This window comes from Chrysemys picta, chromosome 3, assembly GCF_011386835.1.
Source record: "Chrysemys picta bellii isolate R12L10 chromosome 3, ASM1138683v2, whole genome shotgun sequence".
NCBI classification, from domain to species: domain Eukaryota; kingdom Metazoa; phylum Chordata; order Testudines; family Emydidae; genus Chrysemys; species Chrysemys picta.
In genome coordinates, this window is record NC_088793.1 from 65,122,847 (window position 1) to 65,267,025 (window position 144,179).

General features: G+C 41.7%; 1 protein-coding gene across 2 annotated transcripts; it reads right to left on the bottom strand.

The window, feature by feature from the left end:
• Positions 1-46,652: 46,652 nt before the first annotated feature.
• LOC122173259 (uncharacterized) lies at positions 46,653-99,460 on the bottom strand. 2 transcript variants are annotated; one of them, XR_010599505.1, is made up of 3 exons: positions 99,317-99,460; positions 95,624-96,235; positions 46,653-47,494 (listed from the first exon to the last, which is right to left on the bottom strand). XR_010599505.1 is itself a non-coding variant. In XM_065588087.1 (2 exons), the coding sequence occupies exons 1-2, from the start codon at positions 49,034-49,036 to the stop codon at positions 47,019-47,021; spliced, it is 1,053 nt and encodes a 350-aa protein (XP_065444159.1). In that variant the 5' UTR covers positions 49,037-49,398; the 3' UTR covers positions 46,653-47,018. The 2 variants fall into 2 exon arrangements, 1 of the variants encoding a protein (XP_065444159.1); XM_065588087.1 differs by lacking the exons at positions 95,624-96,235; positions 99,317-99,460 and adding an exon at positions 48,460-49,398.
• Positions 99,461-144,179: the final 44,719 nt, after the last annotated feature.

Consider the following 144,179-nt stretch of genomic DNA (forward strand, 5'->3'; position numbering starts at 1 on the left):
ATTTGCGCTGAATAAGCAGCACCACTCCATTACCTCAGTTAGGTGCCATGCACATTCTTAATTAACCCACTGTGGAATTCAGGTACAGCAAGGAAGGAAAAAACTCCCTGGTCCTCTGCCAATGTGGCCCAAGGGAGAAAAAATTCTTTCCTGACTCCCAAAACTGGTGGTCGGCTATACCCTCAGCATCTGTCAGGCCAGGTTCCAATTTCTAGTTTGGGTGGGTAGGGTGGGGTGGCTGGAACAGAGCCAAAAGAGGCTCCATGTGGCCCCTGAGCTGGGCTAAATCCTGCGAGCCGGGAAATGCTGGCCAAAAAGTACCCCGTCCCCTAGCTGGCCAATGGGTGCCAGAGACTCCCATGGGAGGAACTTTATCCCTTGGCACATGCCTCACTCCCTTGTTACTGGGACTGTCCTCCTTTCACTGTTGACCCCATCAATTTTCCTCACCCATTAAAGCGGGTGGGTGTCACTTCTATTACTTTATTAAGCATAGCACTAGGCTACAGTGACTCTGCCATCAGTATATTGAAAATCCACATTGTTCTTTACTGCACCATTCTTTTTGATTCCCAGGTGCAAAGCTTAACTGCTGATGCAGCTACACTTTTCCAGGGCAGAGCACGCTCTCCTAGCTGACTGACTGACCGCATGTCTGAATGACAGAAGATTGTGTCAGGGAACTCACATCTTTCTAGGCTACAGAACCATTTCAGTGCACCGTGCCTCTGTGTTCATGTAGATGTTAAGCACAATTATATTTTTTTGACTCAATGGGGCTTTGTGCAGTAGCAATGGATATTACACTTCTGATCTGTGAGACCTGGTATGCACGTTACACAGAACTTTTGCTTATAGCAGGGAACAGCAGCTAACAGATGTATTAAATATCCATGATGTTGCTAGGCATTCTCACATTATTTTGAGAGGCTCAGGCCATTAACATGTGTCACTCACGTATGTTAATTAATCTTTTGCAAAACGTATTTTGCCTGCATTTTCAATTTTTCCTCAGCTATCCCAATAGGAGGTTTTTGACTGAGATTTTCATGTCTTGTAGGGATTGAGGGCTTATTTTTTATCATCGTTTTATCCATTTCATCCTCATTTAAAAATCTTTAATTGCATTATATACTACAAGCTCATAGCAGATACAGAGCCAAATATTTTCCATTGTTAGAAAGAAATAAACAAGGGGTTTGGTAGGGAAATAAATCTCATGCTTCAGGGCATAACCCAACCTTTAAATATTGGGGGTTGAGAGGAAGCTTCTCAAGGATCCGGTTATACCGTAACTGCCTACAGCAGGGTTTCTTGCTCCTTTCTTTGAAGTCTTTGGTCCTGGCCACGGTTGTATACTAGACTATCTGGACCTTATCAGCTGCACTGATCCACCATGTCAATCCTTATGGTTACTTTCCCCCCCCTCTTTGTTGGTTAAAGTTTGTCTGCATGGGCTACAGAGGGGAGTCATCTTCAAATCTCTGGACCATGAGAGAGAAGGAAATACGGTGGATAACTGCTCTAGTTGAATCTACATTTATTGTGTTGATCTTATATTTTTATGTAAATGATGATTTTATTGATTTTTTTTTTCAAACCTGCACCATTTTGCAGTTTTCTATATTTGTATCCTTTCATCTGAGTAAGAGTTAGGCCCAGATTTGTAAAGGTATGTAGGTATTGCTATGCTCAGCATGGCAACACCTAAGTGATTTAGCAGGCTAAATCTCATTTTCAAAAGGGAATTAGGCACTTAGGAGCATTTTCAAAATGAGACTTAGGCCAGCTCTACACTACAGACCTATATCAGTATAACTCCAGCACTTAGAGGTGTGAAAAATCCACACCTGGGAGCGACGTAATTATACCAGCCTTAGCCCTCATGTAGACAGCGCTCTGTCAATAGGGGAGCTTCTCTTGCCAACACAGCTACCGCCTCTTGGGGAGGTGAATTAACTACGCTGATGGGAGAAACTAGCCCATTGGTGTAATTGTGTCTTCACGAAAGCACTACAGCAGCACAGCCACATCAGTGCAGCTGCTCCACTGTAGCACTGAACATGAAGAGAAGTCCTTAGGCTCCTAAATCAGTTAGGCATTTCAATGCTGAGTTCAGCAATGCCTAGATACCTTAGACTTTAGCCTTTGTCTATAAATTTGCTCTTTGTATTTCCTTACCCTTACCTTGTGCTTTATATTAAATGGCTAGATTAAATTCATTCAGAGAGGCATAGATTTTGAGGTCAGCAGGGACCATTAAGGACATCTAGTCTGAACTCCATAACACAATTCGGTGGCATTACATATTGAAGTTACTTTTGAAAATTGTATCTTTTGTGTCTTAAATTAGATCATAAATTCTTCAAGGCAGGGTCTATGGCTTCCTCTATATTTGTATACCACTTAGCATAATGGGACCCAATTCTCATTGTAGCTTTAGGCCACTAGTACAGTACAAATAATAAAAAGATTGACTTGTCATAATGCAATAACAAATCTGAGAAGCATTTTCCCAAACAATTTCTTTTTACCATAAGAGTTGTGTTTGTGTATGTGTATATGTATACTAGCCACTTTGGGCTCTGAAATAGGATTCTCATAGCATTATGGTGCAATCATGAACATTTGCTATGAGCAGACATTTAGCAACAAAGATCTAAACCAAGATGCACATTATTAAAAAGTAAAACAGAAGTCAATGGGAGTCAAGTGAGTGCATTCAACTCCAATGTCTTTGACTACCTGTGTACCAGTGCACAGAGGACAGGTAGGGACAAGACTAGAGAATTTGCTGCTATGAGGTTTCCATTCTTCCCGGTGGAGGGGACATATAAGAATTATGGAGCTACTGGAAACTTGGCTGCAGCAGAAACCACAGAGCACCCCCGTAGCGGTTCAGTGGCCTAGGAGAAGAGGAAAAGATTATTTTCCTTCTTTCCCAGATCTTCTCCTTAGCAGCCTGGTTATTTGGTTTGAGCTCTTTGGGCTGGATTTGGGCCTAATTGCCAAACATGAGCTACTACTTACAGTTCCTAAACTTAGGTCACTCAAGAGATTAGTCACTCAAGCAACATTTTACTTGTCTTTACGTTCAGTCTGACTCAACTACAGTAAATCTGTAAGGGCAAGTAGGCCAAGTAATAGAATGTGTGTTGCTGCTGGGACCCAGGAACCACAGAAAATCAGGATAGTTCCGGGAATATCAGAACAGGGAGTAACTTAATGGTGAACTTAGAGTCAGACATGCCACTCACAACAGAGGAAAGATATTGCCTGATTGCAGGACAGCTTCCATCTAGGGGTGAAAAGCTAGTTCAATTCCAACTCTGCATTGTACTTAACAATACTGAGCTCCAGTCTGTGAAAATAATTGCTTTGATCATTTATATTTTTCCAAGCAGTTTTTTTCCTTGCATAAACTGCAGAAAACCTGAACAATAAGTTCAATAGCTTCCTTTTCATTAAGGCCTTTATACCTTGTGCACAATTTGTTAATTAACCATTGTTCTCCTAAGGGGAATGTATGTTAAAATGGAAGCAGAGGCAGCTGACAGATGTGTGCCCTACTTAAGAGCAAACCATAGCTGGGAGAGTAAAGTACCTCAATAATATTCAACAATGTCACTGCATAACTTTATGCAGTTCTTACTTGGAAGCTGCCAATTTAAATGTGATTTGAAATTAACCGTACTGTAGAATTGAAAAGTGCATTTGCTTTTCCTCATTGTAATATACATATTTTGTCTTAGAAATTAGAAAGTCTATTTAAATATCCTGCAGGTTTTAATTATGCACATTTTCAATGCCACAAGCCTGCTATTTGATCTCTCCACCTTTGAAACCTCACAGATAACCTGTGGTCTCACAGACTTTAAGGCCAGAAGGGACCATCATAATCATCTAAGGGACCGTCATGATCGTCTAAACTTATGACTCATACAAATACAGCCAACCATATCATGGATTGGGTTTGGACATGAGAAACAAAAGAATTACACCTTGTTTTGGTAAAACCAATCCCTACTTCAGACAGAAGTTAGAAAACTCCCTGCAAGAACAAGCTGGTCACCCTGGTCAACTGCTCCAAATTATTTACTCTACCAAAACTTACAGCATTGTCCTCCCAACTAAGAGGGAGGCACGTGGAAGAAGCAGCATCACTTCTGGAGCTGGGCAAAACTTTTCATCAAAAGTTTGTTTTTTTCCAATGAAAATTAGCTTTTTTGATCCAAGTGAACTTCCAGTTTCTTGAGAAATAACAGAAACAAAAAGGAACAAAAATGTTTGGATTTTGATAATGTTCATCTTTTGAAACAGAAAAATTTTACTGGACACTGAAAATGTTTACCAAAAATTGATTTAAAAATTGAAAGGTTTCAATTTTGTTTTCATTTTTCACCGTAAAACCTGAAAGTTTTCTGTAATTAAAAAATAATGTTTGGGGGGGAAACTGCCATTTTTTGGACCAACTCTAATTACAACAACTCTTCAGTAACTGTGGGCATGGGTACACTGCCCTGCAGTTCAGACTAAGGCTGTGAAGTGTAGTGTGCACCAAAGTGCTGCATGGTAACTTCCCCCTGTGTGGACACTGCAGCCATGAATTTAAAGGCCTCAAGTTTGCACTGATGTAATCCTCTTCAGAGACTCCTCTGGAGTAAACTCAGGACCTTTTAGTTCTTGCCCATAGCATCTACACTAGGGAGTTACAGTGCAGCACTTTGCAGCACACACCTATTCACACCTCTTTAGTCTAAACTCGGGGTAGGGTAGACTGAGGGGTAGGTGTGGTGCTTTACAGACTGGCACCAGGGCACACTCTCCTAAAGGCCCACATAAATCTATCTAGTTAGGTATTTACATGGCTCCCATCCTGTAATATCTGGAGCTCTCACAGACATTGATTAATTTATCTTCAACATCTCTGTGAGTTAGGGGAGTATTTTATTATTATTATCCTGCTTTCACAGATAGAGAACTGAGGCTCAGAGAGATGAAAGAAGTCTGGCAGATTTGAAGATTGAACTCAGTTCCCCTGAGTCCCGCTGACGGGCCTTTACCACAGGACCAATAGCTGTGTAATAGCCAAAAAAAAGGGAAGGAAGAAACATGGGCTGATGCTGATGGAAAACAAAGTTTGGTACAGACAGACTCCACCATGAGACATTTTAAAAAACCTTTGCCACTGCCATGAAGGAAGCAAAGAGAGCTCATGTCTCTTCTGCATAGGGGTAACCAAGTTATGTCCCATTGAACTTTTCCAAACTGTATATTGTTTCTTAAGCCAGGAGTGTGTAAGCCTCCAAGCTACCTGGTGTTTCCCACTGCAGGGAATTATCTTGTTACTTCACAGAAAAAGTTGCTCACATCTGGCAGTAGGCCCAAGACACCAAGAACAAGTTGAGATCAAGATAAAAAATACTATGCCCTCTTCTCAAGAATTTGAACAAGAAGCTAACAGTGGTCTCAGGGCCACAACCTGTATCCCTGACCATGGTGTTTCCTGGTTGTTAAAAGTAGAGAACATCCACATCCCTACAAACATGAACTGTCAACACTCCTTTGAAAGACAATTCTGTTTCTCACTCTGAAGCACACAGCGTCTGGCCAATGCTAAAGTAGCCTCATTCAGTGCTAGTGACCTCACCAGTTACCATTTCATGCCACATTTTCCTTTTGTAAGTAAGCTAATTGAAAAGCTAGGGAAGAATTGCAAAATTTAGTAAGCCTTTCCATCAACCTGGGCTAAATTCTGAGTTTGTAATGGAGTCGAATACTGATATTGGGGTTAATGTATAGAATAACAGGAGGACTTGTGGCACCTTAGAGACTAACAAATTTATTAGAGCATAAGCTTATAAGCATAGCTTATGCTCTAATAAATTTGTTAGTCTCTAAGGTGCCACAAGTCCTCCTGTTCTTCTTTTTGCGGATACAGACTAACACGGCTGCTACTCTGAAATGTATAGAATAGATCACAAAGGCTGCAAAGAAAGTGGCCTTCTGCTACCAGCCATGTATGTGAAGAAGATAAAAAAATGTTGATTCCCCTCATTGTACTGACTCTTGACTCTTACTTCATTTTTAAAGGGGTTAGGTAAGATCAGGGATTGTGTACACCAATCAGGGTTAGCTCCTTGTAAGAAATGTAAGAGCAAGTGTGAGGTGGTGGTGGTGGTGTTGTTTTAAGCACTCCCTGCTCTCCTAGTCTTTGTGCATTCATGCTGAAGCTGGCCAGGATGTGGACTATAAAAAAAATATTCCAGGTGCATCCAAGAAACATAATTCTCCTAAATAACCTGACAAATAATGTTTACATTAATTAACCAGATACTGGGCAAATTTTTTTTCTCATATTTACAGCATAACATTCAGCTTCCCCTCCAGACTGATAGTAGTGATAACAAGAGTGTTCTCATGTGGATCTTAGAAGGCAAATATGTCTATTTGCAAAAAAACTGTTGTCAAGGTAGATGATCATAAATTCACTCACTTATTGTTCCCCTCCTCCCTTCTAAGCAGTAAATTGTCTACATACACAGTCCTCTGAAAGTACAAACTACCTTCCACTCTATCAAACCAGTGCGCATTGTTGCTAAGAGCTAGGTATGCAGTGCCGAATGAAAATATCTCATTTAATGGGTTTGGACTTCAGACTGTAGAATTTATTCTAAAGTACTTTATAATCCAAAACCAGCATTGCTATTTATAAACAAAGGACCAATTGCATCCCTTTATGGTCTGCAGTGGGTTTGCATCAGGGATTAATTTGACCCAGGTTTCTTAAACACTTTATAGAAGGTTGATGGACTAGATCAGAGTAGAAAATAAAGTATTTGTTTTCTCCTATTTTATTTAACATTACAACTACAATTATCTTTCAGTCTTTAGCACACTATGGTATCTGAAAAAAAGATAATCCAGTTTTTATAACAATAGCCTACATTTACACACTTGAATGCACTTGGTAAACTGCACAGTACCTCTGTAACTACATAGAATGTTCTGAGACTTTAAAAAAAATACTAAATGTCACCTTTTTAAAGTGCTCTTGGGAAAGAAGACAAAGGATGCCAGATGACAAATGCTAAGTGCTCATAGCTTAGCAAACATCCTGAGCAAATGTCACAAACCTGAAAAGCCATTAGGTGCAGGAACTCCACCCCCAGAAATCTGGAGGAAGAAGACAAATATAAAAGCTGGTATTACAACAATGCTAATAGGGTTTAATGCAACCAACTTATGCCACTATTGAATGAGAAAGGAGTTTGTTGTGGTTAGACATCACATTACATTAGTATTCAACTACTGTGTTTCAAGTTTAATATGTCTCAAGGAGACTGAATGGAGATAATGTAGAATTTGAACAGGAACATATTTCCTAGAAATGCACTGTTGATCTACTGGGAAAACCAACACTTTCTCATAAAAAAGTCTCTTATTTCTTCACTTTGCTCTTTACAACTAAAGGATTGACAGTACATTCAAAGAAGTGAATTAATTATCCTGTATTTTACTTAACCACTTTACAATGCCATAGGACAAGGTCAGTTAACAGTGAGAGCATTGTCTCCCCACGCTTCTTACTAGTTCAGTAGCCTTTTCAAGATATAAACAGCATGCAAGGCCACAAAGGTATGTGGAGGTTAAGAGGTAAAGACAGGATGTGCATGTCTGGCCTTCTGCCAAAACAGACGAAGCAGACAAATCTGCTGAAGTTGAAGCATCTGACGTAATGAAGAATCAGGATGTATGCCAAGGAGTCTTGTCTTGAAGGTAGAAACTAGAAAGTAACTTTTCTCAGTAGCTCAATAATCTAAAATGATCTCAGGGACACCATGGGTATGTTTTATTTCCACATAAAACAAGCTGCACCCTGTAGCAAATTTACTAGCAGTCTTTACAAAGTGGCAGGATTTATTGACTTGATCAATAAATAGTAAATGGTGCCACAGGGAACCTATTCTGGAGAGTGCAACCTCATCAAGTTTCGTTTGTAAGGATATCACATCATCCAGCAAGGGGCCAGTTCCTGGCCAGTCTTGAAGCACCTAATTTGAACCTAGTTGTAGCACCTTTTGGAGACGTAACAAAAATACTTTTTGTATTTCTTCAGGAAAACTTGCTCTGATATTCCAAGAGTTTGATAAAAATAACATTCTGGGCTCCTTTCCTTTGGGCAAGGTTCATAGTGAATGAGAAATCCTGTATCTTCTGACTCAGAGAAAAGTCTGATAACATGCCAACTATCTAATGACGTGCATATGCACAGGGCCAGCTTTAGGAAGTGCGGGGCCCGATTCGAATAGTTTTGACGGGGCCCGCTGCCAAAATACCGCCAAAGACCCAGAGTGAGTAAAGGACCCACGGCCAAAGTGCCGCCGAAGACCGGGAGCACGGGGCCCTCTTAGGGGCGGGGCCTGATTTGGGGGAATTGGGGGAATCGGCCTAAAGCCAGCCCTGCATATGCACCAATAAAGCCATAAAACTACCCTGGAATAGGGAAGCAGTGTACATTGGTCTTTTAGATTGGAGGTTCTAAACAGCCAAAAGATACCTCAATAGAGAACATAATCCCCACATCATCTTAGGATATGTCCCAGTTGTACAAAAAAGTCACTGGAGAAGAGATTGTGATGGTGTGGTAGGCAGCATCAATTGACCATTAAATTTTCAAGGACAAAGAACAAAATGCTCTTGTGGTCCTGGAACTCTGTGTAGATCAGGGACAGGGGAGAGGAACGCCATGCAGGAGAGGAGCAGTGTATTGGTCTCCACATGCTTCTCTCTCCAGTCACCATAATGTATATGTGGTTTGAACCTACACCAAAAAAGAGCAAAGTTCCATCCATATCCAGTGAGGAGGGGGGAGATGGTGTTGAGGTGGTGTTTTGATGGGTGACAGAAGGATGAATCTAACTGGGATCAGGGAGGTATGAAAATCTGACCTGGTAGGGAGGTATCAGGGAGCTGAATGGGGAGGCTGCAGTGAGTGAGCATGGAATTCTAAGGCTGGTTCTGTCTCTCTTAAGTGGCCGTGATCTGCAGATAGAAGGGCATGGTGATATGCTGTTACTCTGCGACCACTTGGTGCTGATGGATCTAAACTGGGAAGCCTACAGTGAGGGACAGGGACAGAGGAGTCTCTAGGTGATGGGGGATTGCTGCAACTGGGCCTATGAGGAGCAGTGGAAGTTGGAGGAGGCCAGACAACAGAAGAGTAACATGCTCTGAAGTGTAGCAAAAGCATGTTACCCCAGGCCAGTCCCCGTGGCTACAACACAGCAGCCCCTTCTTTGGAGGCATATTTGGCCAGATTTTCAAAGATGACCGCCCCCTACCCCCAACAACAACGTTGGAGGTTGAGCCTTTTGAAAAATCTAGGCAACGGGTTACTACAATCCAAGCCACTTCTCCCTGCACCCTCAGAAAGGTAAGGAGCTGAAGAATCTTTTGGCACTCCTTAGTAGTTACAAAACATTGCCTCCGTTTGGGAAAATAGTTTCCAGAGACTGAGTGTACACTTTAGCATCTCTCTCCTCCTCCTCATCCCAAAACTTCACAGGGAAACCCACTTAAACTAAAAGGAGCAACACTTACATCTAAAGGAGTCAAACACGCAAAGTGGACAATAAAATCACAGAAAACGACCATTTAACCCTGAGTGGCTCCAATTCAGAGCACCTATCTGTCTGTGGGCTAGATTCTGTCCTGTTACAAGTGGCATTGTATTTAACAGATTCCTCTCCAGCTCAGGAGGGAAAAACTGGGTACACAAACAAACCCTAAGGGATTACACTTGCATATTCTTTGCTAATGTTTCATTCACAGTATGCACATATTCCCTGTTCTGTCAAACAAAGCACATCTTTGGGCAAAACTGACAAAAAAACCAAAACAAAAAACCCTCAGGGAAGTGTTTTAAGGTTTTGCTAATTCTGGATCTGAAATTTGAGACTAAAATGATTATGCTGAGCCTAATTTTCAGATGTTTGCTCCTCAATAGGGCGACCCAAGTTTTGGATGCAGATGAGCAGATTAGTGTATAAAATGAACAGGTTGCATGCTCAGATTTATATTTGAGTATGTCCTGTTAATGAGCCCACATTCAAACATGATGGTTTCAAAAGCTCGGCCTTCCATGTTCAAAGAAGTAGGAGATCCCAGTGTCCTGGCTAAATTCCACCTCAGGTAGCTACATATCTGCCTATCTAAATTTGTCACGCTAATGGTAGGCGGAAGTTTTTCTTCACTGCTGCATTTGTTAAATATTAGAATTTGAAAGAGATCTTGAATTTTTGGACACATAATCACTATCTCTACTGAGAAAAAGTCTGGTGAATTTTGCATGCATGGCTGCCATGAACTGCCTCTTATTTGTAGCTTGCAAAAGAATATTAAGAATTTTCATATTATTATAACATACTAGAACAGCCATTTTGTTTAGTAGTAAATATTTCATCTAGCTTTTTTTAGCTCTCATTCCTCCTAATGGGAATAAGTGGTAGAGGCTGTATCTCAAATGCTCTGCTTGCTTATTTGAGTGTGGACTGAGCAAAGAGAAAGAAAAAACTTGGGTTAATTGTCAATGTTAAAAAATAATAGTAAAAGTTTATTTTTTTAATTTGATCCAAACACTTGTAAATGAAATAAGAGGGAAAGGGGGATACTTTTGTGGGTGTAGCAGATACAACTGAAACAGGTTTTTGAGGTAAAAATATGTTTAAGAATGTGGGAGGTTTGAGGACACTAGATTAGGGACCAGGGAAACTAAATCTATGTTCTGAAGTATTTTAACTCTGATGTCTTTGTATGCAAAGCACTTTCCTTAGTGTTTTGTTTTTCCCTAATACATTAACCTGGCTTTGCTTCATGTATTCTTTGGATCTGAATTCTCTCTTTTTTTCTAGTTATATGAGGTAGACATTTTCCATGACAAGGGCTAGATTACTCAGTTAACAATGCCATTCAGTATTCTCCAGGAGCAAGAGGCATTTATCCGTGAGTAACACCTTAGTGTTATGCTAAAATTAAAATGTCAGGGGGGGAAATAGTCAACCATATGTTAGTTTACATCAGAATCCCTGTAGAAATGGCAGGCACATTAACATTTACAGCAATCCACTGTATTACTACATAAAGATTTGAATATAGAAAGAATTAAAAAGTTAGTAGGCATGTTCTATGGGGGAAAAAAATCCACATATGTCTATGGCAACCAGCAAGTAAATCTACTCTTTCTGTCTTTGTTTTTGTAGTTTGTTGTTTCTTTGTAGCAGATCCAGATCAGAACTTTTCAGACTGAGTCGATTTCTGATTTTTCTCTCTCTCTGTATATTTAAATCATATCAAGTTAATGTCAATGCAGTATTAAGACTGAAAAATCAAGCACAAAGAGACCAAGAAATTACAAAGTTTTTATAAAGTATGAAGTTTATACTACAATATTAATCTCCCTTATAGCACATCCTATATATTTTTAAACTTTAAGGCCACTGTTTTCAATTATGAATGCCTACATACGAGAGGTCTGATTTTAAACCTGTGTATAAATTTTCAGAGATGGGCAAAGGTTGCTATGCTCAGATCTGGATTCAAATGCTACCAGTTTTAATCCAGTTTGGATTTTATCCAAACTTGGATTTGAATTCATATCAGATGGCAAAATCAAAATATCAGAAATCTCAAACCAGAACACAGCTGCTATGACACACTTTGGATGTTACTTTCATCAGTTTTCTTTGTGTGTCCCTGGCCACACAGGCCCTGCTTCCTTATCACCTCCATTAAAAATCTTCCGTGGTGGTAGGACACTGCCTTCTGTTCCTGAGATCTTCAGGGGACATTGCCTGGCTACTTTTGCCCCACATTCAGCTTCAGGAGGGAGCCAGATCAGGCTGCGTCATCTATTGGATCTTCCAGGGGTTGGTAACAAGTCCATACTTACAGGTTTCAGAGTAGCAGCCGTGTTAGTCTGTATCCGCAAAAAGTACAGGAGTACTTGTGGCACCTTAGAGACTAACAAATTTATTTGAGCATAAGCTTTCGTGGGCTACAGCCCACTTCATCAGATGCATAGAATGGAACATATAATAAGAGTATATATATACATACAGAGAAGATGCCATACCAGCTCTAAGAGGCTAATTAATTAAGATGACCTATTATCAGCAGGAAAAAAACTTTTGTAGTGATAATCAAGATGGTCAATTACAGACAGTTGACAAGAGGTGTAAGGATAGTTATCAAAAGGAAATAGATTCAATTCCGCTACTTGAATCTATTTCCTTATGATAACTATCCTTACACCTCTTGTCAACTGTCTGTAATTGACCATCTTGATTATCACTACAAAAGTTTTTTTCCTGCTGATAATAGGTCATCTTAATTAATTAGCCTCTTAGAGCTGGTATGGCATCTTCTCTGTATGTATATATATACTCTTATTATATGTTCCATTCTATGCAACCGATGAAGTGGGCTGTAGCTTACGCTCAAATAAATGTGTTAATCTCTATGGTGCCACAAGTACTCCTGTACTTTTTAAGTCCATACTTCTCACTCATATGGCAGAAAGGAACAGTAGTGTCCATTCCCCACTACAGGCACTACTGCCACCAGCTGCACTGCAAATCCCAGAATCTTTGGAATGATTCTGTCACTATCCAATAAAACTTGGGGACAGGGACCTGACCTGGCAGATCGTCTGGAAGATACAGGGGGATAGGGTTGCCAGGCGTCTGGTTTTCGACCAGAACGCCTGGTCGAAAAAGAGCCCTGCTGGCTCTGGTCAGCACCGCTGACTGGGCCATTAAAAGTCTGGCTGGCGGCACAGCGGGGCTAAAGCAGGCTCCCTTCCTGTCCTGGCTCTGCGCAGCTCCTGGAAGCAGCTGGCATGTCCGGCCCCTAGGTGCAAGGATGGCCAGGGAGTCTCCGCGCACTGCCCCTGCCCCAAGTGCCGGCTCTGCCACTCAAATTGGCTGGGAACTGCAGCCAATGGGAGCTGCGGGGCTGGCAGCTGTGGGCAAGGGCACATGTGGAGCCTTCCTGGCCACCCCTGTGCCTAGGGACCACATGGACATGCCAGATGCTTCTGGGAGCTGTGCAGAGCTCCCAAACTCCCTCCCAGAGCCAGCACCCTGCACATCCTCCTGCACACTGAACCCCTTGGCCTCAGCCTGGAGCCCCTGCCCTGCACCCCAGTCCCCTGTCCCTGCCTCAGAGCCTGCATCCCCAGCGGGAGCCCTCTCCCCCCCCCACCCCAATCCCCTGCCCCAGCCTGGAGCCCCCTCCTGCACCCTGAACCTCTGATTTCTGGCTCCACCCTGGAGCCCACACCCCCAGCTGGAGTTCTCACTCCCTCCCACACCCCAACACCCTGCCCCAGCCTGGTGAAAATGAGCGAGAGAGCAAGGGTTGGGGAGAGCAAGCAACGGAGGAAGGAGGGATGGAGTGAGTGGGGGCAGGGCCTCGGGGAAGGGGTGGGGGAAGAGTGTTCAGTTTTCTGCAATCAGAAAGTTGGCAACCCTACGATGGGGACTAAGTGGCCAGATAGCATCCCAACCACTGAAAAGAAAAACTTCCATTTCAGTGAGCAAGTAGACTGATTAAAGGCAGAATAACAGAATGGCAGGCCAAGCAAGGTGCTAACAGACATAAATAATTTTATTTGAAGAGGCTATATTTCCTCCCCTAAATGTTGGTATGTCCTAGATCCTGCAATGGATTTGTCTCTTTAAACATTCTAGGTGTCTTGTTGTCCTGCCAAGAAGCCATCTGCTTGAGGTTCTAATAAATTACAATTGATATCAGTGTTACATGCAACCTCAAACATTTAACTTTAACATATGTGCATTAAGAAAGCTCGTAAGGACTTAAGGCAACTTCAGACTAACTCCATCTCAAGCAGAACACTGCCTGGAAAGATGCCACATGACATCTCACTAGCTGAGGAAGAAGTCAGGGCCCTATCAAATTAGCAAGTTAAGGTAAAGTTGGTGGTGAAGAGCATATTTTCAAGGTATTCAGGATTCAAAGCACTACACCATAGGACTGATTTCCCACTGTCTTGAACCTTGTGTAGTTCATAAATCTGTGCAATGTGGGTATTATGTATTCCAGGGTGAAATCCAGACCAGAAAGGGTCTGTGTCACCCCTGCCATGCAAACTTGGTGCCTCACAATGCTTGGCTGCTGTAGCTCCCACCTAGGCTGCTCGCAAACAGCCTCCCAGCATGCAGGTTACACCACAAATGTCTGGGCATAGCTGCAGCCTGCCAGCCACACATCAGTCACACCACTTGCAGGGTGATCCCACCACACTGCTAGTCCTAGATTTTCTCCAAAAAACATGTGTTCTGCACTGTCCAGCCCTCTCCTGGACAATCCAGATTATTTGGTCTGTTGCCCCTCTAAGGGGATCAATATACAACAATTTGGTACTGTAAATGGAGTTACCCACACAGTTCACAGCACTGTATTAGTTTTGATTAAAGAATAAAATAAGTTTATCTAACTATAAGGAGATTTTAAGAAGGTTTTAAGTGAGTACGAGTATAAGGCATTAAAGTTAAAAATAGTTACAAGAGAAATAAAAATAGAACACTTTCTAGTGCTAAAACAACAAATTAGACTTGATTCAAAATAAGGTTCTTACCACATGCTCCCAGCAACAGGGCTAACCAAGTTTCAGGTCCGGATCTGCTCCCAAAGTCCAATGGCTGTTTCTTTTGTCTTCTTAGGTGAAAAAGAGAGAGAGAGATAGGGAGATATAATTTGGAGTGTTTTTGCCCCTCACTTTAATAGTTCAGTCATCCTTTAAAATGCATTTTCCTGAGGTTTACCTCTAGACAAAGTTCATTATCACTGTGAGATTGAAGTCTGGTGGTATAAAAGGTTCCATGCTGTTGTTTGCTAAGACGCAGATCTGTTTGTTTCTGCTCCTTCCCTTGCCAAATAATGGCCACTTGATAGGTGATTAGCCATCAACTATGAGGACACCTGACTAGAGGCGTCACCTTGTCCTTTGTCTTTGAGAAACTGATTTACCCAGCTTTCTCTGGTAAACACATTTCAGACCTAATTTCAGCTTATGTTCATAATTTTACATATGTAAAATTACATTTCATACATTTACATACATTTCATTTACATTTACATATGTTTACATACATTGCACCATGATTTTATTGACCAGTGAGTTATTAGTTTTTAAATGATACCTCACAAGGTATATTTTGTATGAAGATTATTACAGTAGCGTGTGGGATGTGAATACAGGTTGCACCCCATTTCTCCAGGTGTAGATGACTACACAATGTGCAAGTCAATGGAGAATTAAGCCCACTGTAATGCTGATGACATAATTTTAGATTTCAAGCTCTTTGGAGCAGGGACTATTAGTACCATGGCAAACACACCATTAAACCTAATTTTTAACTTTTTTATTCCAGATAAAGAAAAGAAGGAGTAACAGTTCAAGTATTTGAAATGTAAAGTATTAAGATAGGCTTTCTTTTTAACAACCGCATATTCCTTTTCCCTTTATCTTGAGAGAGGTTTTAGAAGGAAAATCCCCTTATTTGACAGTCTCTTAGATGATATAAAAATGGTAATAATTGTCCTTTTTGGGGAAAAGAGAAGAAGTTAGTTGAGATGGGCTGGAGCTCATGTAATTGCTGTTGTTGCTAAAGTGTGATCCTGTTTCATCCAAGGTGGTGTTTGGGATTCAGATGGAGTCAGCAGGGATGGCCATGTCAACCGGATGCATCTCTCTTTGGCCCAGTCTGGTCAGGACATCTTTTAGGATTAAAAGTAGAAGAAGGTCCAGGGACCCAGGAGATGGTGGGCGTGGCAGCCATGATGATGAAGCTTGCTCCAGTAGCCAATTTTTCTCCCCAAAGTCTTTCTTCAAGGACCCACAAAGGGAATGGTGGGTGGAATAGCTCACGCTGTCTATGTTTTGTCCACCAATTAAGCCTAGTTTCTGACACACCAATTTTGGTTTGCTGATTTCTAGTTCCACACTTTTCTTGTTTACCAAGCATGATCTTAACACAGACATTGAGTTATAGCAGTAGACCTTTGTGTTTGGATGAATTCCCTTTCGGATCTTTTCCCAACAATGTTTGTTGTTAAAGGTTATTGTGATATCTTATGAATTTACACTCACTTCTTACAGATGAGCTCACAATTAGGTTAAATTTGTAGTCCCAATTCACACCAATACACAGAGTGATTTTAAGACACCAATTCATAATCAACAAAACAACAGATTCAAACAGCTTGTACCAAAAATGCCTAGCAACATTAAGATTCAACTCACTTATTAAGAAGACTTTGTATGTTAATTCTGTTACCAATGCTTATGAGTCAGCCTAAAATCCCTGATTTATTAAATGAATTGTATAATTCATGGTATAGTTTCTGTCCTATGAAATTAAAACTTTAGTGTTGCACACAGTATGGGATGACTCATTCAGTTTATCACGATGTAAATCAAAGGGACAATACAAAATTGTCTCAGCTTCAGGTTTTTTACTGAACAGGTCATCTTTACTTGACCAATGTGTATGTTATTTTATTTCCAACCTGCATTTCTTCTAATGCAGACAACTTTCAAAGTAGAAAGCATTTTTTTTAAACTGAAAAATGGCAGCAAATTAACCTCTTCACCCTTATGTACTTCAGTTCTAGGAAAAGTGCGAGAAACCTGTGTTGTTTAAACAGGAGAATCTTCCTCTTCAGTGATATATTTCCTATTAATATTGCCCTAAAAGCATTTCTATAGGTGCAATTTGCGAGAAAAGAGGGAACACTTATGAATAAAATCCAGACTCTTTCTGGCCAACAGGCCATTTTGCTACATTAGCGATGCCATAAATTTGGTTCTGTAAAACAAAACAAAACAAAACAAAACAAACAAACAAAAAAACCCATAAAAACTCCATTATCTTCTTACAATTGCAGGCCTATTGTTGTTTTAGTAATGGAAATAGCAGTGCTTTTTGACCACAGTATTGCAATCACCTACACACGTAAATAACTTTACTCACATGAGCAACCTCATTGACATGACTACTATTTAAATCTCAGCATAAAAGTGTTTTGAGCAAAATCCAGTCAGCTAAATTTCATTTATGGCAGAGTGAAAGAAAAACACATTTATCTAAGATTAAGGATGAAATTCTATGTTTGCATAACTCAAAAATGACCAAGCTAAATATTTCAAACTGGGCTTGTTTCATACTCTTAACTGACACATGTTCAATTAGGTCCATCAATGGCTATTAGCCATTCTGTTTGTCAGAAGCTGGGAATGGGTGACAGGGAATGGATCACTTGATGATTACCTATCCCATTCATTCCCTCTGGGCACCTGGCATTGGCCACTGCCAGAAGACAGGATACTGGGCTAGATGGACCTTTGGTCTGACCCAGTATGGCCATTTTTATGTTCTTATTAAAACTAGCTTAAGGAAAACCATTGAAGCATTTAAGTTTGAAGAAAATTATCAGCCTTTTTTAAGTGACTACTACACTCATGAGTAAAATGCCATTGTTATATAATGTAATGATGTACCACCCAGCTGTTGCCTGTTCACAGCCAACAAGCTAGTTCTCCATGACTTAGGGCTTTTCTACACTGGTGCTTTACAGCACTGCAACTTTCTTGCTCAGAGGTGTGAAAAAACACCCCCCTGAGCGATGCAAGTTTCAGTGCCGTAAAGAGCCAGCGTAGACAGTTCACCAGCGCTGGTAGCTATTCTCCTCATGGAGGTGGTTTTTTTACAGCGCTGGGAGAGCTCTGTCCCAGTGCTGGTGCCGTGATTACACAGCCACATTAAAGTGCTGCAGCGGCAGCGCTTTAACATTGCTAGTGAAAACCTGCCCTTAGATTATCCCCCATCTAACAAGCTTAAACCACATTTGCTGTCAAATGATCAACCCTTACAGAGCTCATTTGTACTATATTTTGAAACCTTATATTAAAAACAATCTAATGATTGTCTTCATTCAAGCACTGGTAGAGCTGAGGGGTGACAGTAACATTTTATTATTATGCTGCTAATCATCTTCAAGCTCCAGTCCCCTTACTTTTGTTAAACTTTGATTACAGAAAAAGCACAGATTTACATAATCATCAGAATTTCATATGAAGAAGTGAATCTTGTTTGGTACTGCATATTCTGGAAAAAGAAATTATCTTATCCTGGGGCAGATCAAGAAAATCTTTTACTTGGCCACCAGAGCAATAGGTGAATGACATCATTTCAAAATACTTTTCCTTCTCATTGTGCACTCTTGCTGAAGGATTTTCCTCCCACGGCAAAGAGAACCCTTAGGGAAACAGCAGGCTGTCAAGCTACTTTCTAACCATACTAATCACCTCTGACTCATATCAGATGAAAACAGAAAAAGCACTGCACAGATGCAGTCTGGCAATTTAACTGATAGCTAGATGTATTGATATTCATGTTCTTTATCAAGTACACAGATTAAGGAGGACTTCTTCTGGGAGTACATTCGAGACAAAGTGCAGATCAGCACAAATTGATAAACAAACTAAATTATCACCAAAAGCTGACAATGTTAGTATGCTTGCACTTTACTGAAGGCTTGGATCAGACCCACAGTGAATATGGATTGGTTATTTGGCTTATCAGTAGTGATTTCCCCTTGTGTTTGTCTTTTTTTGTAGAGGCACCAAGAGATACACTAAGGCCTGGGTGTTCTGATTACTCTGAAGAGCACCGTCAGCCTGGGTAACAATAAGAGCTTGTACTTAATGTTTATTCATAAGAAGCAGACTTTTCCATGGTGGTATTGTTGAGTCTGAACTTTTGATGAGCTTAAACTTAACCCAGACTTGATGTCTCTGTCTGAACTTTTAATCAAAGCTCTGACCTGCGAACTACTCATGACACCCCCCTCCCCTTAAGTAGCCATCTCCCCTTTTCTCTTTCTGAATTTACATTTTAACCTGTTTTATCCTGTAGAATCTTGATTGATTATGCATGACCATTATGATCTGTTAATCACTTTGTTTACTTCTGTGTATAAATATTGATGCTCACCCCTAATAAACTTGCCACACTTACTCTGAAGCCTTTCAAGCTAAGGATAGTGTGAGTCCGTTGATCAACGAATTGGTGTCTGGTCTCTGACAGATTGTGAGCCCCATACCAACTCCGCACGAACTCGGGTGCTGGAGAGGTGAGTAAGGACTTGCTTTTTACCTAACAGTATTTAACTGAAGCATCTTTTATGGCATAACAGGGAAGCTGACAGAGTGAGGAAGTATCAGACAGAAATGGTGGTTATTTATTAATAATGCCATCATGTATCTCCATGGATCTATTTTCAGACCATAGTTTTGAGCTTCTAGAGTAGGATGGGCTGGATCTCCTATTATTGTCTTAGAATATTTGCTCTTCATTATGGTCTAATGTTTGCCTGACTACAGTTAAGTTCAGAGACTCCTTCCTCACCCAGAGTTTTAGAGAAAATATGTGAAAGCTGTACAGATTATACCTTTAAACCTACTACATAAAACTTTGTCTAGTACAGTGTGTATAAAAAATAACTTTGACTAGCGTAGATTAGTGTTTAAGATGTACACTTTTTTATACCTTTCAAGGGTGTTTTTCAATACAGAGCTGTATTTTGCACTTTATAATAATTGTGACTCTTTGTTTTTGCATCTATTTGGGGTATGTAGCCATGGGGAAAGGTCACTTATGCACAGGATTTATATGGAAGGAATAATAAAAGCTTACACTATACTGCTAACGGCTGCTGTAAAGCCTCCTGTTGGCCAGTACATGGGGTAAAAGCTTAGAAATCTACTTTCACAGTTAGCTTTTTTTATATTTTTTTCATTGTTAACACTAGGCATAATCTCATGCCTGATAAATGAGGGTGATCTGGATTAATGGTTCTGAGGCATTAAAGCTACAAAGACAGGAGGAATAGATAGCAGATCTCTGGCATATGCAGGGATTTGGAACCGTGCCAAGGATGTTCTCAATGCAAGTCAGTTTGGGTTTACAATTTAGGACCCATTTTCAGCAAGTCCTTTTGTCAATCTTCTTGTCTGCATTTGTGGGGCAAGCCTTCCCCGCCCTCGGAACTCACTTACATCATTATAGGGGGCCTTCCCTTTCAGAATCCAGACACACCATGGGAAAGACAGGAGGTTAATATTAACTTAATTCACAAAGCTTAATATTGCTTAACAAAACATTAGACTCCCTGATGCTTTTACAGCACTGGATTTTGATATTGTACATACATATCCAATTTGCTGCCTTTTTTATAACTGAAGTGTTCTAGAACCAGTTGATAGAGAACCACATGTTTTGCAAGGCCTAGTGCGTAAAAAAGCTGATTTAAGAGTCCTTACCCAAAATATACTTTATGTTACCTTAACCCTGATTTTATATGCGTTTAATTTACTGTTTACTGTTATAATGTGCATTAAAACAGGTTCTCCATCAGGATCTTCAATCACAAAGTCAATGCTCTTTAACTGACATTGCAATGACTATAGTACAACAACATTTGCCTGTTTTTGCAAATCCAAGAGGGAGATATTAGCGATGTGGGAACTCTAAGTGTCACTGAGTCCATCCCTTGTCAATAAAACTTTACCTATAAGTAACATTTTTACTACTTCATCCAGTAACATTTCACAAAAGGTTTCAATGTGAATTTTGCAGTGTCACCAGATTTCCACAATATTTTGCAAATTTTCTTTTTGTTTTTCATAAAATGCCATGAATTGTTACACTTTTTTCAAAATATCCAAAAAGCAATACCGATATAACACAAAGGGTGATTTTATTCTTTAACCAATACATCTAAATCTACGAAACCATGTAACCTGCATGTACTAACCATGACGGTCATTTTGTACTTACTCTTTAGAGAAAGCAAAGAGGACCTATGAACTATGTTAATCAGACACGCTGATTTTTAAACACTGAAAAGCATGGCAAGATTCACTTCATCTGGCAATGAATTCAAAATACCATTTGGAAGGTTAGGGCTCATAGAAGACTCTGCAAAATGCACTGTAATTTGTCTCATGGGTTTACTACACCTTTCAAAGGACAGCACTAGACAGCTTTAGGGGCCAATATTGCATTCTTATCAGTGTAGGCAGGCTGCTTGTGCCCAGGCCTCCCTGAATTCACTGAGACTCACTGAAAGCATAAGGGCTCATCTGAATGGATCAGATTGCAGGATCAGGGTCTTAAACAGCTTTGGCGTTAAGTATGAAAGGGCAACATGGATTAGAGGAAATAATATTTGTTTGCCCAAAGTTCAAAACAAACTCAAACCTTTCTGGAGATTCAAAAACATTTAGGGTAAGGGTAAACTTTTAAAAAGTGCCTAGATAGCCCATGGCCCAGATTTTTAAAGGTATTTAGGCACCTACTGGGATTTTCAAAAGCATCTAGGCACCTATCTCCCATTGATTTCAATGGGTGCTATGCACACAGATGCTTTTGACAATCCTATTTGAAAATCTCTCTAAAAATTTGGCCCTAAATCCATCTTCAAGAGCAATTTAGGCCCAGATTTTTAAAGGTATTTAGGTGTTTCTGCACTAAAACTTGCAATGCCTAAGTCCCATTTTCAAAATAAATTTAGGTCCTTAGGAGCCTAAATCCCATTGACTCATGATTTAGGCCTCCCAAGTGCCTTATTCACTTTTGAAAATCGGATTTACGTGTTGCAAGACTGAGCACAGAAATCATAGAGTCATAGACTTTAAGGTCAGAAGGGACCATTATGATTGCCTAGTCTGACCTTTTGCATAACGCAGGACACAGAATTTCACCCACCCACTCCTGTAATAAACCCCTAATCTATGTCTGAGCTATTGAAGTCCTCAAATCATGGCTGAAAGACTTCAAGGTGCAGAGAATCCTCCAGCAAGTGACCTGTGCTCCACGCTGCAGAGGAAGGTGAAAACCCCCCAGGGTCTCTGCCAATCTGCCCTAGAGGAAAATTCCTTCCCAACCCCAAATATGGTGATCAGATAAACCCTGAGCATGTGGGCAAGACTCAACAGCCAGCACCCAGGAAAGAATTCTCTGTAGTAACTCAGATCCCACCCCATCTAACATCCCATCACAGACCATTGGGCATATTTACCTGCTAATAATCAAAGATCAATTAATTGCCAAAATTAGGCTATCCCATCATACCATCCCCTCCATAAACTTATCAAGCTTAGTCTTGAAGCCAGATATGTCTTTTGCCCCCACTGCTCCCCTTGGAAGGCTGTTCCAGAACTTCACTCCTCTGATGGTTAGAAACCTTCGTCTAATTTCAAGTCTAAACTTCGTGATGGCCAGTTTATATCCATTTGTTCTCGGGTCCACATTAGTACTGAGCTTAAATAATTCCTCTCCCTCCCTGGTATTTATCCCTCTGATATATTTATAGACAGCAATCATAACTCCCCTCCGCCTTCCTTTGGTTATGCTAAACAAGCCAAGCTCTTTGAGTCTCCTTTCATAAGACAGGTTTTCCATTCCTCAGATCATCCTAGTAGTCCTTCTCTGTACCTGTTTCAGTTTGAATTCATCCTTCTTAAATATGGGAGACCAGAATTGCACACAGTATTCCAGATGAAGTCTCACCAGCGCCTTGTATAATGGTACTAACACCTCCTTATCTCTACTGGAAATACCTCACCTGACGCATCCCAAGACCATGTTAGCTTTTTTCACGGCCATATCATATTGGCAGAACATAGTCATCATGTGATCAACTAATACTCCGAGGTCCTTCTCCTCCAAATAGCTTTTAAAATCTGGGCATTAGGTACTTGAAGTCACTGAAGCATTTTGAAAATTTTACCCTAAATATTTTCACATGCCCATTCACAATTCTGGGGTATTTCCTCTTGGCTAAAATAAGGAAGCACCTGTTGAATTTTCTTGAGAAAACCTAATCACATGACATTTTCAGCACAAGTTCCCTACCAAGAAAGTTCAGATAAGCTCTGGATAATTCCTGCTCTATAGTATTTATAGTGCAGTAGGCTGCAATATAAACTCCCCTACCCATAATTTGAATGTAAAAATAAATTTCATAGATGTCACATTTATTTACTGCAAATATTGCAGTGATGAGCCTGGCACCTTGACAGATAGCATGTTGGCTTAAACATGAGTGTATATGGTAGAGGGAGAAGATGAGCACGGTAGAGGAGAGGATGACTAAAGGGAAACAACTAGACCCACAAGTGCAGAGCTTCTATTAAATTATTTGAGCCATAACCACATAGTTTATAAAATGTACATGTTCCATATTTGTGGAGATTGTGAAATTAGCATGCTTTAGGCCTTGATTCAGCAAGTTGCTTAAGCATGCATCTAATTTCAAGCAGATGTGTATTTGTAAGTACCTTGTAAGTATATTCCATGGGTGCAGATCTTCACCCCTCTCCTGCATGTTGGGCTGGTGCAGTGTAAAAGCCCTGTATCCAGATGGGTGAGCATTCCCCCAGAACAGACAATGTGGAAGACTGTCAGAAGGTTGCCTTCAGAGAACCCCCTCGAAGTCTTCTTGGCACAGGGTGTATGCCAGGGACAAGGCTGGGAGGGAGGAATAGGTTGGGGGCTTCAGCAAATAGTGCTGCAGGAATTTCAAGCAGTACTGTTGCCCAAAGGGCAGCCCAAGGATGCTACTGTAGCTTAGATGGGCCTCCAGAGATGCCTACTTTATGATAGGGGCAACTCCAGCCCCCAGAATGGCCCAGGATTAGGACAGTCAAAGGTAGCTTAAAACCACCAAAGCTCCTACTCTCCCTGGACTGCAAGATCTGTGCTGCCTTTGTTAGAGACACAGCATAGACTCTCACCCCATGAATGAGATTGACGTCTTCCTAGTAATGATGGCTCCTCTTCTCATGCTCCCTACTTTGACAATTCCTTAAAACTGGGCCTGATTTTTTTTACCTAGAAGACCCTAGTTTAAATACGTGTGCAAACTTGTCAAAATTTCCTTTTCTATCACCTTTTCCTGAAATGTTAAAGGTGTTATTTAGTTTTAAAATATTCTACAGAGCAGCCATTGGGTTAAATACAAAAAGTCAGCTAAGAGGAGATTATTAGAAGTGAAGAGAAATGGTGATGCTAGAAAATGTGCCACTGAATTCTATCCTGCTCTCATTAAAGTAAATAACAAAGCTGCTATGGACTTCAGTGTGAGCAGGCTTGGCCCCACTAACTGTACTATATTTGTGAAAGATATCATGGGACCAAATTTTCCCTGGGATTCTTGTGTGCTATATGTTTTTAACCTTCCATGGTACTATATCTAGTGGAAGATTCTCCATGGATCAAAGTCTTCTTTCTTTTACACCTGAGCAACCCCATTGAATTCTGGTGGAAGTCGAAGGAAGAATTTGTTCCATATGTTGTGTAGCATGTCAGATATGTTGGAACACTGTGGACCAGATTTCATTGACCCCTGTATGGATCCACAAGCGTTGGAAAGTTCAAGTAACCTTCTCTCCCCTTGTGCTTCATGCAGAAAACTGACACAACAGTCCCTGTACTATTCTGAATACAATCTATAAAGCAATACAGTCCATAAATCTAAATGGGATGCTCTAGCTCAAACAGAAGTTGTGAGTTTGATTCAGGAAATACTGAGTGAGGTTATATGGCCTCTGGCCTCTCCCCCGATAGCACTGGCCAGTTGAATTGGCTGGACATCCTGGGAGAGTATGTAATAGAGTAGTTTTACCACCAAGATCAACTTCATTCACATGCACAACTGGGAAAGGATGAGATGTGGAAAACACAGCAGAATACTAGTGGAAAATATTGGGAAATAGTGATGGTAAGGGTAATAGAATGGTGGGTGTATCCTCCTGCATGGCTGGAAGTGCCAAGAGGGAAGAAATGGATGGTGAGACTCTGATCCTCCCTCAGTATGAAAGCCACAACTGAGCCCGATGTCCAATCTCTACTTCCTCCCCTATGTCACAAAAAAGTGCACTTACTGAGTATCGTGGTTAGGCTCATCCAGAATAGACTGTCATATGCGTTATGGGAAGATTTAATTCTTAGCGTCTCATAGCTTTAATAGTTTGGACTGTTGGCTAAACATATCAAATCTTTTCTTTTGTGCAGTAGGAATGATTGAGGACCTAGGGGTTTCAGTGGATGAGAAGCTGGCTATGAGTGTGCCCTTGTTGCCAAGAAGGCTAATGGCATTTTGGGCTCTATAAGTAGGGGCATTGCCAGCAAATTAAGGGATGTGATCATTCCCCTCTATTCGGCATTGGTGAGGCCTCATCTGGAGTTCTGTGTCCAGTTTTGGGCCCCACATTACAAGAAGGATGTGGTAAAATTGGAAAGAGTCCAGTGGAGGGCAACAAAAATGATTAGGGGTCTGGAGCGCATGACTTATGAGGAGAGGCTGAGAGAACTGGGATTGTTTAGTCTGCAGAAGAGAAGAATGAGGGGGGATTTGATAGCTGCTTTCAACTACCTGAAAGGGGGTTCCAAAGAGGATGGTTCTAGACTGTTCTCAGTGGTACCAGATGACAGAACAAGGAGTAACAGTCTCAAGTTGCAGTGGGGGAGGTTTAGGTTGGATATTAGGAAAAACTTTTTCACTAAGAGGGTGGTGAAGCACTGGAATGGGTTACATAGGGAGGTGGTGGAATCTCCTTCCTTAGAGGTTTTTAAGGTCAGGCTTGATGAAGCCCTGGATGGGATGATTTAGTTGCGGATTGGTCCTGATTTGAGCAGGGGGTTGGACTAGATGACTTCCTGATTTCCCTTCCAACCCTGATATTCTATGATTCTATGATTGATGGTCCTTAGAGACAGTGCTGAATTAATGTTCTATCATGCACTTTCAACCATCAATGCAACTAACGTCCCTTAACTTACAGTATTTGGTACCCTATGTTTGCCTGTGGAAATGGATGAATATCTCCTTAACTTTGATTTTTACATATTATGTCAATGTTGCTACACATAGTCTATACTATGGCACACTGCTTGTAGAAAGGTAATTGAAGAGTAGAAATGGGGTTGGAGAGGCATACATTAAGGTACAGATTTTTATTGACAAAGTTTAATGATAGTATTCTATACTTTTAAATGTTTCTAGCCTGGTACATACAACTTACTGACTAAAGTGAGTCAAGAAATCATAGATGGAACAGTTTTAAATTGGACAATGCAGTTCATAGAAATCAACATTTTTACAGGAATGTGTCAAGTTCAATGGAATTTTTTTGGGGGGGAAATGTCTAACCAAATTATTTTGATTTTCTCATTTCAATAATGCCAAGACATTTCATTTTATAAAGTAAAAACATTTTCCTTTTGACTATCATTTTGATTCATTGCATTTTAAATCTTATAGTATAATATTTTAATATCTGATATATATTTAATATTTAACATTATAATGTTTTAACAGTATCTAAAGGTTTTTACCTCATAGAAATGTTTTGATCTTTCCAAGCCAATATTTTCAGCATTTCTGTTCCAAAATAAATTTTGAATTTTTTTAAATTGTTGTTCCAATTCAGAATGAAAACAAATTTTGAAATTTCAGAATTTCCCAGGGGATGGAAATCCCATTTTATGACCAGCTCTGCTATTGACATATGACAATATTTTATTAGAGAAATTACACTGAAAGTCTGATCCCGTGGCCCTGACAAGTTTCCATGGCCGCCTATTGTATAAAAATTAATGGAATCCCAATTTGATTTTTAATAGTTGTGCAGTGCATTCACCTCCTCAGATGAGAGCCAAAATATAAGTTCAAAATAGCAAAGGAGCTGCTCTCATACTGACATTTAATATTTCCTCAGCTGTTAATAGTCAACAGGGGCTCAGACTTGCAAAGTGGAGAACCTTGTATGAAGCAGAATTCCCACTCAGGTTCATGTACAACTCTCATTTAAATAAAAAAGGAGTCTTTCCATTAAATTCAATGGGAGGTGGACTAGGCCCTACGCCTTGCAGAGAAAGATGAGCTTTGCAGAATGAGCCTTCCACAAATTTCCTTGACTGGCTGCTGCAAAAACCTTTTAATCTGCTCAATTTATATAGTATGAAAAGTGTTTTTAGGTTGCAATTAGTCTCTTCCCCACCTGCTCACACCAGAACTTTAATTCCTGAGGAAATATAACAAAGACTGGGGCAACACAACACAGTTTTAACTTGTACACCACATATTTAAGTGACTTTTCATATCTAATGAGCATTGCCCAAAAGACATTCCATTTTTTTTCTCATATTGAAATTCAAGAAAAATGGAACAGATTCACTGGTTCAGAATATTTTGGATTGGTATTCTGTTGTGTTTCTTCCACATCTCATCCTTTCCCAGTTGTGCATATGAATGAAGTTGATCATGGTGATAAATTTCAACCTACAAATCAAGTCAGAGTGAGAATAATCCTATTGTTTGGCTCTCTGAAACAGCCAGAAACCCATTTCAGAGAGTTCAATGCCTGGTGGACAAGCTGCAGAACATCATTTAAAAATCCAGTGTGCATTGTCTGGCTGTCAGATCAGGCTGAAAATGAAAATTGGCCTCCATTCTTCATTCCAATGTAAATGCCACTGCATGGCAGAAAAATAAAGTGGATGATTTGCCTGTCCAGTCCATTATTTTGATCAACTGTCTCTCTGGTTCTACTTAGTTAATTGCATCCCATACTGCATGTTGCAAAGAATGCACTTGGGTAACTACGTGTGAGTATGTATGAAATTAGTTCAACCATATTCTACTGACAGACCAAATCAGAGCCCTTTCTGTCTTCTGACATATCACCTACATTTGTTCCTCTCCAGCAATCAACCAGCATAATTTTCACTCTGACCTTCAGCTCCCCGTTGATGCTTTGACACACAAATTACATTTTTTTCTGCATTTTTAAAATTCCAGCCATGTTTCAACACAGTAAGTCCAACATGGCTCCTCTTTGCCACCCACCAAACTCCTGCACTCAGTTGTCTCACTGGAGTGTACAAGGTCAACCTAGTTCAGCAAAACATGGTTCACCGCTGTTAGAGCAAAGGGCTGATTCATGCTTTCTTACAATACATACTGAACACAATAGTTTATCTACATTAACATGACATCTATTTTTAACATCAGCCTGGGGGGAAGTGGGAGCTGCTGTTCTTGACACTTGATGTCAAACCAAGCAGCACACTGTAGTTTCTTGGCTTACAATGAAAACACTTTTCCAGACATTCATTTTGCATCCATGACACTTCACTAGCAGGTTTCCTGAGCACTTCTCCAATGTACTGAGGCAATGGAATTCTCCAACTCACCATGCATACATCATCTCTATGAGCTTCTGGACTGGCAAAGAAAGAGCTTTTAATTCTGTATCCTTTCCTCTTGCATTACCACAAATAAACCATGTAGTGTCTAATATGGAGTTCAGCCTGGCTTATCCTATAACAAATCCGGGTTCCCAATTCCATCTCTCCATACAGGAAGTTGTAAAAAGCCAAATTTCACTGATTCACAGAAGACAGAGATAGAAAGGATGCATTATATTATATCTGGTGTATCTCCCTGCCTGTGCAAGAGGATGCAGGATTCTTCCCTTTTATGTTAAGAAATGATCAATTTAATTACTACTCCAGCTCAATTAGTTTCTTCTTCTGGCGTGTTCTCACCCTCAGTTATTGAAATGATGTAGCTTTTATTCCCTATGTTCTATCCTGTTGAATTCATTCTGCCTCGTCCCAATGTTAGGTTGTTCTCTCTTGCTGTAATCATTTCAGCATATCCATTGCTTTTGTCACTGATGAGTACATTCTCCTGGTTGACATGTCTCATCCTTACCTTTGGTAACACTGTCCTACAACCAATCTGGCCACTCCTTGAGCATCTGTTTTGGTGGGTCTTGCTCCTTCCCTCTCCCACTCTTGGTGTGGGTGCCACAGAGCCCTGCCCTTGACCCATCCATTTCTCTATCCAACCCCTTTCTCTAGTTGATCACATCTGCTGTCATGGGTTTAACTGCTATCTCTATCTAATGTCCCCCTACAAATGATTCATTGCCTTCCCTCCCGCAGCTTCCAATTACAATTCTTCATTCTTTATGTACATATCTTTAGGGACTGTCTTTGTGGGGAGCTTGAGAGAAGGGCAGCAGAGATAAGTGTGGGGGGAGGTGGAGAGAGCATGCAGGGACAGGCTCTATGGGGAAAAGGAAAGGGGCAGGGAAAGAAAGCAACACACAATGTTAAATGGCAGGGTAGCACCAGAATGAAGAAAGAAGCCACTGGCTGGGGGAAGCACATGCTACTAGGAGTGAGAGATCCTAGAAGAAGCCTCCATGGACAGCTGGTGCCAGGAAGATTGGGGAGAATGGGAGCAAAGGAAGCACCAGTCTGGAACAGAATCAGCTCTCTTTTGGAGTGGGGTAGAGGAAACCCTGCTCAGAGCCTGTGGAGCAGCCCTGTAAAGGGGTTGAGAGAAAACCTCTTGAAATCAAGGGAGCAGAGGAAACAACAGTCGGAACAGGGAGGAGCTGGCGGGAGGTAGAGACTCAGATAAAGTCCTGATGGAGGGCAGACACTTACCTTTATGGGAGGAGGAGTAGCAGAGGCCAATCAGAGAAAGCAAATGTGTGGGAGGGAATGGGACTCTTTGAAGACCCCATGGGTGGGGGAGGGGCTGGAGCTCCTCTGGGTGGGGACCAGTTAAAGGCATTAGTTAGCTGCTAGGTAGGGCTGCAGCAGAAAATGGTCCCAGGCAGGGACAGCTACAGAAGCATAACATAAGGCAACTGGGAGGCAAAAGCCAGGAAATAATAATAATTCCCACCCACCACCTTTCTACTAAGCTATCTCCCTTGTACTTATGTCTCACCACTTTTGGGTGGCAGGGAAGAGAGAAAGAAAGGGCAGTTGTTCCACTGTGCTAGTGATCAAGCCTAGAGGCTTTGGAGCCATAAAATAAGGAGAGAAGCTCAGCATAACCTATTCACACACTCACTCCTTATATAAAGTGTGGAGGAGCAAGAAGCTTGCTCTCTGACTGAGATCCCTCCAGTTGCAGGTTCTGCAGCCTGTCACAACCAGTCCTGTGTTGATGATTCACAAATCTACCTATCCAGACATGGTCCATCTCTCTCCTTCCAAATCCCCATTGTAACCTGTCTCTCTGATATCTCATCCTAGACGTTTCATCATTAATTTCAAGTTAATATGGCCAGAGCCAAACTCCTTATTTTTTCTCTAAAGTCCTCCTGTCATCATGTCGTTCTGTTGACAACACCACTATGCTCCCTGTTATTCCGGCCTACAATCTGGGAGACATCTTTGCTCCATCTAGGAGATGTCCAAATCTTTCCTTCAGACTTCTAACATCAGATATTTTCACTCAGTCCACACTACTAAAACTCTCCTGCTCGCCCTCAGTATCTTCCTCAGCCTTCTTACCTCTTAATATTCAAACTTCTTTTCCTCACCTTCAAGGCCTTGGAGAACTTGGCCCTTCCCAACTTATCTGACCTTGTCTCTTACCACATAGTGTCCTGCCTTCTCCACTCTCCCAGTGATGCCAGTATCTATGCCCTATTTGTGTCCTCCCATTCTGGTCTCCAGTTTCCCCCCCACACTGTTCTCTATGCTGTCCCTGAACTAGTACCCAGGTCATTGTCCCCCTCTCCCCATGACCCACCTTTGATGTGATGCCTAAAAGAAATGTGTGAAAAGATATTTTATTTCAGCTACTAAAAAAAAAAAAAAATTCTGCTCCATCATGCCGTTCACTAGTTTTGCTGCTAACAGTGTAATTTCATTGCTGTGACCCCTGTTTACCCTCTTCCAGCCTCTCCCAGCTATTTTGTTTGTAGCATCATGTCAAACTACAATATAAGTTTATTTAAACAAGAGCATGTAATCTTATTTGAGCACTGAGGCACACAATACTTTGGGGGCACATAATCATTTTCATTTTTACCTCAATTCAGCCTTAATAATTTGTCCTATTGGGTAACTCTCTTATTTTTAGGGTGACCAGATGTCCCGATTTTATAGGGACAGTCCCGATTTTTGTGTCTTTTTCTTATATAGGTTCCTATTACCCCCACCCCCCGTCCCGATTTTTCACATTTGCTGTCTGGTCACCCTACTTATTTTCTTTATTAAGTATTATTATTATTACAGGTCAATTCTGTTACAACTCATTTTGGCTTGACACGTTTTTCTTTTTGCAACGCCAAAGTTCAAATATTCTAGGACCATTAAGCACTGAACAATTTCTAACTGATAAGATTACTCAACTACAGCTTAAATATTCGCACCATTGATTTTGAAAGGAGATATTCCCTTGTACAAAATAAGAGTTTTGTTCATGAAAGACTCTTTGAAATCCATGACTAAAGAATATGCAAGCAATTTTGTAAATATTTAATAAAACATTTGTATTTCTTCCTAAGCTGTGTGTGTGTGCGCCTATGCATTATATAAGAAAGACGGAATGGATTTTACCATCTTTTAGCTCAGCAGAATTGTTTGTAAAGCCATGTTCTAATACAAAATGAGACTCTGGATCCTACATTAATATTTCCAGACAAAAGCTATGTTAAGATGGAGTCAAGGTTGAGAATATATATATATATATATATATCAGTAGATTAGGATAAAATACATTACAAATTTGTGACACACTATACCTCAAAGTAGAACTCTGCAGCCCCCATATTCACCACTGTCATATGATTACGATGTGTTTTGTACAATACATGCCTTGTGAGATATCATTTTAAAAGTCTTGATCTGTTAAACATTAATTTCCTGTTGGATTGTATGTGCTATCACTGTATGTGAATTTATGAAGTATTGTTATATATGTTACTGAAATATCTTGAGAGGTTGGGAACACTCATAGCTGGCTTTTCATTTGCAATAAAGGAGCAGCCATCACAGGCCAGACAGGTGTTAATAGCCCATCAAGAAGAATTAGAGTGACCAGATGACCACACTAAAATATCGGGACACATTGGGGTGCCATCAGCCCTGCCCATAGTCCACCCCCGCTCCTCCCAGGCTCCTCCCACCCCCGCTCTGCTCCAGGTTCCGCCCGCTCCCTGCTTGCCCCCTACCCTCCCTCATCCCCCGTCCTGCCACTGGCTTGCTGCATCCCTCCTCCATCCCTCACCCACCACTTGCCTCCCATCCCACCTGCTGCTTGCCTCTTCACCCCTACAGTGCCGACTTCCCCTCTGCCGGGTGGGTGGTCACCCACCCTCCGCCACTTCCCGCCCCTGCACCGCCCTCGCTCCACCCCCATTCCACCCTCTTCCCCCAAGTCCCTGCCCTGCCTCTTCTCCACCTCCTCCCCTGAGCGCGCCGCGTACCCGCTCCTCCCCCTCCCTCCTGGAAAGTGCTAAGTGCCGCCAAACATCTGTCAGGCAGTGGGAAACGCTGGAGGGTGGAGGAACGGGGACGCAGCGCGCTGGGGGATGGGGGGAAGAAGGAGGCGAGGAGCGGGGAGCTTAGCTGCAATTTTTCCCTGTGGGTGCTCCAGCCCCGGAGCACCCACAGGGTCAGCGCCTCCCTCCCGCGCACATCCTTACCTGAATATCAGGACAAATGGCGTCCCGATCATACATTGATCGGGACATCTGGTAACCTAAGAAGAATCCACTATCCCAGAGGCTTCTCAGAGAAGGCACTTACGCAATTGGGAGGCCTAACCCATGTCGCAGCTAGGATGTTTCTAGCATCTGGAAGAAAGTATAAAAGAGAGACAGTGACATAATCACTTGGCCTTTCTCCTCCCCCATCCCAACACCTGGAAGACTGTCTGGAAGACAAAGACTTTGAACTGGGGAGATTGGTCCCAGGCTGGAAGGGAGGTCAGTTTGACTATTGAGAACTAAAACTGCCTGTGAAAAGTAAAGACTGAGTAAAATCACTAAGGTCATTATGTTTGCAGGATAAGACCCTTCTACCTGAATACACACATTAAACCCTCAATGCTGCAAATGACTGTGCGGTGAGCTCCATTGGGGTCTATCTGCACTGAGTCACTTGCAGGGTTTGGGGGGCCAATATGATTCAGAGAATCAGTTTGTACTGGAATGAAGCTCTGTAAGAGATTTGGTTGAGCAAAAGACTGTATAACATGTACTTCTCTCTCTTTTACATGTAGCACAGAGTTAACAGGACTACTCATAGGAGTAGAGTTACTGTCATGTGCATTTGCAGGAGTAAGCCCTTAGACTTTATATTCTTTTGATCACTGTTTGAAAGCATTTTGTCCCCAGTCACTACAGCTAACATGCATTCCCAACTACTGTCAATTCTGAATATATTACATTTGCTTTGTCATAAGCAGTAACAGATGAATACCAATGTAAAATACTGTGTTATAAAATGCCAACTTGTAACATTAAAATGATTTGTTTATGATCAGATTTTCAAAAGAATTCAAATGTGAATATATAGCTATAGTCAAACGCCTTTTCATGCACACTTTCCAGCAATATATAATTCTGAAGATATTTTGCAAAAAGCAATATTCCACATTTCAGCTTTCATCCTTTGTGCGTTTGTAGCTGAAATTTCAAAGTATTGATTGGCCAGAAATAACAATACCCTTTTATGTACCAAAATGTAATTTGATGTACTTTCCTTTTATGCTTTAATTGATTTCATACATTTGTATTGTTTCCGTGCTATTTCACACATTAACCATATTGCATATTGTTATTGGAGAAGTATGAAGCAAACATCATTAAAAAAGTATGCCACATCAGGCTTACATGCAATGTATGCTCTATTAGTATTCAGAATGCAAACAAAATTCTTCATGTGGAGAGACTGAACTGCAGACTTTCTTGTTTTTACTTTTCCAGTCCTTAATGAAAATTCCAATCAATATTTGTACTAAAATGTTAATGAATTGTACCACCTCATTAGAACTTTCACAATTTCCCCATATCCTTATTTTCACTCTCTAATGCATAGTTAAATATCATGCCTATGGCAAGCCTAATCAATTTCCTCTCTCTAAATAGATTTTCTTCCTTTTTTAATAAAGAGCCTTTACAGAAAGGAAACCAACAGTCTGATCTTTCTTCTGATTCTGCTAAAAGTCACATTTGTGAATTATAACTTTCCCTTCACATACCATTTCTTTACTTTTCTGTGAATCCTACTGTAATCCTCTTTATCACCATGATGGTGATGTATGGTAAGTCTTTTGTTCAATGTGAATAGGACAAGCTAATGAACCATTGTTCTACTTATTATTTTTGTTTCTAGTCTTTGAATTAGCCCATTCTTTCTGCCTACAAGAGGAGGACAGACTGATAGCATGAAAGGTAACTTGATCTAGAGCAGGGATCGGCAACCTTTGGCATGCGGCCCACCAGGGTAAGCATCCTGGCGGGTCAGGGTGGTTTGTTTACCTGCCGCATCCGCAGGTTCGGCTGAAGGGCTGCTGCTCCAGGCCAATAGGGGCTGTGGGAAGTGGTGTGTGCCAAGGGACGTGCCGGCCGCTGCTTCCCACCGCCCCCATTGGCCTGGAGCGGTGAACTGCGGCCAATGGGAGCCGCGATCGGCCGAACCTGCGGACGCGGCAGGTAAACAAACCGGCCCGGCCCACCAAGGGATTTATCCTTGCCAATCCCTGATCTAGAGACTGAAAGCATGGGTTTGAAAGCAAGAATCATCCATTCTCTAATCCAGGTTCAGATGCTGATTCCTGTGGCCTTAATCTTCCTCCATTTACTTAACCATTTTGCCTTATGTTTCCTCATCTGTACATTAAGAATAATACTTACCTAGCTCCCAGGAAGTTTTGATGATTCATTATTTAAGGATTGCAAAGCACTGTATAAATAGAGCTGTGTGAATAATAGATTTTTGGTTTGCTGCCAGTTCTGAAATTTAAAAAAAATTCATTTTGGTTTGACCCAAAACAAAAATTTTGGTGAACTAAACACACACAAAAAATCATTTCAGTTTTGAGATTTTTAAGTGGATTTTTTTTATTTTTAAAAAAACACAAATGCAGAAAATTTCAAAACAAAGAATTGAAACGTTTCATTTAAAAAATGTCAAAATAAAAAGTTTCAATTTTGTCAGAATTTTTTTATTTGTTCTTCAAAATAATTCAGTAAAATTGACACGAATTTATGAAATGTTTCAGTCAACTTAAATCTGTATTTTTTGCTGGAAAATAATTTTACTCAGCACTCTCTATCTATCATTGTGCCTGCTGGTTACACTGCCTTCCAGTGCTTGGAGACCTGGCAACTTCAAATTCCAAGCTTATTGAAACAAATATCCTAGGACAACACTTGTAAATGTCTATCACAAAGGCATAGGCCTCATCAACAATGATGAAAGGGTTGGAAAGAAGGTTATTGGGTTTTTTAATTTGGTTTTCTTAGGTGGCTGGCTAGCAGAGTTCCTGTCTGAATGATTATTTTAATGCTGCAGGGGTTATGTTGTAATATCAAATAAGTGTAAGGGCACTGTTATATTATTTAAATCAAAATAAGTAAAGTAAATAAAAGCAATTTGTTTTCACTTATGTAACAGGAAGCTGTTGCTAACTTGACAATTCCATTTCTCTGCAATATTCTACATAAAGTGAACTTGGGGGTGTCCCATTTAAACATCTCAAAATCTTCTGTAAAATCCCCACCAGCCCTGTGTATAAGAACAACCAAGCTAGGTCAGACCAGTGGCCCACATAGTCCAGTATTCTGTCTTCCAATAGTGGGTAGTGCTAGATATTTCAGAGGCAATGAACAGAACAGTACAATTATCAAGTGATCTATACTGTCATCCAGTCCCAGCTTCTGGCAGTCGGACATTTAGGGACACCCAGAGCATGAGGTTGCATCCCTGACAATCTTGACTAATAGCCACTGATGGACCTATTTTCCACGAACTTATCTAATTCTTTTTTGAACTCACTTATACTTTTGGCCATCACAACATCCCCTGGCAATGAGTTCCACCTGTTGACTGTGCATTGTGTAAAGAAATATTTCCTTTTGCTTGTTTTAAATCTGCTGACTATTAATGTCATTGGGCAATCCCTGGTTCTTGTACTATGTGAAGGGTAAATAACACTTCCCTGTCACTTCCTCCAAACCATTCATGATTTTATAGATCTTTATCGTATCCCTTCCCCACAGTCATCTCTTTTCTGAGCTGAACAGTCCCAGTCTTTTCAATCCCCTTCTGCATATGGAAGCTGTTCCACACCCCTAAACACTTTTGTTTACCTTCTCTGTACCTTGTCCAATTCTAATATATCTTTTTTGAGATAAGGCAACCAGAATCTATGCAGTATTCAAGGTGTAGACATACCATGGATTTATATAGTGGCATTATGATATTTTCTATCATATTATATATCCCATTCCCAATAGTTCCTAGAATTCTGTTAGCTTTTTTGATTGTCTCTATATATTGAGCAGATGTTTTCAGAGAACTATCCATGATGACGCCAAGATCTCTTTCTTGAGTAGTAACAACTAGTTTAGAACAATTTGAACGTATACTTAGGATACTGTTTTCCAATGTGCAATCTTTGCATTTACCAACACTGAATTTCATCTGCCATTTTGTTGCCCAATCACACAGTTTTGAAAGATCCCTTTTTAAATTCTTCACAGTCAGCTTTGGCCTTAACTACCTTGAATAATTTTGAATTATCTGCAAACTTTTTCATTTCACTGTTCACCCCCTTTTCCAGCTCCTTTATGAATATGTTGAACAGCACAATACAGATGCTTGGGGGGGCGGGGGGGGGGCTGCTATTTACTTCTTTCCATTGTGAAAACTGACCATTTATTCCTAATCTCTGTTTCCTATCTTCTAACCAGTTACTGATGAAAGGACCTTCCTTCTTCTCCCATCACTGCTTACTTTGCTTAAGAGCTTTTGATGTGGGACCTTATGAAAGATTTTCTGAAAGTCCATAATCTGCAATGAAGATTGATGTCAACAATTAATTTAGCTTCTTCTCAATGGCCTTTTTCTTCCATGAATGCTCCTTTAGCCCCGTAGTAGCCCCACTGATTGTTTGGCAGGCTTCCTGCTTCTGTTGCACTTAAAAAAATGCTGTTAGTTTTTGTGTCTTTAGCTAGTTGCTCTTCAAATTCTTTTTTGGCTTGCCTAATTAACTTGACTTGCCAGAGTTTATGCTCCTTTCTATTTTCCACAGTCACATCTGACTTAAGTTTTAAAGGATGTCTTTTTGTCTCTAACTGCCTCTTCTACTCTGCTTAACCATGATACCATTTTTTTTGGTCCTCAAATTGTTTTTTGTGTTTTTTTGGGTGTGTGTGCATCCTTCAACTGTTTTTTTTGTTTTGTTTTGTTTTAAATCTGGGATGTGCATTTAGTTTGAGCATCTTATGGTGTTTTGAAAAAGTTTCCATGCACCTTGCAGGCATTTCACTCTTGTTCCTCTTAATTTCCATTTAACTAGCTTCCTCATTGTTGTGTAGTTCCCATTTTTTAAGTTAAATGCAACTTTGGTGGGTTTCTCTGTTATTTTTCCCGATACAAGGATATTCAATTTAATTACATTAAGGTTGCTATTACCAAGTAGCTCAGCTATATTCACCTCTTGAACCAGATCTTGTGCTCCATTTAGGTTTAAAGCAAGAATTGCCTCTCCAGTTGTGGGTTCCAGGATGAACCACTTCAAGAAGCAGTCAATGGTGTCTAAAACTTTCATCTCTGCATCCCATCCCGAGGGACATGTACCCAGGCAATACAAGAATAATTTAAATCCCCCCTTATTATTGTGTTTTCTGTTTTTGTAGCCTCTCTAATCTCCCTGAACATTTCAGAATCTCCGTCACCATTTTGGTTAGGTAATCAATAGTATATTCTTACTGCTTATAGTCTTTTAATTCAAGAATGGAAATTCTATCCCTAGAGAGTCTATAGTTCCATTTGATTCATTTAAGATTTTTACTAACTTGGTGTGGTGACAACAGACAAAAATTAGTTACAATTGGGGAGGTGGGGAGTAACAGTTTTGTAGGCCTACACAAAAATTCCAAGGTGGAATTCGGACACACTATGTCCCCACTATTTCATGTACCATGTGATGGGTAATGGCTCCATGTTTTTTAAGACTGAACTGGCTCTTTTTTGAGATACCTATTTACAGAGGAGCGGCAATTTCAGCTAGCATTCCAGCCATGTGCACACACACTGGCTTCTTGCTTTTTCCACCAAACTCTTCTCTTCTGCAATCGGTGTTCCTCTCTCAAAGTTTCATGCAGGTTGTTAAACCCACCTCCAAGTCTCCCACTTCACTGTTCTAAATAGAGTACTACCCTGCACTGCCTGCTTGGGCACCAGCAATCATGTGCGAACTGGTTACTGTGATTCATGCATATCCCAGCAGAGGAGCTGGGCCTATCCAGGAGGGCAGCTGCTGAAAAGATCTGATGCTGGTATGGCAGGGAATGAGCTCATCATTGCTGGACTAAGCTCATTCATTTTTGCCAGCTTTTAAGTGATTCATGAATTGCTTACCTTATTGCAGTTGGAAAAAAATGTTGAATAAGTGAAGACTGTCTCTAGTCTCTGACTCCATCCCAGAATATGCTTTCAGGAGTTTAGAATCTTCCCATTTTAGCAAGTTTGCTATATTTCTTTGGCTTGCTGGATAAAGCTGCTATTGTTATAGGCTAACTTGATAGAAACAACTTTATACTTTCACTGTTAGGGATTTCCATTTGAAATCAGAATTAATATTTTCCTTATTAACATTTTTGGATGAGCCACAATTTCCCCCTTGAAGCAATGTGCAAAACTTATATATATATTATTTCTTTTAACATAGTTTGTTCCAAGTGTTACTGCTCAGACACTCTGCTTTTATGTTACAACCCGTCCCTCTGCTTTATCTGGATTTTGTCTATTTAGATGAAAAGCTCTTCAGGGCATTGTTTTCTTGTCCTCCAGTTTCAAGATATAAATAACAAATATTATACTTCTGAAACATTTTCACTGCTTTCCATTTTCAAATATAGAGAGGGAAAGTGATTGATGACAGTTATATACTATGTATCGCACCATCACTACAGTAAAAACACCCTGATATGTATCATATGTTATAAATAGGGCCCTACCCAATTCATGGCCATGAAAAACGCGTCACGTGAAATCTGGTCTCCCACCGTGAAATCTGGTCTTTTGTGTGCTTTTACCCTATACTATATAGATTTCATGGGGGAGACCAGAGTTTCTCAAATTGGGAATCCTGACCCAAGAGGGAGCTGGGCGGCCAGAGAGGGGCAGCTGCTTACCAAGAGCCCAGCTCTGCAGGCAGTAACGCAGAAGCAAGGATGGTAATACTATATCATGCCATTCTTACTTCTGCAGTGCTGCTGGCGGCAGCTCTGCCTTCAGAGCTGGGCTCCTCACCAGCAGCCTCTGCTCTCCAGCTGACGAACTCTGAAGGCAGCGCCGCCGCCAGCAGCAGTGCAGAAATAAGGATAGCAGTTTCGCAACCTCCCCTAAAATAACATTGCGACACCCACACCCACCCATCCACACCCAGTTCCTTTTTGGGTCAGGACCCCTACAATTACAACACTGACATTTCAGGTTTAAATAGCGGATATCATGAAATTAAAAAATTTTAAATGCTGGGACTGTGAAATTGAATAAAATGGACCGTGAATTTGGCAGGGCCCTAGTTATAAATGGCTTAGGCCCCAGTTGTGTTAACAAGTACTGTGCCTTGATTAGTCCCATCTGACTTCAATGGAACTATTTATAGGAGTAACCAATGTGCTTGCGAGTAAGTTTATGCAGGATCTGGCCTTTAATAAGCCCAGAGGAGCTCAAACAATTGCCCAAGGAAGAATTACAGAGCAGTGCATTTCAGGGACTTTCTCTAGTCAATGGATTAATTGCACACCTAGATTCAAATGCTACTGTTTCCCTCAAGCCCGGTCACAAGAATAGCAGTTAACAAATCTGAACTGGTGTTTAACAACTATAGTTTTGTACTGTGCAACCTTTTGTTCATGTCAGGCTATCTCCCTGATCTATTAGGTATGGTTCCAAGCTACAAAAATGAGATTTGGATCCAAGTTTCTCCCAAGTCTGGACATGTTTGGATTTGGATACTAGGATCTACTTTTGTGGCCAAATTTCAAACAAAATTTGATTCCAATTTCTGATTCTGAAGCTCCGAAGTTTGGAAATAGTCAGATTGCAGGTCATTGTCGGGACCCATCTCAAAAGCTGTTGTCTCCTAAGTGATTCAGACTTAGCCTTTAGTGGTGGTTATTTGTTTTAAAGCTTTGAACAATCTCCATCTTCAAAACAATTTTTGGAAGAAAAGTAATTATCCTGCCAGCACAATTTATCTGAGAATCAGCATGCTGCCTTGAACTGACATATTTCCATTTGTTCTAAGATATCACTTAAGGGCCCAGTCCTGCTCCCATTTAAGTTAATGGTAAAACATGATGAGCTTATGTCTACACTGAACTTTTTCTTAAAAATGTCCATTATTAGAAGCAACAATTGGAGATCTAAAGTAGAAGAGCCATAGCCACTGGCATTTTAACCATCATGTTGTGTAACCTTTTTTAGAGAGAGAGCTGGTGTACAAAAACAAGTTTTTGCATTAGTTTCACCTAATCAGGAAACTCATTTAGTTATATCGATGCACAAATGTTGTGCAGATAACTGTGTCTTTGAACAGTGGAATTCCTATTGTTGTTACTGCCAGCAGAGCTCTACCTGTAATCGTGCAAGCGTGGCAAACTTTAAGAAAAACCTCAGTGTACACACGACAGCACTGACTTCAACGGATTCAAGTTCAAGCCCTCAGAGGACTATAAATTGCAATAGACCTAAAAAATATAACACAGATGATCTGGCTCAGACTAAAAGCCTTAAAATGTAACACCTTGTAATATAAAATGTTCTGCAAATATTTGAACAAACAAGTCCTACATGCCCACAATGTGTTCTTTTAAATAGTTTAATTAAAACTTAAATTGCTGCACAGTGGAGTCTGTTCTCCCCTAAATGTTCCCACAAAATTTAAGATTATGCATCTGTATGCAGAAGTAACTGAGACAACAAGCTCTGAAGAATTTAGACAACTATTTTCACTGACCAACTAATTCCTTTTTCTTCCACCCCTCTGTATTGTGGACACTCTCCTCCCTCCCCCTCAATTCTCCTCAACCCAGGATGCAAGGAGGGGCTGGGGCAGAGTGAGGAGGGAGAGGTGCATAGATACATAGTCCGGATGGCTGTGGGAGAGCAGCAGATTCTATGGGGCAAATGCTCTGAGCTCAATGGACTGGCAAACTTCTCCTCTCCTGCCCCAGAGAATGATCAGTCAAACTCCAAGAATCAACCCCAGGATCATCAGTTATGCAGAAAAGACAGCCAATAAAAGAGCACTGAAACATATTTTAAGCGATAAGTGTGAAAAGCTCAGAGATACAAAGCAGCTGCAATTTCAAGCAATGAAATACAGCAAGATCAGAGCTACTGCATAAGAAAGTGAAATTTACAAGAAAATAAAGAAACAGGCAGACAAGATATAAGAACAAAATAAAACTATGGCAGGGTAAAGAAAATGATGATTTGAGCAGCTTTCCTTCTGAAAAAAGAAAGCTTTGCCTTGGAGAGAGCCATGAGCAAGTAAAATACAAGAAATATGCCAATACATTTTTATAAAAATTGAAAGCATATGTGTTGCATTCAAACCTACAATTCAAACAAAATGTAGTTTATAGGGATCTTTTCATTGAAGAGGAACTGTGGGGTGGATTGTGCCTTGGAAGGACAGCCCATGGCAAGGAGCCGTGGGGAGCCGCACCATCCCAAGGGGGAGCACTGGAAGGCATCCGGGGAACAGAACGCTTCCTGGAGCTTCTGAACACACAAGGGCAGTGCACTCACTACTGCAGTCCTTAATGGGGAGCAGATTGCTACCTTCCCTGGTGGGGGAGGCAGAGTCATGGCCCCACCTACTCACCGTCCCTTTTGGGGTGCTGGGAAGTGCAGAGGAGTAAGGAAGGGGCAGTCCCCATGCTCTTTGCAAGGGCTGCAGTTCTCCCTAGCCCTTACTCTTATAACAACCTGTCACATCTCAAAAGGCTGTTCTTGTGCTCCTCCTCAGCCATCTCTCCTCCAGACAGAACAAGCCCAATTATTCCAACTGTTCTTCACCGTGCTTTCCAAACCTCTGATCATTGCTCTCCTCTGGTCTATCTCCAATTTTTAAACTGTGATGCCCAGGACTGACCTCAGTCTTTCAGCTGAGCCGTTCCCACAGGATTAGACTCCCACCTCCCAGCACTTTACCCCTCTGGAAAAGCTAGGTAGAATCTGGCCTGATTTGACTGGTGTCCAATTGTCCGGATGAAATCATCACACAGTCCGATAGACAAGATCGCTTTAATGCATGTTAAATCGGTTCATTTTCCTTTTTTAAAATTTTTAAACATGTATCAAAGGAAAACCAAAACTAGGGGTTTTGCACAGTGGGATATTAACTATGGTACTGTTTTCTAAAATACTGACATTGTCACCTGCACTATTGTGGGATCACAGAAAAGGATTTGCTTCTCGTGTACTCCATATGAGCAAGTACAACTTGTTGAAAATGCCAATACTTTGATATACAGATATTTAAAAGCCTATTTAACATAGAAGCCAAACAATTGTGGGGATACAGTATGCAGCACTAGAATAGCACCTGCTCAGGATTCTCCATCTCTGACTTTTCAAGGTTTAAATATTTTTTCCCCAAACGCAACTCAACTGTGCCCTAAGCCTAGTGAGATAATATAGTCTTATAAGCACAGCACTGGCCAAAATTATGTCTAGCCTTTAAATTTCCACTGGCTTCAGACCCAAGCCATCATGTGTCTCTGTTACTTCAGTATTTATGGTATCCAAAGCTGGATGGCTCAAAGCCGCTGAATGTTCAGTTCTATTCCAGTAAAAATGAGAGCCCCTCCTTTGGAAAAAAAACTAAACTAAACTAAAATCACTCAGCTTGTCAGCCATTCCTTCCACCTTCCAACTCAAATGGTGAACACCATATTACTACCTAAGAAGTTAATCATTTTTAATTCTTACTTAAACTTTTGAATTAGCCCTGAATCAGACAGTGACAGACTTTTTTTTTTAAACCATGTGAGAAAGATCTCCAGCCTGAAATGGTTTTCTTTCCCTGCTGACACTAGCCTGGTAATGTTCCTGTATTTGTCACTTCACACATTGACTATTATGCTTACTGTAACATCCTACCATTTGGCCTCTCAAAATAGGCAGGCAGAAGACTCCAGCTGACTAAACCTGCCACAGCATTCTGAATCACTAGCTCAAAAATGTTTTTCTTCATTCACACTGTTGGTTCCCTTTAATATTTTTAATTTATTTAACAATCCTGGTAATCTACAATACAAAATCGTTGTCTCTTGATAGTCTGACCTATGCATTATGTTCCCTGGTAGAAAACTATATAGAACCTCTCCAATAGAGACAGCAGATGTCACCAACCTGATATGTCGACAATAGGTTAAAGTCTTTCATGATCTTGAAAGCATTCTAATGAATGTAAGTATGTTCCATAGCCTTTGCTTGTTCTAATTATTTGATTGTATGTTGTACAGAATCCCCAGATGCTAGCTAGAATAAGAACTAGAAAAGTGTAGTGTAGTGTGTCTAATAAGACTTTGCTTCTGCAGAACTACGTCATCTAACAATCATCATTTTAATACTTTAAACAAATGTGTACTGGTGTTTTTCAGTACAGAAAGAAAAAGGAGGCTTTTCCCCTGAGGGTTTTAATAATCTTAATATGGTTTGATACAAAACACAATAGTAACAAACAGGTGGGAGGGGAAGGAAGGATCAGGGCTGCAGTGATAAGATGATGGGTGCTCACTCAGTTTAGCTGTCAGCACACCTTAGGGATGCCACTAACAGGGTTTTATTTGCTTGTTTATTTTAATAATAAACACAAGACTTCAATTTAAGTTGTCGGCTCCTCGGAGCGGGGACTTTAGTTCTTGAGTGTTTGGAAAGTTCTTAGCACACAGTGGGCACTACCATAATAATAATTGATTGTTATTATTATTCAGTATCTATCAGTTCCTGCCTTTTGTTGTTGTGGGATGTTATTTTTTCAGTGCAGCACAGCAGGGGCTGCACAGCACTGTCTTCAATTTTCATGCACCAAGCAGGGCTTTTTCATTTCACAGATCATTACGAATTTGATAAAGTGATTCTCCAGAGACACAACCATATCCTGCCACATCCTCTACATAGAGGGTAGGTTCAGATGGTTTTCTTTTTGTTATCTCTGCCATTGGGTATATAATGTGGAGTGGAAGGTTCTGTGTGGGCTCTTCTATAGGGTTAAAATTCAGTATTGTTTGCTCTCACTGACCAGGGATTCAATTATTTTGGAATGGCTTCACTAGTTATGCAGTACAATAGCCTCTTACATTATTTTAGTATCAGAGGGGTAGCCATGTTAGTCTGAATCTGTAAAAAGTAACAGAGGGTCCTGTGGCACCTTTAAGACTAAGGCCTTGTCTACACTACGAGAGTAGTTCTATTTTACTTGAATCGAATTTTTGGAATCGATATTGCAAAGTCGAACGTGTGTGTCCACACTAAGGACAGTAATTCGACTTTGTGCGTCCACACTAACGGTGAAAGCGTCGACATTCGAAGCGGTGCGCTGTGGTCAGCTATCCCACAGTTCCCGCAGTCCCCTCTGCCCATTGGAATTCTGGGTGTAGCCGGCAATGCCTTCTGGGTAACAAAATGTGTCGAGGGTGCTTTTGGGTAACTGTCATCATCCGTCCATCACTCCCGCCCTCCCTCCCTGAAAGCGCCGGCGGGAAATCAGTTCGCGCACTTTTCCAGTCATTGACAGCGTGGACGCCACAGCACTGCAAGCATGAAGCACGCTGCGACCATCGCTGCAGTTGTGGCCGCTCTCAACGCCTCGCAGCTTATCATACAGGTTTCCCTGAGGCAGATGCAGAAAAGTCAGGCGAGGAGGCTACGGCACCGCGGTGATGTCCTGAAGTCTGAGAGTAGCACAGACCTCTCAGAAAGCAGGGGACCCAGCGCCGAGGACATCACGGTGGCAATGGGTCATGTTGATGCCATGGAACGGCGATTCTGGGCACGGGAAACAAGCACTGAGTGGTGGGACCGCATAGTGCTGCAGGTCTGGGATGAATCCCAGTGGCTGCGAAACTTTCGCATGCGGAAGGGAACTTTCCTGGAACTTTGTGAGTTGCTGTCCCCTGCCCTGAAGCACAGTGACACCCAGTTGCGAGCTGCACTGAGTGTACAGAAGCGAGTGGCCATAGCCCTCTGGAAGCTTGCAACGCCAGACAGCTACCGGTCAGTCGCGAACCAGTTTGGGGTGGGCAAATCTACCGTGGGGGTTGTTGTGATGCAAGTAGCGAAGGCAATCGTTGATGTACTGCTGCCAAAGGTAGTGACCCTGGGAAACGTGGAGGCGATCATAGATGGCTTCGCAGCGATGGGATTCCCAAACTGCGGTGGGGCCATAGATGGAACTCACATCCCTATCCTGGCACCGGACCACCAGGCCACCCAGTACATTAACCGAAAGGGCTACTTTTCCATGGTGCTGCAAGCACTGATGGACCACAGGGGACGTTTTACCAACATCTACGTGGGATGGCCGGGCAAGGTTCATGACGCTCGTGTTTTCAGGAACTCTGGTCTGTTTAGACGGCTGCAACAAGGTATTTACTTCCCGGACCACAAAATAACTGTTGGGGATGTGGAGATGCCTATAGTCATCCTCGGGGACCCAGCCTACCCGCTAATGCCCTGGCTCATGAAGCCCTATACTGGCGCCCTGGACACTGAAAAAGAACTCTTCAACTACCAGCTGAGCAAGTGCAGAATGGTGGTGGAGTGTGCTTTTGGCCGTCTCAAGGGGAGATGGAGAAGCTTACTGACTTGCTGTGATCTCAGCGAAACCAATATCCCCATTGTTATAGCAGCTTGCTGTGTGCTCCACAATCTCTGTGAGAGCAAGGGGGAGACCTTTATGGCGGGGTGGGAGGTTGAGGAAAATAGCCTGGCTGCTGATTACACACAGCCAGACAGCCGGGCGATTAGAAGAGACCAGCGGGAAGCGCTGTGCATCCGGGAGGCTTTAAAAGCAAAGTTCCTGAGTGAGCAGGGTAACCTGTGACTTTAAAGTTTGTGTACAGAGAAGCTAAACCTGCCCCCGTTTCTTTACCCAGTTAATGTTGACTATCCTATCCAGTTACATACCCCCTTCATCCCCCTTCCAACACACGTTTCGAAATAAAAATAGTTCTACTTTGTTAATGCACACCGTTTTCTTTAATACTGTTTTCGCGGGAATTTTTTAAAACTGGGACGCAGACTGTGGTGCGGAGCGGGTGTAGTGTAGTGACGCGAATGCAGCTTCTAAACTCAAGGATTGACAGGCTCCGCTGCGGTGGGATGCTTGTTTCAACGGAGCCTGTCACCCCTCCTGATCGGGACTGTGTGTATGGGGGGTCTATGTGACTTTGTGGCAGGGGGAGGACGGTTACAGATCCCCTGCTGTGTGGCTCTGTGATCCTGCCTAAGGACCGCCGCTTAAGATCTGTAACTGCCCTCCCCCGCCACAAAGTCACAGAGCAACCCACCCCCCACCACATAACATGAAAACAACCTCCCAGACTAACCAGGGTAACTAGTCACTGCATCACTGCACTGTGTATGTGCCCTGCTGCTGTGCCTGCCCCCGCCTATGTACCCTGCCAAAGGTGACTGTCCTGTCCAATTACCAACCCCCTTTCCCCTCCTCCTCCAAAAGAACATGATTGAAACAGTAGTTAACAGAAACGTATTTTTTATTATCAACTACACATGGAACTGGGAGGTGAAACTTGGACGGGGGCTTGTGTCAGGCGGGAAGGAAAGAACTTTTCAAATTTTGGGGAATGAGAGCCTTCTGCTACTAGAGCTCTCTGCAGGGGTGGAGTGAGAGTTAGCAGGGACTCTGCCGCCTCTCCTTCTTTGCACTTTGGGTGAGGTGGGTATGGGACTTGGTGGCGGGGGAGGGCGGTTAGAGATGGACTGCAGCGGGGCTCTGTCCTCCTGCCTCCGTTCCTGCAGAACATCCACAAGGCGCCGGAGCGTGTCCGTTTGCTCCCTCAGTAGTCCAAGCAGCGTTTGAGTCGCCTGCTGGTCTTCCTGCCGCCACCTCTCCTCCCGATCCATGTTTGCTTGGTGCATTCGGGTCAAGTTCTCCCGCCACTGGGTCTGCTGTGCTGCCTGGGCTTGGGAACAGGCCATAAGCTCAGAGAACATGTCCTCCCGTGTCCTCTTCTTCCTACGCCTAATCCGCGCTAGCCTCTGGGAGTCTGATGCCAGGCTAGGTTGTGAGACAGTCGCAGATGGGGCTGTGGAAATGGGAAAAAGGGAGTGAATTCCTCAGAAAGATAAATGTAGTTGTGAACAAAGAACATAGTCTTTCTCTGTGAACAAGACCATGCACAGCACCTATCACATGCGCACTCAGCACAAGGTCGAATTCTCGGCCTTCGCATTCAGTGCCTGGGGTCTTGCACAGCACATTTGAGAAGCGGGGCAGCACAACGGAATTTCTGTTGCAGGCAGACATGGTAAGCCGTAGACTTGTGGCAGTTTAAAACTTTTATATTACCACTGGCCTCATTTCACATTTAAAGCAATGTCAGTTCCTGCTGCCAGCAATCCGGCAAGCGGGAACTCTGCCCCTGTCCCACCCCCTCGCGGCTGTCCCCGGGAACGATCCCTTTCGGCTGCCCCTCTCCCGCCTCCACCGCGTGGCTACAAACCAGCGGTTACAGTTCTGTAAAGGAATGGGCAAGCAGTCCCAACACTAACATTCCCCTACCTAATTCAAAGCAGGTCACCATGGGCGACATCACCCTGATGAGGATCTCTGAGAGCGAGAGAGAGAGGGCCGTATGCCGCCCTGCTGTGCAGAGCAATGATTCCCGAGTACTTGATAGTCTCGTGGCGCGGCAACGTGTCGTACTTCGGAGGACCCAATAAGGCCGCTCTCCCCAGGAACCTCATGCAACGGCTTTCCAATTACCTCCAGGAGAGCTTCATCGAGATGTCCCAGGAGGATTACTGCTCTATCCCCGGACATATAGACCGCATTTTACTGTAGCTGCAGTAGCAGGGAATAAACAGTAGAGCGGCTTGTGCAGGACAATCACGGAAAACCGGACATTGCTAGATTTTTTTTCAAAACTTGCACTGCCCATGACTAAACCGTTAAGCGCCTAGGGCACAGTAATCATGAACAACCCATTCTTTTAATTGTTAATATTCCTGTTTTGTTAAAAATAAATGTTTAGATGTTTACAACACTTACTGGCTGATCCTTCCCCAGATTCTGTGTCCGGGGTAACGGCTGGGGACGCTTCATAGGGGATCTCTGTAAGGGTGATGAAGAGATCCTGGCTGTCGGGGAAATCAGCGTTGTGAGCGCTGCCGACTGCCTCGCCCTCCTCATCTCCTTCCTCATCTTCCCCGTCCCCTAACATGTCCGAGGAACCGGCCGTGGACACTATCCCATCCTCAGAGTCCACGGTCACTGGTGGGGTAGTGGTGGCGGCCGCACCGAGGATGGAATGCAGTGCCTCGTAGAAACGGGATGTCTGGGGATGAGATCCGGAGCGTCCGTTTGCCTCTTTGGTCTTCTGGTAGCCTTGTCTCAGCTCCTTGATTTTCACGCGGCACTGCGTTGCATCCCGGCTGTATCCTCTCTCTGACATGTCTTTAGAGATCTTCTCGTAGATCTTTGCATTCCGTCTTTTGGATCGCAGCTCGGAAAGCACGGACTCATCGCCCCACACAGCGATGAGATCCAAGACTTCCCGATCAGTCCATGCTGGGGCCCTCTTTCTATTCACAGACTGCACGGCCATCACTGCTGGAGAGCTCTGCATCGTTGCCAGTGCTGCTGTGCTCGCCACGATGTCCAGACAGGAAATGAGATTCAAACTGGCCAGACAGGAAAAGGAATTCAAATTCAAATTTTCCCGGGGCTTTTCCTGTGTGGCTGGTCAGAGCATCCGAGCTCGCACTGCTGTCCAGAGCGTCAACAGAGTGGTGCACTGTGGGATAGCTCCCGGAGCTATTAGCGTCGATTTCCATCCACACCTAGCCTAATTCGACATGGCCATGTCGAATTTAGCGCTACTCCCCTCGTCGGGGAGGAGTACAGAAGTCGAATTAAAGAGACCTCTATGTCGAACTAAATAGCATCGCAGTGTGGACGGGTGCAGGGTTAATTCGATGTAACAGCGCTAACTTCGACATAAACGCCTAGTGTAGACCAGGCCTAACAGAAGTATTGGGAGCATAAGCTTTCGTGGGTAAGAACCTTGGGTAAGTCTTGCATCTGAAGAAGTGAGGTCCTTACCCACGAAAGCTTATGCTCCCAATACTTCTGTTAGTCTTAAAGGTGCCACAGGACCCTCTATTATTTTAGTAGGGAATCTTATTTTATCTTGCAATAGTTATAAGAAGGTTATGTTTGTTACTATTTAACTTCTCATTCATTTCAGCAAGGAATTAATTTCAAAATTGATCTAGGACCATTTAAAATCTTACATTATTAAGGAGTTTTGGAAAAACTCAGGCACCTGGAAACCAAAACTCAACTATCTTTCATGATTTAATTGAAAAATCTCTACCCGGTGTTTGCCTAGAATAGATCCCTTTCCCTATCTGCTGCTCTAGCAGGATTTAGCTGCTTTGTGGTCTCTGATGGAAAGAAATTAGGGGTTTTCTTGATATTGGCATTATTTCCACATCAACAACATGGTATTATATCTTCCCTACACAGAATGGGCAAATAGCTCTTAAGAGTATTTGTGAAAGCAGTTTTTGATATATGGTAGTAAGATTACAAATTATATTCAGGATACTTTGGTACATATTCACGGGGTTCAAAGTATATATGGCACTTTTAAGAGTTAATGAAGCCAAAAGGAATTTGATAGTTTGCAGAGTTCTTGTGGTGACCATAAAAAAAAGTCCCTCTGTATCTAATTATTCTGGACCACATAAACCCAAAGAAATGTTTTGGTTTAATCAGTCTACAGATTTTCATACTGTGGTAAAAGATATTCCCCTCAGCATTAATACATGTATGATATTCAACCAGAAAAGGGACCAAAACTGACAGATATAAAAACTAGGTCCATACACTCATATATTCATGGAATGCTCACTGATGTCAATTGGAGCAGGACTTCTGGTTCAAAGGCATTATACAAAACTTGCATCAGAATAACTGCTTTAAGGTGGCTTGTTTATCACTATGTTTGGGGCTAGGATGTACATTTTTCTCTGCTTGTACAAGAAAAGCAAACCCTTCATCTTCAAACAGATTCCCTGATGCTGCTCTGAGTGGTTGGCTTTCCAGGTTGCCTTTGTTTAACTGAAGGTAACATGGGCAAGAGAGTAGTCTCTGTGACACTACACCCCATATTCTTCTGTGGTATGATTATATAAGATGAGTGACGTAAGTTGTCATGGGGAAAGTTATGATTTGCTGGATATGATTATCCTATTTGTGGGCATGTATCATCTTTGTATCTGAAGTTATGAATATTGACTATGTATCTTTATTTTAAATGTGCTTACTCTGGAAAACATCCACAGCCAGCCTTTCTGGTACAACAACGAAGAAGCTAGATAGTGCTAATAGCTCATCAGCAAAGGCAATGGACTGTGAAAAAGTTTAGCCTTCCTGTAAATGTTTCAGCCGGCCTGTAAATAATGGCTGCTATGACTCAGCAAGGGCATGTGACCAGGCCACATGATACTGGACTCCATTTTGCGTACCTGTATTTTTCCATAAACTGGGGTGGAAAATGTTTTGGAACAAAGGGTTCCCGCCATATGCGAAAGCTACATAAGGTTTGGTGTAACATCATCTATAGGGCTCACTCTCCACACAAGGACACTCTTGAAACATCTGAGAAACAAAGACGGAAATGGGGGAAGTGCTGGTCCCAGGCTAAAAGGATTTCTAGCCTGTGTACGGAAACCTGGTGGACTGCTTGTATCATCAGCCAGGGCGATAAATTACTAATTCATATCCAATCTTTTTAGTGTTTTAGGCTTAGTTTGTGGTTTTGTTTATCTACTAGGTAATCTGCTTTGATCTGTTTGCTATCACTTATAATCAGTTAAAATCTATCTTTTGTTTTTTGCTTTATCTAAACCAGTGTGCCTTTAAGTGAAGGGTCTGGGAAAAATTATTATCTTGGTTAACACAAGTTTGTTGCATATTCCTCTCCACAATGAGGGAGAGGCAAACTGGGTAATACATTCATACTGGTCAGGGTTTCGACCAGGGCAGGATAGTACAGCTCTGGGGTCTTAGGCTGGGGACATGGGGGTTATTTAAGCTGTAACCTCTCTATTGTTGGTTCATGCAGTGGCTGGCTGCAGCCTGCATGCAACTGCAGCTGGGTGTCCCTGCCTGTGTGAATGCTCGTGGGAGTGTAGGACTGGGAGCGGTCTACAGCTTGTCATCACAGCACAGTGATTAGAAGGAGTCCAGGGTGGTCAGTCACAGAGCTCAGTGATACCCCAGTTCCAGGTGGCACCCCGAGGGAACCTGTCACAGTCTCCATACTCCAGGACTAGAGATTTACAACTACCCACAAAAGAGGTCAGGCTAACAGCCATTTATCTGGAGCTCACAGTAAAAATGTATACTTCTTAGAATTGTCTCTTCTACCTGAACATCTTTGTTTGTGCAGCATCGGTACCTTATTTCAGAACAAAATCTTGTGGGCAAAATACTTAGCTTGGGTAAATGGGCATAACTACTGCAGTCAATGGAATCTGTCTTCAACAACAGAAGATCTGTCACAGTATCTTCTGTTAATATGCTAATTCATTTTTAGATGTGTGAGGTGTAAGGAGTGGTCTGGAAATGTGGGAAACAATATACCCCCATACTGCTACCAGGACTGGAGGGGATGAGGGATTGAAAAATATATTTGGGTTGCCTTCATTAAACCAAAAAGAGTTTATGCTCACAAACAAATTCTTACTCAGACCCTTTCAATATTCAAAGTTGCACCAAATGTTACTCAAGGTGTGACTTTAAAGTGAGACAGTTAAACCACAGCAAAACTCAGTATGGCCATTCTAAATTGGATCTAAAACTGGTTAATATTGATTTATTTTAGCTCAGGTTAATCTAAGTCAATAGCCACTGGCCTAGTGGATGGGGGAAGCTATATGCATTATATATCTAGAGTTTAGTAAGGCTTTTGACACAGTCCCACATGATATTCTCATAAGGAAACTAGGGAAATATGGTTTAGATGAAGTTACTATGAGGTGGGTGCACAACTGGTTGAAAGTCCATACTCAAAGATAATGGTTCATTATCAAACTGGGAGGACATATCAAGGGTCAGTCCTGGGTCCGATACTATCCAATATTTTCATTAACAACTTTGATAATGGAGAATACGCTTATAACATTTGCAGATGACACCACGATGGGAGGGGATGTAATCACTTTGGAAGACAGGATTAGAATTCTAAATGACCTTTGATAAATTGGAGAATTGGCCTGAATTCAACAAAATTAAGTTCAATGAAGATGAGTGCAAAATACTACACTTGAGAGAAAAATCAAATACACAACTATAACATTGGGAATAACTGGCTAGGTGATAGCACTGCTGAAAAGGATGTGGGGTTATAGTGTATCACAAATTGAATATGAATCAACAATGTGATGCAGTTGCAAAAAAGGCTAATATTCTGGGAAGTATTAATGGAAGCATTGTATGTAATATGCTGGAGGTTAATTGTCTTGCTCTAGTCAGCACTGGATGAGGGCCCAACTGGAGTATCATGTCCAGTTCTGTGTGCCACACATTAGGAAAGAGGTAGACAAAGTGGAGAGAGTCCAGAGGCGAGCAATAAAAATCATAAAACATTTAGAAAACCTGACCTGTGAGGAAAGGTTAAAAAACTGGGCATGTTTAGTCTTGAGAAAAGAAGGCTGAAGGGGAACTTGGTAAGTATTCAGATATGTTAAGGACTGTTATAAAGAGGACGGCGATCAATTGTTCTCCATGTCTACCAAAGTTTGGACAACAAGTAATGGGCTTAATCTTCAGCAAGTGAGATTTAGATATTAGGCAAAACTTTCTTACCATAAGGATAATGTTAAGCTCTGGAATAGCCTTCCAAGGGAGGCTGTGGAATCCCCATCATTTAAGTTAAAAAAAAAAACAGATTGGACAAACACCTATCAGGGATGGTCAAGGTTTATTTCACCCTGCCTCTATGTTGGGGACTGGACTTGATGGTCTCTCCAGGTCCTTTTCAGACCTTCATTCTATAATTCTATGATTCTGAAAACCAGGTTACAATGAAATTTAGAACATTCACACAGGGTTTTGTACCAATTTAACTAAATTAGGTTTTAAATCAGAATAAAGTTAAACTGGTGCAACTTAAAATATAGACAAAGTGTAAACAGGTGCAACTCCACTGCTTCAATGGGCCTGCAAACATCATGTCTGAATTTGTCATCAGTTAGGATCTCAATACATTTTATTTTAAATAAGAACTAACTCTTTCCTATTGTAATCACAGATCACATCAGTCAGTTATGTCATCCTAAAATTGATAGCACAAGATCCAGATGTTCATCGGGGTGGCCAACCTGTGGCTCTGGAGCCACATGTGGCTCTTCAGAAGTTAAGATGTGGCTCCTTGTATAGGCACCGACTCTGGGCTTGGAGCTACGGGCACCAACTTTCCAGTGTGCCAGGGTTTGCTCACTGCTCAACCCCTGGCTCTGTCACAGGCCCTGCCCCCACTCCATGCCTTCCTACACCCTCCCCGGAGCCTGCCGTGCCCTCGCTCCTCCCCATCTCCCCCAGAGCCTCCTGCACACCACAAAACAGCTGATTTGGAGGTGCGGGGAGGGAGGGGGAGGCGCTGATTGGTGGGGCTGCCAGTGGGCAGGAAGCGCTGGGAGGGAAGCTGATGCGGGGCTGCTGACGTATTACTGTGACTCTTTGGCAATGTACATTGGTAAATGTTGGCTCCTTCTCAGTCTCAGGTTGGCCACCCCTGGTCTACATTTTTAGGCTAACTCCAGATCTGGTGTAAGTGGGTTCAACTGCAATATCTTTAATGGAATTGTACCCAGTTAGTTAGGCCCTTTGCTTTTAGCTAATTTTGTTTCTTGGTTGACCTCTTCAGGTCAATCATGGAAGGACTGCAAGAAATTTAGAATTGATGTTGTATGTTCCACTTCTTGAATGAGATTAGAAAAGTGGTCAGTTTAACTAATTCTTGCCATATTTTTGTCACATGCATTTCCAAGACACCCATTACTGAAGTATCTGTGATTATTCAAACTATAATTTTGTGGCTTTCCATGCATGCCATGTCTACACGCTCAAATGAAGAACAGAAGGAAAACAATAATTGTCAGACAACTGTGGAAATAAATTCAGTGTTTATGTTACCAATTCAGTCCGTGTCATATTCAAAACCACCATCATCCTAAAATACCAGCTACCAGTGCTAGCCTAACACACTATATGGGCCTAATAACTCTTTGTAACAACTAAAGTAACCTCTGAGCTGGGAGACTATATGAGAACACATGAAAGTAATGTAGAAAAGCAACATTAACTGGCAAACAATAAAAGGCCCCTTCCCCCACCCATAAAAAAATATTCTTCAGCTATCTATATAAAACCAGGCAAGACTTCAAATACTTTGAATGCTTTATGCAGCTATGATAATACATTTTCAAATTAGCTATCTCTGCTTTAAAATAACTGAAAGGAAAAGGTCAGTTTGTGCCCTAGCCTTATCTTTTTCACAGCACTGAAAGTTCCATTCCTTTGTTTAATAAAATCACTGAGAAATATTACTCACCAAAACTGCAGTCATTTAAGTAAGATTCTTCTGTTAACAGATGTTCATGAATCATGAAGTTCACCCTTCCTCACACCATGTCTGAGGATGGTATTCTCAGGACCGGCGCAACCCATTAGGCGGTCGCCTAGGACGCTAACATTTGGGGGGTGGCGACCGCGGCGGCCGGATCTTCGGCCGCCCAGTCGTCAGCGGTATTTCGGGGGTGGGATCTTCCGCCGCCTCCGTCGGGGGCGGTATTTTGGGGGTGGGACCTCCCGCCACCTAGGGCAGCAAAAAAGCTGGCGGCGCTCCTGGGTATCCTTACCCCCATTTGAAATCAAGGTCAGTCATAAGGGTGCAAGTCACATTTTACTCTAGTGTAGGGCATCTACAGTTAAAGGTGAGATTCTGTGCTGCACACCTAAAAACCCACAACCAAGGACAAAGGAGGGATGAGGCTAAAGTTGCTGCAAGCCATCTTTGCACCCTTCCAGTCCTGGGCAGCTCCAGGGCCTGGAGAGTCCTTTGACATAACTTACACAACCCTGAGGCTTTAAATTATGGCAGCCTCCCCAGGTTGCCCTATGGACTGCAGCTCTGCCTGGCATATCCATAGAGCAACATGGTGCAACCCTGCCTACAGCATGTCCTGGAGGGTGACTGCATTAAGGAGAAAATATGTATTTGATTATGAACTGAAAATATTCTCCCTGAGCCACACCCTGAGATTTTTAAACTGAGGAATCCAAGCCAACTCGTCGTTACAGGGAGAGCAGGACAGGAGATTGACTGGCTCTGCCTGAGCCAAGGGGCGCAAAGGATGGCTACCTTGCCCCTCAGAGCCACTCTTGACATCCCAGGAGAGGAGAAAACGAGAAGAACTAACAATCAATTCTGGTTCCCTGATTCTCTTCCTCAACCCAGGTAGGAATAGCTTTGAGTCTACTCTACCTTGCTTCAGTTTGCTATGGTTTCCAAGAGACCATGGACCAGCTGAGAATAGCCAGAGAGCAGCATCAACCAGTCAATTTTTGCCCCTGCCTTCAACACACACTTCCTTATTAACTAACAACTCCCCTCTGGCAGGGACTGCGAAGAGGGAAACATACGAAATTTTAAAATCAAGGGTATTGTGTGGCGGTTGACACAAAGTCCTACACTATCACCAATAAGGCAGAATCTGTTATGAGGGGCCAAGACATTTGAAAACATTCTTCAAACTTCTCCAACCCTCTTGTCATCTAGATGAAATCCACCATTTGAAAAGCTCCCCCAACATTCTTATGAACCATGCACACATACAAACGGACACCATGGTCATCATTAGAAATTGAACCTGGGACTTCCAACACCAAAAACACAAGACCTCTAACACTTGGGCCAAAGGACTATCTTCATTTGCTGGCAGCAAAAAAGTATACTTCTATCAAACTGGGACAGACACTAGAGCAGGGGCGAGCAAACTTTTTGGCCTGAGGGCTGCATCGGGTTTAAGAAATTGCATGGAGGACCATTTAGGGGAGGCTGTGCCTCCCCAAACAGACAGGCATGGCCCGGCCCCCACCCCCTACTCTCCCCCTGCTTCTTGCCCCCTGACGGTTCCCCCCCCCGGGACTCCTGCCCCATCCAACCCCCCCTGTTCCCTGATGGCCCCCCAGGACTCCTGCCCCATCCACTCCCCCTGCACCCTGTCCCCTGACTGCCCCAAGAACCCCCACCCCTGACTTCTCGCAGCCGCCCCATCCAACCCCTCTTCTCATTCCTGACTGCCCCCCCTGGGATCCCTGCCCCATCCAACCACCCCTTCTCCCTGACTGCCCCCAGAACCCCTGCCTCTGACTGCCCCCCTCTCCTTCCTGACTGCCCCCTTGAATCCCTGCACCCATTCAACCCCCGCCCCCGTTCCCTGCCCTCTGACCACCCCGACCCCTATCTGACCTTACCTGACCTTTTGTGTCTGACCTTACCTGACCCTATCCACACCCCCGCACTCCCCTGCCCGCTATCCAACCCCACCTGCTCCCTGCCCGCACTGCCTGGAGCACCGGTAGCTGGCGGCGCTACAGCTGCACCGCCCAACTGGAGCCAGCCATGCCACTGCACAGCACAGAGCACTGGGTCAGGCCGCGACTCTGCAGCTGCGCTGCCCGGCCACCCAGAGCATTTGCGCCGGCAGCACAGGGTGCTGAGGCTGCGGGGGAAGGGGAGCAGCGGGGGAGGGGCCAGGGGCTTGCCTCCTGGGCCAGGAGCTCAAGGGCCGGGCAGGAGGGTCCCGTGGACTGGATGCGGCCTGCGGGCCATAGTTTGCCCACCTCTGCACTAGAGGGAGACATAATCACTAAGTCAGTGCATTACATATTTAGACAAACTTACCACAGAAGTTAGAGTCTCATTTGAGGTGCCCTTTTGTAATGCACAATGACCACATACAAAAAGGTGATCAGCAGGTATTGTACCTGGGACTTTTACCATTTGAGTTGTAAGTAGCAGGATGATATACTTGTTGGGTCAGTCAATAGAGGGATGTCACACAGAGAAATGTTTTAAATTTTGCCCCACTAAGATATGGATAATTGCCAATAGCAAGTTATTGCTACTCAAAGAGAGCCTTCATTGGCAATCAGTTTCCTGTAGTAATTCTCTTAGAATTTCCAGGGATCACGTATGTAGTATTTTTGTGTCTGATCTTACCTGACCCAAATTGCTCTAGATCACAGCTCCCTCTTATGCAGCATGTAGCTAATTTCTCCCTCTTCCACTTGTAATTTTTTTTTTTGTGCTAGACATTAGTATGGTAGTTAACAATGAAGAGGGTTTTTTTGCTTGTACATGGAATTTGGAGGCAGGTTTTGTAATGTTGCTAAACTTCGCAGCACAGAAAACCTTCTGAGTATCTTGCGCTCAGTGAAACCTGCCTTCAGTGGCCACTCAAGAAACTTACAGAAATTAACTGCTTTATTTCAATGGTCTTTTAATATAAGTGGAGCAGAACTGTGCTCAGTATGGTTTCAATTGTGCCTTTGCCATGAGACCTGAGCAAGGGTCAACAAGTTGTGTTGTTTGAAGAGCCAGACTGTGATTCTCAGTCACAGTCTGGTTCCGAGTTCCTCTCTCATTTCCCAGGCACAACAGCTACATTGCGCTGACCGGTGCACAAGTTAGAACTGAAGGGCAGAGCTACTGCTTCACCCACTACCCCCATCTGCCTACATAGGGAGCAGCAGTAACATAAGACTGTTCTCCCTGCTGTGATGCAAGTGGCCTATGCAAGGGTAACTCCCTTATGCCACCTTTCTCCCTTGGACAGGTGTATAAAACAGCTTGCAACTGAGCCTTATCTTTGGGGGTACTTTGGGACAGTGTCTGAGGGTCTTGTTTAGAAAGAGAGAAATCCCAATCCATTTTGCATGATCTGGTGAGAAAATTCAATTATGAATAAAGATAACACAAATGTTCTGAGAGGAAAATGCTTCAGTGCCATATAAATGCTCTAAGTGCATGCCGACACAAAAGAAAACTATAGCAAGTTCTTTAGGAGGAAGGTAGAAGCGTAGTTGCTGAAAAAGTAGCAGAAAGGCATTTCCCCGGTTATGCATGTGAATCCAGGTTCTTGAATTTAAAGCTGACGTTACTTGCTTTTACAAGCACATTAATAGTTTCTGTGTGTCATTTGACAGCCACATCAAATACAGTTAAGGGCAGACAAACATACTCACATATTCTTTACAAAAACATAGCTGACAGCAGAGGCAATTATTATCTGTGTTTATATAAACATTAGTGTGAGACTTTTTAAAAAAAAATCTGGTGATCAAAATTTATCACCCATTTACAATTTATTTGGCTTGTACTTCAGAAAAGGCGTTGGTATAATCTGAGACAATACTTCCTTAGAATCTGTCCTGACTTTTGACGTTTTCCTGGTGCCAGATTCGACTGCCACCTTACCTCGAAGTCTGCTGTCTTTCGTTTTACTACCGAGAGTGCAACACACATTCTCTTAGCTGCTTAGCAATTAGCCCAGAGCTTCAGCTAGCATACATCGGTGTAACTCCACTGAAATCAATGGATTTATGGCAATTTGTGCCAGTTTAGGATCTGAGGCTACTTTTTCTGTTATTTAAGATCACAGAGTTGGTTACACTGTGTTTTTACATTAACACTTACCTATACCTATATGGTATGTGTCTGTGTAATAGTGACTAATGGAATATATTTACTGCAGATATTATTTTATAACACAGCACTGATTTTTTTTTTCAGTGCTACTTGTTGCTCTGCCACAATAAAGAAGTCAGCATTCGGAAGAATGAGCTCAGTTACTGGAAATCGACAACATTTCATTGCCACTTTCTGCACAAAGGTCCTGATCCTGGAAATGATTCTATGCGAATGCATTCCCATTTAGTTCAATTAGGCAGTATGCCCATGTGAAGTCAAGCTAAGTGCGTATGGGACAGGAGGACAAGGGGTTTTGAAGTGGATTTTTGCAAATTTTTACAAAATGTAATTCTTGTTGACTCTCAAACCTACAGTCAAATAAGGTGTGGGGTAGGTGAGGGGAAAGGAGTCAAACAGCACTAGTGCAATGACAGAATGCGTATAGTCATATTTCAGATTATTATACTAAAACTGAAGGAGGATAGAAGAATTTAGACTGGTGTCTAGCCGTAAGTTTTAGTCATACCAAAATGTGGCTGCTTTTAACTATTATTTTAAGGCAGTAAGAACTAATTAAGATCAATTAAGCTTTAGTTTTCAATGGCTATTAGCCAGGATCAATGGCTATAGCCAGGATGGGCAGGGATGGTGTCCCTAGCCTCTGCTTGCCCAAAGCTGAGAATGGGCGACGGAATGGCTCACTTGATGATTACCTGTTCTGTTCATTCCCTCTGTGGCACCTGGCATTAGCCACTGTCGGAAGACAAGATACTGGGCTAAATGGACCTTTGATTTGATCCAGTATGGCTGGTCTTATGTTCTAGTAAATAAAGAATTAAATGTTTTAAAGTTTGCTTACTATAAGTGATAGGGGTTTGCTGTTAGTTGTGAACATTTAGAGACACTATTCAGGGTGGCTATTAGTGTATAGTAAGGACATGAAGTCTGTGTAAACAGGAAATAAAAATAATGTCCAATTCACCCCAGCTAAGGAGACCTGGGTTTCTGTAATCAGTACAGAGGCAGAAAGAGAAGAATTAGATTTTTAAGATTTAAGTAGCAATTCTTATCCATTTCCTTTTCTGTTTTCCCATCCCTTTCGAAGGGGCTCAGTCTGATACCTTACAGACACCTCTCAACAAATCAAATCCATTTCAGATTTGTGTGAATGGCTGCAACTTGCTGTTACAGATGTGAGTTTTGGAGGCATGCTGAAGATTTGGCCCCACACACTTATTTGACTTTATTTCTGTGACTTTTGTCCCCCTTTTTTTTTAACTATGTCTGATGCTAAAATTTCCATGATCAGGCACACGGGACTCAATTTATACTCTTTTCAAGAACTTTTAGAAACTGTTATTTGGAAAGAAGATGGAGGGGTCTGGCATAACTTTCTCTTTTTGTTTCTTCCTATGTGGACTTAGAAAAGGGGGGAGTGGGGAGCAATGTATCACATCCCCCCAACCCCTCAATGAGAGTCGTGCCAATCGCATTCTCACATCTCCATGTTTGATATTATTGAGGTGAAATGGCGGGAGGATTAAGGGTCCAGCTGAGTTAACCAGAGTAGCATAAGAACTACATGAAATTGCCATAATTTCCTAGGCAGAAGTGGTGAATTATTGTCAGGAGGCCAGCAGTCGGGGATAAAAATGAAGCATCAATACAGTCTGTAATTACATGATCACATAGTATTTTTCCCCACAGGACCCCTGCCTTTTCCAGAGCACAGGATGGATGGAGGACAGGGAATAAATCAGGGTAGTGTAGTGAATGAGGCTGTTTTTTAAAGGATCCCTGTCTGATCTGTTGCAGCAGTTGTGAAGTGTGCAGTGACTGAGGCAGGGAATTGCAGGAAGAGAAAGGACAGTCTCATGATTAAGGCAGTTGAATGGTGCCCCGAAGAACTATATTCTATCCTTCTACAGAGAGTTCCTATATGCTGCTGAGCAAGTCATTTAAACCAAACCCCTTGTTCCCCTGTCCTCCTATATACACACTATATCCAAGGCAGGGTTTATATGATGTGCATGGCATCATATAATAAATGATGAAGATAAAAAGAAATACTGGCTAGCTACCTATTCAGTGAACAACATCCATCCTGTGCACTGAATGAAGCATAGTTCCTGTGGAAAAAATCATGTTCAAGAGTGTACCATAATGCATATGCACAAAGGGGCTGAATTAAGCAACCTTAATTCTGCATTTCCTAACTTTTGAGTGCTTGACTTTGCAACCTTAACATTCTTTCAATGTAGTTTTTGTGTATATCATTCTATATACAGCACATAAAGAGTTAATAATGGGCAGAGGAAATATTTCAAATAGATTTGTCCACCTAACACAAGAATTACCTGGATTTTATGTTTTAGATATTTTAAATATATTCTTATAATATTAAATATAAAACCATTTTATTTTTGAGAATAGTATACTTGTTTATTCTAGACAAATTTTAAAAAGCATTTATGTTTTAAAGCCAAACATCAGGATCTTCTCTTGCTTTGGCTACAATGTTGGAAGTTTTGACAGAATTAATTCTTCAGCACGTATAACTAGTATACTCCATGGCAAGAAGTCTTTGCTGAATTTAACAATGTAAATGGAAAAGTATGACTGATTTTAATTAAATCATGCAAATTAAAAAATAGCAGTAATTATGAGTTTACTCCATGATACCACTAGACAAATGTCTGATTTACTGTAAGACACTAATTGCAAATCCCAGAACTTTAGTATACATTTATTTCCCCTGGCACTAATAAGCAACACATTAGTGTAATATTTTCCAAGTATTTATTATGGAAAGTGACTGACGAGTGATAAGCAACATTCTAGATGAGCTTTGTAAATTGATAGCTTTTATTTGAGGGGAAATGCATACAAGCTACTTTGTTGCATATTTGTATTTGGGTACATTCCCAAAGGCTAGGAAAATTTACAGTACTCTATAGTGGAGTTGCCACTCACAAATTTGATAAATGGACGAGCATTTATATGGAATGCCTTAGTCGTGGGAGAAAATGTTGCTTGTAACTCTTCTTTTTAGAACCAGAGAAGAGGCTACACCAAATCCACCAAACTTTGTGGATGTTTAGATCCAGGTCAAAACTTTGCAGCAAGATCATAATAAATTAAACCAAATCTCCAGGTCCAGGCTCCTCCTCCACCAACTTTGAGAAAATTTCGATCCAGTTTAGAACTTTGAAGCTTGAAGGCCTCTCCATTTAAAATCTTTGACATTCTCAGAGATTATAAGATTTCCCCAGTGACCATGTTCTATTCATGTAGTTTTAGAATAATTAATGATTCTTAATCTTTTCAGGCCATCAGAAGAGTAAGAGCTCAGTTGTGCCAGCCACTCCCAGCTCCATCTCATTCCAATATACAGCTCTAACCTGTAATGAGTTTAGCAAGTGGGTTTGGAGAAGTCCCAGATGCATTGCTGGATAAAACTTCTACATAAATGGAAGGTCAGCAACAGTGATGACCTTGAGCCCAGCATGAGGCTCATCGATAAAGTGGAGAAAAGGAACCACTCACAAAAGTATTAAGTAACACTCAGTAGTGATTGGGATTCATTTGTCCTATAGATCTTACATTTTTTTCTTCTTGTTTTTTTTCATTCTTTTAATCAGTGCCAATGGTCATTCTTTATGGATAGAGTGACCAGATGTCCCATATTGGAAGAATTTAAATTTCTCTGTAGGCAAACATGACTGCTCTGTTACCTCTGACAAAGAAAGAATGGATCACTCACAATATGCTATATTTTGTGAAATTTCACTATTGCAAAAGAGGTCACATTGTTCACTCAAACGATTCTTTCCCTTCCTATCAGCCAGTGCACACATCACAGGAGACAAGGTAGTTCGAAACATTAAGGCCCAAGACAATGAAGGCAGGTACTTGAAATTATACTAACAATTCTGTCCCAGACAGAGCAGCTGGAAGCATATCAAGACATGAATCAATCAAGAAGCTTATTGTGAACACTAAATGGGGCCCAAAGAAAGAAAACAGGAGCTGGGGAAGTCACAAATGAGAATTTAGAGCAAAGGGGTTTGCTACCATCTTCAGATGCAGACATTGAGAGTTTTACATCTTTTTTTTTTCTTTAAAGTGAAGCTAGGTGCTTGCAACCAATGTAAGAGTTACAGCCTGGAGACTTATAATACCTCTCCAAAGAAAAAGTGAAGCAGGGACAGATTCAGAGCATTCTCTCTCTCCTGGGATATTAGAGATCTGTGCTGGATTCAAATAAAGGCTCGATATCATATTGCCAATCCCTTGATCCCTCTTTTTGTAGTCTTTCTTCCAGGTAGAAAAGTTTTCATCTACCAAAAAGCTGCCTTCTGAGAAAAAAAAAAAGTGTCATGGAGAAGACACACAAAGCCTCCTGAACAAGTTTCTGTTGCAAGCTAAGGTGGAATCAGAAAAATACAGATAACAGAAGAACCTGTAAAACCCCTAATTAGGGCTGGTCTACACACAAATGTTGTACCGCTAAATATTCTGGTGCAGTTAAAACAGTATAACCTCCTAGTGGTATATAGAGCTTACCAAATATAACTTATGCCTATACAGAAAGGGGGATATAAGATATACTAGTATAAGGAACACTTATACTGATATGGCTGTAGCCACACTAGGGATTGGATCAGTATAACTATTCTGGTAAATAGTCACACTTCTAACTGAAATAGTTATTCCTATACAAAAGTCATGTGCAGACCAGGCCTATGAAGATAAGCCTGATACATGGCTGCAGCTGCCGACATAATTAAGAGTTGCTACTGAAATGATTCTGATGTCACAGGCAGAAAAATATTACTTTAAACGGGGAATAAGCAGAAGAAAAAGATGAACACCCAAGCAGTAATGATCATGTTTTCGTGGAAACATCTCTTGAAAATAAAGAAAATCAAAAAGGGTGGGGGGGGGAAGTAGAGGGAGGAGACACAAATTGTGTAATACCATATCTGCAAAATTGTTCTAAATAGAATGCTTTCCAGAGAGTTTTCCCTATTGTGTCAACAGCCCTTTAAAGGTTTCGTAGCAAGTTGTTAAAGCTGGAGAGAAATGTAACCAGCATTATAAAGAGAGTAATTACTGGGGCAAGGGAAGAGAAACTCATCTGGAGCCAGTTCGGAAGTTTATCAACTTGAACTTGGGATGACTGGCGCAAGCCATTACAATGTCTCCCAAGCAATAGCTTATGCTAGTAATTTTTTCCCTCGATCAAAGTTTCAAGCTATTCAAACTTTTCCAAACCAATTTGGATCATCTCTAATTTTGATCTTGGGGTGCTGACAATGCTGCAATCTGTTAATATTTACCAGATTATTCATCACTGGACCAAATTCTGCTCCCACTGAAGTCAATAGAAGACTCCCATCACCTATAGTGGGAGCAGTGTGATGGGTTGTTGTTTTTTTTCATGCTCTGCTAAAAAAGTAAGTTTTTAACCTGGTAACTATTCTTGCAGTGTGTGTGGTCTTTAGCTTTTCTTTTTTTTTTTTTGGACAAAAGTAGTTCTTAGATTTGTCCTTAAAATTTCCCATTTTAGCAACTTAAAATGTTATTTAACATTTATAGTACAGCAGTACCAGTAGGCCATAACCAGGCTAGGACTCCACTGGGCTAGGTACAAATATATAGCAAATGAGAGTCCCTGCCCCAAAGGGCTTTCGGTCTAAGAGCTTGTCTACAGTAGAAAGTTTTGCTGCTTTCACCATACCAGTATAGCTTAAGTGGCAAAAAAACCCAAAAACCCTCTAGTGTGGAAGCAGTTGTATCAGTATAAAAGTGGTTACATCGATATAGCTTACTTTGGTTCAGAATACCCTAACTCAGTGCTTCTCAAAGCCGGTCTGCCGCTTGTTCAGGGAAAGCCCCTGGCGGTCCGCAGGTTCGGCTGATCGTGGCTCCTACTGGCCGTGGGGTTCACTGCTCCAGGCCAATGGGGGCTGCGGGAAGGGTGGCCAGCACATCCCTCGGCCCACGCCACTTCCCGCAGCCCCCATTGGCCTGGAGCAGCGAACCGCAGCCAGTGGGAGCCGCAATCGGCCGAACCTGCGGACGTGGCAGGTAAACAAAGTGGCCCGGCCCGCCAGGGGCTTTCCCTGAACAAGCAACGGTCCGACTTTGAGAAGCACTGCCCTAACTGACATAGCTGGACTGGTAAAACTTTTCCAGTGCAAATCAGCCCTAATGTCCCAATCTTGCAAACACTTATACAAGTGCTTAACTTTATGTACTGTCAGCCCAGAGGCACCATATTGAAGGATGAAACTTTTTAATCTTCTTGGCAAAGGCCCACCAATCTGCTTTAACCAAGCAACTACCAGCCTTCAGCATGACATTTTTGCTGGTATGTCACAGAGAAGACGCACAAAGGTCCCTGTAAAACATTCTATTCATGCAGACTGAAGTTTCAACTTCCAGGTTATTTTTAACATTGTTTAAATGATTTGTTCTCAAGCACTTCACCACAGCTCAAGAGAGTTCAATACCAACTGAATCCTTGTGCCGAACAGATTCTTTTGTTTTATTTCTCTTCCTGGAGCAAAGTTCTCAGTTAGCTGCCGAAGCAGACATGTAATAAAACAGATCAACCTAGTGCAAAAGGTTTAGTGCGGTGATAGCTATGAGAGAAATAAATCACAAGAAATGATGGAGGGCAGAGTCTGACACTCAGAAAGACCCAGGTGTATTGATCTTTTACCACCTCAGAGTCCAATCAACATTGAGTCATCAATTTAAGACCAACTAAAGACAACCATATTAAAGGATGACAGACTAGAATAATAGGTTTCCACAAATCCTAAAATGAAAGCAAATAACCCCCCGAGAAACCTTCCAATCCACATTTTATTCTATTTCTGCTCATCTGCAGCCTTCATAAGCCCTGTAGGAGAAGAAAAGTCAAGACTGAAAAAAAGATCTTGTAGATAATTTCCCTTTTGGACTGATTTAAAAGACCAAATTCTATGCTATTTCACTGGTGTAAAACTGCAAGTTACTGCAGATTTATAGGCTATAACCAAGAACATAATTTGGCCCTGAGTATACCTTTTATGTATAGGACAGTATAAATTTAAAAAAAAAAGCCAGATGATGTCTCCCCTCCATGGTTCTGTAAACTGTGTGAGGGGACATCTGCATGGAAATTTCCTCAAGGATTCTCCAGAGATGGGGTTTGCCTTCCTTCAGAAAAGGCCTGGGGGCTACCCCCAAACTTAATGGTTCCTCCAGAATCTGCAGGAGGCCAGGCTTATCCAAGTGGAAAACCTGTAAATGTTGTGAGCATAGGAGGGTGAAAAGAAGTATGACCCCTGCCCATCTACTCCTTCTTTTCTCCTGCCTCTTCTTTTATTCTGCTTCCCATGTGGAAGCCAAACCTCATGGAGAAGCCTCCTTGGAGGCTTGGGGGAATGGTGGTACCCTCACGAGCAGTCTTCTGCACGGAGATGCTGAGGGGTGACCTTCCAAGCTGTGTCCAATCTGCTCCCAAAAATCTTTGAACTGCGTCTTTAACTGTGGCCTAAAGGTTCACTGACTTGGGAGTTCTTTCTACCAGTGACAGAGAGATTATGATGTGTTAAGGACTGACAGTGACTTGGGCAATGTACAAGTTTGTTGATGTTCATGGTACACTGCAAAGACTGTCTTTTCCTGGGACCATTGGGGAGAGACTGATGCTTGAAAGACAATATTTAGGGAAGGCGGGGGCTTTTTTTTTCCTGGGCTAACAAAAATTGCTGTAAATGAGAGAGGTTGCTGGTCAATTTCTGCTTATATTTTGATCTGTGCTGTTAAATAATTGGCAATGGTGCCTACAGTTTGCAATTTGATGCTCTTGCAAATCTTAAATATATATATTATGTCCTGTCTCTTCAAGTCAGGCAATATAACTCAATGAAACTGGCCTGGGGGATGTCCCAAAATATCTGAGACTCATTGTGCCTGTAGATTAAATACTTTCCCCAGTTGCTCTCTGACAAAAATCAGTGGTGTTATCTGATAAAAACAAAAATGAAGTCTCTGTGTATTAAAATAAATGACTCAGTGTCACAGCTCAGTCATGCATGAATGATATGCTGGAGATGTGAACAGACACTTACAAAATGTAATTACATTATCATTTTGCTTCTGATTGTACATTTAGATAGCAGATTCTCTACCAGAATTGTATATGTGCAGAGAAAGATAAAACATGCATTTCTAACTTTAAAGGGACACTGTTAACTTGAAATCTAGTCAATTAAAATTTAAGATTAATGTATTTTCAGGTTCTACAGCTATGCCATAACCCCATTAATCTTACAATGGTAATATTAGCATTTCTTTACTTTTTAAAAAAAATCTCTCCCTTATTTCTGTGTAAGAGACCTCCAAATGGCAACAGGGGAGAGTAAAGATGTCTGTTGTCACAAATGCTGTAAAACGCACAAAGTAAGCAAGTAGAAAAGTCAGATTCAATTAAAATTACACTTCTAATGTTAGTATAAATTCACACTTTTTTGTTCAAATTATTTTGAAAATTGGGAGTGAGGCCGGATTCTACCTATTTCTTCTCCCTCCCTTTGCACAATCTCCTAACTTGGTTAATTGTGGGGACCTCCACAGGGGCTGTGGGTGGAACAAACTCCTCAACCAATCCAGAGGTGAACAAAAATCATGGACACGACAGCTCTCTGATCTCTGTGCCAGGGTTTTGGGTTATTGGATTCAGGTAAGCATGGCTCATGTGGGCCATCCACTAGACTCCCTCCAATGGCATCTTCCAGACCAGCTTATCTGTGTCCAATAAACCTCATTTCTCCTTTGTGAAGAGGAGGTGCACAGCAACTTCATCTCCACACCATCTCTCTCGGTGCTGCTACTCTGCCTACACTCTCCACTTGGTCTATTGCACAGATCAATCAAAGGACTTAAGTGATGCACAGGGCTTTGCACTGGCCACCTGCACTTGGTGGAACATCATCCTTTATACTTATACACTTTTCCAATAGCTTTAAAACACAGCAGATTAAAGTTGGGGGGAAAGAGAGAACTCTCACAGGGCTCCAGTCATAAATACGGAAATTCAAACTGATATTATGTTTTGATACCAATCTGGAAGAATAGCCAGAAGTACTGCATATATTTACCTTCAGCTTCCTTACCCAAATGCGAACATCTGAATGCTTTTGTGTTTTAAAGACCTCAACGTTTTCACTCTGGGTATTGTATCTTGATATTTTATAGCCTAAACTACAATGTTAAACATTAGTAACCTCTTTTATTCATATCTAGTTTATATGCACCAAATCCTGCCAAGATGGGAAGCAGAAACACTGGCAGGTGTATTTTCTACTCCACAAATCTTGCCCAGGGCCAAATTCCATGGGGAGGAAGGCAAGGCATGGCCAACCTCACACTGTTGCTCTTTTGAGTAGGAGCAGCATGCACTCTTAGCTACCACATTCTATTAGGGAGCAACAATAGGACTGGCCATGCTTAGTAGCCGGCAGATGATGCTCTCTTGAGACTGCATGTGCTAGCTAGCATACGAGTTTGTCTGCCTCCTTAGTACCTCAAACCAAAGAAATGTTATCTTGAAATCATGGTGTGCTGCTGACCTGTGAGGTGAGGAGGAGGAAGGAATTACCTATGCCCTTTTTCCTCCCACTAGCGCACCTGTGTAGCATCCGTCAGGCTCTGACTGAACTAGGACTGAGCTAGGAACAGTCACTTTATAACATTTTAACAAATAGAAAAATTACAGAGCTAAATAAGCTTGGCTTTCAAGTAGGAAGACCATGAACACTGGAGACACAGTTGATGAGAAAGTAGCTAATGATAATAGATCTTCTAGGAATCGCAAGAGCTCGAAATTACCTTCCTTGGGCCACCAGAGCTGCAGTGAGCAGAAGGAGCTTTTAATCATCATTTTAAGAAAAGCCACTCTCTGGGTTTATGAGTCATGGGGGACCTTATCCAAAGGCAATGGGAAAATCTTCAATCAGGAAAAAAATTAATGGCTTGATGTCATCAAATAGCGAATGGCTGACTTGGTAAATGAAGGAAGACATAACTAGCATAGTAATGTTTTTGAAAGTGTTTTATAGGGCCTAATACAAACCTCAGATTCAGAACCACCCTTAAGGTTAGCTGAAGCTCCAGATAACAGAAGGAAGTTTGTATATTATAGAAACAATCAAATAAAACATTTTAGAAAGTGACAAACTGGATCCCACAAGAGAGAAAGCAATGAAACCACGTCAGAAAAGGGTATGAAAGATTTATTACATGTTACAGGTATTTCAAGGGAGGCCCCATGAGATCTGCAGAAAACTCAAGGAGAATTATCTTGCAGTGAGACATACTACCTATGACAAATGGTCACTACAAAATGCAATCTTCCTTGCTTGTTGGTACCATGGGCCTGACATTACAGAGGATTTAAGTAACCAGACAGTCTCCTCCCCCTGCACCCACACACCAGTAACTGCATATCCAGTGTGTGCATCCAAATGTAGATGACAATACTGCAGAGACTCAGCCTGGGATTCTACAATCCATAGGCAGCGGCTAAGCATGTGTGAATGAGGTCAGGTAAAATGAGAAAGGTCTGAACCATCTGCCAATTTTAGAGCCAAACTCAAACCAAACCCTCTCTATAGTGTTTAGATAAGAAATTCCCCTTTGCTGGATGCCAGGAGCCTCATGAGGATGTTAGCTCTTATGAGATTTCCTGCTCAAAATGCAAACTCATGCTGATTGCAAAGGGCAGATAAGCTGAATGTTTTGATGCATCTAAGCCTCCCATCTGACTTCTGCCAACATTTTATCTTCCTGGTTATCTTCACACCTTCTGGGCTGCTGCTTATACTGGGAACAGACTCCCTCCTCCCGTGAGTCGAAAGAACATCCTTTCCTCTTTCCCTATATCCATTCTTGCATCACAAAAGCTCATCAGTGCTAATTCCCCACTGAAAGATCATTCATTTTTACTAAATATACAGATAAAAAAAACAAACACATTTCCATAGTTCTAAAAGTGAAAACTCTCTCTCTTTCCCCCAAGTCACTTACATTCACGGTTGTGTTTGGATCTCTTTCAAGATGCAGGCACACTATGGAATGGTGTTCCTACAATTGGATCCCCACAAGTGGACACTTGTGCTCTTGCAGAGCCCGAGGTCCACATTAACAGTGACAGAGGTACAGCATTACATACTAAGGGAGGCTGGGCCTTTTAAATCAAGTAAATTGCAACATATTCTGGAGAAATAGACACTTTGACTAGGTACATGGTAACTACACAGTAAGCAGGTGATACTCCAACCTGTTGCTAAGATAGTGTGTATACACACCCTTTTCATCCTGTCTAAATGTATCTTCTTCCTGTATAGATGCCACAGACCAATGACTACTGTGCCTGTCAAGCCTGGCAAAGGGAAAGCACAGCTTTTCTTGTCCCTTAGCAATGTCACAAAAGGGCGAGGACTCCATTTAGGCTGCTAAATTCTCAGCAGATGCCTGCTGAGCTTGCTGAGAACTGGCTTTTTGAAGGCGTATAACATTTTAAATCTCCCCATCTATCAAAGGCACTTCCACTCATTATGACTATTTACATGCAAAGTTTTAAGCTGCAGATGCTTTTGTCACAATACCATCAAAAATGTGCAGAGAGGATTTTCAGAAATGGGGAAAATGTATTTCCTATTTGTACTTGGCACTACATTACTGAAAATCTCTTCTGGTAAAAATCAAATTGAAGTTAATGGACTGGCACTGTTATAACTGACAACAGAATTTGGCCCAGTACTGTATCTTTAATTATATTAGTATGTTTCAGGATTCTTTTATGAACTAAAGAATGGCCACCCTCTTTTGTTTAATCCTAACTAAAGAAAAAAGGACCTCGCCTATGTCATCTGTCTTCCAACTCTTTGTGCTTCTTACTAAGTAAATATGTTTCTGTAACACTGCAAAGTTGAGGTTCATTTTTAAGATCCAAGACTTTTTTTTCATTGAGAGAACAGTTCATATTCTTTATGTGAAGGGCAACTATATTTTCCTACAGTTATAATTGATAACATGAGGAAAAATCACTTAACCTAATGTCACACTTTCTAAAAGATGGAGATTACCCTGACTGGCCTGACAAACCAATAAGCAAATATAGAGGCTGAAGGCAGACAGAAACTATTTGTTTTGTTGACAAGCATTAAACATTCTTGTTGTAAAATAGGCATTTGTTATCTGCCAGAAAGATAACACCATCTGAAAGAGAGAGGAACTTGGCACATCCCTGGACACACAGAAAGAAGAATCAAATTAAAAAAAACAACAACGAATTTTCTTTTACCCAGCCTTTGAAACAGCATTAAACTCCTGAAGGAGAAGCTCTGTGGTCTAGTAGACACAGCACTAGATTTGGACTGAGGTGAACTGAGTTCTATTCCCCATCTGTAAAATGGGTAGAATGATACTGAACTCTTTTGTAGAGCAATTTGAGATCTACAGATGAAAAATGCTGTAAGAGCTAGGTATTATTATTAAATTAATGTGAGTATACTAATCCAAATATGGGGACAGATTCTCTGGTCTGGCCAAAAGTGTCAATGGAAAAGGACTGGGAAGCAGAGAGATTAATAGATTCATAGAGTCCAAGGCTAGAAGGGACCATAGTGATCAGTTAATCTGACCTCGAGTACAACACAGGCAATAGAACTCCTCCCCCACCAAATTCTTCTAGCATATATTTTAGAAAACATCCAATCTGGATTTAAAAATTGTCAGTGATGGAGAATCCACCACAATAAATTAAAAATGTATGCCTTCATTCCAGTCTGAGTTTGTCTAGCTTCAAACTCATTGGATAGTGTTATACCTTTGTCTGCTCAATTGAAGAGCCCATCATTAAATATTTGTTCCCCATATAGGTACTCATGGACTGTAATCAAATCACTCCCTAACATTTGCTTTATTAAATTAAATAGATTGAGTTACTCCTTATGTCTATATCTCTAAGGCATGTTTTCTAGTCCTTTACTCATTCTCATGAATATTCTTAGACTTCTGTAAAGCGTTTGACCTAGTACCACATGAGATTTTGATTAAAAACTACAATGATATAAAATTAACATGGCCTGAGGGCTGTGTGGAAGATGGCTTTAAGCTTCAGGAGAGGAAGGATATTCCAGTGATGAGGACACTCGCCTTGAATTTGGAGGCTCGTGTTGAATTCCTTTCTTTGCCACAGACTTCTTGTGGGACCTTGGGCAAGTCATTTAGGTTCTCTGTGCCTACTTCTTCCCTACTACATAGTGAGGACAAATGTATTAAAGACTGTGAGGTGCTTAGCTATTACAACAAAATGAAGGGCCATGTAAGTCTCAAAGATAGGAAGTATACAGAGCCTCATTCTGATGTTACACCAGTGTTACTAACCTCACTTTAGCAGAGTTGTTCCTTATTAAAACTGATGTTAGAGAAGGATGAGGCCTAGAGTTTATTCTATGGTAAAGCAATCAAGTGCATGTTATTTTTCATGGCTTTCTGCAGCTTCTCGTTTTCTCTGGTTCTGTTAAATTCCCCAGTATCTACAATTGAAGAGTGCCTGAAAGTTTATCTTGTTCTCCGGATGTCCAAAAACATGCATCACTCCAATATTGCAATTCCACACAAGTGCAGAGATAACATAGAAGTGCACCTAGAAACACAAAGAGATGGTGGTTCCTTTCAGTGTTAATGTCAAGTAAATGGCAATGCCAGCTGGAGAGTCTTGCCACAAGCTACAACTTAATTTGAAAAATGCTTTCAGAGTGCAATATTAATACAGTGCCTGTACTTCGCATTTTTCCTTTTTTAGGAAATTTGTCTTGTCAAAAATAAAGGGGGTAAGTTAATGCCAATTTTATTTTATTTTCAAAAGAAGTTTTGGCACCAGTCTTGACAAGACGAGTTCTCATGGAAAGTGTAATTTAACATGCAGGCAGTGTACCAAGAATGGACTCTAAAACATGGTTATTTATGACATTGGAGACAAACAGATATATAGTACTTTGTTATTTAAAATATATGTTTTCCAAGAAAAGACAAATAGATGTTAATGTGTCTAATGGGAAAAAAGCTTTCCATATATACTGCAAATTACCAGAACACTTAAGTTGCAAACAATATAGTTTACCAATAATAAACTGCAGGAAGACCTCAACACAGGAAGATGTAAATTTAAAATAAAATTATTTAGTATCTCCAGCTGTAAGGCAGTAAGTACCTGAATATGAGATAGCTGTGCTGGTATGAAGAGAACCAGAGTAGAGAAGATGATAATTCTACTTCTTTGTTTGACCCAATCACAGAAATGGAATCATTAAAAGCGCTAAGGGATGTAAGCAGCATATAAGGGAAGTGAAAACCTCCCTTAGAATGGCTATCTTATCCATATACAATACTCCAGCCATTTCACGAGAACCTTTCACTTAATATCAGTGATCTCACCAACCGTTCCCCCAACTCCAACATCCCTTTCCCTAAAAGATGATGACTGGAAAACTCTACCAAGGCATGATCTCGAAGAATATTTTAGATACCTCACAATCAGGTATTAGGCTGAGATGTGATTTACAAACAGTTCTGGGTACACTGATGGACAATCTCCTGATGAACAGAGGAGATATGTCTATAGCTATATTACTATAATAGCCTTTGGAATGATTGATTACAAGTTGTTGCTGACTCGCATATCAGACTTAGCAGGAGTGGAGGGTGGAGTATTTGAACTGGCTTCCCTCATTAATTTCAGCCAGATCCCAGGCAGTCAGGATGAGTAACTTCTCCTATTACTTAAAAACACTGATGAATAGTGTCTCTTCATGTTTAGTGGATATTATGAGATATAGTCTCTAACGGTAAAAAGATGCTAACAGCCTTAGCTCCATCAGCAGGCATAGTGAGCAGCATCAAGCAAATGTGACAGGGCCTGACAAAAATAAATCTATGCACAAAAGCCGTTAGTTCAAGTTCAAGCCGGGTGAGAACAAGGTGATGCTGGGAAAGGGAAATGGTTTGAGAAGCTGGCTCTCTACTGAAGGCATCTACCTTCTCATTGCACACACTTCAGAAATAATAATCATAACAATTAAAGTGATAATTTTGCAGGTTTTTCTAGTTGTGCAATAAGAAGTTTGGAAAATGAAACATAAATTGTCTATTTCCCTAACAAGGCCGAATTCTTAGATATGCTGAGCATCCACAATTCCCATCAAAATCATTAAGTCGGTGTGCCTAGCATCTCTCAGGGTCAGGTTGTGAATCTCTGTCACCAGCTTACTGCATGAGAGAGTCTTGTCCGTCCACTATGCTGCCGCTAGCAGCACAGACCCTCCACTCCAGGCTCTGAGAGCCCCTCTCTTTGCTTCTGCAAGCTAACAGTTAGCATGTATCTCACCTTGTTATAATTGGGTGTACACTCTCTTGTCTTCTGGACACCTGCAATGTACATCGATCCTCTGTCTCAATGGAAGCAGTGCACCCTGGTTCGCCAGCCTCCCTTCATTCAATACCCTTTAGTGCAAGGCACTTGGTCATGTCTATGTAAAATTAAATATAGGTTTATTTAACAGAGCTTAAGAAAAAATCCAAAATAGATGCAAGTAAAAGGATTGGAAACACCAGGTTACAGATCAAATAAAAATATAAAATGTAATCTAGGACTTATACTTAATAAGTTCCTTCCCAGTCTAATAAAGTATTTCTCACCCACTGGTCAAACCATAGAGTGCTTGTCCAGTCCAGAGCGCTGGGAACCACTTTCTAGGCTGTCACCTCCATAATGGACATCTTGTACCCTTTCTTCTTCTCTTATACATTCCCAGATTTTTTGTCTCTTTTCATAATCAGGGCATTTCACTAACTTTCAGCTCAGCCCTGAGGGTCCCATATTGAGAGTCTTTTCTTGGGGTTCTTTTGTCTTTGTAAATGCACAGGCCTACATCTGGTCCAGCCTGTAAATGCAGGGGTCAAGAGATGTTGATTGTCCTCAACACTTGATAGAGTTAGCTCTGAGACCTATCTTGCCCTAGCTGACATGGTTCATCTCCAACAGTTTTGGAACATAATATTCTACATATCTGAAAATATTTCCTGCACAAACATCTTGTAATAACCATGATGACCAGCTAGGTCTTAGCTTTCAGAAAGAGAACACACAACCCTCGCCCCAACCACACACACACTTGGTGAACTATTGAGAAGCTGGTCAGACACAAGTGTAATATGCCTGCCTGGGAATGCCTATATTACCTAGGTCCACAGATGGCCACAGAGCAGACAGAAGCTGTTGCATAGCCTTTTCCCACATTGGTGTGCTGAAAAATAGAACTAGCTATTATTTCTTAGTTTGCTATTTCTGTGAAATGCAGAGGGTTTTCTCATCTTTTACAGGGGAAACCCCCAGGACTTGAATACAACGGGACACTGTTGTAGAAATTAGACTCTCTGGAAGCCTCTGTAAAATTTTTAACCTTCAGTAAATAGATGTATGCATGTTTTCAGCAAAGTGCCTTCTTGCTGCTTCACAAAGTCATCCAAGAGTAAACCAAGAAAATGTCTCTTTTTGAAGATACAAAGTTGAAGAAAAAAAGTTTGACGTCTGTATGCAGTACCGAAAGGAACCTCAAAGAATGGACATCATGAAGAGAAGCCAGGGAGACTTAAGTGGGCATCTGTGAAAGCATAAAACCTTTACAAGAAAAAGAATGTAGCTGCCACAGCCAGCAGCTTAGAGTCAGCTAGCCAGTAAACTGTCTGTAGGAGCTAATCAATAACGTAAAGGAAGTTTCCAGGCTCCGCATCTTTGGTAAGTATTTTTGCAACAGTTGTATAATGTTTTTAATGTACATTGTTACAGTTTAATAGTCTATTATAAAAGTGATGATGACTCATGGAGAACTTTGAATAACATTTTATTTACGAAAAAATCAGGGATAGATCATATTTTGGTATGCTGTATTTTTAATTTCCTTTCTGTTTATTACTTGGAAGATCTGCACAAAAACAATTTTTGTGTTTTTAAGAGTTCATCTTCTCAAGCAAGTAATTCTCCACCTGAAGTGCCTTGCATACTTTTGATGGTATATAAATGATATCACAAAAAGGATAATTTGGTTATCATAGAAAATGATTAACACATAAAACTAAGTGATTCTAGAGTTGGGCTAAGAGGAGGAAAATAGCTCTTGTAAAAACAGGCTATTTCTGCCCCTTGGAGAGAAGAAAAACCAAACATAAGTATACAAAATACAACCTATTCTGTCGGCGTGCACACACAGAATCACATATTTCTAAAACTGAATGTTTACCAAATGTTTTTTCTTGTTTTTTAAATGAGGGATCAGATACTCTTTAAAATATAACAGTTCACTTTAAAGGGAGTGGATGGGTCATTACAAAAACTAATTTCCCTATACTAACTTTCCCCTACTGTTACTCACACCTTCTTGTCAACTGTTTGAAATGAGCCACCCTCATTACCACTACAAAAGTGATTTTTCCTCCCTTGGTATTCTACTGTTAATTGAATTGTCTCATTAGACTGACCCCCCATTTGGTAAGGCAACTCCCATCTTTTCATGTACTATGTATATATACCTGCTACTGTATTTTCCACTCCATGCATCTGATGAAGTGGGTTCTAGCCCATGGAAGCTTATGCCCAAATAAATTTGTTAGTCTCAAGGTGCCACAAGGACTCCTCGTTGACTAACACGGCTACCACTCTGAAACCTTTAAAGACCTTGTATTTCTGAGGTAAAAATAAAAACCTTACCAGAGCTGCAGCCCTGGAAGCTTCCTCTGCTCAGTTGAATGGCTGCTACAGACAATTTACTGTCAAACTGACTCGGAGTTCCTGGATGTGGCACCAAAAGTCTTCTCAGAGAAGGACAGACATCTATACTTACACATAACACAACATTTAAAAACCAGCAGTGGAGGCCTGCTGGCTCCTAATACTATTCCTCCACATCTGCCTATGGGAGAGTTGGGAATGCCTTTCCTCCTTCCTCCAGCATACTGGTGTATGGTGTCAGAAGAATGCTCTGTGCAGGGCAAAAATATCCACCAGATAAGTCAAAAGGAAGAGTTTGACCCATATTCTTCCCTTGATCTGTGTAGGCGATGCTCATTGACATCAATGGAGGAGCTGCCATGGATTGAAAACCATATATGGCCATTAGGGTCCAAATCCAAATTGACTTGTATATTCCACAAGGTCTATTTTCAATTAATTTAAAATAATTCCACATGTGACTCACTCATGCTGGATAATTCAAGCAAAAACATTATTTATCAATGTGGATTAAATTCTGTATTTCAGGACTCTGCCAGTAGTTGTTAAGAGTGTTTGAGTCCAAATGGGTAAGGAGGAGGGATTGGTAATGGAATGTGAAGGTTTTTAATTCTTGGTCATCAGTTCAAATCTGGCCCAAGGTCACTAATGAATGAAAATATGTTGTTACCATTTGACAGCTGTTTGGTTGTCATAGTGAAATGAGTTGCTGTTCTCAGTCCAATTTGTAGTGAGTAGGTGTCCACATGCCAAAATCCATCATTATAATTGGAATGAATGATATTGCCTGTCTTAGGGAGGCCAAAAACTGAATGGTCATGGAGAACATGGAAACAGGACTGAGGTACACTGCTGCTATTCCACTCTGGATAAACAAAAAGATCCAAGGCTGTAAATCTAATGCTATTAGCTAACACTACCTTTTAGGACCAATTTCTGTTAGTGAGAGAGACAAGCTTTCGAGCTTGAGATGTGACAAACACCACTGTGTAAGCTCAAAAGCTTGTCTCTCTCACCAATAGAAGTTGATCCAATAAAAGATATCACCTCACCCACCTTGTTTCTCTAATACCCTGGGATCAACACGGCATTAGCTAACACTAAAATTCAATATTTTTTTTAAGTCTACTCTAAGGTATGTCAGAAGATATAAGTTACAAAGCACAGACAACCAGAGAACCTTCTGATAACCCACAGATAACTGATGTTAACTGGGACCCAAACATTTGCTAAATATCCTTCTCTTTGGATAATATAATACTATTATCCCTTGGTACAAGCACTTACCTAGTTTTCAGAATCTTGCTCGGTTGTTTCCATTAAGAGAAATTGAAGGTATGAGACAGGTATTTCTTGGTCTAATGCTGTGTATTTACAAAGAACCCAATGTACCCAATGTCCAGTTTCCTGAACACAGTAGAACAAACAGCAGGAGGCAGATTCCTTACTCACAAACCCAAACTGGCTAACACTCTGCCCAAAAAGAAGCTCTCTTTTTTGGCTTCCTCCCAGGACCATACTCACCAGTGCTTGCCTGTTTTTTTTCCTGGCTTTTTGGTGCTTTCTGCTCTCACGCATACAGACACACACAGCTCCACCAATCAATACTGTAGTCCCTGCATTTACATTTCTTACTCAGGCCTTCTGATGTGGTCTAGCATCTTGTGCAGGGGCTTCTATTGTTTCAGCTATCACTAAACAAAGGGGCATTTAATTGCTCCCTCATTTAACCCGAATGAAAGGTGTCTAGCAGGTTCAATTAGGTTTGTGATGGCCCATAGATCAAAACACACTTGCTAGCAGCCACCAATATCCTCCAGCATAACAACACTGTTTCATGTGGCTTTCAGTTGACATTTTCACTTTTGATCAATGCATAACTCAAATACGGACAACAAAAACCTGGAGATTCACAGTTTTTCAAAGATGGCCTCTTACCAGTAGAATCAATGTCTTTTGGGAATCCAGTACCGATTCTCTAAACCCTTCAGATGAAATGTTGGTCCAAATGAAAATGATGGAGATTTTGCTATAGACTTCAGTGGGGCCAGGATTTTACTGTTCATTATTTATTAGTAGTTCAGATGATTTGCTATTGAAATATGTTGCAACTGCTGTGGGGATTGTAACTTTTAATTCCCAAGTTGGGTGCAAATAAGATAGCAACTTTAATGTGTATTAATAGAGATTTTCTATTTAATGCCCTTCATGTAAAAAGAAAAAAAAGAGAAAAGTGAAAGTGTATTTCTTGGAATGTCATATCATCTGATGTAGCAATCAGATTTCCAGATGAAAACAATGGTACCTCATGTGGATATCCTTTTTTTTTTCATAATAATGCCACTCAAATTATAATGTGCTTCCCGATATTTTCATAGCAATGTTAGTGGTAAAGATGACTACAACAACATAACAATTTCTGGAACCTTTCTACAGGTATGGCTTAGAACAGGGGAGGGCAAACTACAGCCCACGGGCTGGATCTGGCCCATCAGAGCTTTCAATCTGCTCCACGGGATTGCCAGCCCTGTGGTGCAGTGCGGCTCAGGCAGGCTCCCTGCCTGCCCTGGCCCCACGCGGCTCCAAGAAGCAGCTGAAACCACGTCCCTGTGGCCCCTGCGGCCCCTGCGGGAGGAGGGGAGGCAGAGGGCTCCGCGCGCTGCCCTCACCTGAAGGCACCGCCCCCCACAGCTCCCATTAGCCAGGAATGGGGAACCGCAGCCAAAGGGAGCTTCGGGGGTGCTACCCACAGGCAAGGGCAGCACACGGGGGAGCTGCCTGCCCCATGCCATCCCCAGGAGCCACTGCTGGACATGCTGGCCACTTCCGGGAGTGGTGCAGGGCCATGGCAGGGAGCCTGCCTTAGCCCCGCTGCATGCCACTTCCACCCCAGAACAGCTCAAGGTAAGTGGCACCATGGTGGAGCCCACATCCCAAACCTCTCCTGCACCCCACATCCCAACCTCCTTCCCTGAGCCCCCTCCTGCACTCCACACCCCTTCCTGCACCACAACCCCCTGCCCTGAGCCCCGTGCCGCACCCCACACCACAACCTCCTGCCCTGAGACTCCTCTCACACTCCGCATCCCCTCCCACACTCCGCACTCCCTCCCACATCCCAACCTCCTGCCCCAGCCATACATTCATGGCCCTGCATACAATTTCCCCACCCAGATTGGCCTTCAGGCCAAAAAGTGTTCCCACCCCAGCTTAGAAAGTAAATGTTTAATTACAATACTTAAGGATCTACTAGAAAGGTATTCAAATGACCTCATTACTAGAAAAATAGTGGTGCCCTAACAAGGGTTGTCTTTTACTGTAGGAAACAAAATTGCCAAAATAATGTAAGCCAATGATAAATATTTTTAAAGCCAATCAGCATGGTTTGAAAAACTCATCCACTTACCACCTGCAAAGTAATATCTCAAATGATCTTTAATATATCTTGTTATCTTGCAGATGGAACAATATTACAACCCACATTGGATGACTTCAAAATACTGCCTACCATACATTTATATTGGTTCACTTTGTAGACTATTAATCTATCCTTCTAAGTATCTATATGGCCTTCATTATCACAGGGGCTGAATGCCTAATCAGCATTAATGAATATACCCTCATCAAAAACACTCTTATAAAATAGGGAGGCAGTATCCTCATTTTACAAATGGCACAGTGAGGCACAAAGAAATTGACTTCCCTATGGTCACACAGGAAACTTGTGGCAGACCTAGGAATTGAACCCTGCTTTCCTGTGTTCTAGTCCAGTGTGCTTTAACCACAAGGCTGTCCCTCCTCCTACAGACAATCCTCTGAATTTCTGACAATACAGTCACATCCATGTTGACAGGTTGAGATCATGAACAAAGGAGGATAATTTCAAATCACGATTATGCAAAACAAAAGGCACGTGAGTGGAAAAACTTTCTTCAAACAAAAGATCACCAATAGCACTAAAGAAAAGCCGTTTGTGTAAACGTTTCCCTTTCTTCCATTCTCCAAGTGTGGAACTCTCATTTTGGTATTGGCAGTGCAAACAATAATACTTAATGATTCCTGAAGCACGTATGGTATTTTTTTTTTTTTTTTGGTTACAGATATTATTCCATCTTGTCAATATAATTAATACTAGTCGTAGTTACAATACAAATCAATTTTTGAAAAGTTCTTGGAGAACATCTGAAACCTTATGGGTTTCAAATCAAAAGGCGTGCCAGCCAACTGTGGAATGGTCTCACACTGGTTTCCCAACCAACTGAATGGCTGAATAGCTGCCAGGCTTCTGTCTAGCATTATTAACTGAAGAGGAGCATTACTGAATCTGTTAACTGAGAGGTTCAGCTACCTGGGGTTCAGTTGAGAAAAGTTATATTGCAATTAATAGATTTTCTTTGTATTTCTAGTGGATATGAACTGGAGAAATCTCCAGAAGGTCCTTGAAATTCTGCTATTTAAATTATATACCTATTACAGGCCTCTCAAAGCTGGGACACATTATTTAGCACACATTTTCTTATGAAACACTTTAAAAGTCTGTCAATCATTCAAATTCATTTTGCAGTGACAGAAATTGAGTCAGTTGAAATGACTTGTTTAGATTTCATGATCTCATAATAATGGATCTTCTTTGCTGTGTGCATTATGATTATATCTAAATTTTGCTGTCTAAGCCATCTTTCATGAGGATCTACTGTATCCTACTGTTGACTCTCTACTAAAGGTGATCATGGGAACAACCCACCTAGTAAAAGAATGACCTGTCTTCAAAAAAAAAAAAATGTGTTCACGTTCATGGTTCATCAATTTCAGCAAGGTTGACAGAGAATTTTATACTGAGGGGAGAAAAACGAACAATTAATGCATCAAGAAAGAATATACTGTCCCTACCCGTCTAAGTAAAGCAGCTGGAATGCAACACATTGTACAGTTGGATCACCAGCAGCTCACAAACTGTAAAGCTGTGCATATCTGACAAACAGATGTTGGGTTTTAGGCATGTGGATTAGCCAGACCAATGCTGGAATGGGGAGAAAGGAACTGCCCGTGTCGATTGCACAATATTTCAGTCTTTTTTAGCAATGCCATTTATGTAGGTTGTTCATGTGCCAAAAGACATGATGCATTTATAACGAGTCTGGATTATTTGTTCTATTATTTAAGGAGATGGGGCTATATCTAAACTGGCTACACAGACAGCTTCAGTGACACTCATCTTGAGTAATTCTTCGCTAACTTTTGACCACATCTTTCTCAATAGTGATGGATATATATTCATATAAATACTTCATATTTAATAAGTGACATCTGATAAATATCATGCAGTGGGCCAAAATTTATTCTCATTTACACTGGCACAATCCCATTGAAGTTTACTGAGAGATTTGTGTACAGCATGTTTATTCTGTTTAGAAGAACAGAGTCGTCCAAATTCTGCTCAGTTAGACTGGTGCTACTCCACTGACTTCAGTAGGCTAGTATCATTGTACCTAATAGCAGAACATGACCCACTGAGAGTCAATTATAAAAACATCTCCAGTTGGAAACATCCAATTGCTTTGTAATGAATAGGTATGGGCAAACCTCAAAACATCGGTCCAAATAGTTCAAGTAACCAAAAGTTGGATACTGATCCCAACATCTTTGGGCTACAAAAACTGGGATGCACATTTTATGAGAACAGTGTGTCATGAAAGATTTCTGCCTGGAAGGCTGGAATTACTAGAAAGTTGTCTCTCATGTGGTCTCAGCACTTCCACTTTTAAGTTATATGTTTTCTCTCTCATTTTTTTCATAAAAATTTTATATTGCACAAATGAAATGTTTAACATCTACTAACTGTAGAAACACTTTGGTTACATAACTCTTTCAGACCTGAACTTCTCCAAGGCTACAAGACATGCATACTTCATTCAAACTGCAATGCCAGTAGTTACTTATCTTCAGAATAATATTACTTTATGAAACAACTGTGAATCATTTATCAAGAAAACAATTTAAGAATTTTCTAGAGTTAATTTAATATCCAGCCGCCACTAATGTTACATGCCAACCCATTCCATGAGCAGCCAGAATATACATCTGTATTTGGAGCCTTATAGGTAAAGTGTGTCTAGTTCTACAATGCAGCACCATACACTGACACTCCAGTGAAACAGAATTTTCTAAACAGATAATGTATCTAGATGTATAAATATCAGGTCTTTCAATGGATTTGTGCTGGTGCCCTATCTACTTCGTGTCCAGGCAGCGAATCACCACAGGACAGTTTTCCAACCAAATCATCCAGAAAACTACCCCATAAGTGTATATGTGTTTGCGCAGAAGTAACAAGGGAGAATTTGGCTCTTCAGTATTTTGTCATATTCTCCCTCTCTTTTTGGGGGGGGTTGTGGTGGGTGGGAAAATGAATTTGAACGAATCTGCTAGAGAAGATAAGCAAAAATAAAAACCAGTTTACTAATTTCTATAACACTATATGCATTTATATATAATCAAACCATAACACTTGATAAAATACAACATGGATTCTAAATAGAGATGAATTCATCTTTTAGTCATAGCTTTTCAAACCACAAGTCAAACAATGAAAAAGGGCCATAGCCTAAACTGCTGAGGATCACATAACTATTGATTTCTGCTTAGCTACATTGATTTACACCAAATGAGGATCTGGCCCAAAGGATATAGAAAAAAGTCACAATTAAATATAATGAGTATTTGTCACACTTTGGGGTTCAGTCCAGACCAGTGAGGTCTGTGTCACCACTTGCTCTGCAGCCTGGGGTTCCTTACAATGCTTTGCTGCTGTAGCTCCCAATCTGGACCGCTCACAAAGAGCCATACAGCATGCAGGTCAGACCCCGCCCCAGCAGCCTGTCGGCAACAGACTGGTCACACTCTGGCTTCCACCAGCCTTGGTTACCACTTTCAAGGTGATCGCAACACACTCCCAGTACGAATTTTCCCCCAAATGTGTGTTCTACACTGTCCAGCCTTCTCCTGGACAGTTCAGATATTATAGGTTTGTTGCCTCTGTAAAAGGTCAATATACAGCAGTTTGCTTTTTAACTGAAGTTACCCAAACTGTTGAGTTTTGAATTAGTTTTGATTAAAGAATAAAAAGTTTATTTACCTACAAAGAGAGAGATTTTAAGTGAATACAAGGATAAGGCATAAAAGTAAAAAATGGCTACAAGAGACAAAAATAAAACACTTTCCAGTAACTAAAACTTAATAAGTTAGACTTGGTTCAAGGTAAAATCCCTATCACATGTTCCCAGCTACAGGGCTAACCAAATTCTCGGGTCAGAACTCCTCCCAAAGTCCAAGGCTGGCTCCGTTGTCTTCTTACGTGAAACACCATGCTCTGAGTGTCCCTAACCTCTGTTTGTCAGAAGCTGGGACTGGGCAAGAGGGGATGGATCACGCAATGATTGCCTGTTCTGTTCATTCCCTCTAAAGCACCTGGCATTGGCCATTGTTGGATGACAGGATACTGGGCTAGATGGACCATTGGTCTGACCCAGTATGGTCATTCTTATGTTCTTAAGAGAGCAAGAGAGAGATAGGGAGAGAAAGAAAGAATAGCTGGGGTTTGTTTACCCAGTCACTCTGAAATTCATTTTCCTGAGGGTTACCCCTAGATAAAGTTCCTTCTCACTGTGCGGATGGAGACATGGTGTCTCATGGTGAAAGAGGTTCCATGTTGTTGTCTACTAAAAGGCAAATCAATCTGTTCCTATCCCCTTTTCCTTGCTGAAGAATGGCCACTTCACAGGTGATTGTCCTTCAATATTGATGACACCTGGCTAAAGGCATCAGCTTGTCCTTTGTCTTTGAGAAACAGGTTTACCCACTCCCCAGACTTGTCTGGTAAACATATTTCAGTCATGATTTAAGCTAATGTTCATAACTTTACATATAATGTTGCTACATACATTTCACCATGATATTATTGACAAGACAGTTGTTAGTTTTTTAAATGATACCTCACAAGGCATATTTTGTACACAGATTATTACAGAGTGTTTAGGGTATGAATACGGGGTGCATTCGGTCACAGTACACCGCTACCTTGATATAGTGCTACCCCCACGAATTCGGATATAACGCGGTAAAACGGCACTTCGGGGGGGGCGGGGCTGCACACTCCGGTGGATCAAAGCAAGTTCAATATAACGCGGTTTCACCTATAACGCGGTAAGATTTTTTTGGCTCCCGAGGACACCGTTATATTGAGGTAGAGGTGTATTACATAGTAACTACCACTAATATTTACAATAAATATAAAATAATACAATAATGATGAAACAATGTTACAGTTACCTGGAAATACGTAGTAGAGTCAATATTACTGTACTTATCATTCTACCCAGTTCCCTTTATTCAATGGTATCAACGTAAACTGGCCATGAAATTTTCAGAAAACTTATTTTTACCAAGCCTTTGTCATTACTCAGCTCATATATATGCATGGTGCCCATTACATGCATTATTTATTAATATGTATGCATAAGTTCTGCAAGCACATGCAGGATTTAACACACAAAGATAAGTTTTAAACATTCCCAAAGGAATTCCCAGATAAAGCCCTTTTCAACCTCAAAATAAACTTCTCTTGTAATGTCTGCCCCACAATCCAACCCTCATCAAAGGACACAAGGAAAATCCTAGGAAAATAAATGAGTCTTGTAGCATGGCTTTAGGGCCACCAAATCTGGCTCCAGAGAACCGAGGCGGGGAAGTGAGCACCAGAACCAAGGACTTCTGACCCAGAAAGTCCTGCAACCAGCTGCCTTTTAAAAAAAATGTTAGTTTAGATGCTTCAGTTCATCACAATTGCAACGGAGCTCAGCAATTATAGGGATGAGGTCTCCACAGGTAAACGGGTAGATATACAGACAGAGAAGAGATATGTGTGTATATATAGACAGACAGAACAGATATGGTCTTGCAGGTATATACAGAATTCAGCCAACCCCGTGGAGGCATTCAGATGAGAAAGTTAGGGTTTTACCCATCTCTATATAGCAAATGGGTTTTTCCTTTTTTAATATTTGTGTGGATCTGAGCATACACTACAAAGTATAGGTAGGATTGCACCTTGGATACTTTTCATTTTTTGCCTGGTAAAGTTAGTTCTTCAGGATCTTTGCCTCTCAACCTTTATTAATAAATTTAATTTTTCAATTTGTATAAAACAAAAAACCCACATGGGACCTGATTCACTTCTGACTTAAACTAAGGCAAATCAGGAGTAACACCATTTAAGTTAATGAAGTTACACCAGAGTAAAACCAGTGCAAAGGAGAGGCAGAAACAGGCCTATGATATTTTTATGAGGAGGATTTGTTCCAGAGTTGTTAATACATGCCACAGCAATTCTTACATGCCTGAGACAGTCAGATAATACAAGTAAAGTCTAAGCATCTGAGACGTCAGGTTATCAAATTCAGTTTTGTTGCCCACCCAGACTGCCTATTATTTACAACAGTCTGAATGTATAAAGTTATTCCCAAGTCCCTCAGATAAATGGGGTTTGTCTCAACTGCAACACTTTCTTCTAAAATGTAATTCTGTGACTATGAGAATCATTTCCAGGCAAGTGTGCAATGGGGTACAATTTTCCAGACAGAATATAAACCACTGTACATAACCACACTAGTTTCATGTGCCCATGTGTAGCCCAAAGTCCAGCACCGTGGGAACTACAAGTTGTGGACCACATACTATGGCATGTTGGGAGAACTTCCTGGTTCCTACTGGGAAGACCCCTCTGCCCTCCCAGCAGGAAGTTTCAGCACTGACTGAAACTGGGAGCATGAGGCAAGCAGAGAGGAAGCTGCTGGACTGTAATCCTGTTGCATGTTTCTTTACAGAATAAAACCTTGTTCCTGATGGTTCATCTGAGTGGGTCCGGTCTGAGGTGACACACACTGACACACAACGCAGAGCACACAGAGGAACCTCAGGCCCAGTTTCCCAGAATTGTGTAAAAAACCACATGGCAACCTTACCCTATCTTGAATATCCTCATATTGGGCCAGTGGACAGGATGGGGGCTACACATGTAAGGAACATGAAACAATCTGCTGTATACAACTATCCACTAGGTTTAGCTGTAAAGTATTCAGTAAATGTACAGTGAGTCAACCAATTAACATACATACACAATGTATATTTTTATTGCTTGCCCTGGAAATCTTCAGCCCCAACTGTTTTTATCCAATTAAAATGGAAGAAGTAGCAGATGAAATATATTTTGCTTTTATGCTGCCATCTAAACCTGGCAAATCAGTGTTCAGTATAAAAAAGGTGCTCAGATACTACAGTGACGGACAGCAGTGCAGAACCATAAGATCGAGATACACTCCTCTGTGGTGGCCACACTGGTGAAGATAAATAAAGCGTCTGGGCTAGAAGGTTACAGCTCTTCCTCAGCCATGCAAGATAAAGCTACAGCATTACCTCCTTTCTTTGCCAAGTAAGGGCTGCTCAGATTCTGGCACCAGCCACAGAAGATGCTACTCCCCTGACACTCCCCAGCACTAGTACATGGGTGAGGTGGGGAAAAAGAAATACAGGAAATGGGAGGAATCCTCCTTTTCTGCACCCCTCAACTCACCACCCAGAGTAACTGGTCAAGTGCACAGCAATCTGCTCCGTGTAAAAGCGTGAAGTGATTCACTCTCCCCCTAAAGAGGAGGGGAGCAGGGGAGGTATTGTGGTGTCAATATGTCATCTCGTGATGGAATTTCTGTTTTTTTCAGCTGCATTTTTTAAAATTCTAGGAAACTACTTACAGAAACCACATTAGAAGAACATTTTGAAAGTTGCAAAGTCAAACACACAAAAGTTAGGAAATGCCAGTGTCAAGCTGCCTGCAGCGACTCCACAGCATGAGTAAAAACCTCAGAGCAGACGGTTCAGAACCAGGGCACAAACTCCAAATTGATTGTGAATTCTATACTTACACTAGATAATTGGATGGTAAAATTTAAATTCCTCTGGCACTATAACACCCTAAACATGGAGTCAAAGACAGTCCCATTGGGTCCCATTGGCTCCGACGAAGTGGGCATTCACCCACGAAAGCTTATGCTCCAATACATCTGTTAGTCTTAAAGGTGCCACAGGACTCTCTGTTGCCATTGGGTACGCTGATCTACTGCCACCCAGGTGAGCATACCTTTGTGATAGATGGATAGATTGTCCCCTCTGCCAAGAATCACAGCAATATTCAGGTTATTCCCAATCCTAAAAGAATGGTCACTTATACCAGGTCAATTGCACCTTAGATCTCACACCAAAAAGAACACTTGTAGCCAATCCTATAATAAATTATAACGATTTATTAAACAGGAAAAGGAAAGAAGAAGTTATTTACAACATTAAAGCAGATGAATCTGTATACGCAAATGAGTTACAATCTTGAGTTTCAAAAGTAATATAAGTCTCTATAAAAAGCAATCTCTATATGACCTCTAGGGCTAACCCAGGTTAAGCACTGGGGATCTTTTGCTTATGCATAGTAAATTGTCTCCCCCAGAGTCCAAGCAGCATACAGATAATCAGGTCCTTCTGTCTGGTGTTTTTTATCCCCTTCCTGACATGTGCTCTGAGCTGCAAACTCAGCTGATGAGAGGAATTCATTTGCAAGACTCATCTTCTTGGGGCGAGAGAGCAGGACAACTGAGTCTTTTGTCCTCTCTAACGTCTCACAATAGTCCATCTGGTATTGATGGACCTTACCCTCAGTGACTACCTGGGAAAAGTTTGGCTTAAGTGATTTACCCAGAATCAAACAGGAACTCTGTGGCACAGGTAGGGATAGCATCCAGTTCTCCAGGGCTGCCTTCAACTGCCTTAATCATGAGACCACCCTTTTTCTTCCAGCAGTTCCCCACCTCATTCACCACACACCTTCCAACTTCTGCAGAAATGAGACAGGTATCCTACAATCAAACTCCTTCACTATACAACCTGATTCATCCCCAGAGTAGGTCCAGCCTGTGCACCGAATTAGGCAGGGGTCCTGTGGCAACAAAATATAATATAATCATATAATTAAAGACTATCATAAGGTTGCACAGACAGCCTTAATCCTGGCATAGTCTTATTGTTGAGTACTCGACTTTTTAACCTTAATAATGATCTTCAATTGTAGTTTATTGTGTGTAATATATATTTAGCTGACTTAGTGTTTATCTAGTGAGAAATACTGAACATTAACATAAATTATTCCTGGGAAAGACTGGGAGTCCTTCTCCCACATCCTCCTGACACTAAGCAGCACTAACTCCCTTCAAGGGAAAAATAATCAGTGATAAAACCTGATGATCTTGCATATCTTCCAATAAGCACATTTGGAAAATTAAGTGAATAAAAATTATGACAACAAGTATGAGACCTTTGGAAAATGAATAAAAAATATTTCCACTTCATAACAAAGATAGTTGGGTACTGTAATCCTGGCATTTTTTTCCTCTGCTGTAGGGTCATGCTAGAGACTTCTGAAAAAGGTTTAGAAAAAAATCAAGAAAGATATGGCAGGAGACAAAAAAGAAAATCTCAGATCAAATATCTGTTCTGGCAGAAAAACCTGTATGGTAATTTCAGACTTTTTGGAAGCAGGTGGGATTGGGACGCAAGAGAGAGGTGATTCTGGTGAAAGATGCAGAGGCAGATCTAGTTGTAATTGCTTTTCATACAATCTGTTAAAAGCAGCTTACAAACTGTGCTAGAGTCAGCCTTATAAGGTTTGCTCATTATTTTGCTAGATTATAGTGCGCTATAGGCCTAAAAGTTAAATAATAGCTTTAAAGCTAGATTCTGACACCTTTTATTCACATTGAATAGCAGCATACTCCGTGAATAGTAGCACTGAAATCTATAAGACTGTGTGTGGAGTAAGGCGCTACTCAACATAAATCTGAGCCTAAATAAGAAAAATAGAATTAAGGTCCTAAATGTGAAAAATAGGTTATTAGTGCTGTGTTGAAACACTATATGTGCAGTATGAGCAAAAGGAAATTCAGCATCTCATGAAATATATTTATAAATATGTCATAATTGACTAGCTAGATACAGTAAAAGCTTTGTTATCCGGCATGTTGGGGGAATGGGGCGGTGTGATATGTCAAAAATTCCAGTTAACTAAGAGGGAGGGAGTTTGGGCACAGGAGGCGATGCGGGGTGTTGGATCTGGGCGGCTCTCACCTTGGGCGGTTCCCCGCAAGCGGTGACATGTCCCTGCTGCTCCTAGACAGAGGTGCAGCCAGGAGGCTCTGCACACTGCCTCCGCGTGCAGGCGGCGCCCCACAGGTCCCATTGGCCATGGTCCCCGGCCAATGGGAGCTGCAGAAATAGCACTCAGGGCAGGGTGGGGGCTGCACATGGAGCCCCTGTGACTGTTCCTAAGCCTAGGAGCATTGACCGCAGCCAAGTTGTGTACTTAACTTTAGCTCAGCAATAAATTCTCTTAGGTATAATCCATGTTTTTGACAAAACTGTACCCATCCCATAAATCAAGCCTCTATTTGTAGCATAACCACCCAAGTCCTCAAGTATCCACCCGAATCTCAGGAACAACATTAATGATTTCAGTTACAAAATTATGGAAATTTAAGATGGAAAGGACCCATCAGGTTGTCTAGTCTACCTCCCTGCCAATGCAAAATTGAACTCTCCAGTTTGTCAATATTTTTCTGGTAAAATGGTGCCCAGGAATGAATGGAATATTCCAGGTACAGTCACATTATAATATAAAACCTGACCATTACTTCTGTTCTCCATGACATGATGTATTTGTAGCCCAATATTTTTTCCTGCCCCATCTCAAACTCATACATAATTTTGCTAATTTTCTGTCTAACCTTAAAGCTCTCTTTCAGTATTAGAGTAAATGGTGGATTCTCTGTAACTTAAAGCCTTAAATTATGATTTGAGGACTTCAGTAACTCCCTAGGGGTCTATTACAGGAGTGGGTGGGTGAGGATCTGTGGCCTGCAATGTGCAGGAGGTCAGACTAGATCAGGGATCAGCAACCTTTGGCACGTGGCCCATCAGGGAAATCCGCTGGCGGGCCAGGATGGTTTGTTTACCTGAGAATGGGGGCTGCGGGAAGCGGTGTGATGTGCTGGCCGCCGCTTCCCGTGGCCCCCATGGCCTGGAACGGCGAACTGCAGCCAGTGGGAGCTGCGATCGGCCAAACCTGCGGACACTGCAGGTAAACAAACAGTCCCGGCCTGCCAGCAGATTTCCCTGATGAGCCACATGCCAACGATTGCCGATCCCTGGACTAGATAATCACAATAGTCCCTTCTGGCCTTAAAGTCTATGAGCATTACTGTGTTCTGGGTTTCTTCATATCTGTAATGAGAATATCTGTATTTAACTTATTTTTCCCAGCTGTATTAGATTGCATATTTCCCACTTGAATCTCATGTTGTTTTCAACACAATTTATTATCTTTGTTAGGCACTTAGCACTAATCCCTGGGATATCCCTGCTATAAACTTCCCAGAAGTTGTCTACACAACTGGGAGACTAAGGGAGTTAGCCAGCTGGTGAGTATCTGTGGGCCCTTCTGTTTTATGGCTATTGATTAACTCTGGGGATGGGTGGGGGCAAAAGAGGAGCATGTTCTGTGCTGGGAACTTGCCATTGGGTTTGGTAGGATTCTGGGCTGGTTGCTGTGTTGTGTAATCTAGGCTAGGTTGCTCACTATTTGGGCTAGCTTGCCGTGCAGTTAGGTGAATTAGCACCTGCTTTCAGGCAGGGCTCTTTGAAGTCAGTACAGTTTCTGATTGGATAGGTCAGTGACTAGAAACAGCTGAGTGAGAGGTGGTGGAGTCACCCATTCTAGCTGTGTTTGGGACCCAGACTTTAAAGAGCATGTAGGCTTCGAGGAGCTGGTAAAATGAAGGCAGCTGGGAGATTAAGGGAGTTAGCAAATTGACTAAGGTAGGGAGGTAAGGTTGTGTGTTTTGTTTTTCCTTTCCTTAACTTGCAGATACTTTAAAAGGAAGAACTTGCATGACACCAACACCACTATTAGCTCTTCCTTTGCCTGCACCTGTGGAGGCTCCCACTAAACAGACACCCCGACTCTGGAGGTTTCTTCTCAGGCCCTGGTCTTGACCTGCTGGGAATGCTGTTGCAGGAAGGAGTTCTGGTGGGAAGAGATGGGGTCTTCCTTTCCAAGAAGGGGGAGAGAATCTTTGCGCACCGCCTCACATATCTAGTGAGGAGAGCTTTTAGCTAGGCTCAGAGGGGACAAGTGACAAAAGCTCACAGGTATGTACAAAAAAGTAACCTTAACAGAGGGCTAGATGATGGCGGGGGAGGGGGCCTGGGAAATTACAGATTTCCCTCTTCTTGCTCCTATCGATAGGAGCAAGAAGAGGGAAATCAGTGAGGGAAATTTTAGATATTTATACAAAAATGCAAGGAGTATGAGGAATAAACAGGAAAACTGAGAGTATTAGTACATAAGCTAGATTATGACTTAATTAGCATCCCAGAGACTTGGTGGGATAAGTCTCATGACTGAATTATTGGTATAGACTGGTATATCTTGTTCAGGAAGAACAGACAGGATTAAAAGAAAAGGCGTGTTTCAATAGTTATCAGAATGTATACACTAGTTCTGAGGTCCAGAAGGAGGTCAGAGGCAGACCAGTTGAAAGGCTCTAAAGATAAAGGGGGCAAAAAATAGGGGTGACGTCAAGGTAGGTGTCTATTAGAGACCACTAAATCAGGAAGAGGAGGTGGGTGAGGCATTTCTAGAACAAACAACAAATATCAAAAACACAAGACCTGGTAGTAATGAGGGACATTAGCTACCAGACAGCTGTTGGAAAAGTGATATGGCAAAACACAACATTTCCAATCTTGGAAGGTATTGGGGACAACTTTTTGTTACAGGAAGGAATCAGGGGGATAGCCATTTTAGACTCTATTCTGACCAGTTGGTAATGAATCTGAAGGTGAAAGGCAATTTGGGAGAAAGTGATCATGAAATGATGACTTTGTGGTTCTAAGGAAAGGAAGTAAGTAGAGAAGCTGAATAAGGACAATTGTCTGAGATTTTTTTTTTTTTTAGTCTAACTCAGAACTAGTAGATAAGGTCCCTGGGAAGATAATCTAAAGAAAGGTGTCCCGGACAGCAGGCAGTTTCTCAAGGAGATAATATTAAATGCAGAATTACAAACTATCCTGCTATGAAGGAAATAAAGGAAGAATAGTAGGAGGTCATGGCTCTATCATGAGACCCTTAAAGACCAGAAAATCAAACAGGAATCTTACAAAAAGTGGAAATATGAACTAAGGAGGGATACAAAAGAATAGTAGAAGGGTGTAGGGAGAAAATTAGAATGGCTAAAGCACAAAATGAGTTATACTTAGCAAGGACATAAAAGGTAATAAGAAGCATAGGCAGTGCATGACTCTCATTTGGAGAGGCTTATGCGAGCGCTGGAAGTTCCCTAGAACTGTGGGGAGCCACCGGTTCCCTGACCATGGTCCCACCCCCCTGCCCAACCCCAAGGCCCTATCCCTGCTCAGCCTCTTCCCCCAAAACACCCCCCGCCTCTCCTGCCGCTGGCTCCTCTCCTCCCTCTACCCCCCATAGCTCTCTCTTAAGGCAGGAAAATAGGGAAGGGCATAGCCTTCCCACTTTTAAAAGTCATGGGGCCATGGCCCCTGGCTCCCCCTAGTCTGGTGCTCCTTAGCTGAGCTGCTCCAGCATCAGTATGCAGAGCAGGAGGAGGAGTCCCACAGCTGGACTGTGAGTGTTAATGACGGTGCTAAGGGGTGCCGGAACGGGGGGGGGGGATCAGGGGGCCATGGCCCCATCACTTTTTTCCTGCCTTCAGGGCGAGTGATGGTGGGGTCACAGGAGAAGAGGCAGAGCAAAGGCGGAGCCACAGTCTGGGTGCCAGTGGCCCCCCCACTTCTAGGGAGCTTCCGCTGGCGGCGCTCCAAAAGCTGGCGCACCTTCAAAGGGAGGTGACCCTGCTGCATCCAGCATTTCTTGTCGTTTGCATGGCCAGCCTTTTCTGGGGAGGCTTAGCCTCCCCAAGCCTCTTATATGCACCACCCATGATAAGAAGAGATAATTTAAATACATTGGGAGCAAAAGAGAGATGAAGGAAAATATAGGTCCTCTACTTAGTGGGGAAGGAGAGCTGATAAATGATGACATCAAGAAGGCTGAAGTCTTTAATACCTATTTTGCTTCAGTCTTCACTAAAAAGGCAATGGTGACCAGATACTCAACACAGTTAATATAACAACAAGGGGGAAGAAGCACAAACCAACATCGGGAAAGAACAGGTTAAAGAATACTTAGATAAGTTAAAAGCTACAAAGAGTCCTGTGGCACCTTATAGACAAAGAGTCCTGACGAAGTGGTATTCACCCACGAAAGCTTATGCTCCAATACGTCTGTTAGTCTATAAGGTGCCACAGGACTCTTAGTCGCTTTTTACAGATCCAGACTAACACTGCTACCCCTCTGATCATTAGATGAGTTAAACATATTGAAGACAGCAGGAGATGAAATTCATCCTAGGGTACTTAAGGAACTAGCTGGATTTTCAACTAGTTGTGTACCAACCACTCAGTCATTTCATCTAGACCAAGCCTCCATAAAGTATTATTCATTGTTAAGGATGCACACCAGCTAGACCAGCTGATCTGTCCATGTTAAAGTTCTCAAGAATCCTCTTACGTGCTTTGACTGACCCCTGTACCCTTATGCTGTGTTTTTGTAGTTGTGTCGATCCCAGAATATTAGTGATGTAATATTGTTTATTGAACCAAATTCTGTCTCTCTTACCAACGAGATATTACATCACTCTCCTTGTACTCTTAAACAGTTTGACTTCCTCTGTACCTACAAGGGCACTCAATGGCATTTTTGTGCCACAGCCCTCTGCCTCCATCTGCCCAATAGAAAAATCATGCCACCATTTAAGACCTATGCTTCTGTAAGAAGCAGAACATCATCAGCACCTTCACCATCCCAGGAGATTCTGTGATGTAGCTGTAACTTTAGTGCCCTCGTGGCCAAGATGGACTCTGCTCTGCAGGCAGCTCTGGCCAAGAGAAGGCGTGCGCAAGAATGCAGCAGGAGAAATCCCTTCCACCCCAGGGGCACCTGTTCCAAACCCCCCAGAGTGAACACACCCACACACGGGAAAAGTACAATGGATATAACAAGGGAAATATTTATTTACAGAGGGATGAGAGGAGAAAAAGAACAAGGGAAAATATAGGGGGAGCAGTAAAACAGGGCTGCATCCAAGCCAAGGCCCCACAGGCCTAGTGGTAGCACAGTCTAGAAGGGCAGACACTGAGCAATGTGTCTGCACACAGAGTTCAGAAGTCCTGAGCAAAGTTCCAGTCCAGTGGTGAGTCTTGGGTGCTCCTGGTCGTCTTCGGCGCCAGTGAACTTTCCCCAACAAACCCCTCCAGTGCCCTCTTCTGCTGCTCTCTGCAAAGCCACACAGAGCGACCACCTCCCCACTTAACTAGCTAGCAACCTCCCTCCTTGTCCCCAATGCAGAGTCATAAGCTCCAGTACTTACAGCCCCGTGCAGCTCTGGGCAGCCGTGATACTGGGTCCAGCTCCGGCCTGTCCTTCTCGGCAATTCCTCCCTGGCACAGTGCTCCTCCTGGCTCCTGTCCTGGGGTGTCCCCGATCGGCCCTGTCTGTCCCAGGCCTTGGGCAGGTTCTCTGCTGCTTCACTTTTCCAGGGCCTGCACGCTGCCTCTCCCTCTCCTTGCAGCTCCAGCACTGCCCCCTGGAGTTTCCCTCCTTTTTTCTTACTCTCCCCCTCCCGCTTAGGAAAAAGATTTAAAGGGACATGCTCTCTAAACCCCAAAGGGTTTACATAGCATTTTATACACACTTTCCTCATGTTTAAATGACTGTGTAAGGTGCAGGGCAATTAAGATTCTGGTCTTCTCTGTGCCATGTTGTAGGGATGGGAGTTTGCATCCATCCTTTCTCCCACTGTAGAAAAGTGTGTGTAGGTAGGGGACAATTCAACAAAGAAATGGTAAGGTGGATGGCTAGCTGCTAATGGGACAAAATTTAATATAGGAAAGGGCAAATACAATGGGGGTAGGAGTGGGAACTAGGCAGCAAGTGAATAGAAAAGGGTTGGAAGGAATCATCTGAGGGTATCAGCAGAGAACTGGAAGGACAAAAGGTGTCAGGGGAATGGGAAGAGAGAGAGAGAATAAAGTGTGAAACAACAGAACAAAATTTCACTACCACATTCATCACTTTTGAGTTGATGCTCCCTGTCATTACACAATACTTTTGCCTCCAGCTAGTCAAACATCTGACCAAAACATTTTCCTGTTGGAAAATATGGTTGCCTCAAAATTGAAATTTTCCATGAGAAAATATTAATTTTTTTTAGATCAGTGGTTTTCAACCTTTTTTCATTTGCGGACCCCTCAAAAATTTCAAATGGAGGTGGGGACCCCTTTGGAATTCTTAGACAGTCTGTGGACCCCCAGGGCTCCATGGACCACAGTTGAAAATCACTGCTTTAGATTTTCAGATCAGAACGTTTTAAATGAAAAATATTGCTTAGCTTTGTTTTGAAAAAGTCCACGGAAATTATTTTTAAAATAATTAAATAGTTATCCTGTGAAAACTACCACATGAAAAAACTGGGTTTTCCACCCAGCTTTACTTTTGACATATACTGCTAACATTTCTCTTGTCTCCTACACAGGTTATACTAACTGAGAATGACACTACTGTGAAGAAAATAAACGTTTAAGTTATGACCATTACACCATATTCTCCATGATTTAGGAACTTCTCTTATATTTAATACTTGTTTGAAACACTACATTATTTGTTATATCAACATATTAGTAAATTAATGCTTTTATTCTTCATCTCTATCAACTATCAGATTTTGTAAACTGAAATTACATAGCATTATTTTGGTTAAGTGAAAGCTCTCTATCCCACTCACTACCTACTTCAAAGCCTACTTAACAAGTCCAGCCAATTTTCAGCCTAGGAGGCTAGAGATCATCTCATTCAGCTAATTGTAATTGTAATATCTTGAGCATCCAAACCCTTCCCCTCTGAACCACAAACACATCCATCAGTAGGGGACCTACTTTGGACTTCTTCATTCACTCTTGAAAATGGAAGTATCTCAGAGAAGAGTATCTGAGTCCTTCGAGCCCATAATAGTTCTTTATCCCAGTTCCCTGAAGTAATTCTTGCTTATAATGAATCTTCCTTTACTGTTGTGGGTTTGTTTCCAGTGGGAAACAAATGTTATAATCAGTGGGATCAATTGCAAAGTTAGTTAACTGATGTAACAGTCATTCACTTTCCCATCATTCTTGAAGAACTTCATTAGTCTAACTGTAACATTCTTTATTCTGGCAGCAAAACATCCTATTTTATTTTAGTTAGTTAGTTCATTCATTTTCTGGGTTATATAGGTCTCTGGTGGGATTCCTCCAGAGAGTTACCTATCAAGAATATTTGACAGAATTACTACTCTTTCCCAGGCACCAGAGAGCTTTATAATCCCTATAGCCACCCAGAAACATCACTAGTATTCCAGCCTTTCATCAAGCTACACCTCAATTCCACAAGTGGAACATTGGTGGGGCAGGGTCAAACTATTCTAGGAGCTCATTTTAGTTTGTCATAATAGGATTTTGAGAGATGACAACTCTTACGTGACAGTGATGTTTCCAGGTTCCTTTTTCTTTACTGGTTGGTACTTCTCTCCAAATTAAATGGGATAAGTTAACAATTGTCCACCTTCCAATGCAGTTTTGATAAACAAGTATAAAATTGCAGGTCTTATCATTCATGTTCCCATTTGCTTACTGTTTTGTACCCTGTATTCTTAAAAGCCTAATTCATATGATAAGAGGTTGTAGTGAAAGTTAATAAAAAACAAAAACAAAACACTTTTCCTATCTGAATCCCTGCTATGAGCTTTCCACATATGGAAAAACTGGTAACAAGATATTTATTTAATTGCCATAAATTACGTAGCTCTCACATAGTCATTCAAAAACCTCAAGACACGTTAAAAAGGATGGTAAGTATCTTCATCTCACTTTACAGATGGGTTGACCAAGATACAGAAAGGCAAGATGATTTATCTAAAGCCACACTATAGGCCTGTGAAAAAGTACCCAGATGTCCGGACTCTTAGCAGCGGTTCTCAAACTTTAGCAACCCGAGGACCCCCATTTTGATTTATGGACCTCCAATTTTGCCATGGACCTCCAAACCCCCCCTCCCCGCTCAGCCCCAGGCTCCGCCCCCACTCCACCCCTTCCCCCAAGGCCACACCCCAACTCTTCCCATCCCTGATCCACCCCTGCCCCTCCTCTTCCCATCCCTCCCCCAAGTACCCACATCCCCCCTCTCTCCCAGCATCTTCTGCACACCGGGGAACAGCTGTTCCGCAGCATGCAGGAGGCACTTGGAAGGAGGGGGAGTGGTTGATCAGTGGGCCCAGTGGCCCCAGAGATGATTCTTCCTCCTCCCCGGAACATGCCTCATCCCCACTCCTCCCTCTCCTTCCCAGCGCGGATCCCAGTCCTTCCCTCCCTCCCAGTCCACAGATCCCAGTTTGAGAAACGCTGCCTCCCCTTTCCATAGTATCACTAATATGTTTATTAAACTAGAAGATTCAATAAATTTACATATGCTAATTGAATGAGATCATATATATTAAAGCTTAAATTATGCAAGACTGTCCAAGTGGAAACAACTTGAACAGTGAACAACATGAATAGGTCAAATAAGGGAAAAACAGCTGGCAAAAGCAGAAAAAGTACACTAAAACATATGTTTCATTTGTGCAAGTATACAAACATAAACATACATGATAATAATTCACTTTTACTGCAGCTGCTTCCAATCTCTGTTTCTGCCAGCTCCAACTATACCTTTATCGTGCAGACTCAGTTTGTATTCCCATTCCCAGCTTGCTTTGCCTATGCATTTTACTTAAGGCCTGAACTTGTCCCACTGAAGTCAATAGGAGTTTGCTAATGACCTTAACGGGAGTAGAATTAGACAACAGCTGGGCGAAATTTTCAGACTAGCAGTTTATTGAACAAACTGTTTTGATCGACCCTAAGCTATTCATGAATTGGACACAAATAGTTTCAGCCATTTACAAACCCACCAGAGCAGGAAGAGTAAGAGATGGCGCTACTAACCAACTCCCCACCACCACCCACTTTAGCCCAATGAGTAGCGCACTCACCTGGGATAGAGGAGATGCAAGTTTGAATCCCCACCCAGAAACAGAGTTTTTCTTTTCTGCATACCTCTGCATTTTTCAGCTTCTCAGAGGCCTCTACATTCTTGCAATCTATCTGTTGACATGCTTTTCCTTCCATCTTGTAGATTGTTTCTAAAAAGTTTAAATAAACATATGAAATAGGTTCTCTCTAGGGCTCCTGTCCATGCCTGACAGAGCTCTAATGAAATTACAGTGTATACTCATTGCCAGCTCTGTAACTCTGCAGTGCAGGAGGGAAGAAGGTAAAATTCTAGTTTTTGTTTTAGCCCAGTCTAAACTTTTTAGGTAGTAAAAATGAACTTTGTTCAGGCTTGGTTTAGCATGACAGGATTCACTTTGCCTGAGCAGTTTAATCTCAAAAAACATATGCATTGTCCGCAAACATAAAAAAAAATTATTCTCTATGGGTTCCATTTTCTATATTTAACCCTGCATTTGTCATCAGTTTTCCATCTTGCGTGTCAAAGGAATATTGCTGAATGATGTGTATTAGTTGTTTGTGGGCACTTGGTGGTGAAATCAAAGAAAGTGGTAGCTTTAGATGAACTACAATTAAACATCCACTAATTCAGTAGGAAATGTCTTACATATATTGCAGTTCTTTGCCATTATGAAAACACAGTCTTGAAAACTGGGAAAATATCTGTAGTGCTATTTTCATTAGTGTGCATATAGTAAATAACTGATCTGACCTGAGTTTGGAGAAAGCAGCAACAAGACATAAATATTATTTGGTACAGTTGTCACATTATCTTATATTATTGCTTAGGAGCTACTGTTAGGCTTTTTAAAATACAGTTATGGCTAGAAAATGGACTATGTAAATGGCACCTCCTTACTCAAAAAAAACTGCTTCCTATTTGTATACAAAGCCCTATCTTCTTGCTTTCATTACTTACGTTTATATTATTTTTATCTCATTGGCAATAGAAAACCAGCATAGCTTGGGAAGAGGGAACTGGATTCTTTTCTGGCTCACACGTCACCAACAGAATTTTTAGCTAAATTGCAGTTGCAGAATCTTCATTAGCGGTGGTGAGGTGTGAGCCAGAAAGGACATGGGATGGACTTTCAAATCCCAGGGTGAGCTTGAAAGGCTGTCAGTTAGAAAAGCTATTGTTTTACTTGTAAAATGAGCACACTGTATGTTGACGCCTTTGAGAAACAGATGTGGAACTGGACATTGCCATTTGTACAGTCACTTTTCAGAAGATTTAGCTGCACTTTTAAAAAAGGCAGATGCCTACAGGAATGCTTTCGTCTCAACGGCACTCATACTTTCTTGCTACGGCTTTATCAAACCCATATTACGGAAGCCCTTTGGCTGGGTATGAGAATGTTACCTCACCTACTATCCATGCAGACATAGCAATTACTTCTTCTGACCTTAGCAACTTCAAGTATTTTTCAGTAAAAATCGGAAATGTTGTTTTAGGCAAACTCAGGATTCATCAGTTGTCTTTTTCTTAACATAGAGAAGAGCAAGCCTAAGTTTGTCCAAGCCAAACACTACACAATATGAAAGCCACCACTAAGTAGGTGCGGTGAAATTGCGGAACTAATCTTGATTTTAACCAAAAACCCAGGGCATGTTTCTCTAACATAGCAGCTCTTCAGGCCTCCCAGCGATCTTTCTATCAGGAGTGTGCAGGTATTACACCCACATACAGGAGACGAGCAGGAACACAAATGCTGAAGGGTGTCTGGGAGTAGCCAAGAGGACCACTGAGATAACCCAGACCACAGAAGGTAAAGAAAGGGCAGAAAAATGTTAGCTAGAAAAATGGCAGAGTGAGAACATAGGCCAGGCGTTCTGAGCACGGTGATGATATTATTTACAGCAACATACGTCAGGAGTGACTCCAATAAAGTCAACAGAAAAACATGAATAGAGTCAGATGAGAATCAGGCCCAGAGTGTTCTAAGCTGATCTGAAGACAAGTGAGAGTGGTAAAATAGTGACACTTTCACGGACATGGCATTGATTGGGGGTACAAAATGAGTAAGATAAACTTGCCAAGAGAGTGGAAGGGGGTGTAACAAGAAAAAAGAGTTACCATGAGGGAGTAAGAGGCAGGTAAAGAGTTTGCAAGGTGCTGGTACTTCGTGTTAGTTGAGGATGTTGTGAAGGCCAAGACTATAAGAGGGTTCAAAAAAGAACTAGATAAGTTCATGGGGGATAGGTCTATCTATGGCTATTAGCTTGGATGGGCAGGGATGGTGTCCTAGCCTCAGTTTTGCCAGAAGCTGGGAATGGGTGACAGGGATGGATCACTTGATCATTATGTGTTCTGTTCATTCCCTCTGGGGTACCTGGGCTAGATGGACCTTTGGTCCAGTATGGACAATCTTATGTTGTCATGTTCAGAGAAGAAGCCCCCTCCTTTCTTTTGAGAGTTTTTAAAGGGACAGTCTTCTCAGTAGTACCTGAAGTCACTTTAATAACAATTTATTAAAGGCCCAATCCTGATCCTACTGAAGTCAATAGCAGAACTCCATTGATTTCAAAGACGAGAATAGGATCCTTAATATTAACTCCCCATGAGAAACTAAGGACCAGATTGTGACTGTTCTTGGTACAGCTGCCTGGACTTGTGGGGAGGTGATAAGGAGATGAACCCTCCCCCCCCTTCCTTGAGTTCCTGCCAGTTATAGGAACTGTGGACCCTGTACTGGCCTGAGCACAACAAATGTTCTCTCATTACTACCCTTGCAGGCCAATGCTTAATTTATCATGAAAGAGGTGCTGCGACTCTAGCAATTTTTTCTTTCATAACTGATGTGGCAAGCCCAGAGGTGCCGGGGCTATGAACTGCCAAGTCTAGAAGTGCCAGGGCTCAGCCCTGGCAAGCTCTGGCACAAACTAAGCACTGTAGCATACTAAGCTATTCCACAGCATGCAAGAAGCACTGGGAAGGAGGGGGAGTATGGCTCATGCCTGCCAGATGTGAGTGAGCCCTATATATCAAGGCAAGTATCAGGGGGTAGCCGTGTTAGTCTGTATCTACAAAAACAACAAGGAGTCTGGTGGCACCTTAAAGACTAAGAGATTTATTTGGGCATAAGCTTTTTACCCACGAAAGCTTATGCCCATATAAATCTGTTAGTCTTTAAGGTGCCACCAGACTCCTTGTTGTTTTTATATATCAAGGCAGTATATCATCAATGCAGTTTGCCCTACAGAAGAACCACCATCAGAGTAGAACAAGAGGGTCACAGAAATTAACAAAAGCATGTGAAATTATGAGACCTGTGTTTGTATGACTAAACTGAAATCTAGAATTCATTAAGGAATAAGTAAACATGAGGGTCTTGTAATTGGAAAAGGCTAAGCATAGTGGTCACCCTTAAAAACTTGCCAACTGCCTCAAGGAACTAAAGAATGTTACTTCAGCATTTGCCCTATTCTCTAGGTATTCTCTATGGGAAGAATAGTCAACCGTATCTGTTTATCTAAAGCAAAACTGACAAGTTTTAAGGGCAACTTTGCCAAAAGATTTTTTTAGCCAGAAAAATGACAGAGTGAGAACATATGCCAGGCTTTCTGAGCACGATTGTGATATTATTTACAGCAACGTAAGTCAGAAGTGACTCCAGTAAATCCAACAGAAATACATCAATAGAGTCAGATGAGAATAAGGCCCGGAGTGTTCTAAGCTGAGCTGAAAACAAGTGGGAGTGGTAAAATAGTGACACTTTTGCAGACCTGGCATTGATTGGGGGGTACAAAGTGAGCAAGATAAACTTGCCAGCAGAGTAGAAGGGGGTGTAACAGGGAAAAAAAAGTTACCATGAGGGAGTAAGAAGAAGGTACAGAGTTTGTGAGGTACTGGCACTTCATGTTAGTTGAAAAGAGACACGAAAATGTTAGCAGGGAAAACAATCTGGCCCTCAACCAGATTAATTTAGTAAGATCCATGTGTTCAGCAGGCCATGTTTTCACTTCCATAACTTCTGAGAACTGGGCTTCAGAACTGAATGACACAGTATAGACACTGACATTGTGTGCTTGGCTGAAACTGTCAATTGAATGCAAATATTTATTTTATTTCATTCTTTGGACTTAAAGCTGTAACAATGAGTTTAAAAATTACTTAACCCCCATCCCCTCTCATTTCCCAACCTCCTCTTTCTTTATGAATGACGAAGATTCACACTGGTGATTTTCCATTAGATGTTAACAGAACAGTATAGGTTAAATAAATCTCAGCCAAGAGGAATTAAATGAAATGTATTTGCATGTGATAAACATAAAATTGCAATCACAAGAATTACCTCCTTCCTTCCTTCCCTTGTCCCTGTTCCACTTTCTGAGGTTATAGGTCCCATCAGATGATTACGTGGGATGAACTGCAATATGCAACCTTTTCCCAGTAATCACTGAAGCATAAGGGCAAAAGGAAAGATCTAAAATTCTGGTTGACAACATTTGCTAACTCTTCAAAAAACTTCAAACGAAGAATGTTCAAGCCTATTTTCCAGCTTCATTTGCTTCTCAGATTGCTCTCTCCCTTAACTGTTACCCCTTTCCAGTATCATTGAGCAATGCAAATGATTATTTTTTTTCTTTAATGGCAAGAAGTTTAACCTCTTTGTTGCCAGACATTTAAATGTAACAATGTGAGTGGCATATCTAAATGATACATCTTTAGTATATATTGGGCAATGACACCTGGTACATGATAGTGCATAACCCACATTAAATTCCTGCTTAAAATACATTAATTTAGATGTTTTTAGACATTAACTACTGATGTGACACTACGGGCACTGGATTATGTCTCTCCCCTTCGCTTTTAATTGCAACTCAAAGTACTATTAGACAGAAGTATGGTAGGAACTGTGGCATCACTAGAGCTGGTTGCAAAGTTTTCAACTGAACAAATTTCTGTCAGAATACACAGTTGCATCAAAATCAAAGTCTTTTGGAGAAACATGATTATTTCAATGATATTTGACAGAAAAATATCTAAACTAATCATTTCAACTTCCATGATAGTAAAATTTGTTTTAATATTTGTTTAATCATATTTGTTTAATATTTACTAAATTTAATATTTTCTATTATAATGTTTAACCTTATTCAAATAAAACATCTCAATGTTTCCAAATCAGAATTTTTCAGAACTTCCATTCTATAAAAACATTTTGAGCAAAAACAAAATTTAAAATATCAGAATTTCCTCAGTCCCTTTTACAGATGGAGAGGATGGAAATTCCATTTTCTGAACAGCTCTCAGTATCCCTTCTCAGAAAAGTCAAACATCAGAAAGACTGTGTTATAAGATACAAAAATCCTCTAATTGAAGTGACCTGAGAAAGTTTTTGGTACTGGTGAAAATGAATTGAAAAGGAAAGGATATTTTCCTTTATCAAGATCAATTCTGGTCAATCTGAAAAGACCATAAATTTGATATAAACAACAAAGGGCTGAATATTTGCTAAAAGAACCCACTGTTTGAGAGAGTGTGATTAACAAAGAGCTGGGGAGGTAGAACTTTGACTAATCTACTTATCCCAGGGTTTTCTATAGCACCCATTGTTATGGTCTCTAAAACAGAAATAGTCCAGGGGGTTATTCTTTTCGTTTATCTTGGGACATTGGCTCAGTTTCTCCCTACCGTGGAATTTGAACTTAATTTTGCGTAGGATGGATCAGAATTTCAACCAACCTGAACCACCAGTGGTATCACGGAGTCCAGCCCAAATACTATCTGGAACAACTTGCCTTGGAACAAGGCCTACAACCTATTCAAGAGGTTGTTTAAAATTCTTGGTCAAAGAAAATCCTCATCACAGTGTTCAGTTTCCCCCTCCACCATTCTTTCTATCTTTCCTAATACTTCTGCCTCTTTAGATTCAGGATTGATCACTTTGGATCTTTCCTATTTCAGTGTTCCTGAGAGTTAAACTGAAGACATACCCCACTTGGAATAGGAGAGGAAGTCAATAAGACTAAAATCTTTCCTTTGACCAGGAGAAGGTGATCAGAGACAGATGGCTACCTGCAGCTGCAGTGCTTCAATAGCTATAGTAAGACAGAATAAAGAGAGAAGTGGAAATCTTGGTTCCATTGACTTCAGGATTTCACCCTCAGTTTTCTACTCTTTCTTTCCTACAATGTGTGAGTGCTTTTCTGTGACCAAGGGCAGTAACTTTGTACAATTAACATTTAATAAAAAAGAACATGCACTAAATTATTACCAACAGAATTTTTGGCAAGGACTTTCTATGTAAAAGGGAAACTCTTAAATGAAAACATGTTGCAAAAGGAAGGGGGGGGAAGGAATTCCTAAGAATGAGTATGTTTTTTTTTTAATTTTTAGTTAGTATAATCTTAACCTCATTCCCTCCCCAATTTTCTATATTAAATCAATTGTGAAAAATATTTTATTGGTGATTTTTGTTTTTTTCAGGTCAGTAATCATAGAAATAACTTGAAAGTTAACCCACAGTGCCAGATCCTCAGCTGATGTAAACTGGCATAGTGGTGTTGAAGTCTATGGAGCAATGTCAATTTTTAACAATTTATCAGCTGGCCCTAAATGTAGTTGCAGTAAATTTGGATTATAAATTCAAATTGTCCTAAACCACTCAGTCCCTACTACAGAGCACATCTCATCTCTGTAAACTGTGATTTGTCTGACTGGTCTCTTCCCCTCACTTTAAAAAAAAAAAGAAAAGCAGATTTTGGATCAATTCCTGCCGCGAGTAACCCTCATGCTGCCTCCCTTAACTCAGAATCTGGTTCTGTGTCAGACTCGGTTTGAAAAAAGACTGAAAAAAGGGAACAGAAAAATAGAGTCTAGCCAGACCTCACACATCACTTAAAAAAAGCCACCCAAAATTATTTCAATAACCTTTCCATTTACAGCCAGAGATTGATAGAAAATTGTACAATTGTGATTTGAGTGGTAGATGCTTAAGTGCTGCAAGAATTCCTTAGGGTCTTGCACTTCCTCAAACGAGGACAAGGCTTTGAAGATAAAGATATCCTAAATCAAGATTGTTGCAATGTTGATATTTCATGGGAAATTGTTGCATGTTCTTGAAAGAAGTCAGTGTGTGGTATTTTAAATGCAATAGACCTATGGATAGTATGATAATAAATGACAGATGAGCACAAGTTAAAGTGATTACTATAGATATATTTCTAGAAAGGAAAAATAATATGCTTCCAAAAAGAAAACAGTAGCACACCCTTATATAACACCTAGACAGGAATAGATGAACTATAACTATGTCTGTATATTTAGCAGAACAGGGTGAAAATTTTTAGCCAAAGCTTTTTTAATGCTGAAAAATGCAGATTCGGGTTAACTAAAACTAGGGCTGTCAAACAATTTTAAAAATCGCAATGAATTGTGAGATTAAAAAAATTGTTGTGATTAATGACCGTGTTAAATGCACGGTTAAACAATAACAGAATACAAATTTAAATTCAGCATGAAAGCAAGTTCTCTGGAATGGTGATCGAAGCATGAAGGGGAATACGGATATTTAGCATATCTGGCACATAAACAATGTCATGTGAACACCTGTTCTCACTTTCGCGTAACAGTGTAAATAAGAAGCAGGCAGCATTATCTCGCATAAATGTAAACAAACTTGTTTGTCTTAGGACTGGTCTACACTAGGCGTTTATGTCGAAGTTAGCGCCGTTACATCGAATTAACCCTGCACCCGTCCACACTGCTATGCTATTTAGTTCGACATAGAGGTCTCTTTAATTCGACTTCTGTACTCCTCCCCGACGAGGGGAGTAGCGCTAAATTCGACATGGCCATGTCGAATTAGGCTAGGTGTGGATGGAAATCGACGCTAATAGCTCTGGGAGCTATCCCACAGTGCACCACTCTGTTGACGCTCTGGACAGCAGTACGAGCTCGGATGCTCTGACCAGCCACACAGGAAAAGCCCCGGGAAAATTTGAATTTGAATTCCTTTTCCTGTCTGGCCAGTTTGAATCTCATTTCCTGTCTGGACATCGTGGCGATCACAGCAGCACTGGCAACGATGCAGAGCTCTCCAGCAGTGATGGCCGTGCGGTCTGTGAATAGAAAGAGGGCCCCAGCATGGACTGATCGGGAAGTCTTGGATCTCATCGCTGTGTGGGGCGATGAGTCCGTGCTTTCTGAGCTGCGCTCCAAGAAACGGAATGCAAAGATCTATGAGAAGATCTCTAAAGACATGTCAGAGAGAGGATACAGCCGGGATGCAACGCAGTGCCGCGTGAAAATCAAGGAGCTGAGACAAGGCTACCAGAAGACCAAAGAGGCAAACGGATGCTCCGGATCCCATCCCCAGACATCCCGTTTCTACGAGGCACTGCATTCCATCCTCGGAGCGGCCGCCACCACTACCCCACCAGTGACCGTTGACTCTGAGGATGGGATAGTGTCCACGGCCAGTTCCTCGGACATGTTAGGGGACGGGGAAGATGAGGAAGGAGATGAGGATGGCGAGGCAGTCGGCAGCGCTCACAACGCTGAATTCCCCGACAGCCAGGATCTCTTCATCACCCTTACAGAGATCCCCTACCAAGCGTCCCCAGCCGTTACCCCAGACACAGAATCTGGGGAAGGATCAGCCAGTAAGTGTTGTAAACATCTAAACATTTACTTTTAACAGAACAGGAATATTAACAATTAAAAGAATGGGTTGTTCATGATTACTTTGCCCTAGGCGCTTAACGGTTCAGTCATGGGCAGTGCAAGTTTTGAAAAAAAATCTAGCAATGTCCGGTTTTCCGTGATTGTCCTGCCCAAGCCGCTCTACTGTTTAGTCCCTGCTACTGCAGCTACAGTAAAATGCGGTCTATATGTCCGGGGATAGAGCAGTAATCCTCCTGGGACATCTCGATGAAGCTCTCCTGGAGGTAATTGGAAAGCCGTTGCATGAGGTTCCTGGGGAGAGCGGCCTTATTGGGTCCTCCGAAGTACGACACGTTGCCGCGCCACGAGACTATCAAGTACTCAGGAATCATTGCTCTGCACAGCAGGGCGGCATACGGCCCTGGTCTTTGGAGGCTTTCCCGGAGCATTCTCTCTCTCTCACTCTCAGAGATCCTCATCAGGGTGATGTCGCTCATGGTGACCTGCTTTGAATTAGGTAGGGGAATGTTAGTGTTGGGACTGCTTGCCCGTTCCTTTACAGAACTGTAACCGCTGGTTTGCAGCCACGCGGTGGAGGCGGGAGAGGGGCAGCCGAAAGGGATCGTTCCCGGGGACAGCTGCGAGGGGGTGGGACAGGGGCAGAGTTCCCGCTTGCCGGATTGCTGGCAGCAGGGACTGACATTGCTTTAAATGTGAAATGAGGCCAGTGGTAATATAAAAGTTTTAAAGTGCCACAAGTCTACGGCTTACCATGTCTGCCTGCAACAGAAATTCCGTTGTGCTGCCCCGCTTCTCAAAGGTGCTGTGCAAGACCCCAGGCACTGAATGCGAAGGCCGAGAATTCGACCTTGTGCTGAGTGCGCATGTGATAGGTGCTGTGCATGGTCTTGTTCACAGAGAAAGACTATGTTCTTTGTTCACAACTACATTTATCTTTCTGAGGAATTCACTCCCTTTTTCCCATTTCCACAGCCCCATCTGCGACTGTCTCACAACCTAGCCTGGCATCACACTCCCAGAGGCTAGCGCAGATTAGGCGTAGGAAGAAGAGGACACGGGAGGACATGTTCTCGGAGCTTATGGCCTGTTCCCGAGGCCAGGCAGCACAGCAGACCCAGTGGCGGGAGAACTTGACCCAAATGCACCAAGCAAACATGGATCGGGAGGAGAGGTGGCGGCAGGAAGACCAGCAGGCGACTCAAACGCTGCTTGGACTACTGAGGGAGCAAACAGACACGCTCCGGCGCCTTGTGGATGTTCTGCAGGAACGGAGGCAGGAGGACAGAGCCCCGCTGCAGTCTATCTCTAAACGCCCTCCCCCGCCACCAAGTCCCATACCCACCTCACCCAAAGTGCAAAGAAGGAGAGGCGGCAGAGTCCCTGCTAACTCTCACTCCACCCCTGCAGAGAGCTCTAGTAGCAGAAGGCTCTCATTCCCCAAAATTTGAAAAGTTCTTTCCTTCCCGCCTGACACAAGCCCCCGTCCAAGTTTCACCTCCCAGTTCCATGTGTAGTTGATAATAAAAAATACGTTTCTGTTAACTACTGTTTCAATCATGTTCTTTTGGAGGAGGAGGGGAAAGGGGGTTGGTAATTGGACAGGACAGTCACCTTTGGCAGGGTACATAGGCGGGGGCAGGTACAGCAGCAGGGCACATACACAGTGCAGTGATGCAGTGACTAGTTACCCTGGTTAGTCTGGGAGGTGGTTTTCATGTTATGTGGTGGGGGGTGGGTTGCTCTGTGACTTTGTGGCGGGGGAAGGCAGTTACAGATCTTAAGCGGCGGTCCTTATGCAGGATCACAGAGCCACGCAGCAGGGGATCTGTAACCGTCCTCCCCCTGCCACAAAGTCACATAGCCCCCCCATACACACAGTCCCGATCAGGAGGGGTGACAGGCTCCGTTGAAACAACCATCCCACCGCAGCGGAGCCTGTCAATCCTTGAGTTTAGAAGCTTCATTCGCGTCACTACACTACACCCGCTCCGCACCACAGTCTGCGTCCAAGTTTTAAAAAATTCCCGCGAAAACAGTATTAAAGAAAACGGTGTGCATTAACAAAGTAGAACTATTTTTATTTCGAAACGTGTGTTGGAAGGGGGGTGAATGGGGTATGTAACTGGATAGGATAGTCAACATTAACTGGGTAAAGAAACGGGGGCAGGTTCAGCTTCTCTGTACACAAACTTTAAAGTCACAGGTTACCCTGCTCACTCAGGAACTTAGCTTTCAAAGCCTCCCGGATGCACAGCGCTTCCCGCTGGTCTCTTCTAATCGCCCGGCTGTCTGGCTGTGCGTAATCAGCAGCCAGGCTATTTTCCTCAACCTCCCACCCCGCCATAAAGGTCTCCCCCTTGCTCTCACAGAGATTGTGGAGCACACAGCAAGCTGCTATAACAATGGGGATATTGGTTTCGCTGAGATCACAGCGAGTCAGTAAGCTTCTCCATCTCCCCTTGAGACGGCCAAAAGCACACTCCACCACCATTCTGCACTTGCTCAGACGGTAGTTGAAGCGTTCTTTTTCACTGTCCAGGGTGCCAGTATAGGGCTTCATGAGCCAGGGCATTAGCGGGTAGGCTGGGTCCCCGAGGATGACTATAGGCATCTCCACATCCCCAACAGTTATTTTCTGGTCCGGGAAGTAAATACCTTGCTGCAGCCGTCTAAACAGACCAGAGTTCCTGAAAACACGAGCGTCATGAACCTTGCCCGGCCATCCCACGTAGATGTTGGTAAAACGTCCCCTGTGGTCCACCAGTGCTTGCAGCACCATGGAAAAGTAGCCCTTTCGGTTAATGTACTGGGTGGTCTGGTGGTCCGGTGCCAGGATAGGGATGTGAGTTCCATCTATGGCCCCACCGCAGTTTGGGAATCCCATCGCTGCGAAGCCATCTATGATCGCCTCCACGTTTCCCAGGGTCACTACCTTTGGCAGCAGTACATCAACGATTGCCTTCGCTACTTGCATCACAACAACCCCCACGGTAGATTTGCCCACCCCAAACTGGTTCGAGACTGACCGGTAGCTGTCTGGCGTTGCAAGCTTCCAGAGGGCTATGGCCACTCGCTTCTGGACAGTCAGTGCAGCTCGCAACCGGGTGTCCTTGCGCTTCAGGGCAGGGGACAGCAACTCACAAAGTTCCAGGAAAGTTCCCTTCCGCATGCGAAAGTTTCGCAGCCACTGGGATTCATCCCAGACCTGCAGCACTATGCGGTCCCACCACTCAGTGCTTGTTTCCCGTGCCCAGAATCGCCGTTCCACGGCATCAACATGACCCATTGCCACCGTGATGTCCTCGGCGCTGGGTCCCGTGCTTTCTGAGAGGTCTGTGCTACTCTCAGACTTCAGGCCATCACCGCAGTGCCGTAGCCTCCTCGCCTGACTTTTCTGCATCTGCCTCAGGGAAACCTGTATGATAAGCTGCGAGGCGTTGAGAGCGGCCACAACTGCAGCGATGGTCGCAGCGTGCTCCATGCTCGCAGTGCTGTGGCGTCCGCGCTGTCAATGACTGGAAAAGTGCGCGAACTGATTTCCCGCCGGCGCTTTCAGGGAGGGAGGGTGGGAGTGATGGACGGATGACGACACTTACCCAAAAGCACCCTGGACACATTTTGTTACCCAGAAGGCTTTTGCGGCTACACCCAGAATTCCAATGGGCAGAGGGGACTGCGGGAACTGTGGGATAGCTGACCACAGTGCACCGCTTCGAATGTCGACGCTTTCACCGTTAGTGTGGACTCACAAAGTCGAATTTCTGTCCTTAGTGTGGACACACACGTTCGACTTTGCAATATCGATTCCAAAAATTCGATGCAAGTAAAATCGAACTACTCTCGTAGTGTAGACAAGGCCTTAGTGATTGGCTGAAGAAGTAGTAGGACTGAGTGGACTTGTAGGCTCTAAAGTTTTACATTGTTTTGGTATTGAGTATAGTTATGTAAAAAAAAATTCTACATTTCGTGCACTTTCACGATCAAGAGATTGCACTACAATACTTGTATGAGGTAAATTGAAAAATATATTTCTTTTGTTTATCTTTTTTACAGTGCAAATATTTGTAATAAAAAATAATATAAAGCACTGTACACTTTGTATTCCATGTGGTAATTGAAATCAATACATTTGAAAATATAGAAAAACATCAAAAATATTTAAAATTAATTTAAATTAGTATTCTATTGTTGTTTAAAAGTGTGATTAAAACTGCAATAAATCACACCTATTTTTTATTCTAGTTAATTTGTTTTGCATTAATTGACAGCCCTACCTGAAATATTTCATGAGTTCATATTATGTTCAGACAACTGTTTCAGGCAAAACAAACAAAATAAACATTTTGGAAAAGTCAAAATGGTTTATTTCAATATTAACCAAAGGCCTTGTTTCCATTTTTCAGGCTAGATTCATTCATATCGGAGGAAGAAGAATATTTGAATAGTCATCATCACCACAACTGATATTTTGTGAATCTAGCCTTTCATTTCCTTTGCTTTTTATGAAAAATGCCTGAAACAAAATTTGATTTTTTTCAATTTTTTTGTTTTCTGATTTTTCAGAACTGCCAGTTAACTGAAGAATCAGTTATTCATCCATCTCTATTCTCTTAGGGCTTGTCTATACTTACCGCGCTGGTTCGGCGGCAGGCAATCGAACTTCTGGGTTCGATTTATCGCGTCTAGTCTGGACGCGATAAATCGAACTCAGAAGTGCTCCCCGTCGACTCCGGTAATCCTGCTCGCCGAGAGGAGTATGCGGAGTCGACGGGGGAGCCTGCCTGCCGGGTCTGGACGGTGGTAAGTTCGAACTAAGGTACATCGACTTCAGCTACGTTATTCACGTAGCTGAAGTTGCGTACTTTAGTTCGATTTGGGGGTTTAGTGTAGACCAAGCCTTAGATGAATCATGACCAGCTTTGAACTATTAAGGAACAATTCTTGCTTCTTGCAGGTAAGCTGTCTCACTACTGATTCAGCTTCAAGTAAAAAAGGGGGTTGGGTTATATTTTATCAGGCACTGAGCCAGCATTCTGGAGACTTCAGAAAACTTAGCCATCTAATAGAATCTGGACTGGAGTGGACAAACTTTCTCACAGGACTCTCCCAATATACTTGTATCCTGCCTATAATAAAGCCTCTGCTATTTTCAACACCAGGCCTGTTCTAAGCAGAGGCTGTCAGCTCAATCCAAGTTTTGTGAAGAGGAATGTGTACCAGGATGAAGACTTCAATTCCATTTCCCTTGTCATCTCCCTAGATATCAAGGTGAACATTTGGCGCAATAACCTGGTGAATCATCGCCCAACTCCACACCACAACAAAAGCGTGTGTCTTTAAAACAAACTGGATTAATTTGCCATCAGCAAGACAGGCTTCTAGTGTACCTATGAAAGGGACAGAAAGGTATTTCTATACACTACGTGTGTGGAATGGAAAAAAGGTAGACTAAATACAACTGAATCTAGAGTCTGGGGGAAAGTTAGTTTAAATGATTCTACCCAGACATGAATAAAATTCCTAATTTTTCAGTTTCAGTTCTGAAAATCCAGAAACAACCATTCTGTTTATTGAGCTCCTGTTTGGGCGTTGCCATCGATTTACAGTCTTTCCCAAATGATCTAAGTTGTTATAAAATTAGGTAATACATTGTAAAATGTCTAAACAATTTTATGTTTTTATTCAAAAACTTGTATTAAAAACATATCTGAGCTTGTCAGAAATTCTCAGGCTCTAAGCACCTACATTCTACTGCACTTTTTGCAGGATGAGGACCATAACATTGCAAAAATCATCACAGGGAAATAATTCAAAGTGGAGAGATCACAGATGGAAAATCCGAAGGAAGGCAAACGTTTGATGGGTGAGGGTTTATCCCATAGCTGTAGAGCTTCTATTTATATCTGAGAGTTCTGTTGCTGTAATTTAAAATAGAAAAAAAAATCTATATTTCCTCCTTGTTTGCCCCAGAAAAAAAGCACAGTGAAACTAAAGTCGCAATGACTCACTGACCTATGCATCACTCTACTGCTGGGAAATAAATAAGAGTTCAGTTTTACTTGGAAGTACTATTGACTTTCCTGTATGCTATACTGTATAATGGTTCTTTGATACAGTGAGACAGATTCTCACCTACCCAATTGCCCCTTTGTGCCACTTTGTCACCACAAAATTGGTACAGCCTCTCTGGGGATTCCCCATGGCAAGTTAGCTGTGTGCCAATCCCTCTTGCAACACTACAACATAGGGAGTGTGTCCAAGCACAGGGGGCCACAAACAACCAGATACATATAAGAAAAGCCCTAAAGCTGCTCTAAGTTAAGCTAGTAGCCAGCATCAGAATCAAGGAGACACCAAGATGGCATCATTAAGCCACCTTTACCCCTGTTTGGGTCTTGCTCTAAGTGCAGCTTGGCTGGGCCCAAGATTTGGGGCCAGTTAGCACACAACAAAATCGCATACAAAACATAATTACAATAACTACAGGTTATGAGGTAAACAAAATGGATCAAGCTAATACCCCAGTTAAGGTAGAAATGTGTACAACATCCTTCAGTGCCTTGGCATTTCAGGGAAAATTAAGGAAATCAATTAGGCTACGTCTACACTATGAGCTAAGGGGTGTGATTCCCCTGCTTGTGTGTACATATTTGTGCTAGCCCTCATCTAGCTAGCACAAACATAAATAGCAGTGTAGCTGTGGTAACATAGGTAGCAGCGACGGAGGCATGGCTAAGCTGTGCTCAGTACATTCTCCCTGGTTTCAGGTAGCCTATGTTAATGCCTCATTTTGTGTAATGTGTTAGGGTTTACTGTTTTCTGCTGCATTTGTTTAAATGTAAGAGCGGAGTTTTCTTTGAGATTTTTTTTTTAAGTTTCAATTTCATTCATTGGGACCACCGCTGGTCCCCACCAGGAGGCTTGCATGTATTCACAATGGATTTTGGTGCAAGTCTAGGGGTAACCTCAGGTGCCTTTCTTTTTTTCAAGATCACTCTTTTCTTCGCAAAGTACATTAGAGTGCAGCTACGAATGCTAGTTATGGAGCTGCCCTGTGTAGATAAACAGCTGTTCTGAAAACACTGATTTTCTTGGAGACGTCACACACCAAGCATTTTCTATGCACATTTTGATTACATTTCACAGGATTTATTCCTATAGTGCCCAAAATTTTAGCTGAGCCCTTCCCAAAGTATAAATCCTATTGAATATAATCAGTGTCAGTAGTGGGTGGGATTGGCTCTGCATTTGTTTTCTCCCTTGGAATTGTCATTCCATTTGGTCAAGACTAATGAATCCAGCTGTATTAGGATTAGTGTCTATCTCTGAGAGCACCCTCATTTTATCAGGATTTCTTTTGACTTCTAGTTTTGAAAGACACTTTGGATTTGTTTGACAAATAAAAAGTAGGGAAAACAATTTCTGTCGAAGAGAAAAGGCCACCTATCACACTCCCAGTTGTGTTAAAGTCATATTTTATGCTATAAGTTCCTGAAAACAGAAGTGTGAAAATTGGGCATTCCAATGCATGAACATGTAAGCAATGTCTCAAGTGGGAAGAGCTTAATTTGTGGGAAAAGTTGGAAGAGTACCACTGTTTGTTTTTCCTTCACGCACTGTGTATGTGCACATGTGGATGGGTGTGAGAGAGCATGATAGAAAGAAGGGAATGCCTAAAATAAGTCTAATTAATAACACATTCTTTTGTAAGCTTTTCTAAACTAAAAAACCAGGTCAGCAATATATGATGGACACATAAGTGCTATTGGCAGGAAGAAACAGATATTTTAAGTTTCAGAAAAATATACTGATTAAGTAAAGATAGAAAAGCTTCAAAGACTCACATGATTAAAAGGGGGATTTCTCCAAATGATTGGCTTGCCTACTATAGACAACATTAATTAATGAAACACATCAAGTGCCAGAGCTTTTATACGTAACCTGCTACTGTCTTTTGAAGGTAATCTAAAATCAGAAGCTATTCATTTGAACTTGGAATTTTCTCCAAAGATAAACAAGATTCTTTGTGTGCTATGAAAGATTGAAATCCAGCCTGTCTCTACATTTCCAGGTGCAGTCACTCTGAGGGCTTGTCTTCACTACCATACTAAATCAGTGCCACTGTCATTGATGCAGCAGCGTCGATTTAGCAGGTCTGGTGAAGACACACTAAGTCAATGGTAGAGTGCTTTCCCATCGACTTCAGCACTCCATCTCAACAAGAGGCCAAAGCTATGTCCATGGAAGACCATCTCCTGTCAATATAGCATCGTGTAGACACTTCTATAGACACAAGTGTATGTAAGTTACGTTGATCTAAGTTTCGTAACTTACGTCACTTAGCTAACAAATTTATTAGAGCATAAGCTTTCGTGGACTACAGCCCACTTCTTCGGATGCATATAGAATCATCAGAGATCTACAACCTATCCTGAAAGATGATCCTTTACTCTCACAGATCTTGGGAGACAGACCTGTCCTCGCTTACAGACAACCCCCCAACCCTAAAGCAAATACTCACCAGCAACCACACATCACTGAACAAAACCACTAACCCAGGAACCTATCCTTGTAACAAAGCCCGATGCCAACTCTGTCCACATATCTATTCAAGTGACATCATCATAGGACCTAATCACATCAGCCATACCATCAGGGGCTCGTTCACCTGCACATCTACCAATGTGATATATTCCATCATGTGCCAGCAATGCCCCTCTGCCATGTACATTGGCCAAACCGGACAGTCTCTACGCAAAAGAATTAATGGACACAAATCTGACATCAGGAATCAAAATACTCAAAAACCAGTGGGAGAACACTTTAACCTGTCTGGTCATTCAGTGACAGACCTGCGGGTGGCTATATTACAACAGAAAAACTTCAAAAAGAGACTCCAACGAGAGACTGCTGAGCTAGAATTGATATGCAAACTAGACACAATCAACAAAGGATTGAATAAGGACTGGGAATGGCTGAGCCATTACAAACATTGATTCTATCTCCCCTTGTAAGTATGCTCACACTTCTTATCAAACTGTCTGTACTGGGCTATCTTGATTATCACTTCAAAAGTTTTTTTTCTCTTAATTAATTGGCCTCTCAGAGTTGTAAGACAACTCCCACCTGTTTATCCTCTCTGTATGTGTGTATATATATCTCCTCAATATATGTTCCATTCTATATGCATCCAAAGAAGTGGGCTGTAGTCCATGAAAGCTTATGCTCTAATAATTTTGTTAGTCTCTAAGGTGCCACAAGTACTCTGTTCTTCTTTTTGCGGATACAGACTAACACGGCTGCTACTCTGAAACCTGTCACTTAGCTAGTGTAACTTAGATAGACTTACAGCATTAGTGTAGACAAGGCCTGACAGAATATCACCTCACAAGAAAAGAGAAAAAGGAGAATGAACCTTTTCCAAAGCTTGCACATTGATCAAATACATGGCCAGATTCTATTTGTTCCTGCACCAGGTGCTTGGTGCCATAGGTGGGGGTGGTTAGTGGGAGGAGGGGAGATTCTCGGGGATCCAATTACAGCTTTATGATTCTCAGATTGTCCCAATCCCTGCCCTACTCTAGAGTCCGTCTTATGGGGCCTTATCCTAATTGAGAATTCCCCTAATGGGTAGCAGCCAGAGTACATCCCCTTTGCTTAGGTTGCACAAAGGAAATAGCACTGGGACTGGGAATCTAGTGCACTGTGTCTAGCTGGATTCAACACTAGTGTGTAGCCACTGTATTATGACACTGCTTTGGTGCTACTTTATTACTAGTTCTGCAACCTGTTTAAATCAAACTTGGGGTTATTTAAAGGCTATATCATTACTTCCTCACTGATACAATTTAGTGTGCTATCATTTCAGAAGTGAAGAAAAGTACTTCAGGACATAAGTTATAGTTGTGAAAAGGATTGTATCATCAGAACATTCAGAATTAAATTATGATTAGTAATTTACCAGATGCTGGAATATAACTTCCTAGACATTTAAGTGGCTGGAAGCAGTTGTTTTATTCTTCTTAGTGAAAATTAAAGAAAGCAACAACTGGAGAAAGGCCATCTGGCAATCTGCTGCCTTTCACAAAGCCATTTTTTATCCTCATCAAAGATGACAAAATACCTTTGAATAGGCAGACAAAAATTCTATACATTATATTCTAATACAGATAGACAAAAATCATATTGCTTAATTTTAATACAGTTCCCAGGGTGCTGTGTTTCATAGACAGTAAGATTATATGTAAACTAATAAATGTGGTCACTGAATTTACTGGACTTTAATTTTCCCTTTTACAATGAGGTCTGAGCATAATACATCCATGCAATCATTACTAAATTGTTTGTGTATGTGACTGGAGTCATTTGTTCAAGCCATTTCCATCCACGCCAGTCACTGACATAATCAACATAAGAGTTTTTGCATCAGTGTATTCTGCACTTTCTTCACTTGAAAGAGCACAGAACCCTCTAACAACCTGTATGTCAAAGACAGAGCTGGGTGAATAGTGGTAATATTACTCAGGGCCAAACTGTGAGCGCGGTTGGTAGTGAGAAAAATGGGCTTCAGTCTAACTATACTACAGTAAGACATTTCGGAAAGTAAAGACGTTGGCATGAATGCTATATGGTACCATATGTTGTCACTTTACAACTATTTCCATAAGCCATTATGTGAAGAACCTTCAACATACTCCAAAGAATTTGGGTTGTTACCTCTACAGGATCCAAAATAAAAGGTCTGGTATGTGTTGGTGTGGCAGAAGGAGGAGGAAAAGGGGGAGGGGGAATTGTGAAGGGAAAGGTAGGAAATCTGTGTTGCATACCATAGAATCATGGGACTGGAAAGGACCTCGAGAGGTCATCTAGTCCAGTCTCGTGCACGCATGACAGTGCTAAGTATTATCTAGACAATTCCTGACAGGTGTTTGTCTAACCTGCTCTTAAAAATCTCCAATGACAGAAATTCCACAACCTCCCTAGGCAATTTATTGAAATGCTTAACCATCCTGACAGGAAATTTTTCCTAATGTCCAACCTAAACTGCCCTTTCTGCAATTTAAGTTCATTGCTTTTTGTCCTACCCTCAGAGATTAAGGAGGACGATTTACCTCCCTCCTCCTTGTAATAACCTTTTATGTACTTGAAAACTGTTTTCATGTCCCCTCTCAATCTTCTCTGTCTTCTCTTCTCCAGACTAAACAAACCCATTTTTTTCAATCTTCCCTCATAGATCATGTTTTCTAGACCTTTAATCATTCTTGTTGCTCTTCTCTGAACTTTTTCTAATTTGTCCACATCTTTCCTGAAAAGTGATACCCAGAACTAGACAAAATACTCCAGTTGAAGCCTAATTAGCGCAGAATAGAGTGGAAAAATTACTTCTTATGTCTTGCTTACAACACTCCTGCTAATACATCCCAGAAGGACATTTGCTTTTTTTTTTTTTTTGCAACATTGTTATATTGTTGACTCATATTTAGTTTGTGATTTTAGCTAGCTCTATGACCCCCAGATCCCTTTCCTCAATACTCCTTTCTAGGCAGTCATTTCCCATTTTGAATGTGTGCAACTGATTGTTACTTTGTATTTATCCTTATTGAATTTCATTCTATTTACTTCAGATCACTTCTCCAGTTTGTCCAGACCATATAAGATCCCGATTCAGCAATCATAGAATCACAGAAATGTAGGTATTTGTGATTAACGTACTAAATCTTCAGCACAAAGTTACATTCATCACTCCAGTTCTAACCCTTTAGTTCACAGTAGCCATGAGATAAAGGTAACATGAATAAATAAAATGCCTAATGTCTTAGCCCCACTGGGAATGGAGTAAATGAATCTTTAAAGTATACAAGTTATCCATGTATTTTCCAATGTCCTACAAGGCCCTACTCTGGTTGCATACATTCTCTCCTTTTACACTGTTTCAAAAGAATAATAAAAGGTTATTAAAAATGACAGTAACAAAACAATAGGAGCAAATGAAACAGAGATTGTCCAAGTGTAGAGAAAACGCAATTAAAAAGTCACCTTCAGTTCCAGCAGAGAAGACAGGACCTTTCTGTCCTTTCTCTCTGCTTGAAACTGAATCAGACTGAGCTTAAAATGCTGTCTCACTTTCACAAATTACCAGGAGGAGGTGGGAGGATGCCTCTTTAGCAAGCTCACTTCCATAAGAGCCAAGGGTCACTCCTTACTCCTTTTCCTCCCACAGTACATTTACTAAATAGGGTGTTTGTTCACTAAGTCCTGACTGGTTTTCAGTAAAAAGGCTATTGCTCCTACAAGCGACACCACTAATTAAAACAGCAGAAATAGATTCCAACTTTCATTTTCAGAAAAAAAGTCAATAAAAATAACAAATTTCTAAGTATTTATTTCCTGCATACGCTTCGATATCCACACTACTTTTTGACTTTTTCCCGTATAGGTGTGCAAATCTTTGACTCTTTGCTGAATACTTTTAGCTTGTGTCATCCTGCTCCCATCTACAAGCCCTTACTTGTGTCACTTCAAGTTCTCTGTGAGAAAGCCAAAGTAAGCTCAAATTACCAGTCATACTAAATGTGTGCACCCTTCTGTGAATTTAGGGCTTTGGGGCTTTTTTCAGCCCATCAGACAAAGATCACCGAGGGAAACTTATCTGATGTCTGAACAAGCCAAGCATTAACATAACTTTAGAGTTCTCAGTATACACTAGCTGTAGCATGAACAAGGTATTATTTTCATCTCTCTGGATTTTGATTAGTAGAAATGAAAAATGTAGGGTTTGTTTGTTTTTTTCTGCTATATTGAAAGGCAGTTTCTGCAGGTGTGACTGATCTTAGCAGACATCCCACTTTCCATTTCTGAACAGCACGAGAAGCAGACTTCCACATGGAAACTCCTCCAGTGCTAATATAAGTAAGACTTATTTACAAACAGTGGCTGAGACCACATCTTATGCCCTAAAAGATGTTGCACCCTCCTTGTCCCTGCCTTGTCCACAAGTGTCCTCATCTCATCTTATGGGGACTGACACTGCCTTTCCCTCACCTTGGAGCTTATGATCACACCGTTATCTTCTCCCTGTCTCAGCAGCAAAGTTCAGGTACCTTTTCTCATGTTTGCCTGTGTTAGTCCCCACTAAATTGCCAATTTAATAGTTAGGAGCAAACTAAAGAGAAAACCACCTGGGCCCACACAGACTGAAGCCAGCCCCTGCATGGATGTGCAAAGACTGAGAACAGGGCATTGCCTTTCAACACCAGTAAGTAGAGCTGACTGGGCCCAATGGGGACAGCAGACTGCAGTCTTGCTAAGCTTCCCTAATTGCTGCCCTACTCTTGTGCATGGCTCTGGAGCCTTGAGGATGAATTCTGGCTAAGTCAATGCAGCTCCTCCACACTTTCACCAGTTTACATGAGGGAAGGTCACAGTCTAATCCTACCAAAACAGAAGTTATCTAGAATATAAACGAATCTACCGAAATGCAAATGGAAAGACTGTAATACTTGTGCCTAGCTAGGCCTAACCTCTTTGTCTTTCAACCTCTCTCCTTGGAAGTCTGTGTAACTTGACCTACCAAGATATGGCCAGGGAAAAAGTGTTTCTCTATGTAATCAAAGACCCTCTGTTTATAACCCTCTGCAGCTTTGTGAGCCCAGACAGCTTTCATTAGCACATTGCACATTCCCTAGGCCATTGATTCAGATGTCAATGCTCAGCTATAAATATTATTTGTAAGTTACAACATATTTGTTGCTCATTAATTCTTTTTAAAGCCCTTCTGCTTTGCATGGGTGAATTTCAAATATCTTTTGTCTGCTGCAAAAATATCTTTGATGTTGTGAAAGGGTTTAGAGTCTTTTACATGTTCTACACAAACCCTCAGCATCAAAGACAACTCAGGAGATCATACTATTTACCTAATGTGATCTTGGTACCTTTCAGATGTTACCCCCTCTCTCTGGTGCTACATAAGCAAACAGGAGAATCCCTGGCCTTATCAAAGGCAATAAAAAACTCAGTTACTTCTCAAAAACAATGAGGCGTCCTTGTGGCAATTACTGAAGTGTCTTATTACAATTAAGACTAACACTGAGGGCTCTCAGTTTCTTGACTGATTTGTCAGATGATACAAACACAAAATTAAACTTCTGATGATTTCTGATCCTGACTTCATTGTGAGTTTTGCTTGATTAAGAAACACAGAATTTGGCTGACAACAAAATAGTAGTTATTCTGAGACAAAGGTGCCAGCTATCTCAGAGGTGAATCTCCTCCCCACACCCGGGGAAAATAACATCTTTTAAAAACTGCAAAATCATCTTTGCAGTGAACATTTTTGCAAAGCAAAGATTGACCATTTCACACCATTTTAATTACTGTATGTAGGATGAACAAAAGAGTAAAAGAAGAAAGAGGATATTTTACTAGGATAAAGAGAAAACAAAATATTTATAGGAATGGTTATAGAGAAAACAGTGAATCCTTGTTACTCATGGGAAAGGGGTAAAGAGGACTACTGCATATGCTGTTTCTTAGGGTATTTACCAGCCTATGCACATCTGTATGTCTAAATACTAGGGTTGAAGAACTGTATCCCCAAAGGATTTGTCCACTCATCTCGGAACATCCACCAATATGGACAGAAAGTCCAACTGTTTCTTCATGACATGGCTAACTAGCATGCCCTATAGTCAAATCTTGTAACACCAGGTGGAAGTTAAAGAGGACTTTGACAATAGAAAGTAATAAACATCACATTTTCCCATATTCCTCTAGCACCATCAATTCCAATAAGAGATCCATTATTCCATCTATTTAATGGTAAGAATGCAAGATGATATTCAGTGGCACAAGCATATGTTAAATATCTTCATGGTACAAAGATTGTGGATGAGTTGAAGCTAGCACAGAATCCATTCCAATGGATTATCTGGGGAAAAAATGAAACCACCCTTATAAAACAGACAGTTTTATTAGTTACTAGTAGGGCTGTCAATTAATCGCAGTTAACTCATGTGATTAACTCAAAACAATTAATCGCGATTAATCAGTTTTAATTGCACTGTTAAACCATAGAATACCAATTGAAATTTATTAAATATTTTTTGTTTTTCTACGTTTTCAAATATATTGATTTCAATTACAACACAGAATACAAAGTGTACAGTGCTCACTTTATATTATTTTTATTGCAAATATTTGCACTGTAAAAATGATAAACAAAAGAAATAGTATTTTTCAATTGACCTCATACAAGTACTGTAGTGCAATCTCTTTATTGTGAAAGTGCAGTTTACAAATAGAGATTTTTTTGTTACATAACTGCACTCCAAAACAAAACAATGTAAAACTTTAGATCCTACAAGTCCACTCAGTCCTACTTCTTATTCAACCAATTGCTAAAACAAACAAGTTTGTTTACATTTACAGGAAATAATCTGCCTGCTCCTTGTGATGCTGTACCTCATAATGCTTTATGGAAATATGCTTATGAATATATATGACATAACTGGAATATGTGCTATGCTACATATACCATGTAACATATCTATGTAAAGGTTATGATCCACTGAATCTATTAATTCTATCTGTATGCATGTATCATTTTTGTATTCAAAGTTATAAATATTGGCTGTGTATTGGCTTGATTTCTAAATAGCCTTAGTAGAGCATTTGGTCAGTTCCTGGAGAAAGGAATGTTAAAATTAAGTACCTAATCAAGAAACACTTAAAGGACAATAAATCTTGGAATGCTCCAATCCACATAAGAAGTCTACTTGAGGACATTCAAGGTAGCATGTGACCCATGGCTGCTACCTGGTAAGAAACTGTGAGTCGTGCATGGACACATGACTTGCTCAGGTGACTCCAGAACTCCATCCTTGAGCTGGACTTTGCATAGGAGAGAGGAGGGGGTCTCCACCCACAAGAGAAAGTCTATTTAAGTCCGTGGGAGACTCCTCCATTTGGTCTTCAGCTGGCTAAAGAAAGACCCTCTCCACCCCCCAGGATACCTAAAAGAAACTGGAACAAAGGACAGTGACTGCAAGGGGTGTGAGTGATTGCTGGACCCAGGCTAAAAGGAGATTAATCTGTAAAAGGGAGCATTCTGGAACTGGTGAGGATCTTATCTGTATTGAGTTTGATTGGACATAGATTTGCGTGTGTTATTTTATTTTGCTTGGTGACTTACTTTGTTCTGTTTGTTACTACTTGGAACCACTTAAATCCTACTTTCTGTATTTAACAAAATCACTTTTTACTTATTAATTAACTCAGAGTATGTGTTAATACCTGGGTGGGCAAAAAGCTGTGCATACCTCTCTATCAGTGTTATAGAGGGCGAACAATTCAGGAGCTTACCCTGTATAAGCTTTATACAGGGTAAAATGAATTTATTTGGGTTTAGACCCCACTGGGAGTTGGGCATCTGAGTGTTAAAGACAAGAACACTTCGGTTAGCTGCTTTCGGTTAAGTCTGCAGCTTTGGGGCAAGTTATTCAGACCCTGGGTCTGTGTTGGAGCAGACGGGAGTGTCTGGCTCAGCAAGACAGGGTGCTGGAGTCCTGAGCTGGCAGGGAAAACAGGAGCAGGGGTAGTCTTGGCACATCAGGTGGCAGCTTCCAAGGGGGTTTCTATGATCCAACCCATCACACTCCTTATTTACAATATCACCTGAAAGTGAGAACAGGCATTCGTGTGGCAATTTTGTAGCCGGCATTGCAAGGTATTTATGTGCCAGATATGCTAATTATTCATATGCCCCTTCATGCTTCGGCCATCATTCCAGAGGACATGCTTCCATGCTGATGACACTTTAAAAAAATAATGCATTCATTAAATTTGTGACTGAACTCCTTGGGGGAGAATTGTATGTGTCCAGCTCTGTTTTACCCACATTCTGCCATATATTTCATGTTATAGCAGTCTTGGATGATGACCCAGAACATGTTGTTCACTTTAAGAACACTTTCACTGCAGATTTGACAAAACGCAAAGAAGGTACGAATGTGAGATTTCTAAAGATAGCTCCAGCACTTGATCCAAGGTTTAAGAATCTGAAGTGCCTTCCAAAATCAGAGAGGGAAGAGGTGTGGTGCATGCTTTCAGAAGTCTTAAAAAAGCAACACTCTGGTTACAGAACCCAAACCATCAAAAAAGAAAATCAACCTTCTGCTGGTGGCATCTGATTCAGATGATGAAAATGAACATGCGTCGGTCTGCACTGCTTTGGATTGTTATCGAGCAAAACCCGTCATCAGCATGGATACATGTCCTTCGGAATGCTGGTTGAAGCATGAAGGGACATATGAATCTGTAGCACATCTGGCATGTAAATATCTTGTGATGCCAGCTACAACAGTGCCACACAAACTCCTGTTCTCACTTTCAGGTGACATTGTAAACAAGAAGCTGGCAGCATTATCTCCTACAAATGTAAACAAACTTGTTTGTCTGAGCGATTGGCTGAACAAGAAATAGGACTGAGTGGACTCATAGGCTCTAAAGTTTTCCATTGTTTTATTTGTGAATGCAATTATTTTTTGTACGTAATTCTACAGTTGTAAGTTCAACTTTCATGATACAGAGACTGCACTACAGTACTTGTATTAGGTGAATTGAAAAATACTATTTCTTATTTTTTACCACGTAAATATTTATAATACAAAATAAATATAAAGTGAGCACTGTACACTTTGTATTCTGTGTTATAATTGAAATCAATATATTTGAAAATGTAGATAACATCCAAAAATATTTAAATAAATGGCATTCTATTATTGTTTAATAGCGTGATTAATCGCAATTGTTTTAATTGCTTGAGAAGCCCTAGTTACAAGGTAGGAAGCAAAGAAACAATAAAATAACAGGGGAAATGAGACACATGGTCACTCAAATTTGGTTAGAGACGTTTCTGATGATGTTCATATTTTCTCATTAGCAGATGGCTTAAACACTGGCAATGGAATATTACACCCAGCATGACATCACAGCAGTGTACTTCAAAAGTTTAAAGATTGGCTTGCTGTAGCTTCAGGACTGGTGACTGGAGGGGAATAAAACAAATGTTGGTCACACATGATTGGCAAGATAGAAGTACAGTTCTGAGAAAAAGCTTCATAAAATATATATCTCCTGGAAGGCTAGGGCTGAATGATTTGAGCAACTCAGGATATTTCTTGGCCAACATACAGGTGACAGATGTCTTCTGAATGGGTCAGCCAAGCACAACAGAGGATAAACTATTTGTGCATGAAGGAAAGAAAGGAGATAATTATAGCTAGGCCCATCATCTACTCTGTGCTTTTCCCATATAACTCTACTATACAGCTGGGGCATATCCTTTCTTACAGTCTTATATCAATGTTTGTCAGAAACAACATTCAGATGTAATCTGACAAGAAAATTTTCCTTGATTTCTTACTTAAACAACATATTTATACTGCTGCACAACTCTGGTTGCTGCAACTATCAATGGTGCAGGTGTCCTGTTCTTCAGAACTTGTGCAACACAACAGATCATTTAGACAGAGCATACAGAAGACTTTGCTTATATTCTTCAAGACAACTATAAGGAACCCAGTTATTCTAGCTTTACTTAGTAGTATTCCTTCATTTGTTCACTGATGAACTCAAATATGTCCAGTGAGGACTTCAGATAATGTATAGATTTGATTATAAAAATCTGGCTCATTACTTTTGCTTATTTCTACTGTTGATACTAGCTGCACTAGAAGACAAAACACTGCTTGTGCTTGCTCTTTCCCTGGCGGACACTGACAGCAGCATGCTGTACAGCCTGAGACACACTTTGGGAAGTGTTTCCTCCTCTTTCCTGTTTTATTTTTGGCAATACAGTATATTCTACAGGTCATTGAAGTTAAGGAGCATTTACTCACTGATTATTCTGTTTAGTGTAGTCGTCTGTCAGTCAAGACTAATATACAAGCACCAGTCTGCCCAGAGAGACTTGTAGGGCAAAGTGATGAATCAGCCCAGAGGGAGAAAAATTTGCTGTCATGGGGGCTGGCTGGCTGGCTGGCAGGCAGAGAAGCCAAATCTCATTCTGGGAGAAGGAACTGAGCCTCCAGCCCTACAGGAGGGCAGGGGGAGTTGATGCTGAGCACGTCTCAGCTGAGAGAAGCCTGAGAGGAAGGTAAGGTAACTAGGACAGAATTTTCCTGTGGTTCCAAGGAGGCTCATCTCCTGGCTCATCAGACACCTCCTTGTAGCTGCAAGGTGGAGATGTCCATAAAAGGAATGTTCCATGCTGTCCCTGCTCCTCCCCTCCTTTTTCATTGTCCATATTTCTTAGTCTCTCCTAATTGTTTTTTTCCCCTTCCTTCCTTCTTATGAAGAGGAGCTGGATGAAAAAGAAGAGGTTGGAGAAAAGACATATCTGAGACAATGTCTGAGATATGAATATTCATTCCATGTTTCCAGTTCAGAGGGCAGAGAGATTTAGAAAGGAAGTGGTGCTTATATACTAGCCTTGATTGACAGGCCTTTTGCCTTCTTGAATCTGAGTAGGTGGGGTCGTAATGTTGTCTCTAATTGGCGGAGCAGATGATAGAAGGACAGACAATAAAGAACAGATGGCCAACTAGAAGCAAGTGCCAGAATATGGTTTGGAGTTAAAGAGCCTGCTCCTCCTTCTACATCAGACAGTGTAAGTGTTAATATCTCTAATACTAAATTTAGTTTTATTGTTAATACCCAGTGGCAATTACAGTTGATGTAGGTAATTATGTATCTATAAAGCTCAGCACTTTGTCTTCTGAGGTAAATGTTCTAACTCACACAGGGACCTTTAAAATAAAATGTTCTTGCTTTTCAGTTTAACAATTTAAAGTTAGTTGGAAGTGAAAAAAAAATCAGCTCTTAAGAGAGCTGTTGTTTTTCCTCCAGAGTCTGAGAGGAGGATATTCCCCTTTTAAAAATTATTCTTCATCACTTCAGAGCTCTGAAATAGGCACCCTCACCATCGCTCTGCTCCACAATGAGATATGCACAGACTGGCATTGCAAGGGCAGGATGAAAACAGGAGGTGCATGGCAATGTAGGTCATCTCCACCTCCACATGACATTACAGGCTAAAAGGACATTTGTTGGGATACTTGAAATCCAGCCCTAACCATTTCAGCTGAATTGCCTTTGCATAGATGAAGTAAGTCTGGGATGAGCCAAAGCACAAAACGATAAGAGTGACAGTATCATTCTGATACAGGGATTTGGAATTGAAATTTGATAGTACTGCTGCTAATTGACATGTATCAAAGAAAACAATCTGCATGATATTAAAACATCATGTGTCAGGAACTGACATGCCTTCAAGTGCAAATAGATCTGTGGAACAGAATAAAGGTTCTCTTTCCCAAATGCTCAGTATCAAACATTTCTGTTACTCCTTTAAAGTCAAAAGCCAGTGACTGTCCTCTGCTGAAAATAAAATATATATCAGTTGCACATTCATATGGCTTCAGACCAGTAAAAAATTACTTGGAGTGGAGAATGTACAGGTCATCTAGCGTATGTAATGTAATAAACTGAATTGATAAGAGCAAGCATTGATTTTTCAGATTCTAGAAAGAAATCCTTGGGAAAGAATCCTGCTCACTCTGTCACAGTAGGATATCTTGCTCACAGCCAATGGTTTATCTAGTCAAGGTTCTTCTTACAAAGCCTCCAGGCTCCTTACATCTATGCTCATGATGAAAAGGCTTGATAAACCTGATTGTGATCTCATTTACACAGGTATAACTCTATAGATTCTAGCAGATACTCTTGATTAACACTAGTGAATCTGAGATCAGAATCAAGCCCAATGAATCTAAATTGTGTATTGAAATTCTGTTTTATCCACTTGGATAAAATGACTGGGAGCTTCTATTCACAATTGAATTAGTGGATGAGACTTGGAGAGAAGATCATTACAAAATAATTCAGGTAACTTCAATGCACCTCAGCCCTAAGGTAAGAAATGTAATTGACAGTGCAAAATCTGATATGACATTAATGAAAGGCAGGAAATGACAAGTGCGCTCTACCAAAAACAGAGTTTATCCCCTGCAGAAGAACTTGATCCAGTTACTGTTTTAGATGCAATAACATGCTAATGTTTAAGGATTTAATGAAACTACTAGATTTTTTTTAATGTTGGGTTTCATAAGTTATTGTCATCTTCCACAAAATGTTTTTCCAAGAGAAGAAAAAGTTCTCCCCTAAGTCAGTAGCAGCATGAGTTATGCAAAGAATAAGTATTCCTGCTTGGAAATAATTCCTGCTCTATTTATAAGAATACCAGTGAATAAGATAAGGTCGGAAAAAATATTCAGCGGCCCCAAACTTGCATTTTCAATTACCAAAAGGAATTCAAACCTCACAACTTTTCACTTCTGTTCCAAATCTAGAAACAATGGCTCAGATTCTGTCAAGCAGACAGCTGCCCGGGGCAGCTAAGGGAGTCTGAGGGGGAAAGTTGATTAAATTTGGATCACTGGCTATGTACCTTAAAGGGATTTATACCCACTGAGAATTGGCAGAGGAAGTCTGTGCTCTACACTGTGCCCATATGTCCCTTCCTCCATTCAATGCGCTCCCTCTATACCATGGGCAGTTGGCAACGGAGGCAGCTCTGCCACCTTCATGCTAGGATGATTCTCAGCTCCTTTGCACCTCTTGGGAAACACAGAGGGGCCAAAGCCAGAGGACAGAATCTGGCCCATGGTTTTGCGTGGTTTCTAAATGCCTCAAAAAGTTCTCCCAACCTTGCAGTTGATACGGCAGCTCTGAAATTGCTGGGGAGTCCAGCAAATATAACTCTGAAAGTCAGTAAAAGACAATGGGCTAGATTCTGCTATTAAAGTCAGTGGGGTTACTTTGGATTTATGCCAATGTAACAGGTAACAGAATTTGTCCCTACAATTCAAATGTTCCACTCTAACCTGCAGAAATCAGCTCCAGTTCTAACCTGCAGAACTATCAGGGAAATGAATATCAGGAAGTTAATATTGTTGAAATGGATTTGCCCTTTAACAGCATGTTTGTTCTTAGATATTTTGTGAATTATGAGCATCTTGGAAGTCCCTGGAACCTTCACGAAACAAAAACATTTCAACTTGTTAATTAACTCTGGATGTGTGACCTCTGCATACATTCTCGATCAGAATATCAATCTTAAAACATTAAAAAAACAAGCTGACATTCTTGGTATAAGTGGAATTTATTACCAGGTCGCCAGTGGAATGTATTTGCACAACTCATTTATCCTCTCCTAGGGGTAGCATGGCTAGACATGGAAGCGTTATCTACTGTGCTTCTAAAATTACTTCCAGGATATTTTACCCTAGAAGGGGCAGACTTTAGTATTCTATAGAAAAACACTTATGTTTAACTTTGACTATTGATAGTTTACTATAAGGGTTATCGATATATAGACATTTCCATGGTAAAATATATAGGTAATGGAAATAATGACAGTGCACCTTTTGGTCTTACTTTGGTGAACACTTATTCACATAAGTAGTCCATTTACTCCAATGGTGTGAGGAAGGGTTACACACTTGGACCTTATGGAGTATTTTGCATATTCAATATTCTGTCTGAACACTCACTAATTATACCTCACAGCAGTCCTCTGTGGTAAGTAGCTATTTTGCACCTGGAGGAACTGATACACAGATTAAGTAACTTGCCCCAGACCATGCAGTAAGTAGATGGCAAAGGTTAGAATTCAAGTATTCTTCGCTTTCAGCCTGTGCTCAGTCCATTAGGTCATGTTGTCTAGAGTGATAGTAACATGATTATTTCTACCTGGAAGAGATCCAGGTATAATAATGGGAAACGTTCAGAAATAGAGGAGTATTGCTTGCCATCTGTGCATATTGGACAGACCTTTCCACCATTTAGATACACGTACCGTTCAGTTGCTGACAACCTAGCTGAAGAAAGGGCCTAGTGTCCACCTAATCCCTCACCCTTAATATCACTCTAGACTTTTCTTGTGTTGCCTGCCCACCACAAGACTCTCCAAACCCACTCTCCAATGCTGGTTGCCCTTTGGAAGGGGCATCTCTGTTTCCTGCTCACTTGTCTGCATTAATCATCCTCAGTTCTCAAACGCATCTCAGAATCCTTTTTTCCTGACTTCAGCAGTGCTTCAAAGGAGGTACCACAAGAGCCATCATGACGGATTCTGAAGCACATCACATCACTCTATAGGACACAGTGAAAATAGTTGAACCTGAAGGTATGTAAAGCCTATATAAGCATTAACATATCCTATCTTCACCTTTGACTCTTTGACCAGCAGAGACAGTTAGGTATTGGGTATCAATTTCTTGCACAAGACAGATTTGTTACATGTAACCAAACTTACTGCATGAAAAATACCTTGTAAATATCTGTACATGTTTCTGCAAAAGACTAGTTAAAGTAGATCAAAGAGTTTTTCCTATGCAGCTGTAGTGTTAAGGGGATAAGGCTCTAGCTTAGAAGATCAGAAAAAAATATTTATTGCATTTCATTGTACAGTACCTACCATATTACGAATTCACAATTATGGCTCTTGGAGACCATCAATTACCACATAACACAAACATTACATCTAAACAATCCTGGTAGGACTCATTGTTTAGGCCCCACAGTTTCCTCATAACATTGTGGCAGATTCTGATATCATTACTTACTGTTAGCACCACCTTACCCTACACGTTCGTCCCAGTGGAATCAATTATTCATGGAGTAAGGTTTTATTCAACACAGTAAGGGTGACAGAATCTGACCCTAAAGCACAGTCCTGTGTTTGTTCTAAAATTCTAAGATTTCTAAAAACTATAATTATTTGATTAGTGATAAGGAGAGGTGTATAATTTTCCAGTCCCACTCACTTTACCTTCTTTTATTAAGTTAAATTGCTTGTGTGGTAAAGGACATTAAAAATTAAGAAAGAGTGAGAAGGGATTTTGTGGTTCCCTGAGACAACCTTTTGATAAAAAGCTACAAATTGCAGTTTCATTATATGAGAAATGAATTAGCATTTGTGCTGACAGAGCACAGTAATACGTTACCGGGGTCTAACTACATAAAGTGAGAGAGCTTTTGTCTGGACTAATTGAAGTGAATTAGATTACAAGATATCTGCCTGTGGAATGTCTACAGCCAGACTTGCTAACAGAAATACTATTTAGAGAATAGCAGTTGTGTGGCACATACCACTGGCAAAGACATGAGATCCCTAGGGTGCTAGTTTGTGATGGCTGATTTTAAAAAAGATACACCTTATTTTGTTTCAGTGTGCATGTTGCCCAAGAATGTAGTGAATGAACAGTATACCAATAAATAAATAAATAAATAAAAAATAAACCAGAGCTAAAATGTTCATCTCCAAGCCCACAAAAAACATGGGCCAAATTCTACTCTCCATCATACTTGAATTTAATGCAGTTTTAACATGTATCGCTAACATCAGAATTTGCTCCCTGGAATAGCATCTACACCTCATAACAAAAGTGAACCCAAGAAGAATCTTTGCCAGTGGGGAGGCTCAAATAGTGTAGCTTACAGGATGTTTTATTAATAAGAGTTTATAACATCTTTTTAAAAGCCCAATATGAATAGGAATATTCCTTTCTTAAAATTCAATACAAAAAGTATTTTGGGATTTAATCTCCACTTGCTCTCCGCATTGTGCTAGTGCACAAGAACTAAAGGGACATTAAACAAATCAGACTAAATATATACACAAACTTCATTTTTAATAGTGTTATTAGTATACTAATACCTTGCTGAATCTGACCTATATCGTATCTAAGCACATGCCTAACTTTCAGTCCAGGAGTAGTCCCACTGTCTTCAATTTAGACACATGCTTAAATATCTTGCCAACCTGGCACCAGACTGTCCCCCACTCCTGATTTTCAGGTGGGTTTAAGAATTGTATTTTGGCAATCCCTATTCTGGTGTAAAGTGCCTGGAGAACATTCCTGGCCTGGCACAGTTCTTAGTTTACGGTGGGTGCTTCCTGGGCACTGCAAAACCCATTGGGCACCCCCATCTGCATGAACAAATATCTCAGTGATAACAAATTAAGATGAATAATCTGACTGCGTTTGAATGGGATGGTGCTCCTGGCTCCCATTCCCCAAGTCCTTTCAGTATAGTCCCAGATTCCCTCACCCTGGGAGGGGTTAAGGCTAATGGTACTGACCACAAAATGGCTCACCTTGAAGCTTGCCAAACTTATCTTGCCCAGCCGCTATACTGGAGTCTGCTGTCTTCTTCTAGGATCAGTGTGTTACCTTCATGAGGGCAGTTGCCCGAAAGCTTTCCAGAGTCCCTCTTGGGAACAGTAAAGCTCTCTGCTCTCTCCCACAACTGCCCAGTAACTGTCTGGACTGGAATTTCCTGTTTTTAAACCCTTGTTCCATCCAACATGACTAACAGGGCCAGAGAGATGGGCCCAGCCCTGCCCAGAGCAACTCTTTAACTCCTTTGTCACTGGTGTGGGATTTATACACCCCGTCACATGATCACACAGAGATAATACATTACATTTTAAGGTCTCATCTGAAAGACCCTTACCCAGTAACCTGCTTGGTACTCAGCACTCAGTTACTATGATGATGAGCACAGTATACGACCTTTTTAGTTCAGAATAGAATTAAATACTCAAACTACCTTGGAAGCATAAAAGTGTTCCCCCTCACTGAGATCTGAAGGAAGCCCGTCAAGAAGGGGAGAAATTCTGGTTCCGCTTAAGTCAAATGGGAGTTTTAAGACTGACTTCAATGGGGCTAGGATTTCACCTTAGATTTTTCAGACCTGAGACTAAAGCCTTGTCTATATGGAGACTTAGTGCAAACCAAACCAGGATGTGAATCTATAACATACCAAGTGGCCATGTAAACCTTGCTGCTGTGCACTAACAGTTCTGTAGTGCACCTTGTACTGCTTACAGTGTACTGCTTACAGCATGTCAAAGCACATCTGGGAACCTTTTACCTAGGCTACATCTACACTACATGCCAGTGGCAGTGGCAGCATGTAGTGTACATGTAGCTACATGCCGCAGTGAAAAGCCTGCTGCATCCGCACTACGGTGTGTAGCTACACGTGTCCGTGAAAGGCACTGGCAGAAGAGAATCTTTTGATCCTCCCCCTGCCCACCTGCAGGAGTCTTTCCCTGTGGATGAGAAGGTTCCAATAGCAGGGAGCTGCGAAAGCCTTTCCCTGCAGCCAGTCTTTTCCTGCCTCAGGGAAAGGCTCCAGTAACAGCGAGACAGGGGGACACTACACTGCTAGAAATTGCAGGCACGGAGGCAAGACTTGGGCAAGTAGAGAGCTGTGTAGGGTAAATATTTGCAGACATATCCACACCCTTCAGGAGCGTCTTTACTCACCTAAGCCATTCTGCCCTGCAATTTATACCCATGTTAGGGAGGCTACACGTATACATACTCTACGCACCGCCAAAAGGAGGATGCAATGTAGCCGCACCCTCATGCTGGTGGCATGCAGTGCATGCCTTAGCGTGCAGAAGCTTGTGTGCTCTGGAGATACACCCTGGCTTGCCGCACACTAAGTCTCCATGTAAATAAGTTTCATTATCTAAGCTGAATAAAGTACAAAAATTAAATAGCGAGTTTACCTGGAAATGGAGTAAAGTCAATTAAAAGTGGAAAATTTAACAGATCTAATCTATGTTATTTGCATCACAGGTAAGGTAAAGAATTTTTTTAATGGAATTTTTACCTTGACTGTGCCTTTTTCAACATACTTAGCTCTGAGCACGTGGCAGTTGAATAACTGTGTTGATACTGGCCCTTTTATGCAAGGCTAATATTTGAGGGTTTTTTATTTTTTCATAAACCAGAAATCAATTACGCAGAGATAGGATAACATTACTAGTAACAAATGAAATACAGTTATTGCTGTGCTCATTCAGCAGAGTTGGTTTTGGCATGTTAATTTCAGCTAAAGCTTGAATAAATGTATTTTATCTATTTTTGGACTTGTTGTGCTATGAGCCAATTTTAAACCCTGGTTTAGCCTAAACCATGCTCATGGAATCTTAGAACACTCCTCACTTGTGGGACAGGTTCACACATAATCAATCTATTCAGGGTCAGTGAGCTTAGAGCAGAATAGCTGTTTCATAAAATGTCGGACTCTTAATAGAAATCTCAGTTGATGCTTCTTAGTAATTGTTATCAAAAGCTGAAATCATTTGGGAAAAATAAATGATAAAATAAGACTAATCACTTATTTTTCACCATAATTCCTCGTTGTCAGCCCAGGTGCAGTGGCTGTGACTAAGTTTAAGTGGGGCAGAATGGCTGGGTCAAAGGCCAAGATGCAGTACTACCAGTCCAGTCCACAGCCAACATGCCTCCTCCCTGCTGCAAGCAGGCATCCACTTTCCAACTTCTTCACCACTCTCTCTCACGTGGGTGGTAGTGATGGAAGTTGTGGCAGCTGGACGCAAAGGGGGGTAGTGCTAATTGTTAGGTGAAGGACTCATGGCTAAACTTTTCTTCCATGCTCACTGGCCCTGGATGAGGGCTTAGAATCTCATGATGCTAGTAAAAGCTACTAAGAGAACACAAAGACTTTGTAAAGAAAGGGAGGGGGGGGAAGCAAACAAAAACAACAAACCTCTCACAATCCTAGTTTTTGAATCCCAGTGTCCCCCACACTGAAATCAAGTCTATGGGCAGTGTACATCTTATGAGCCTGTAAAAAAAGATATAACTGAGTAGGTGCAGAGCCAGTCTTAGGGGTGGGTGGCCACCCAGGGTGCTGTGGTCAGGGGGGCACTGTGGTCAAGAGGCAAGCAGCGGGGTGGGCCTGGGGTGCGAGGCAATGAAAGGGAGGTTGGGGCAATGGGGGGGGGGGAGCAGCAGGGGCCAGGGGCAATGGAGGGGAGGGGAGGCAGCGAGGGCCAGTAGTGCCAGAACAAGTTTGTCCAGCTCGCCATTTTCCTTAAGGCCAGCCCTGAGTAGGTGAAGGGAATAGCAATGGTCCCTAGTTCTTATGTCACGGGCCATATATGAACAGATTATAGGATTTATGTATTTTTATTAATATTGTCCAATATTTAAACCAGTATCTAGAGACTATCTTGAGAGTAAGGGTGGTTTTCTGGTTGTGGTTCAGCTACTGAACTGCGACTCTGGGACTCATTTCCCAGCTCTGCCATGGATTTCTTGTGTCACCTTGGGCAACTCACTCTCTCTTGTCCCTCAGTTCCCCATATTGTAAAAAATGGAAATACTTCATTTCCCCCAACCTAATTGCTTTGTCTCATTTAGATTGTAGACTCTTTGGGACAGGGACTCTCTCTTACAATAAGGTTGTAGAGTGGGGTTCTGATCTTAGCCATGGGGCGTTATTTTATAAATAAATAATCATTCAAGGACCACAAAGAAGAGCTAAGAAATGGCATAAAATGGAGAATGAAAAGCCTTCACCGGAGGAGGAAGTAGTCTAGAAGACATAAATAGATTGCACTCCCTATTATATACTGTACATTAATTCCCTCAAAAACTAGTGAGAGAGACACTTGGGTTCTGAAAACTCCAATGCAGTATTGACAGTTAGACTGCCAGGAACAGCTCTTGTTAGATAGGAGTGTGTGCAAGTAGTAGGAATGTTCCATTATCATTATTCTATTGTTTTCATTAACATTTATACTGTGGTAATACCCAGAGAGCCCAATCAGAATTGGTGCCCTATTGTCCTAGGTGCTATATAAACACAAAGGCATAGTCCCTTTTATAGCCGCTTCAGGGCTATGTAGGAACTCCACAGTTGTCTCTATCCTGCATGCCATAGCTATTTGGAACTTCATAGTGGCAATGGGGATAGAACTCAGACCCTCCAGCTCCAAAAGCACTACTGCTTGAGCTAAAGGAGATTTTATATCAAATGTCAGCAGTATAGGGCTTATGTCACACAGTCTAGCCATTCTTATTCTAGCCAAAAGAGAGTATGTGGTATAGATATTCAAGTTCAATAGCGTGTACACACACATACACACAAGCCCTACTTGAATTGTGGGGTGATTGTCAAATAATTGCAGCTGAGCTGTGAACAAGAGATGGAAAATTGCAGAAAGGTAATAATGGACCTTTATTAATTGCGGTCATTTGGAAAAGCTGGTCACCATGCGCAGGGCGGGACTGACTGTTAAAATGGACCATATATATATATATATATACACACACACACACACCTGAATTCAGCATCAAAATTGTGGTGGAAGCCTAATATTCCAGGATCCGCAATTTCCGCAGTATCGCAAATTAAGTAGGGCCTTACACATACATACATACATACACACCCACCCCTACCTAGAGAGAGTTATTCCTCAGAATGCAACAGTGATTTTTCCTCATTAATTTTAATAAATGTATATCCTCCTACTGCTCTTGAAATGAAACCATGAAGTACTGCAAGGGATTTTGCACAGCATATCGACACAATTTCAAATGAAAAATGAGCATAAGTGTTTCATCCTCTACTGATTCAATATTTCTTTACTTCCAGCACTGTAAATCTCTTAAAGCCCGTCTTTTGAGCCTAATCCCCTAATCTGTTTCTTATTTTGAACTGTTGGCCCAAATCCTGAGAATCTGCAGTCTCCACCACATTTCAGTGGGAGTTGTAGGTACTCAGCACCTCTCAGGATTTGGCCCCTTGTCTGAATAGTCAAGTTTTTTATTATAGGCCACTTCACTCTTACTAACAGCCTGCAGTATGATTTAAATATTTCTGCAGAACTGAAATCTGGAGGATATTGCATCTGGAGTACCTAGAATTACATCTGATTCAAGTTGCACTTGTCTTTGTGCATAATCATTTTGGGTCATCCACAGAAATAAAACTTTCTAACTTAGATATTTGAAAGGAGAGAGTGTATCTCAATTATAAAGATTAAATTACTACCATTGGATTTTTCACATCCCAAATTCAAAGCTTGCAACTTTTTCTCATGAATATATGGAAACTTCATCATTGTTAAAAACACAGGGCCAGATTATGTGCCCACCTGGGTGGTGCAAAGGGTTTGAATTTTGGCCACAGCTGCCTGGTTGAGAATCCCTTGCTAGGGAGAAGGGGAGACTGTTAGAGCCAACTCCTGTGCCAGATCCCCTCACCCACCCCAGCATAATTCATAGAGTTTAAGGCCAGAAGGGACCACCAGATCATCTAGTCTGACCTTTCGAATATCACAGCCCACTGTCACCAACTAGCACCTGCACATTAAACCCAACAACCAAAATAAGATCAAAGCATTACAGCCCCCAAGAGATTAGATTATTATGTGCCACAGGCAAAGAATAGGAGGGACCGACGTAAATAATGTTTAAGAGGAGGAAGGGGGCATCGCTGAGGGGTTGGCAAAGGAACAACTCTATCAATTCACAGCTTATGTATGGCTCGTTGGTGACCATATCCAGCTGCTATAAGTCAAAGAAAGCTGCTCTAACCTGACTCAAGGAAGCTTGAAAATCCAGGAATCATAGTCAGCAGCCTGAGGGTCCCTCACCCCCTTCTGTATCTTGTATGGCACAGGACAGAATCTATCCCACAGTGCCACTGAGATTTTCTGCTCACCACATACTGGACTTTGTTTCCCAGTGCTCCAGGTTCTGACAAAGAACCACAAAAACATGTCCCACAGAACACCCCAGGGATTAGGAGGACTGTGCCCACTGCCTTATCCCTTCAGGGGTGCAGTATGCACTTCCCTTCAAAGCTGGCCTGTGCAGAAGCCAATGGATTAGGCCACAGCTCCATTTTCTCCTTACCTACTTCATGGGTGGCTCAGCACTGAGTCATAGGCACCAACTCCATGGGTGCTACAGGGCTGGAGCACCCACAGAAAAAAAAATAGTGGGTGCTTAGCATCCACCAGCAGCCAAGCGCCCCTTCCTCCTCCCACTCCCGCCCACCAGCAGCCCCTGCCAATCAACTTCTCCCCTTCCCTCCCTGTATGCCATGGAACAGGAGGCGCTGGGAGGGAGAGGAGAAGATGGGATGGGGCGCGCTCATGGGAAGTGGGCGGGAAGAGGCGGGGAAGAGGTGGGGCAGGGGTGGAGGGGGGGTGGGAAGAGGCGGGGCCTGGGGCTGAGTGGGGAAAGCCAGCGTCTGTGCACTGTGTAGTCCCTATGTTTAGGAGAGCAGGATGAATGCAATTGTGATGGGGTAGGGTAGAAGGGAGGCTATTTTCACCATCCACTCCCCACCCCCTCATTCAGGGGCCCTCAACAATCCCACTGGATGCTTATACAAATTCCAATGATATATTTCTCTTTTCCTTTTTGCAATCATGTTCCCTCTGAACACCTATTACCCAAGCAATATATATGATCAGGAGCTATTTTAAATCTCTTTTAACATCTGGGTTTTATTCCTGTTCGTGGTCCTGGAAAGTGACTATTAAAAATGCCATCATCTTACTAAACAGATTTGCTTGCAATGTGTATTTAAAGACAGAACCAAATTATTTGTTACAAATATGTTATATGACAAATTCAGCCCTTTTCTCCATTCATGAATTGTTTGCAGACCTATCTTGATTCGGTATTTAGTATTCACTGAATAGTTATGCCAGGAAATTGCAGTCTAGGTTGTGTCATGAATTGTTCACTATTCGTGGTTTCTGATTGGCCCCCTCTGTCACATGATTTGTTTTGCCTCCTTGTTTGAATGACTGCAACTTTGCAAAGAAGAGAACAACAAATACTAAAAAGGACAAATTGCAAATAATGAATAGCAAATCCCCCTGTTCACGGATGAATACCTTTGTCCTTTTGTGATTATGGCTATTTGCAGAAAGACCAGCTATTCCCCAAACATCTGAGTGAACAAGAATCTATTAGCATGAATGTTTGCAGATAGGAAATAGTAAGGGGCATGAATGTGGTGGAACCAGATTACTGACTGGAACTAGCATGAATGTTTGAACACAGTTAGCCATATTTGCCCAGCTCTGCTTCAGTTATATCTGTTTAACATCTGTGGCAGATGTATTTGTTTGTTTTCACACCTGCAGAGCCAAGACAACTGAGAGAGAGGGGGAATAGGATTGTATTTTGGTTGAATCATTCATCAAAAATTGTTACCTACCCTCCAAATTATGCCCTCAGTTACACGTATACAATCCTAGTAGAGAGACTCAGTTATACTTGTGCTACCTAATTGAACTCAGTGTGGTTGCACAGGTGAGCAAGGGTATTGCCTGCAGAATCTTTATTACTGGTGACAATGAGTGAAAAGGAAAGCCAGCTTGACTTTCAGATCCCAGGGGGAGTTTGCAGGACTGAAGAAAACAACCCCCTTCCACATACATACTTTTAGCTTTTAAACGGTGTAAGTCTGAGCTGGCAATAACTGAGGTACAATGAAGATGGAACTCTAGGATGCTATTTTCACAGAATGTACAGAATACAACTACACTTTAATGCACAGATTTCATTTTAAAGTAAAGTACACAGATTAGGTCACCGTAATTCTTCTGCCCACTATGCAGATAGAAATGCAATGTGTCTTTGTACCTGCAATGCAGCCACTACTACAGCTTGTGGGTGGGACCTTCTGCATCTCCTCCTATTGGAGGTTTTGAGCCAGTGGCACAGATCCACTGGCATAATCCATCAATTCTCTAGGCAGCCCACCAACCTCTTTGTGCACTGCTCCACCTCATGCATGATATTGGTTGTCAAGTCCTTCTGTATGTCAGTCAGTAGTCTAGTCCCTCAGTGCAGCAAGAACACAATGGAGCCCTATGGCCCCTTTGTACCAGATACACCTGTGTAAATGGGCTAAAGGACAGGCATACGTTCCCTACCCTGGAGCATATCTCTTGTACAGGGGGCATTTGTGCCACCTCCCCATCAACAAGTGCACAGGGATCTGTGGCAGAACATAGGGTAGAGGCTGGAGGGATCATGGCCAGGGCAGAATTGCACACTGTGATTCTTCACCACAACAAAGCCCCACAGGGGCCACTAAAGCAGGGGTCAGACAGAGCCAGACGAGTACCCAGAAGTCACCTCCTACAAGACAGGCCCAACAAAGAAAATAACTGAACACCGCTAGCTGTCACCTTCAGCCCCCAACTAAAACCTCTCCAGCGCATCATCAGAGATCTACAACCTATCCTGAAAGATGATCCTTTACTCTCACAGATCTTGGGAGACAGACCTGTCCTCGCTTACAGACAACCCCCCAACCTAAAGCAAATACTCACCAGCAACCACACATCACTGAACAAAACCACTGACCCAGGAACCTATCCTTGTAACAAAGCCCGATGCCAACTCTGTCCACATATCTATTCAAGTGACATCATCATAGGACCTAATCACATCAGCCATACCATCAGGGGCTCATTCACCTGCACATCTACCAATGTGATATATGCCATCATGTGCCAGCAATGCCCCTCTGCCATGTACATTGGCCAAACCGGACAGTCTCTACGCAAAAGAATTAATGGACACAAATCTGACATCAGAAATCATAATACTCAAAAACCAGTGGGAGAACACTTTAACGTGTCTGGTCATTCAATGACAGACCTGCGGGTGGCTATATTACAACAGAAAAACTTCAAAAACAAACTCCAACGAGAGACTGCTGAGCTGGAATTGATATGCAAACTAGACACAATCAACAAAGGATTGAATAAGGACTGGGAATGGCTGAGCCATTACAAACATTGAATCTATCTCCCCTTGTAAGTATTCTCACACTTCTTATCAAACTGTCTGTACTGGGCTATCTTGATTATCACTTCAAAAGTTTTTTTTCCTCTTACTTAATTGGTCTCTCAGAGTTGGTAAGACAACTCCCACCTGTTTATGCTCTCTGTATGTGTGTATATATATCTCCTCAATATTTATTCCACTCTGTATGCATCCGAAGAAGTGGGCTGTAGTCCACGAAAGTTTATGCTCTAATAAATTTGTTAGTCTCTAAGGTGCCACAAGTACTCCTGTTCTTAAAGCAGGGGTGAAACTTTAGGGTATTGCCAAGCATGCGCCAGAGGCCACGCTGGCTCCCACATCTTTTATACAAGGGGAGAACAAGACACTTCCCTTTCATTTCTGCACTGGCACCTACACCACCATAGAGATTAACATGGTTTAATATTTCTACTGTCTCCCTGGGCTTGCATGCCCTGTGAAATGGTCACAGTGCATGACCGACTTGAAAGCATATTCTCATTCTGATTTTGGATAGGATTTTTTTGAAAAGCTTCAAGTCATATAGCTGTAGGACTGGAAGGGGTCTTGAGAGGTCATCTAGTCCAGTCCCCTGCCCTCATGGCAGGACTAAGTATTATCTAGAACATCCATGACAGGTGTTTGTCTAACCTGCTCTTTAAAATCTCCAGTGATGGAGATTCCACAACCTCCCCAGGCAATTTATTCCAGTGCTTAACCAGCCTGACAGCTAGGAAGTTTTTCCTAATGTCCAACCTAAACCTCCCTTGCTGCAATTTAAACCCATTGCTTCTTGTCCTATCCTCAGAGGACAACAATTTTCCCTCCCTCCTCCTTGTAACAACTTTTTATGTACTTGAAAACTGTTATCATGTCTGTCCCCCCAGCCCCAGTCTTCTCTTTTCCAGACTAAACAAACCCAGGTTTTTTTTTCCAATAGTTCCTCATAGATCATGTTTTCTAAACCTTTAATCATTTTTGTTGCTCTTCTCTGGACTTTCTTCAATTTTTCCACCTCTTTACTGAAATGTGGCACCCAGTACTGAACACAATACTCCAGTTGAGGCCTAATCAATGTGGAGTAGAGCAGAAAAATTACTTCTTGTGTCTTGCTTACAAACACTCCTGCTCATACATCCAGAATGATGTTTGCCTTTTTGCAACAGTGTTACACTGTTGACTCATATTTAGCTTGTGATCCACTATGACCCCCAGATCCCATTCCTCAATACTCCTTCCTAGGCAGTCATTTCACATTTTGTATGTGTGCGGCTGATTGTTCCTTCTTAAGTGGAGAACTTTGCATTTATCCTTATTGAATTTCATCCTATTCAGACCATTTTTCCAGTTTGCCCAGATCATTTTGAATTTTAATCCTATCCTCCAAGCACTTGCAACCCCTCCCAGCTTGGTCTTATCCTCAAACTTGCAAGTGTACTCTTTATGACATTGTCTAAATCATTCATAAAGATATTGAACAGAGCCAGATCCAGAACTGATCCCGGTGGGATCCCACTTGATATGCCCTTCCAACTTAACAGTGAACCACTGATAATTACTCTTTGGGAATGGTTGTGTGTATCTCTCAGATGCACATACACTCTGAATGTGCAACACATACAAAATACTCTTTGGAGTGAATTAACCCTCTCCCTTCTCTCTTTCTGTGTCTTTTTCTTTGATCTACAACTTGCTGGCAATTCATTCAGTTGCAGTGATACCTATCTTTGCATATTTTTCTCCTTCACAGTGGGAATTTTAGAATTTCATGGACACACTTAAAATCTACCTCTTTGTAGTCAATAAACTTGTTTTGCTGTTTTGTCTAATCCAGCATGTTTAAATTGAAATGTTTGGTAACCATTTAAAATAATAAACTGACATATTATTCCCTTAAAGGGATAGTGGATTTAATGTGTGTGTACTGTCCTGGAGAGGGCTGGGCAGTACAAGACATACATGCCTGGGGGAAGATACAGGACTGGGGATATGATGGGGTCACCCTGCAGTATAAACAAGGCTGGTGAGAGCCAAGGTGTAGCTGGCAGGCTGCATTTACAGACACTCAGGGTGTGGTTTGCATGCTGGAAAGCTGCTTGTGAGCAGCCCAGGTGGGGCTACTCCAGCAAGGCATTGCTGCGAACAGCTGCGAACAGAGGAGAAGCAAACAGAGGAAGTTTGCCTGGGAACTGTCCAAGAGGAGCTACAGTGAGTGCTGCATTAGGGGAGCTGTGTTATGAGCTGGTGGGGTGAATATCTGAGTGTCTGTCTGTTGTGACCATTTGTTGACTGGTGCTAGTTGCAGGGACTGTTTGACCATGTGTTCATTTGTTTGAAAAGTGTGAACTGGGAGTGCTTTGTTCCAAGTGGGCCTTGAGTGGTTGATTGGAGGGAAGGTTTTAAGCTAGGGCAAGTGCTTCGAGCCAGCAGCCTTATAAAAAAGCAGCCAGCTGCAAATGGAGGGAGTTTGCCTGGGGG

Coding starts and splice junctions, on each gene's coding strand:
- LOC122173259 (XM_065588087.1), bottom strand. CDS start 49,036: ATGCAGAGCTCTCCAGCAGTGATGGCCGTGCAGTCTGTGAATAGAAAG. Junction 47,495..48,459: donor ATCTGGGGAAGGATCAGCCA/GTAAGTGTTGTA, acceptor CCATTTCCACAG/CCCCATCTGCGACTGTCTCA.